Source organism: Taudactylus pleione, unplaced genomic scaffold (genome assembly GCF_031769625.1).
Source record: "Taudactylus pleione unplaced genomic scaffold, aTauple2 ptg000290l, whole genome shotgun sequence".
Classification (NCBI taxonomy): domain Eukaryota; kingdom Metazoa; phylum Chordata; class Amphibia; order Anura; family Myobatrachidae; genus Taudactylus; species Taudactylus pleione.
The window spans coordinates 1,739,636-1,883,814 of NW_028284692.1; the positions used below are offsets into that span (position 1 = coordinate 1,739,636).

The 144,179-nt window shown below is 43.3% G+C and overlaps 5 protein-coding genes and 1 non-coding gene across 11 annotated transcripts in view; 5 read left to right on the top strand and 1 right to left on the bottom strand.

Moving 5' to 3' along the window:
* Positions 1-3,417: 3,417 nt before the first annotated feature.
* On the bottom strand, positions 3,418-29,587 carry TEN1 (TEN1 subunit of CST complex). Its single transcript, XM_088482532.1, has 4 exons — positions 29,074-29,587; positions 4,889-5,006; positions 3,714-3,871; positions 3,418-3,628 (listed from the first exon to the last, which is right to left on the bottom strand). Exons 1-4 carry the CDS (start codon positions 29,234-29,236, stop codon positions 3,510-3,512), a joined length of 558 nt encoding a protein of 185 aa, XP_088338658.1. The 5' UTR covers positions 29,237-29,587; the 3' UTR covers positions 3,418-3,509.
* On the top strand, positions 29,252-57,996 carry ACOX1 (acyl-CoA oxidase 1). Of its 5 annotated transcripts, none has more exons than XM_088482530.1 (14): positions 29,252-29,337; positions 30,326-30,485; positions 45,067-45,227; positions 45,448-45,555; positions 46,077-46,196; positions 46,314-46,429; positions 48,457-48,626; positions 49,779-49,941; positions 50,064-50,254; positions 50,599-50,775; positions 51,366-51,471; positions 51,621-51,764; positions 54,087-54,293; positions 57,314-57,996. In XM_088482530.1, exons 2-14 carry the CDS (start codon positions 30,424-30,426, stop codon positions 57,362-57,364), a joined length of 1,776 nt encoding a protein of 591 aa, XP_088338656.1. In that variant the 5' UTR covers positions 29,252-29,337; positions 30,326-30,423; the 3' UTR covers positions 57,365-57,996. The 5 variants fall into 5 exon arrangements, with proteins under 5 accessions (XP_088338656.1, XP_088338655.1, XP_088338654.1 ...); XM_088482529.1 differs by lacking the exon at positions 29,252-29,337 and adding an exon at positions 29,361-29,455; XM_088482528.1 differs by lacking the exons at positions 29,252-29,337; positions 45,067-45,227 and adding exons at positions 29,476-29,743; positions 41,244-41,404.
* Positions 57,997-82,194: 24,198 nt separating this feature from the next.
* On the top strand, positions 82,195-102,551 carry MRPL38 (mitochondrial ribosomal protein L38). The gene is made up of 9 exons (XM_088482533.1): positions 82,195-82,368; positions 84,009-84,188; positions 88,209-88,337; positions 89,386-89,594; positions 89,675-89,747; positions 94,718-94,763; positions 94,848-95,006; positions 95,108-95,244; positions 101,442-102,551. The coding sequence occupies exons 1-9, from the start codon at positions 82,305-82,307 to the stop codon at positions 101,576-101,578; spliced, it is 1,134 nt and encodes a 377-aa protein (XP_088338659.1). The 5' UTR covers positions 82,195-82,304; the 3' UTR covers positions 101,579-102,551.
* Positions 98,298-98,458, top strand: LOC148511795 (U1 spliceosomal RNA). The gene has a single exon (XR_015880231.1). It is a non-coding gene; the product is annotated as a U1 spliceosomal RNA (small nuclear RNA).
* Positions 102,552-113,607: 11,056 nt separating the features above from the next.
* On the top strand, positions 113,608-133,910 carry TRIM65 (tripartite motif containing 65). The gene is made up of 6 exons (XM_088482683.1): positions 113,608-114,249; positions 125,162-125,257; positions 126,954-127,184; positions 131,214-131,385; positions 131,466-131,609; positions 132,984-133,910. Exons 1-6 carry the CDS (start codon positions 113,797-113,799, stop codon positions 133,559-133,561), a joined length of 1,674 nt encoding a protein of 557 aa, XP_088338809.1. The 5' UTR covers positions 113,608-113,796; the 3' UTR covers positions 133,562-133,910.
* Positions 133,911-140,564: 6,654 nt separating this feature from the next.
* The window catches only part of WBP2 (WW domain binding protein 2), a 42,727-nt gene continuing 39,112 nt past the window's right edge, over positions 140,565-144,179 (top strand). For both annotated transcript variants that reach the window (XM_088482684.1, XM_088482685.1), the window contains exon 1: positions 140,565-140,685. In XM_088482684.1, the coding sequence (XP_088338810.1) occupies positions 140,627-140,685 (59 nt within the window). In that variant the 5' untranslated portion in view covers positions 140,565-140,626. The remainder of the gene's footprint in view (positions 140,686-144,179) is intronic.

Consider the following 144,179-nt stretch of genomic DNA (forward strand, 5'->3'; position numbering starts at 1 on the left):
AACAGAGGCCAAAATATTAAAATCTGCTCCCATAATCAAAGAGGAGTCTATAAAGGGGCTGAGCTTGGCCAATATCAATTGAAAAAAACATTGGAATACGCATTAGGTGCATATAAATTACAGAAGGTAAACCTATCATCTGAAATAGTGACATCAGAAATAACGTATCTTCCCAAAGGGTCCACCAGAGAAGAATGTAATTGGGGTACTGATTGTTTTCTGACCAACGTAGCTACTCCACATTTTTTGGAAGAATAATTAATATAAGACAGAATGGAATATCCCATAATATTTTGCTTTAAAACTTCAGCCTCCAGTAAGTGTGTTTCCTCTAGCATTACAACATCCATCCCCAGCTTCCGTATATAGGTGGAAATCTTTTTTATTTTTATAGGGGAATTAATCCCACCTATGTTCCATGAGCATATTATCATATGAAGTAGCAATGTAGTTTTATCGCAAAGCGAGTAAAAATCGACGCATAGAGAATACCAGCACAGATAAATCCCAATATGCATGAAATCAGTTGAAAATGGACATCTTGAAAAAACATCATATCAATTAAGAAGAACGATAACAATACAGTGCACTCTAGAATCAAAAAAGAGAAACAAAAAAATAAAATAGAAACAATGAAAAAAAAAAAAAAAAAAAAAAAAAACAGAAAAAGGTGAGAAGAACCAGTTTTAGCAACTAGTAAAACTAGGGCGAGGACAAAAGTCTCCCGCAGGCCAAGACATAAACTTCCAGGCATTCATAGCAACAAATAACTGAGGTGAGTGCACAACCAGTGTAGCACCACACCCAAAGTACAACGGAGAGAGGTGCTCCAGGGAGCCGCAGCATACAATGACCATCCCATATATTTAAGCAGAGTAACAAAGCACTCAGCATGTAAAGAATATACCTATGTGGGATGAGATGGGTGAAATAATTATAACCGAACCTATGCCACCATCAAAAAGATAGCAGGAACATACTTGCAAATAATAAACAATGCAAAATAAAACAGCATGTATAATGCAACAGCATATTGATAAGATATACAATACCAGCTCCTGAAGCAGGAGAGCATTATGCTTCCAAGGAATTTGAAGTAAAAAATAGTATAAACATATATCACACTCAGTCCTGTGAGGCCACACGATAGGGAGAAGTAGGTATCAACTCAGCCTGGGCTTCTTCTCGAAGATAAGCATTTGCGTCTGTCGGTGTAGAAAAGTCCACAAAAGAGTCTGCAGTGAATATGCGCAGACGGGCAGGGAACAAATATTGCAAAGCGACAACTGTTTTGAACCAGTCCCGCACATACCACGGAGAAAGCATGTCTTGCTCTTGTCACTTCTGCGGAGTAATCCTGGAAAAGGAACAATTTGTGTCCATCCCAAGTGATGTCTAGACGCTTGCCACAGAGTTTCTCGGTGAAGAAAGTTAAGGCAGTGGTATAGTCACTCTAGGGCGTGCATCAGAGTTAGAGCGAGAGGGGCCAAGTAGGTGTGCTCTTTCCACTATCATAATTTTGCATGAGTCCCGCACTTGCAGTAATTCCGGCAAAGATATAGTAATGAATCGGATCAGTGCGTCACCTTTCACAGATTCCGGAAGACCCACAATATGTAAGTTATTTCTTCGCAAACGGTTTTCAAGGTTGTCCACCTTTTTCATAACCTGCATATGCTGCTTATAAAGCAATTCGTACTGCTGCTTTAAATTGTAGACATCATGGAAAGTATCACCCAGTCTGTTCTCAGTAACTTTCACCCTGTGCTTAAGCTGGACAATATTGGAATTTGCCTCCTGTAAAGCTTTTGCCTGAAGGAGTCAGCCTGCTCTTGCATAATGGGAGCCATAGTCTCCTTGATTGCTTTGACAATGTCCGCATAAAACACCAGAAAACCTGGTTGTATATCTTCAGGAGGGGCACCAGAGGGTGAAGAAGGGGCAGAGGAGGGCACAGGAGAGTGATAAGGCTGTGGAGAAGCAGGTGAGGGTGCGGTCGCGGGAGCTGCGGAGGTCGTGGTCGCCATCTTGGATCTGCGCTTGTCTGCCTCAGGGCGTTGGCACTGGCTTTTACCCGCCATTAGAGGGGAAAAATACCTCTCCATACGCGGATGTAATGGTGGCATCGGTCCGGCTGTGTGAGCCCGTCAAAGGGCTAAATCGTGGATGCTACTGCGGCTATGGAGGAGCTGGCTCAGCCTGCAGCCATCTCCATTCCAATATTTTTTATGTTTAAATGAGAAACAACATCATCATTAGCTTTCTTGTGTTTGCATGTTTGACAAAAAGACCATTAATATAAAACACGTGGCCCTTCCTAGTTGTATTGGGACATGTAATAAAAAGTCATACTCGCCTCCCCCCATCACCACCACATAATAAAACAAGTATGGTTATTGATTTCCTAACTACTTTTGTAGTTATTAACCTTTATTTAGAAGCTAAACACATGCGTATCTCCCAGACAAAGCAGACTGAATATGTCCTATTGGTCACAACTTACAGCATAAAAATCTTTGTTATTAGTTACGTTGACCTGTACAGACCAGGACATGTGTTGTCATTATATAAAACCACAAACCGTAATGTAATTAGAAGCCAAAAATTATTTTGTTAACATATACAGCTACATCAAAGTATTTAACCTCCTCACACTAGACATACAGTATTTTCAATTGTGAAAAAGCTACAACAAAAAATAGGCTACAAAAACTTGGTTGCCTCACTTTACAGAAAATAAGGATTCTTATAGTTCTGTTGTGAGAATAATTCAGTTTTTGTAATGAAATAATGGAAGCAATTCTGTCCCCAAAGGCCAAATAGCTGCCGAATTATGCAGCACACCTCATACAAGTATACACAGAGGCCCTGATTCAGAGCCGGTCGCTCTGACAGAGCGCTCGCCCTGAATCAGGGCCGTTTTTTTTTGTTTTTTTTTAAGAACGGCCTCCTGGCCACTCGCATAGCTGTGGATGACCACCCACAGCTATAGCGAGCGGCCATGATGATGGTCGCGATGGTCAAGACCATCGGGCTTGCGACGAGACCCTTGTGGTTGGGTCTCATGGCCGCAAGCCCCAGAGATCTTTCGGCTCAAACAGAGCCGAAAGCTCTCCCACTGACATCACTGGTGATGTCAGTGGGGCTGCCCCCAGACGGTAGGCGTTCTCATGGGAACGCCTCCATCTAGGCAGCCAACCCCCTCCCCCGGCCCGCCCACCAAAGGGGGCGTGCTGTCACTCAACATCGACAGCACGCCCCCTTTGGTACGAGACCCGGAGCGACGGATTGCCCGTCGCTATCCGGGTCTCGCGCAGGCGCACGACGGAGCCGGCTCCGTCGTGCGCATGCACTCTGGGCCACCATCGACCCAGTTGCGAGCGCTCAGCTCGCCCGGAGTCCTTTGGAAAATGTCTGACAAACTGCCTAGATTAATTGTGTATATAGGCCCCATATAGATATAAATGATGTACATATCCCATTATATGGTGGTATGTTGCTTCCCTGGGCTACTTTCTCCCTCTCTCTTGAAGGTATTTTCTTTGCTCTTCCACTGCCATTTGCAGAAGGGAGAGGTCTACACCGTCAATGCAAGTCAGCAGACGAGCACACAGCACAAGGTGCGCATCTGTAATACAAGAAGTAACAGTGAATAGTCAACCTGGCAACAGAGGGGATTCAAGTGAATTTGCATTTAAATCCAGTAATCTTACCTTCCACAGTGTCCAGCTCTCCCAGGGCTAGGTAATAAGATCCTAGCTGGGCAGAAAAGGGCTCCACAAACCTTGTGTTTATCTGGAGCTTGTGCTGCACTGCAGAGTGCTGGGCTGTTAGTGTTGCCTCTGACTGAACAGAATCATAGCAGCTAAGCCTGAGTACAGAGAGAGAGGATGAAGCCTTGAAATTAAGCTCCTTCACAAATCACCTTGAATTCAGCTGCTGAAGTTATTATTTTTTTTACATAAAAGGACCACCTACTTCCAAATCTTTCCATTCTCAACCCAGAATGCCAATCCAAATTTTCTTTCAGTCATCAGTGTGCAATAAACCAGTCTCTGTGCCAACATCTCACCTACTTGACCAGTTAATGCCGTCAACAGCATATAGAGGATTTACCTCTGGCAGCTGAAACCACGAGCTGTCTAGCACTGAATCATGCTCATTTTCCTTGGGGTGATGCTGCAGAGAGCTCTATGCCCCACACAAAGTGCTTACCATATGGGAACAGGGATTCACCCTAATATGCTCAACAAGCAGCTTCTGTTTGATTATCTGACTACCAAATAAAGGTTCAGAGGTCGTTTTAAATACTACTACTATGGTCGGTTCTGCTGAAGCCAGAAATGTGTTGAAGACTTTTTTTAATTATTTGCTTTTCACACTATTAGCAACAGCTTTTTCATTATAATGTTGGTGTAGTTGTAGTGCTTTTTATCTTGATGATCCATGCTCGTTTTCAGGAGATTATAAAGATTTCTCTATTCCTGTGTAGATTATTTGTACTTCTAAACACAGCCCAACCATCTCCATTAGAATTGAAAGAGAACATGATAATTTAGCTAAATCAAATTAACATAGTACATCCTGCACACAAAATAGAGCGCTTTAAAAAGCCAGCATACTACATGAAATGCTCTAAGAGTCAGGCAGCATACAGAGTTATTCTCACTACATCACAGCTCTCCTGACTCACTAGAGAAGGTGAATTCCAGAAACCTCCCAGCGAGAATGTAACATAAGGACATATGAATATACAGAAGCACACATTGTCTTTTTTTTTGAATTTCTCCCAATTAAAGGGAGCATAGAAAGCTCCATTATTTTAAATTTTTTTACACTTAAGGGGAGAAAAAAATCCATAGTGATGTTAGATATTAAAGTTCTTCACCTTCCAAATGTTCGCACAGTGGATCCAACCGTAATTTTATCTGTGCTGATTTGCCATAGGTAATGATACTCTGCGTGCACCGGCAGCATCTTGTCCCTGAAATCTCTACTCTTTATACCTGCAAGACAACAACACTTTTGTTTTTGACTGTTAAACATTTAAATCTGATAGTAGAGTCTTATGTCTACTAGATGGCAATATATAGAGCAGTTGTTCTCAAACTCGGTCCTCAGGACCCCACACAGGTCACATTTTCCAGGTAACCCAGCAGGTGCACAGGTGTATTCATTAATCACTGACATTTTAAAAGATCCACAGGTGTTGCTAATTATTTCACCTGTGATTTTGTGAGGAGACCTGGAAAACATGCACTGTATGGGGTCCTGAGGACCGAGTTTGAGAACCTGTGATACAGAGGAAGAGTGAATTGCACACATGTGGAAAATAAAGGTATAATAAATCCTACTATTAAACAGGAAATGTCATACTAAGTAGCAGTATACAGGGAATATTTAATCAATGAGTCCACGGGAGGGCTAGCAACTTTTGGCCTAGGGGACAAACCCAAGATGAGGTCCAACAAAACAAAATAGATCGCAACAAAACAAAATGGGCTTTGACAAAAACCATGCAGATATGTTTATTTTTCGTAATGAGGTTTTAATGTAGTTAGAAATAGCCAATAAAATATATAAAAAACAATAATATAGAGCTACTGTACAATGAAATACATCTACCAGCCCTGTCGGAGTAGTATTCAGCATCCTTGTGACACCGCACAATACAGAGAGCATTCTTACCAATGTCAAGCAAACCAGAGAGCATTCTTTCAAATGCCAAACAATACAAAGAGTATTCTTGTGAACGTCTGGTATCGATCTTATCTAATAGCTAAACATGGAGTTGGGGTATACTAATCAGAAATTCTGGTGTGGAGTATATTGTGACTTTATAGATCGATCTAATAGAAGTATGCTATAAATCACAGACAGCACAGATGTGTCACCCTATAAGAAAGCCAGCCACATTCTTCATGTGTTTATGAACGGGGGACCAGGTTTACACCATCAGCTTACTTATATCTTCTCTCCTTACCCCACGATTATACCCAGGTCAAAAATTTTAAAACTCCCCCATTTTTCCATTTTTTTTTTTTTAATCTCTTCATTTGGAGTAGTTGACATAAGATATAGTATATCAAAGAGTAAATATAAAACTTACACAGCATAATGCAATATAGTGATGCATATAAATGTTTTAAACAACACAGTCAACCGATTTTTGTATAATAATATTAACATAGCAAAAACAACTATGGAAAATCAAATAAAATGAAGCACAAAAAGAAAAGGAAACTAAAAGAGAGGGATAGTGGTAAAGACAGTGTCAATCTGTATCGGGTAAACGTCTATTAAGTGAAGAGTACCAAGGGTTGCATGAAATTTTAACACGTCATTTAGAAGGGCAGTTGTATACTCCATGGAGGCTAGGTACCAAATTTTATTAATCAGGGCATTCATTGATGGAGCTTCCAGTTCACAGCAAATTGTTTTGGCCATTTTTCCAGTTTTTATTAAGATTAATGCAGTTTAACATTTCAATGTACTTTGAAACTAAGGCATAGAACAAACAATTGGAGATAAAAAAAATAAATCATAGAAACATTTTATTTTATATAAATTTTTTTCTCAAAGTTTTTGCAGATATAACCACGGAACACACTTGTGGCATTCTTACTACAGTGGATATCAAATATTGTTCAGGAACTTCTTCCCAACACTGCTGCAGAAGTTCCACCAAACATGTTGCACTTGTCGGTTACTTTGCTTTCACCCTCAGTGCAGTTTTTTCCAAACCAGCTCAATGGGGTTTAAGTCTGGAGACTTGTGCTGGTCATTCCAGGATTTGAAGGGTGCGGTTTTGTTCTTTTCCTCAAAGTAGTTCTGACATAGCTTGGCGGTAGGTTTTGGGTCATTAACTTGCTGTTTGATGTACCCCTGACCGAATAGATGTAGGCAGAGGGGCTTGCATGGTGCTGTGGTAGCCCTTTTATTTCAGGCTGCCAGTCATTCTGTGCAATGCAAAAGAGCGCCAGACTATCATGCTTCCTCCTCCATGTTAGACAGTTTGCATCACAGGAGTTTATTTACTAAACATGCTGTCTCTTCCAAGTATATTTAAGCCCAAAATGTAAAATGCCAATGCTTTTAATAGCAAAACAGGTGTTTTGCTATTAAAAGCATTACCCTTTTAAATGTTGGGCTTAATGGGATTATCAGAGGAAAGTGTTTAAGTAAAAACATTATGTACAATATCTGTCAGACCATCCAGTGTGTATGCTGGGGTCACACAAAGCACTATAATACAACACACTATACAAAGTAACAGGACAGCAGGATAAATATACAGCCAATATGGATATTGCAGAAAAATTAAACTGTGTGACAAAATACATGATCTGTCATAGAGAGGAATGCAAAGTAATAGAGCTATGTGAGTGGCTATATGGGGATGGAACCCGCTACCAAATAAAGTATTGTCCAGCTGCGCAGGGGCCCCGGCTTACACGTGCATAAATGAGCAATCCTGTACCCTGTCTGTGATGTTGCCAGGCTACAGTATTGTGCACCACAGAAAAGAGGCTATGGGTCACACATTACAGTGTTTTAGTACTGTGCATTGCTTTGTGCTCTTACATTTTCATGGTTCCCTTAGGCCTGAGGTTGGTGCTCAGAACATCATGGAACCCACGAGCTGCACTGATATTGACAGTGAGCGATGTCCGGGCTACCTCGGCTTTTGGGATTCAGGACTTTGATGGCAGACATTGTTGGCTAGCAATTTACAAAGCAACTTCATATCTACATTCAAGAGAGATATGATTCTATAGTTAGTGCATCTGGTGAGATCACACCCTTGAAAATAATATCTGCTCTGTTGGTGTGCTTTTCAAAATTCTTCGCCAATACAGATATGAGCATTATAATAAGAAGATGTGAATTCATTATGCCCCAGGGATGATGCATTTTTGAGGGATTTGAGTAGAGTGATCCTGTATTCAGGCTCACATACGCTTTAATGAAGTCTGTAAGCGAAATGCGTCAGCCACTTGAACAATCTCCCCTCTGAGGGAAGTTTAACACCGTTCTCTTGTTACAGTTTGAGTCAGGAGTTGGCTCAACGGAACTGAATTACAGCTGTTCAGTATATAATGTGACTGCTGTAGGTAACTCCTTACATACCCTGACTGTCCCTAAACATCTGTTTGTGCTAACTACATTTAACATGCTAATTAACAACTAATAACCCAACTGTGAGACTCATTTAATATTTTGCAGCGGAGCGTTCCCAAATGGATTTACTGTGGTCTAATATACGTTGGACTGACTTATTTACTGAGGTCTGTAACATGCTTCCATAATAATCCTGTGGGAAGTGCTTCATTAGTGATTTTTGATAGTTGGATTGAGCTACAAAACACTGGAAGGGGTGCTATATGCTTTTGAATCAAACCTTTGATATTCAACCCGACGATTTATCACAGGTTTATTACAAAAGTATATAGTGCGTCTTCATTTGAAGATCTTTTTGCTGCAGATATTACTTAATGAATGTGACTAACTTATTTCCACTGCTGAACTGTATTAGCCTCCTTCAATCATATACGAACCTCATATATAAGACTATTGTTAATAATAAAGTATTGTGGTCACATTTATTTTGCACCCATTTTCCTATATTTAAGCCAATTCTTGTCAGGTGATTCTCCAGGTGCCCATTAATTGATATGCCCGGGGGAGGTTCTACCTTGAGCTGGTAGATCTCAACCCAATAAAAAAGCATAGTTTGTGTATACAATCTGTGTGATACCTCTGTGTGGAAGAGGATGCAGAGCAGCTCTGATGTTTTGTGAGTCAGTGTAGGGACTGGCCAGAAGGTGAGACTTTGCCAGATGACCAGCTTGACAAATGATTGCAATATTTTTTAACAGTTATTCACTGAATTTAAATTAAATACAATTTGGAGTGTCATTATTTTCTTTGGTTTACTTTAAGATTATATTTTTTTATATCTTTGATTATTGTGGAGATTGTCTTGTATATTCATTACTAAAAATTGAAAGCTTCAAAAGGTTCTGTGTTACTGCCTTCAAATAGCGCTTACCTTACTTAGTTCTTGTTTTGTGATTTTGGCAATTCCACTCTTTTTCTACAGCTGCAGTTGTTGGGTGCAGCTAATTTATTAAGATCTACTTTAATCAAGAGTTGGCTTTTGTGTAAGAGGCACAATAACAAAGGCTGAGACTGTTTGTATCCCCTCTCATTGAGAAGAATGTTAGTGCAGTTTCCCTGCAGTTCCTTAAAAATAAATATCACAATTTGGAATTTACCTTTAGTTATGCCTTTGATAGGTGTATAATATCCCCTGAAAGACATCTAATCACCCAAAGACTGTTTGTTGTGGAAATTTTTCTTCAATTCCAAGCCAGCCATTGCCAACTGCTAGGTTTACAAAAGTTGACACTATATGCAGTAGCAGGTGGCTACTACCAGCTGAAATTGTAAACGAAATATATCTAACCAACCCAAAAAGAAAAGAAAAAAACAGATTAAGATCAGGTAGGGAGCCAACCTCTATCTATTACAGAAGCAATTAAACTAATTTTGGAAACAATGATAATGCACGTGCGTAAAGGTGCCTATCCACTAGATGATTAAAATGAGCGACTGAACGATATAGATATCGTTCGTTCGATAATCGTTTGCAGATTGTTTAAAAAATTGGTGTTTTAGACATCTATCATCGTGCAAATATGCTGGTCAACCTGACGATAATGTTAGGTTCAGCATGTTTGCAGATGATTGATTGTGCCTACACTGAACGACTGCTCGTTCAGTGTAGGCACATCACAGACTGACAAATTACTGCACAATTACAATGTCGTAATCGTGCAGTCTTTTGCCTGTCTTCTAGTGGATAGGAGCCTTCAGTCCCATAACTCCAGACTCCAAAGAGTCATCCACAGCAGGGATCTTGTGTTGACTAGGGCTCTATCCCAACTTAAACATACATTTGGAGATATGAGATACTCATCCAGCTGGTCCAAAGTGTTGCTTATATCTCCTACCTGGCACCCAAAAGCATGTGAACGGGAGAGGAACAAACATAGAACTTGGGTAACTGTAATGGCTGAGGGGGTTCCCAATGCACTCTCTGGAAGATGGAATCTCAAATCTCAGTAGGCTGCACATTCATCACTACTGAACCTCATCTTAGTTTCAAGGGTCCTGATCTTAAGTGTCCAAGCCACAAGTTGGATGACATTATAGCTTGGCCACTACCAACAGCAGGAATCATCAAACTTTGACGACGGACTATTGGAATCCACAGTGGTGACCTGAGCAGGCATTATTGTATGTATTGCTGTGTGTATTACAGACAGGAGGAGGTCCAAAGCAGATGCATGAGATAGCTTGTATTTTTGTTTTAAGAGGCTCAATGACATGGGTGAAAATAAGATGGAAAGTGGACAGTCATGACATGTACAACTGGATATCTGGAAGGAGGATGCCGAAAAGCCACCAACAGAGATTGTAGTGAAGATGTCAGGATACAGAGCTAGAATGCCATTCAAAAAGTTATCTTCTAAGCCTATACAGATTGTACAAAATTCCGGCTCTATCTCTCTGAAATGACTTTTCGACATCAAGGGTCATAATAAAAAAGGGGGCTAAATAAATTTGTATATTATTTATTAAATGAATCATCCATCTATTATCTGTAGTCTGACAACCTGGATGGCTTAGGGCATGGATCTTCAACCTTTGGCCCTCCAGCTGCTGTGGAACTACAGATCCCAGCATGCCCTGCCACAGCTTTAGCATGCCATTATATGAAAACTGTGGCAAGGCATGCTGGGATGTGTAGTTTCACAGCAGCTGGAGGGCCAAAGGTTGAAGACCCCTGGGTTAGGGAGTGGGGAATCCATTCAGTCTTGTTGACAAGATCTTTTCCAGATAGACACATCTCTAAAATGAATGGTAGCATTTATTGATTTTCAGAGGATTCCATATAAGTATATTATGACTTTCAGCAGGTGTGAAAATTTAGGATATAAAGTTATTGTTACAGTAGATACAGTACATAGTGAATACTATATAAGGGGAAGTAGATAAATATTAAATGGGCCTCATTTCCAACCTTTAAAGCAGTATTCATCAATTGTTTTCCATTGGAGTACCCCCTGGCAGTCCATTTGCATTATTTGTACCCCAACATTTGCAAAGATAAACATTTGTAATGAAAATAATTGCTATTAGATAAACTGTTTAGGTACTGCAATATATAAAAGCAATAAATTGTCTAGAAGTTACAAAAAGAGTAAAAAAAAAAAAAAAGACATAAAAAAAATTAAAGTTGAGAATAAAATCTACAGTCCACATATGCGTTCATACTATATTATAATAATTCAAAGGTGTACAGGGTAGACTTTTTCATTATTTAACTTTATTATTTTGAATTAACTAGAAACTCATAAAACATATACCGTATATACTCGAGTATAAGTCGACCCGAATATAAGCCGAGGTACCTAATTTTACCACAAAAAACTGGGAAAACTTATTGACTCGAGTATAAGCCTAGGGTGGGAAATGCAGCAGCTACTGGTAGTAATCCCCCCTCTGGTACTGTCCCCAGTAGTAATCCCCCCCTGGTAGTGCCCCCAGTAGTAATCCCCCCCTGGTAGTGCCACCAGTAGTAATATCCCCCCCTGGTAGTGCCCCCAGTAGTAATACCCCCCCTGGTAGTGCCCCCAGTAGCAATATCCCCCCCTGGTAGTGCCCCCAGTATTAATCCCCCCCTGGTAGTGCCCCCAGTAGCAACATCCCCCCTGGTAGTGCCCCCAGTAGTAATCCCCCCCTGGTAGTGCCCCCAGTAGCAATATCCCCCCCTGGTAGTGCCCCCAGTATTAATCCCCCCCCTGGTAGTGCCCCCAGTAGCAACATCCCCCCTGGTAGTGCCCCCAGTAGTAATATCCCCCCCTGGTAGTGCCCCCAGTAGCAATATCCCCCCCTGGTAGTGCCCCCAGTATTAATCCCCCCCCTGGTAGTGCCCCCAGTAGCAACATCCCCCCTGGTAGTGCCCCCAATATTAATCCCCCCCCCTGGTAGTGCCCCCAGTAGCAATATCCCCCCCTGGTAGTGCCCCCAGTAATAACCCCCCCTGGTAGTGCCCCCAGTAGCAACATCCCCCCTGGCAGTGCCCCCAGTATTCCCCCCCTCCCTGGTAGTGCCCCCAATAGCAACATCCCCCCCCTGGTAGTTCCCCCATTATTAATCCCCCCCCTCTGGTAGTGCCCCCAGTAGCGATATCCCCCCCTGGTAGTACCCCCCGGTAGTAGCCCCCCCAGTAGAAAGAAATGTAAAAAAAACAAAAACACTTACCTGTAACCCCGCTCCTGGTCCCGACGCTGCTACAGGCTCCTCCGCCGCTTTGCATAATGGGAGAGACGTCGTCATGACGACGTCTCTCCCATTACCCACTGCGGGAGCCGGAAGATGGCTCCCGCAGTGGGAGCAGCAGTAGCCGCTGAGAGTCTGACAGACTCTCAGCGGCTGCTGATTACACCAAACACATAGCTGCCAGCTCCGGCGGCTGTGTGTTTAGCAGTAGGTAGTGCTGTCCGGTCAGCGCTACACACGCGGTGCAGACTGTGTCACAGTGACACAGTCTGCACCGCGGCCCGCATGGTACGCTACTCAGCAGCGTACCATGCGGGCGTGACTCGAGTATAAGCCGAGGGGGTGCTTTTTCAGCACAAAAAATGTGCTGAAAAACTCGGCTTATACTCGAGTATATACGGTATTCGCATGCAGTACCATAGGCAAGTAGTTCCCAAACTGGGTGAAGCAGCCCGCAGTCCACTTGCAGGGGTGCTAGGGGTTGGCGGTCCAGGACCAAATCAAATTATTTATGGTCCATGTGATTGGCTGCTACAAGTTCTGGTTTTGCCTATCATAAAATAAGGGGGCAAATATAGCAACCCTGTCCATTAACACATATCTGAAAAGAAGGATGACATATAAGCACAATTTACTTAATTTAAAAACATTTTTGCTGATACTCTAGGGCACTGTGATTCATTATAATTTGAGAACCACTGCCATGGGCTGATGTCATAACCACATGTTCTTCCACTGTGTTAGAAACTGTCTGGGTTTCACTAGATCCAGATAATATCTCTTCTGAAGGAAACGCCAATGATCACTCACTGCATTATTCTGCTTGTTATTAGGGTCCTAATGTAATGTGGGTAGAGATTTCTAGGGCACAGTTTTCTCTGTCACCTAGATGTGCTCCCCTAATCCATCCCGACAAAGTAACAGGAATTTTTTTTGCATACTCCTGAACACCGCAGTGAGTACCCCTGGAAATAATCATACCCCATTTTGAGAACCACTACTTTAAAGGGAGATTAGGAAATACTCTTCCAGTATGACTGTTAGGGCAATCTGGGATTTGTTGTAGGGTAGGAGTCTGGATGTTGTCCAGATGGCTAGAAATCCCAGATGATAAGGCGGGCAAGCAGTTAGCGTCCTTGTTCATGGATTTTAGAAACCTGGTTCTTACTGTTCTCTGCCACATGCAGTTGAAAAGGGATAAAAGGTAGAAGTCTTGATAACTGAGATCATATCTCTTCTTAGGAGTTGAATGGGTCGGATCAGCAAATAATATGAGATATGGTAAGAACTTACCCTTGTTATCTCTATTTCTACGAAGTCCATAGGGTTCCACAGGATACCTTGGGGTATAGGTGTGACGTCAGTCGCAGGGCACCAAAGAGTTAAGCTTTCAGCCTCCAAGGATGCACTAGGTCCCCCTCCTATACCCCGCCCCCGGGCCAAGGCACCTCAGTTAGTTACCAAGCCATAGGCCGGAGGAGGAGAAGGAAGAGAGAGAACAAAGATCTGGACACATACAAGAATCACATTCTCACCAGAGGGAGACGGAAAACCGGTGACCAGAGCAAAGCCCATCTGCAGCACAGGTGCGACAGGGCGGGAGTCCTGTGGAACCCTATGGACTTCGTAGAAATAGAGATAACAAGGGTAAGTTCTTACCATATCTCATATTTTCTACTTCAGGGTCCATAGGGTATCCACAGGATACCTTGGGGATGTCCCAAAGCAGTATACTTTAAGGGTGGGGACGCTCCTGTGCAGAAAGGAGAATCCGCCGCCCGAAGGAAGCATCCTGAGAGGCGAAGGTGTCAAACCTGTAATACCTCACGAAGGTATGGACAGAAGACCACGTAGCAGCCTTGCAGATCTGAACTGCCGAGGCACCACGTCGAGCTGCCCACGAAGGACCCACAGACCTAGTGGAATGAGCCTTCAGAGAAGGAGGGACCGGTAGGCCTTCATGAAGATAAGCTTCAGAAATAGCCATATGGATCCAGGCTGCCAAAGTTTGCTTTGAAGCAGGCCAACCCTTTTTACGGAAGCCAAAGAGGACAAACAAAGCGTCCGACTTCCTAAACGAAGAAGTGCGGTCAACATAAGTCCTTAAGGCCCGCACAACATCCAAAGAGGCCTCACCCACGGAAAGACCCGGTGAGTTAAAGGCCGGAACAACTATTTCCTCGTTAATATGAAACTGGGAAACAACTTTGGGAAGAAACTCGGGCCGAGTGCGGAGCACTGCCCTGTTCCCATAAAAAACCAAGAAAGGGGGTCTACAAGAAAGAGCCCCTAACTCAGAAACACGTCTGGCCGAAGCAATGGCCAGAAGGAAAACAGTCTTAGCTGTTAGCCATTTAAGATCCACTGAGCCCAGTGGTTCAAACGGCGGTCCTTGGAGAGCCCTCAGGACCACAGCCAAATCCCAAGGCGCCACAGGTGGAACAAAGGGCGGCTGAATGCGGAGAACACCCTGCATAAAGGTGCGCACATCCGGGATTGTAGCAATCCTACGGTGAAACCAGACAGATAGGGCCGAAACCTGTACCTTCAAAGAAGCAAGGCGAAGCCCATGATCTAGTCCCGCTTGCAGGAAGGCGAGAATCCGAGACAGACGAAACTCCCGCGGTGCATAACCTCTCGGTCGACACCACTGGAAGAACGTATGCCACACGCGATGGTATATCCTCGCGGAAGACGGTTTCCGAGCTCGCAACATGGTACGCACCACAGAGCTGGAAAACCCCCGGGACCTCAGCATGGCCGTCTCAACAGCCACGCCGTCAAAGACAGCCGAGTCAGGTCCGGGTGAAGGCAAGGACCCTGAGACAGAAGGTCCGGTCGTAGCGGCAACCACAGAGGAATGTCCACGGACAGACCCTGAAGGTCTGAGAACCAGTGCCGTCTGGGCCACGCGGGAGCTATCAACAGGAGCGTCCCTCCTTCCTGTTTGAATTTCCGGATTACCCGTGGAAGAAGGGAGACCGGAGGGAACAGGTATGCGAACCGGAACGTCCACCGGACGGACAGAGCATCCACCAGAGACGCCCCTTCGTCTCTTGTGCGAGACCCGTACACCGGCAACTTGTTGTTGTGCCGGGACGCCATGAGGTCGATTTCTGGAAGACCCCACCTGTCCACCAGTAGTTGAAAAACGTCCGGGTGCAGGGACCATTCCCCCGGATGAACGTCCTGGCGACTTAGAAAGTCCGCCTCCCAATTGAGCACTCCCGGGATGAAGACCGCTGATATGGCCGGAAGATTGCGCTCCATCCAAACCAGGATCCGAGAGACCTCTACGAGAGCCGCCCGACTGCGAGTTCCTCCTTGCCTGTTTATGTAGGCCACGGTGGTAGCGTTGTCCGACTGGACCTGCACCGGGCGACCCTGGAGAAACCGCTGTGCCTGCTGGAGAGCATTGAAGACCGCACGGAGTTCCAAGATATTTATTGGAAGCTCCGCTTCTGTCGGCGTCCACCTGCCCTGGAACAAGTGTGGACCCGAAACTGCTCCCCAGCCCCGAAGACTGGCGTCCGTTGTCAACAGGACCCAATTTGGAACCCAGAACGGACGTCCCTTGTTGAGGTGGGTCGTCTGTAACCACCACGTAAGGGACAGGCGAACCTCCTGGGTGAGCACAATCGTCTGGGACTTCAGAGACTGAGTCAGCCCGTTCCACTTGGACAGGATCAGGTGCTGCAGAAGTCTGGAGTGAAATTGGGCGTATTCCACCATGTCGAACACCGACACCATGGAGCCCAGTAACCTCATCGCCGAGTGTAAGGACACCCGGCGGCTGTGCAGACAACTGCGCACCCTTGACTGTAAAGCAGAGATCTTGTCCTCCGTCACGAAGATCCTTTGCTGTCCCGAGTCCAATAAGGCTCCAAGATGCAGAATCCTCCGAGACGGGATTAGAGTGGACTTCTGCCAGTTGATTAGCCAGCCGTGCCGTTGCAGCAGTGCAATGGTCAGGTCCAAGTGGCGTAACAGGAGCTCTGGAGATCCTGCCACCAATAACAGGTCGTCCAAATACGGCAACATGCGGACTCCCTGCAGCCGCAGAGAAGCCGCCATGACCGCCATCACCTTGGTGAAAACACGTGGTGCTGTTGCCAGGCCAAAAGGTAACGCCCGAAACTGGAAGTGGTCGCTGCTGATTGCGAACCTGAGGAACTGTTGATGGCGCCAAAGAATAGGGACATGCAGGTAAGCGTCCTGTATGTCCAATGACACCAAGTAGTCCCCAGGTTCCAGCGCCAGAATGATGGACCGTAGGGTCTCCATCCGAAACTTCGGGACCCGCAAAGACTTGTTGAGTGCTTTGAGGTTGAGAATCGGACGATATGACCCATTGGGTTTCTGTACCAAAAATAGATTTGAATAGAAACCCTGGCCCCTCTGGGAGAATGGAACCGCCACTATAACTCCAGCCTGGAGCATAGTGTGCAATACCTTCCGCAGCTCCGTAGCCTTGTTCCGGTCTGATGGGAGACCCGTGGTGAAGAAGCGAGCCGGGGGTCTGTGCCGGAAGGAGAGGGCGTATCCGTGAGAAACCACCTCCAGAACCCAAGTGTCTGTCGTAGTGGTCGACCAACACTGGGCGAACTGTAGCAGGCGGCCTCCCACCCTGGGATCCCCCAAAGGGAGGCCCGGACCGTCAGGCCGCAGGCTTGTCATCTGGCTTGGGGGCCGGACGTCTGGTACTCCATGCCTGCTTCCGGGGCTTGACCGATTTCCTAGGGCCAGCCTGTCGAGGAAACGACTGTGGTTTGGGCCTGCCCTGGGCCCTAGATGACCGAAAGGACGATGGTCCCGAACCAGAAGGAGCAGCGGCCGACGGGAGACAGGCAGATTTGGCTGCCGCCAGCGTGGCCACAATCTTATCCAGATCCGGACCGAAGAGAACTTCTCCGGTAAACGGCAACGCTTCCAGACCTTTCTTGGAATCTGCGTCCGCCTTCCAGGATCGCAGCCACAAGGTGCGACGAGCAGCTACCGCTGCTGAAGAAATTCTAGACACCAGAGTACTAATGTCTAGAGCCGCCTCGTTGATGTAGGTGGCCGAATCACGGAGATTGCCAATCAACTCCGCCTGATCGGCCGGACAGTCGGATTCAAAAGAAGCCTCTAATGAATCCGCCCAGCGCTCCATCGCTCTGGCAACCCAGCAAATGGCCATAGCCGGCCGTGCTGCCCCCCCTGCAAGGGAATAAGCGGACTTCAGGCAGATTTCTACCTTGCGGTCCGTAGCATCCTTAAGGGAGGACATGGATGGCATCGGCAATGTGGCACTACGGACAAGACGGGTCACGTGAGAATCCACCTGTGGAGGGGATTCCCACTTCGCAAAATAATTATCCGCGAACGGATAAGCCACCGCCAGGCGTCTCTGCGGCTGGTATCTTTTGCCAGGTTGTTTCCACGCCTCCTCTAAATGGTCCACCAACTGACCCGAAAGAGGAAAGACTGTGGCATCGCCCTTCACATCTTTGAAAAAGGCATACTTAGATTTAGCCGCTGGGGGAACTTCGTCCTCAATCACCAAGGCTGTGCGGACCGCCCGAATAAGTCCAGGAATATATACTTTGGACTTAGCATCAGCGTCCTTAGTATGGAGAGGTTCCTGATCGTAAGGATCTAGAATCTCCCCATCATCAGACGTCCCTTCGTCATCCTCATAAGGAGCGGACAGAGACGCCACCGGCCTTTTATGAGACCGCATCACAGACTCCCCTTGCAACACATCCGACAAGTGCTGTACAGAACTCGTCAGGGAGTTAACCCACGCTGGCTCCTGAGAACCCGGGAGCGGGGAAATAGGGAGACTGTGGGGTACCACCAATTGTCGTGGGAACCCCTGCATGGGTGACGACACCACAGACTGCTGGGACAAACCCATCGGAGTAAACGCGGGCTGCGGAGCTAACTGGCCCACTAAAGCTGTTAACGCCTGAGCGAAACAAGCCCAGGGCGGCTCCTGTACCGGTGCTGTAACCGTAATAGGCCGCGCCATGGACAAACACTGCCGGCAAAGGCCCTCCGCGCTACCCTCCCCCTCCGCTAATGGTACTTTGCACGTGGTACACTGTAGCCGGAGGGGAAAATCACTTTCAGACATGATGGCACCACGTATGTGACCTCTCTCACCAATTAAGTATTAAATAGGCGAGAGACCACCCTGCAGCACCGCACCGCAAGGGCTTTAGCAGAAAGAACAGGGACAGTAATAAAGCTGACAGTTTAGATGAAGAAAAGATTACAGGCAGCAGCGCTAGCACAGTCACATACAATGCAGAGAAATAACAATTCCTGCACTAACAGCGCTGATCACTCAACTACACAGACACAGGGCCTGGTAGGACACAGCGCTGCATACACAGACCTGACCACAGCGGAGGAGAGGTATGCGGGGGGACCCAGACCACGATGCTTCCGTCCAGCGCTTCCAGCAGCGTTCACCATGCGTTCTGGAGAAGATGGCCGCCGAGGAGCAGAGAGGAGGCTGGCCTGGGGGAGGAGCGCTGCCACAGGACCAGTCGGCAGCATGCAGAGAGGGCTGTGTGCAGCGGGGGAGGCGCCGGCTGTGAGACAGGGAAGGCGCGCTCCCCTGGCATGCATTTAACCCCTGGGACGCCGCAGCGCTACCGCTCTGCTGCGGTCCGCTGTCCCAGGGGGTAGTGGAAGCGCAGGTTGGTCGCCTGGCTCCACGCTGCAGCCAGTCCCCAGGGAGCCCCCTGCCTGGGGACTTAGGACCATGTGATCAGCGGGGACCCACCGCGGGACCCCGCTGCTTACCTCTGTCCCCCTTGAATCCGTCCATGGTCCGGAGCATCTGGGGTCACCGCTAGCTGTGACCCCAGACGCCCACCAGCATCCCCGGATCAGTACCGGCGTTCTGGTACCGGCGGGGTGTAGGGAAGACAGCATGGACGTCAGGACTGACTGTCCATGCTGTACATCCAGTTGTGCAGCCACAGCTGCATGAAGAATAAGCTTCAGGGGCTCTTCTAGCCCCCACTCCAACAGGTGCACCCGACTCCGGCCGGGCACCAAACTAAACTGAGGTGCCTTGGCCCGGGGGCGGGGTATAGGAGGGGGACCTAGTGCATCCTGGGAGGCTGAAAGCTTAACTCTTTGGTGCCCTGCGACTGACGTCACACCTATACCCCAAGGTATCCTGTGGATACCCTATGGACCCTGAAGTAGAAATATGAAGATTCACTCTCTTGAAAAGGGATTAGTTGCAAGTTTTGGACCGGAAAGATCCTTTCTTTCACCTTGTAGCAGTGAAATCTCACCAGGACACCACATGATCTTTTCTTTCACCTTGTAGCAGTGATCTGGATGATGTCCTCTGAGCTCTGTCTGGGTGCAGCTTTTCTTTAAAAGCCTTTGACAAAAGTAGCTTAAAGAGGCACTGTAGATAAGAGAATAGTGAGGACACATCAATGGACTTTGGGATGTGCTTTATCATGATGTTGTTTTTGGAAGGATTTTCAAGGTTTTCCACTGTTTCTTTGGCCCAGTCATTTCATAAAGTGGGTAATCTTAACCAGTCACTACTTGAAAATTGTGTGTCTTATCAACTTTAACCTCTAGATATGCATACGGCTTTTCAATTATCTGTCAGACAAGTGTCCAATCTGACTGGTTGGAATGAAAACCTGGTAAAGTATGGGGGCAAATGACAATCGAACATTTGCTCAAAAACACTGGAAAACAGACAAAAATGGTCGTTCAGATTCAAATTGGTTACATTTTTTTGATTTAACCAATCATTTTTGTCCGTTTTCCAATGTTTTGGATCATATAGTCAAATGGAATTTGCTCCCTTACACTACTAGGTTTTCTTTCCAACCAGCCACATTTGACAAATGTCTGACAGATAATTGTATAGTATATGCCCAGCATAAATCTAAAGTAGCGCTGCTAATGGATAGTCGCGGAGCAATCCAATTAGTACAGAAGTATTCACGGCCTTTGCCATGAGGCTCAAAATTGAGCTCAGGTGCATCCTGTTTCCCCTGATCATCCTTGAGATGTTCCTACAGCTTAATTGGAGTCCACCTGTGGTAAATTCAGTTGATTGGACATGATTTTGAAAGGCATACACCTGTCTATATAAGGTCCCACACTTGACAGTGCATGTCAGAGCACAAACCAAGCATGAAGTCCAAGGAATTGTCTGTAGACCTCCGAGACAGGATTGTCTCAAGCACAAATCTGGGGAAGGGTACAGAAAAATATCTGCTGCTTTGAAGGTCCCAATGAGCACAGTGGCCTCCATCATCCATAAATGGAAGAAGTTCGGAACCACCAGGACTCTTCCTAGAGTTGGCCGGCCGTCTAAACTGAGCGATCGGGGGAGAAGGGCCCTAGTCAGGGAGGTGACCAAGAACCCGATGGTGACTCTGTCAAAGCTACAGCATTCCTCTGTGGAGAGAGGAGAACCTTCCAGAAGGCCAACCATCTCTGCAGCAATCCACCAATCAGGCCTGTATGGTAGAGTGGCCAGATGGAAGCCACTCCTTAGTAAAAAGCACATGGCAGCCCGCCTGGAGTTTGCCAAAATGCACCTAAAGGACTCTCAGACCATGAGAAACAAAATTCTCTGGTGTGATGAGACAAAGATTGAACTCTTTGGCGTGAATGCCAGGCGTTACGTTTGGAGGAAACCAGGCACCGCTCATCACCAGGCCAATACCATCCCTACAGTGAAGCATGGCAGTGGCAGCATCATGCTGTGGGGATGTTTTTCAGCGGCAGGAAGTGGGAGATTAGTCAGGATAGAGGAAAAGATGAATACAGCAATTTACAGAGATATCCTGGATGAAAACCTGCTCCAGAGCGCTCTTGACCTCAGACTAGGCGACGGTTCATCTTTCAGCAGGACAATGACCCTAAGCACACAGGCAAGATATCAAAGGAGTGGCTTCAGGACAAGTCTGTGAATGTCCTTGAGTGGCCCAGCCAGAGCCCAGACTTGAATCCAATTGAACATCTCTGGAGAGATCTGAAAATGGCTGTGCACCGACGCTTACCATCCAACCTGATGGAGCTTAAGAGGTGCTGCAAAGAGGAATGGGTGAACTGCCCAAAGATAGATGTGCCAAGCTTGTGGCATCATATTCAAAAAAACTTGAGGCTGTAATTGCTGCCAAAGGTGCATCAACAAAGTATTGAGCAAAGGTTGTGAATACTTATGTACATGTGATTTCTTAGTTATTTTTTTATTAAATTTGCAAAATTCTCAAAAAAACTTTTTACACGTTGTCATTATGGGGTATTCTGTGTAGAATTTTGAGGACAAAAATGAATTTATTCCATTTTGAAATAAGGCTGTAACCGTCACAGCGAGCCGGACTCAGGCTCCTGCTTACCGGCTCCGACGGCGCTGGTCTGCAGGGGGGTAGCGGGGGGTGCGTCACCGGCATCCTCCGCTAGGCGCTGTCTCCCTCTGCTCAGTCCGATGCAGGCGGCCGCGGCTCCCTATGGGCGCCCGCACCGACCTGTGTTTAACTTAAAGAGACATACACTCGCCCTCAGTGATGTCACAGGAAGTGACTGGGGTAGCCCTGCCTATATAAGGAAGTCTGTGGGAATGCTCAAGTGCCAGAGTAGAGGCTCATTTACCATACTCCAGCATTCCTGTGTTGTTCCATTACCTGTTTCTGACCTTGGCTTAGTTTTGTGACCATGATTTCGCCTGACCCCTGGTACTGCATCTGACATCTGATTTTGACCTCGGCTATCCCCTGTGACCTGTTTACGCCTGCTCCCTGGTACCGTCTAGCCCATTTGGTTCTGATCCGGCCTGTCGGCTAAGCAATACGTCTCCTCCACTGCGTCCTGAGTTTACCAGCACCTGTATAATGGAACCTATCCTGAGGGCCGCAACCTGTGTGTCGGACGCAGCCAAGTCCATACCTTCTAGCGAGGGTCCCTGGTGAATACCGCTGGCATATTACACTCCGTGCCTCAGGCATAGGAGTAGCCAACTCCCTAAATACGGGCCACATCCATAATCCATCCGAGAGTTGTGACAGAATACTCTGGCCCAAAAAATGGATGCTACTGGTAATCAGTCATCACGAGACCTGCTCGAGAATTTACTTGCTAGAGTCAAGAAGCAAGAACAAGACCAGGCTCAGATTATGCAGTGTTATGCAGATTATGCAGTATTTGCAGACTCTGATGCAGCAAGTCGGTGTTGCTCAAGCACCTCCTGTACAACCGGGTCCATCTACTCCGGCACCAGCCGCAGGGGCTTCCGCACCAATACGGATTCCGAATCCAACAAAGTATGATGGGGATCCGTCTGGCTGTCGTGGATTCCTGAACCAGTGCTCGATCCAGTTTCCCTGCCGCTGAAAGAGAAAGGAGGTTCAAAAATAAGCTCTGTCTGTACTGTGGTGAACTGGATTATCTTCTTTTTGGCTGCCAAAAGCGTACGAGAAACGAGAACGCCTAACTGATCAAGGGGTGGTCAGATTAGGTACGTTTCAACACACCCCAAAAGACTATACTATTCCTCAGTTTACCATCGATGTAACTCTGGTACATGGGAATTCCTCCAAGATCTCTAAGGCTTTCTTAGATTCAGGTGCCGATGGTAACTTCATTTCCGCTAAGAAGGTGCAAGAACTGGGAATTCCGAGTGTACCTCTGCAAACACCCTTATGCATCATTGGAGTGGATGGGAATAAACTTCCCACAGCTACCATCCACTCTCGAAGACAGATCTCCATGCAGGTGGGTGCGCTCCATCGAGAGCAGATTGCATTCTACATATTTCCGTCAGCCGAGTATCCGGTCATTTTGGGTCTACCTTGGCTCCGCAAGCATACTCCCATTCTGCACTGGAAAAGGCCTCAAATCCTGTCGTGGGGAACTCAATGCCATGGGTTATGTTTGTCATCAGTCAAACCCCCACATCGTGTTATCCTGAATTTGGTAACTTCTTCTGGAGATCCTCTTCCCGTTCCATACAGGTCCTTCAGGGATGTATTCTGTAAGAAGGCTGCTGAAACGCTTCCTGCACACAGAGAGTGGGATTGTGCTATAGACTTGTTACCCGGGAAGCTGCCTCCTCGTGGAAGGGTCATTCTTCTTTCTCTTCCTGAGTCCCAAGCAGTATCAGAATAGGTCAAAGAAAATTTGGAACAAGGTTTTATCAGGGAGTCCAAATCACCCGCTGGAGCCGGTCTGGGGAAGGACAGGGGGATGAGACCATGCATTGACTACCGGGGCCTGAACGCCACTACCATTAAAGACCGGTATCCTCTGCCCTTGATTCTGAGCTCTTCGACCGAATCAAAGGAGCGAGGATTTTCACTAAACTAGATCTTCGTGGGGCCTACAATCTGATCAGAATCCGACTCGGGGACGAGTGGAAGACTGCCTTTAACACTCGTGATGGCCACTACGAATATTTAGTCATGCCTATTGGTTTAAGTAATGCCCCAACTGTATTTCAGAAATATATGAATCATATATTCTGGGACTTACTATACAAATGTGTAGTGGTATACTTGGATGACATCCTGATATTCTCTGAAGATGAAAAAGAGTCATCACCAACATGTATGTGAGGTACTGTTCCGACTTTGGGCCAACCAGCTTTTTTGCAAGCTCGAGAAATGCTCCTTCGAACAAAAGGAGCTAACGTTCCTAGGATGCATCATCTCAGGCTCCTGCCTTCAGATGGACCCAGAAAAGCTTACCGCAATCAACAACTGGCCCCGTCCAGTCGGATTGAAAGCAATTCAATGCTTTTTGGGTTTTTGCAATTTTTACCGCCAATTTATCAAGAACTACTCATCCATCGCAGCTCCCATCACTGCTCTTACCAAAAAGGGTCAAGACACTCGTGTGTGGCCTCCTGAGGCAGAAGACTCTTTCCTCAGGTTTAAAGCAGTGTTTCCTTTCAGCACCCATTCTTAGGCAGCCAAATTGTGAACAAGCTTTTTTCCTGGAGGTGGATGTCTCCACGATTGGTGTTGGAGCAGTACTGTCACAGAAGGATGATGCGGGCAAGTGGTATTCTTGTGGGTTCTTCTCCAGGGAGTTCTCTGCACCAGAAAGGAATTACTCTGTTGCGGACCATAAAAATTTGACGTATCTTAAAACAGCCCACTGCCTAAATTACCGTCAATCCAGGTGGTCACTGTTTTTTGATCGGTTTAATTTAGTGATTACCTACCGGCCGGGTAATAAGAACGTCAAGGCGGATGCACTATCCTGAGCATTCAACACTGCTGAGGTAGAGGAGGTGAAAGAAGACTAACCAATTCTGGACACTGCGTGTTTTGTGGCGGTTACCAACCGGGTCAAAATCCCAAGGGGAAAGACTATTATAGCTTCTGAGTTCCGGTCTAGGTTACTCCAGTGGGCGCATTCATCGCGCTTCACAGGCCATGCAGGCGTAAGGAAAACTGGAGCTAATTCTCAGGAATTATTAGTGGCTGACTGTCCAGGGGGGATGTGAAGGACTTTGTGGCAGCTTGTCACATTTGTGCTCAGCATAAAGTTCCGCCGAACGCGCCATCAGGACCCCTGCTTCCACTACCAGTGCCTCGTCCTTGGACCCACATTTCGATGGACTTTGTGACAGATTTGCCTTCTTGTCAAGGATTTACTACCATCTGGGTAGTTGTGGACAGGTTTTCCAAAGCTGCACATTTTGTTCCATTAAAAGGACTACCTTTGGCTCCCAAGTTAGCAGAGACTTTTATAAGGGAGATTTTTCGGTTGCATGGATTTCCAAAGGACATTGTGTCAGATTGTGAGGTGCAATTTACTTCCAAATTTTGGAAAGCATTATGTAAAAGTTTTGGGGTCAAACTAAGCTTTTCATCGGCCTATCATCTTCAGAGTAATGGTCAGACGGAACGAGTAAATCAAGATTTGGAAAAATTCATGCGCATGTGTCGGCTAATCAGGATGATTGAGTTTCTTTACTTCCTTGGGCTGAATTTGCTCATAACAACTTGTTTCAAGAGTCAGCGGGTCATTCTCCATTCTTCATACAGTATGGGTTACACCCTGCGTTGCCAGAATTACCAGTCTTTGGGTCGATAGATCTTCCAGTTGTCCGTGATACAGTTAAACGATTCCTCGATATCTGGAGAGACGTTAAGAAGAACATGTGCAAAGCATCTTCACAATACAAGATGGTGGCAGACAGAAGGAGGAGGAAGGTTCCTTTACTGTGTACGGGTGACAGAGTTTGGCTGTCAACCATAAATTTACGTTCGAAGGTACCTACAATGAAGTTTGCTCCCAGGTTTATTGGGCCGTTTCAGATTCTCCAAGCGATTAAATCCTATGGCTTATCGTTTAAAACTTCCTGGCATGCTTAAGGTTCCGAATGTTTTTCACGTTTCCCTTTTGAAACCACTGGTTCTGAATAGATTTTCGAAATCCTGTGATCCTCCATCAGCTATTCCAGTAGATCATCAGGAGGAGTACGAGGTGAAGCAGATTTTAGACTCCAGGATGTCCCATGGCAAAGTCCAATTCTTGGTAGACTGGAAAGGATATGGTCCGGAAGAGCGCTGTTGGATTAAGGCCTCGGATATTCATGCACCCCAACTTCTTCAGAAATTCCATCAAAAGTTCCCTGGCAAGCCATTTCTGGGGTGTTCGGTGCCCACCCCTAGAGGTGGGGGTAATGTCACAGCGCGCCGGACTCCGGCTCCTGCTTACCGAGTCCAACGGACCTAGTCTGCGGAGGGGCAGTGGGGGGTGCATCACCGGCTTCCTCCGCTAGGCTCTGTCTCCCTCTGCTCAGTCCCATGCAGGAGGCCGCGGCTCCCTACGGGCGTGCGCACCGACCTGTGTTTAACCTAAAGAGACATACACTCGCTCTCAGTGATGTCACAGGAAGTGACTGGGGCAGCCTTGCCTATATAAGGAAGTCTGTGGGAATGCTCCAGTGCCAGAGTATAGGCTCATTTACCATACTCCAGCATTCCTGTGTTGTTCCATTACCTGTTTCTGACCTTGGCTTCGTTTTGTGACCCTGATTTCGCCTGACCCCTGGTACTGCATCTGACATCTGGTTTTGATCTCAGCTATCCCCTGTGACCTGTTTACGCCTTCACACTGGTACCGTCTAGCCCGTTTGGTTCTGATCCGGCCTGTCGACTAAGCAATACGTCTCCTCCACTGCATCCTGAGTTTACCAGCACCTGTATAAGGGAACCTATTCTCAGGGCCGCGAACTGTGTGTCGGACGCAGCCATGTCCATACCTTCTTGCGAGGGTCCCTGGTGAATACCGCCAGCACATTAGACTCTGCGCCTCAGGCATAGGTCTAGCCAACTCCCTAAATACGGGCCGCATCCGTAATCCATCCGGGAGTCGTGACAGTAACATAACAAAATGTGGAAAAAGTAAAGTGTTCTGAATACTTTCCTGATGCACTGTGTGTGTGTGTATGTGTGTATATATATATATATATATATATATATATATATATATATATATATATATGTTTTTTTTTCCTAGGTTTTAGCGCGAGATAAGGGATAATTTGTATATATATTACAAATAAATAATTTGAAGATCTCAAACACTAGGTATTAATGGGATTCTATTGCAACTGATTTCAATCAGCAATAAATTACAGAATTTGGAATAAAACTGTATCAAATTTGAGGAAAAAATAAAATAGACAAAACCCATAATAAATGCTATGGTATAGCCAACCTTCAAATGTCAACAAAACTACCAGAATACAGAGCAGACACAGTGACCTGGTGGAAGCAGGATAGGGGTGACCGCCGCCGGCTGCTGTTCTCATGCACTACAGGTGGTCTGTGCTCTCACATGGATCCGGAGCACTAGCCATGTGCGGACACTGTTTACGTTCTACACAGTCCAGCTCATGATTGACCACATGACGTAGCTATTACATAATGAGGGAGGGCGCGCGGGCGGCACACGTGCAGCTGCTGCCGGAGGGGGCTCTCTTCCCTCACCTACTTTCTCCAACATGTCGATTCCAGGCTCACAACTCCTAGCCAATCAGCACCGGGTTTGCGCCTCAAAAGCAACGCTTCTTTTCTCTGCTTTCCACGAGAGCTCCCGGCAGCCGCTGATTGGTGCATTATTATTTGCATCTATAGGGGCTCAGCTTGCAATACCCTCTGGAAACGGGTTAATTTTGATTCAGAGCCCATGGCCAAATATATCTTCGCTATTACAAATTGGCGAAATGTTACAATAAAAAATCCCCAAAAACCATAAAAGGACGTGGCTTAGCCAGTTATGTTTCACACACATCTTTTATTACCCGATTCCGTCGTATTAGCATATGATCTAGTCATTATCTAGTGAAGCATTTTCCGTACATATGTTCTGGATTCAAATTGGCGAAATGTTCGCCACGGGCATACTAGTTCTTTTTAATAGTTGGACTAAAATCTTCATTAAGGTTGGGTACATGGATTTGTGGCTACTTGGTTTCTGGCTTGATTGCGCAAGCTCAGTAAGTTTTTCTGTAGTGTGGTGGTCATTCACTGTCACCTTCTAAAGCTGCATATACACACACACAACGATTTTGTTACCAACGATTTTATGAACGATTTACTGTCAGATTATCTGTCAGATTTTGAAAGTGTAATGAACGATTTTTTTGAACTACAAACTATTTTTACATATTCCCTTAATGACAGTTGTTGAGTTGACAAGTCTGACTGAACTACAAACGTGAACGCGCATGAACGATCATCGTTCATCGTTTGACTCAGAAAGTGAACGATTTTTTCAAACGATAATCGTTCGAAAAATCGTGTGTGCATGCAGCTTTAGACCTTTATATTGGGAGTAATTATCAGACCTAAAATAGTGAAAATGGAGATTGGCTGCTGGACTATAAGAATAATTAGCTAGGGCCCAGGGCAGTTGTCTGGCCAAATTATGTTGGACCATTAAATCCATTTGCAAGGTCTTCGGAAACAGTGAAGAAATGAGTAGAAAGTATGGCCAGCAGGCCTCAACATTAGAGCTCCTAAAAGTTGCCGCCTGTACACAGAATGATGGGAGCAGAAGGGGTAGTAGTGTACAATATTACTATTGCTGACAATTGGCAGCAGCATTGGAGACCCTGATATTGAAGGATGTACACACTTTGGGAACAGAGCAATGTGAAATGCACCTTCCTTCTTACATGCTGAATACCACTAAGGGATATTCCAATGGTTAGGTCTAGACTGTAGAGCGCTGATGGACCTGTGACGTCACACGCAAGTGACCCGGCCTGAAAGGGGGAGGGGCGGGGATGCTAACGGGGGACCAAAAGTGTCCGCTCGCCACGCTTCGGGCACGGTGGCTCGTTGCGCTCGCCACAGATATTTATTCCCCCTCTATGCCCTAGTGGATGGTAACGCAGGAGTGGTCCAGCCTCCTGCAGCGGTCACGTGGTGGTATAGGTCACAGATGTCCTTTAGCCACATAGGAAATAGCAGCAACCATATTCCAATCAACCTAGAACTTTACCCTTATGAACAATTTACATTTTGCAGAGGTGATGAATGAAATGTTATGATGTAAAATCCATGCTCATTATTGGTTATAAGTGTAAAGAAAATATGAACTTACATTGTGAAAGGTTGTGATGAGATAAACCTCACACAATTTCTGCTGTTTAAAGCTCAATGGAAATTTAGACACCAACATTATTCATTAACAGCATGAATCGCTGCACTGAATACTCACTCTCTAGTATTATCACCGCGCTTGCTCCGAGAGTGCTATCACTTCCAGTGCCACTACGAATCCAATGTTGTTTAATGTCTCTACATTGCAAATACGCGTAATGAAGACTTGGTGGCCGCCATTTTCCCGAAGCACAAACTTTATTTATGAATATGATGCTCATGAACACCACCGGGCTCTGGCGCAGTGACAACAAGCGGAGACGGAGTCTGCTCAGCAGCTCGTTTATAACCGTTCCGGAGGATGCTGGGAGTTGTAGTCTTTGTAGGCTGCGCCACCAATGCTTCTTGTAATCTAGTTATAGGACAGGCGTGTCATGGCCGGGGAATGCTGGAAGTTGTAGTCTGTGGAAGATACTCTAACTATACTTGTTATGGGACAGGTGCGTCATGCCCGGGGAATGCCGGGAGTTGTAGTCTGTATAGGCTGCAAGAGCCTATCCTACACTCCTGTGACAGAGGCAGAGGGCGGCACTGACACTGGCCTGTGTCACATCATGTATTGAGGGGCAAAGGCCGGTTGCTGGTAGTTGCAGCAGTGACAGCTGAACTGAGCTGAGCGATGAATCCGGATCTGAGCAGAGAGAGGGCCACCGCGTCCTTCAGCCCGGAAATCATCACCCATATATTGGATGGGGGTCCAGAGAGGACCCGCAGGAGGAGGGAAATCGGTGGGGCCACAGTCGGGGTGGTACAGCTAATGAGCAGGAGGCTAGCTAGAGTGATAAGCCTATGAAGGTGTATAAGGAGAGAGTGGGCAGCACTTACCAGGGTAGCATACATTGATCTGCAGATTGCAATAGTATATGAGAAGACTGGCTGTAATGTAAGCAACTGTGTACTGTTTCAAGGAAGAAGATACGTGATTGCGTCCTAATTAACAATTACCATACCAGAAGCATATCTTTATCTAACTACTGCAATCCCAGAGTGACTGTGGTTACACCTGTACAGTATGGGGTTCCCAGTGTATAACGCATACTCCTATACCGTACAGGTGTAATCACAGTCATTCAGATTTCCCACCTTCCATTGAAAATATAGATTATAATCTCCGTGTTCTGATGAACATGTCAGAATTACTTGTACACTGATAGATCCACGTTTAAGGAAGCGAATGTAGTTATATAACTTGAGACCGCTTCCAGACCGTACATGACCTCTTTAGACGTTATATTGTTATAACTAATTTGCTCATGTTGTTTTGTGCATAGTAATGTGGGCTCATTATTAATATCTTTTTGTCATTGCAGAAAGTCTAGTGATTAATGACCCAAGCTTCCAACATGAGGACCCCAACTTCTTGTCCCGCAGTGAGCGATACGAGGTGGCCATCAAGAAGAGTGCACAGATGGTTCAGAAGATGAGGGAACATGGAATATCAGACCCTGAAGAGATCTACTGGTTCAAGAGGTAGGAGGACTGTAAATATTTCTTGATAAAGTAACTTTTTCACTGCCTATCTCGTGTATATATTAAATGTTATATTTTGAAATGTTTATATCCCTTTTTCTAAAGGTGCATAAACACTAGACGATATACTGTTCAATCCGGCCGATATTGTCCAGATTGTATGATATATCGTTCACATCGTCTAGTGTGTACGCACTAGATAGTTAACGATGCGCGCTCCCGCGGGTCGTTAACGATCTCCCCAGTCGTCTGTACATGCAGGACAATCTGGGGATATCGTTAGCAATGCCATGCTGCCGAATGCGGCATAGCCCAGCTCCCCCCCCCCCCCCCCCCCGTCGTTTGACGCTGCAATTACCGATGCCGGGTCCCGCCACTGCCGATATCGCTGGGTACACACATCGTTTAGTATGTACCTAGCTTTAATGTAACATTGATTGTAGACTGTTCTAGACCTAGCCTGAGGCATATTGTTGACCATCCACCATTTAATTTTGTGGCCCATACTACCTCAGTTAAATATTTTGTATGTTCTCTGCTGGTAGAATGTAAGCTCTCACGAGCAGGGCCCTCTACCCTCTTGTGCTTCTTCTTACTTTAGTGTCATTTACTTCTTACTCACCACTAGGGCACCTAACACTTGGGCCCTCATTCAGAGCCGCTCGCTAGCGGCCGTACGCTCGTTCCGAGCGATGTTCGCACATCTGCGCATGCGTACGGTTTTTATTACGCATGCGCGAACCAGTTAGTGCGGCTGAAAATCGTTTGTACGCTATATAGCGAGTGCCTGCTAATATGAGTGACAGAATGAGGCGTTTGTGGGTGGAACATGGGAAGGTGTTTGAAAACAGGAAGTGGAGATCAGAACGCAGGCGTGCTTAAAGGTCAAAACGGGCGTTTTATGGGTGTGCATAATTAAAACAGCAGCGTCATCGACCACGTCAGTTGGGTGTCTTTTAGCCAGAACTGCTCGCAATATAGCGGTTGAAAAAACCAACCCCAAGAATAGCGAGCAGTTCATACGCTGTTCGATGTACTCGATTAATCTAATAAATAGCGGACATGACGTATGGTGCGAGCAGCCAGGGGGCGTTTTATCAAATAAACGAGCGTATGTTTTGCTCGCTCGTTCAGACTTAGAGGTGTGAACAGACCGCAATTTGCGAACGGATCATTTGAATAGCCACCCCTTGTTTTTGAACGAACGACCGCAAATAGCGAACGGCTCTGAATCAGGCCCTTGGTTGCTTATGCTCTGTTGCTTATCTGGGTGATATGGTTGCTAATGTAGCAATATATATTATCCATAGTCCTGTATTTGTATTGTTCTGTAAGTCGCTTGTCTACAATTTGTTTATGTACTTTGTAAGGCGCTGCTGCACACTTGTGGCACCATATAAATAAATGATGATGATAATAATAATATGCCTTAAGTACCTCTATCAGCCTCCAAACATGGCCTGTTGCAGATACTTGAGGAGAATGATCAGAATGTGGTATGTACTGATGGTGAATGGAGTTTTAAATTCTTTGTGCAAATTATTTTTAACAATTTTTAATTTTTTCACTGTACAGTTTATATAACGATAGGTATTTATGGGAATTATGGAGTTTAGCATCCTAAAATATTACAAAACATCTAATAGAATGGAGGATGATCTAAATATGTCTTCTACACATGCTAAACTCCATGATTACTATAGTTATTCTGGTTTACCTTTAGGAAATGTTATGTTAATTAGTGTATTGTTTGGAATCTATTTAGATGATCAACCTTGTCATGTCATGTCATATCTGTGTAGTTTGGAATTTGTGCGGACCAAGGCTGTACATTACTGCAAAATCTAATCTCTTAAAAAGATAAAGTCAAAGCGACTGTTTTTATGCAAAGGTCGCAGAACTTGCATTGCACTTTACTCCTTGTGAATGAATCCGTAATGAAACTTCTCCTTGTACATTGTCCTCGGTCCCGGACTCCAGATTGTAGCCACAACGGCTAATAGTCAGTGAGATAATATATTAGGGGTTAAATGTAATAGGTTGTGATTAGAGATGTTCGGGATCGGTTTTATTCGGTACTTATCGACAAATTAGCGCAAGTTCGGATTTCTTATTGGCTATCCAAAACACGTGACAGCCGGATAGCCAATATGATGCCATTTATGTGAACCGAACATATCCAAGTAAAACTGAACCGAAGATCTCTAGTTGAGATCTTCTGATGCTGTGGAAACTTTTCCAAGTCTCCCTGTATTTTTAATGTGACAGTCATTTTAAAGGTTAAACCAGCTTGGTTTAACCTTTAAAATGATTGTCCCTTTAAAAGTACGTGGAGACTTGCATAAATCCCTGCATCATCGGAAGATCACAACCTATTAAATTTAGCACTAGATCTGTATGATAATAAATTATTATTTTGAAAGAGTATTGTGCATATATGAATTGGATTGCCATTTCAAACAATATTCTAAGTACAGATAAATGTATTGGCGTGCTATGTGTTTGTAATGATTAATTAAGGAGAAATAATAACTTGTTTGTTACTGCCACAAATGAAGCATTATAGATATTTTCATCAGCTTTCTGTTTTTATTCTTTTATCAATTATATTGTTATACTGTTGTCTCATTCAAGCTTAGTTTAATAATGAGCATAAATATAATGTAAGATTAACTTGTAAATATTTGGACTTTGGTGCTAGGAGGGACCATTAATAAAACAGCACTTTGGTCCATGCAGTTATTTGCATAGTGCCAAGCATGTAATGGACAGACAGGTGGCAGTAAATTGCAGCATAAGATGCTGGAAACTAGGATACGGGTGATCAAGGGGAGGGTGTGCAGAGGTCACAGTTACTGTGTACATCACACACACAGAGGCTACGTGACAGCACAGAATGGAGGGAGGAGGAGGTGGAAGGAAGATGAACAAGAAACAGACTTTTAAACATCAGCTTTCTCTTTCAAATGGATAAGAGAAAATCGCCTTAACCAATTAATAACTAGTATTTTACATAACAGAATAAACAGCAAAGTGTTTTCTTGTTTGTTATTTCTTTTTCAAACTTCTTTTTTCACATAATTAAAATAAAAATTCCAGGAACACCTAGAGTTTCTAAGGGTTGTAAAAAAATATTATTAATTATTTCGGCTGTAGCTAAAAAATGTATCCTGCAACAATGGATTGCTCCTACCCCTCCTTCATTAACCATGTTCAAAGATAAATTATTTTATATTTTCAAAATGGATTGGGTTAACTCTTCTATCAATAAGGAAAAGAAAGCAGAACAATTCTTCTTAATTTGGGAAAGCTTTATTGAGGCTTTAAATCCTGAGATTAAAAGACAAATACAACAGTATTTCAAATCAACACAATGGTATGAAACTAGAATACTGCTACAAGACCCCCCAATAACTTACACTTAGGGAGAAAAAAAAAACCCACACACAAACAAGAGTAGAGTGGTGAGGGATTGACCCTGGGAGTGCATGGCTCACAACCCCCATCCCACTTTATTTTTTATGTTATTGTTTTATCTTTTTTTTTTTTCTCTTCTCTCTTTTTATACTTCTTCCTCCCCCTCCCCCACACACACACACACTCTACCCATATTCTTTCTTACTCCAACATTTCCTCTATTATGGTTGAAGTCACTATAATATATATTACTGCTTAATTTTCTATTGATTGGTAAAAAGAGATAATTGTGGCAAAATTATTACCTCAAAACCACAAGTGAACTGAATGCTATAAATTGTGACTATGTCATTGTTTTCATGTCATATTTGCTTGTGTACCAGAGTGTATTTGATGACTTCAATAAAAACATTTTTGAAAAAAAAATTCCAAACTATAAAGGGAGGGTGACGGGTACCTTTGGGGGACTAATAAGAGACCTATCATCATGTAGACATAAGAACAAGTTTGGGATCTGTAAGTGTAGAGCAGAAAGTTTTGGGAGGTTAAGCGGTGTGAAAAAAAGATGAGAACTAGGGAATGGGGGAAAACTAGGTGGAGGGAGAGGAATTGAAGGACAAGGTAGAAGATGTCATTAAAGATAAATCTATATTGAAACCTGGTAAGGACCCCTCAGTGTGTAAAAACTACAGACCCATTGCGCTCCTTAACACAGACGTAAACATTTTTGCTAAACTGATAGCTAACCGTCTGAATCCATTGCTCCCACAATTGATCCATCCTGACCAGGTGGGCTTTGTTCATGGGCGACAGGCTCCCGATAACACCCGTAGGGTTTTAGATTTGGTTGAATGGGTGGTGTTCAATAAATTGCAGTTTCTCCTCCTCTCTCTTGACGCTGAAAAAGCGTTTGACCGACTACATTGGGATTACATGCTCCAGGTGTTGTACAAATATGGAATCCAGGGTGACATTCTTCGGTCCATTAATGCCCTCTACTCTGGTCCTTCTGCTCGTGTTTTTAGTAACGGGTTTCTCTCTCAACCCTTCTCAATTTCTAATGGCACCAGACAGGGGTGTCCTCTCTCCCCACTGATATATGTGCTGGCCATTGAACCCCTTGCTCAAAAAGTCCGTCAATCATCCGAGTTCCCAGGGCTCTCCATCTATAATACCTCCCACAAATTATGTCTGTTTGCAGATGATGTTTTGCTGTTTGTAACCGACCCGGAGATCTCGTTGCTTCTTCTTTACAATATTTTAGATAATTATAGTGCAGCTTCCTACTCTAAATTGAATGTTACAAAAACCGAAGCTTTACCTATTAATATTCCACCTTCATCTTTAAGTTCCTTAAAGAGACGATTTCCGTTTATATGGAAGAATTCGTCCATATCTTATTTAGGAATTAATATACCATCCTCTATTAATGCCGTATTTAATGAAAATTATGTCCCTCTCCTGACCCAATTGTCTTCTTTGGCCACTGCTTGAATGAGTTACGAGATCTCCTGGTTGGGTCGCATAGCGGCGTTCAAAATGATGTTATTACCAAGATTGATGTATCTGTTTCGGGCTATTCCATATGCTATTCCCCGCAAATTATTGCAGCAGATGCGTCGTTTGATGATTTCTTATGTGTGGAGGGGTAAGCCCTCTAGAATGGCTTATAGTCGTATGGTTCGGCCTAAACCCCAGGGAGGCCTTAACCTACCTGATATGAATAGATATTATGAGGCAGCCCTTCTATCTCAAATATGTGATTGGTTTCTTCCCCCCTCAGTTAAAGTTTGGGTAGACTTAGAACATGCCCTTCTCCGGCGATTCCCTCTCCCTGATCTTCTATGGTTGCCCCGACTTCCCCTACTACCTAAAACAATTTTAGATACCTTAAAAGTTTGGGATCTTAACCTCAACCCATTTCGATCTTGCCCTTCCCGCTAGAACTGTTTCCCTTCGGGCATTGGATATAGTACTGCCTAATCTCCATATGTCCTACTGGATAAGTTTGGGTATGGAGTCTTTAGCAGACTTCTTTTCCCCGTCCCCAATTTTAACATACATAGATCTATGTGCTAAAGACTCACTAGGACCCTCGGCCTGGTTTTTCTACCAACAATTAATACATTGGTATACCAAGATGAATACAGATCCCACAGTATTCCAAATACCGCCACACCAAATCCTGAGTAAATTTTCTAAACCATCCTCTAGGGGAGCCATATCTTACTGGTACTCTTTATTATCTTCCACAGTTCTACCAACTAAATCCCCCGCTCAACTTAATTGGGAAACAGATCTCCAGCGTACCTTCACCTTTTCACAATGGGAGATTATATATCTTTCTTCTTTCTCAATATCCACATATACCAATCATATTGAAATGTATGTAAAACTTTTAAATAGATTATATTTAACCCCTTCTAGATTACATAAAATATGGCCCACTGTCTCAAAGTTCTGTTGGCGCCTCTGTAACCTTGAGGGCTCCATTTTCCATGTTTTTTGGGAATGTCCTCATATACGTCCCTTCTGGAAGGAAGTATTTAGTCTCATTAAAGAGGTACTGGGCCTCACACTGACCCTAGACCCCTCCCTCGCTCTTCTCCACTGGTACCAAACTACTGTTCCCAAGTCTGATCGATATGTTCTAGGCCATATCCTGATATCTGCTAAGGCAACTATAGCCCAGCACTGGAAGTCCTCTTCTCCTCCTCCATTTGCTAAAGTTATAACAAAAACACAATTTCATTTTGAGATGGAGACGAGAGAGGTCACTTATTCTATGGTCACTTCACCTTCCATTGCAAAATGGTACCCCTGGTATCTATATGTTACAGATGGAGGGGGTGCAACTTTGTCCTCACCTTCACCAAATCCGCATAGTCCTTCTCCCTTTGATCTCAATGAGCTTCCACAGTCGGACCATAGTACTTAATATATTATGCAATTCTAAATTTACGGTTGTTTTTGTTGAATGCCTATGAATGTACTGTCAATCCCCTCCACCTTGTACTATACTTTAACTATGTTTTCCCTTTTCTTTTTTTCTGTGCCCCCATAAATATTTTGCAAGATATTCAATAAAAATGTATTGGTGAAAAAAAAGATAAATCTATATTAATGCTTATAGTATTTTGACAGAGTCCCCAAAATTGCACATCTCATGACCATCATCTATTGTTCACTCTGGTAAAGGTGACACATTGTTATATGAAAGCCACGTGGACCATACACCATAAAAGATGTGTAGGAATTTGGTATAATTAACATTATACACTCTGTGAAATGAATGAGCAATATCCTATTTATCACTGCATGTATAGTGGTAGGTGTGGGATCCTCCCATATAGTTGCAGTCAGATAGTTAGCCGGCACAAAACTGAGGCTTGAGGAAAGATTGCTTACATTCAGGAGGGAACCAGATACCAACTAAAATAAAGCTTGTACTCTCTCTCTCCTTGTGCCGAACACAGATGGAGGGTTTTCCAGATTAATTGTGGGTGACCCATTGTTCTATAGTCGATTTATTTCTCTTGTCTCACTTCAATTTGTGGGGCTCTTTGGTCCATATTGATGGTATACTGTATCAAAAGCTTTTTCTGCATCGAGAGCTATTACTAATGCTAAAAGTTGCTTTATTTTAAAGAGGAAAAATCCCTGCACAGGCAGGCAAAAGCAAGACTATTTTGTGGGGCACTCTAAAGGTGCCCACACACATACCGACTTGCTCCCAATCAGCCAATGTACACGATTTCCGCTGAACTCTCCCTGAACTCTCCCCAGGCAGTCGTGGTCACGATTTGGAGTTAAAAATGTCCAATCTGATTTAAGATCTATCGTGCAGCCAGTGCATTGTATCCCAGATTGGCTAATCTGCCCTACAGCACGGCAGATCTGAAGATGCGATGTACGACGAGCGGGGACGCGCATCGGCATCGTGATCAAGTGTAGAAACTCACGATTTGGCCATTTTTTACATGATCTGTCGTCACGATTCGTCGAAATCGGCCAAATTGGATGAAAAGTCGGTATGTGTGTGGGCACCTTTAGAAAAATAATTTAATTGATATGAATGAAATATGGTAAATTAGTCATTTAATAAAATCAATTTTTAATAATACTCTTTAAAATAATAGTGCATGAAAAAAGGAACAAAATAATTACAAAATATAAATTCAACAAAATTTTATATATATTTGTGTAAGAATGTAATCCTGCTTGAGACGGTAAATGTCCCCTCTATGGCAGACAGGATGGGCGAGAATATTAATAGAGCAATTCTTCAATCCTTAATTATGGGAGAGGGAAAAGGTGTGTGTGTGTGTGTGTGTGTGTGTGTGTGTGTGTGTGTGTGTGTGTGTGTGTGTGTGTGTGTGTGTGTGTGTGTGTGTGTGTGTGTGTGTGTGTGTGTGTGTGTGTAAGTGTAATAAATAAATATATATATATATATATAATATATATATTCTCAGCAAACACAGATACAAATAAATCTCAACTTATCACCAATATGCTATCCTCTATAAATGCAGCAGCACGGTGGGGAAAGGGAAGAGGAAGGGGGTGAAGAAAAAGTATAACAGTGATAGCTGATGTCAGTCATTCAATGAGAAAAACAATTGAAACTCCCTCTGATGCTTTGCAGACATACTTGAATTTTGGTACAAAAACTTAAGTATCATTAATGAGAGAGGTATAGTATCCCCTGTAATGAGTTAAGTACTTTTAGGCAGTGTCACCTGAATAAAGATCAATATTATTTGCAAATTATATGCAAATTAAATGTAAATTTACTATGGTGAGAGTTTTTAGGTGTGGAGATTCTACTTAACATTTAACTAGCACCTTCTAGAAGATATTAGCTAGAATCTGATTGGTTGCTATAGGCCAACATCTCCACTTGTGAAAACTCTCACTTTAGTAAATTTACCCGTTCGTGTGGGATGTACACAATAAATGTGACTTCTACACGCCTCCACACGTTCCTCACCTGTGCCCCAGTAGCTTCTTATGCTGCGGTTTACTGCCACCTGTCTGTCTGTTACATGCTTGGCACTATGTAAATCAGCGATGGGGAACCTCAGGCCCGGGGGCCGTATAAGGCCCACGGAATCATTTGGTCTGGCCCTCGGATATGTTTTCTGCTAGACTCATCTGGCTAGCAGGGTGCTTAGAATGGCACCCTGCAGCCAGAATCTATGCAGCAGTGCCACCTGGAGTGTCCTTAGGATGCTTCAGATGGTCACACCGCTGCCCTTATAGCTCCCAGGAGCATCCTCAGGATGCTCTGGGCATTGCTGCAATCACTGGCGATTGTGGCTTGCCCCTGAGAGATGTCACACGGAGGGGGCGTGGCCTGTACCAGGTCCGTGAATAAGGTTATATATATAAAAATGGTCCTCGGCAGAAAAAAGGTTCCCCACCCCCGATGTAAATAATTGCAGGGATAAAAGTGCTTTTTTATTAATGGTCCCTCCTAGCACAAAAGTCCAAAAATTTACAGGTTACTATTACACTATATTTATGCCCATTACTAAAGTCAATTATTAAAGTATGCTGTGTACATATCTTGCATTCTATAAACCGTCTATGCTTGAGACAACTCTCTATTTAGTATCTCAATAAAATTAGTAGAGGAAAAATCACAATAGAGGAAATTACTATTCTACATAAGACCCTTGTACACTAATACTGTGTCCTCTTGGCACTGGTAATATGCTCATTGCATTATACAACAGGTAGGTGAAACAAATAGATATGCAGTGCTAAAATGGATATGCTTTTTTTTCTCCAACATGGCATGTGAGTATATCATTTGGCATATGGATATATGCCCAGGGTTATGTCACATACATGGGTGTAAAGTTTGCCAACACTGTAATTATAATTTGATCTACCGATTATGTAATAATTATTGCTTTTACATTGTATGTGCTGAAATTTATCCTATATCCTGCAAGATCTCGCTGGTTATTTTCTTTTAGAATGTAGAAAACAATGTACAGTCAATTGATCTAGTTGGAAACGCTATTGGCATCTATAACATATTTCAGCGGCTTCAAGCAGTGGGGTTCATCAGTGAATCTAGGGCCAGATTCAGACCCACTCGCTAGGCTGCGTTCGCTCGTAGCTGCCGATGGTACGCAATGTGCGCATGCGTACGCATCGCAATGCGCGAACTAGTCCAGGCGATCGGGAAGCATTCGCTCGTTGCGCATAGACAGCTCGCTAGACTGAGTGACAGGACAAGCCGTTTGTGGGTGGCAACAGGGATTGATCGATGGAAACGGGGGAGTGGTGGTGCGAACGCATGCGTGTCTGAGCTTCTCAACACCGTTTCAGAGACGTGCATAATTATCACAGAGCGTCATAGTACACGTCACTTGGTTGTATTTCACACTGAATCACTTGCAGTGTTTGCGGTAGGGTATGGTCAACCACAAGTGCTGCGATTGCATCCGATGGTACTCGATGTTACCGATGGCTGCATACACTTTCTGGAGATGACGTGCATTAGTGGGCGTCTTAAAACAGGCTGGTGGGCGTCTGTATACACACCGCGATTGCACGCCAAGACATAATGGGCGTGCTAATGCCTTGCCGTGTGATCGCCTGCCTTTGCTGGCTTTGCATTCACTGGGTGCGTGCGAACGCATCTAGCGAGCGGGTCTGAATCGAGCCCCTAGCTCTACAATATGGTACCATAACGTTCTCATTGTATGTGACACGTTTCAGCCTAGGGTGATATGTTCTACAATTAGAAGTAATATATCTACTTCAGGGACATGTCAAAGTGCTAATATATGATCTATGGGCTCGATTCTATTCAGCGAGATGTAAATAGCTCCGGGAGTTAGCTCCCGGAGCTATTCAATACACTGCGCTGACAAGTCCGACTAATGATTTCTTCTCTCATCCCTCCGGGGATGAGAGAAGAAATCCGACAAAAGTCCCGGCGCGAGGCTGTTTTCTGCCCTTAGCGCCGGGAAAACAGCCTCGCGCCGGGAAGTTAGGTTGGGGAATGCCCGTTATCGCGCCTAAACACCCTGTTTAAGGCGCGATAACGAGCCTTCACCGACCTAACAGCACGATAAATTGAATAGCTCCGGGAGCTATCTCCCGGCGCTATTTACATCGCGCTGAATTGAATCGTGCCCTATGTGATGTAAGTGAGTATCAGATAAGTTCTGTCACATTTGAATGAATTATTGAATCACCTATCTTATATGGGTGAAGATTATGTGTGAGACTGGTAATAATTTCCATTCATAATGGCTGTCTACCTAACGCTCCCCCTCCACCATTCTCCCCCTGCTTATCATCCTTGTCTCTCTCCTGTAGAACTGGCCTGGTCTCTCAGACGGATCCCCTGGGTTTACATTTTAGCATGTTCTCCAACATGCTGGTAAATCAGTGCAGCGACTCTCAGTCCCAGAAGTGGGTGCCTCTTGCCTGGAGACTGCAAGTCATTGGCACCTATGCACAGACCGAGCTGGGGCATGGTTAGTTGGGTGTGGAGGAACTGGCAGTTTGGGGGGAGGGGGACACTGGTAGTTACAGGTAGTCATTCAGCTGTAGAAGCAGAACCTATGCAGTGTAATACAGCACATAGGGAGGCTAGTAACTTTTTTTAGTTTTTTATTTCATGCAATCCAGTGACTAGAACTCTAATCTAATCTAAATTGCTATACCCTCTATCACTCCTATGCTAGGTGTGCCAAGAACATTTTCTATGACCATGGTAGATTTTCTGTCACTAAACAACCAGTTTTGTTTTTGTAAAAGACAACATGTTAGGGAGATCGGGCACATATCTGTTCTGATACAGAGAAAAACATATTGTCTTTGTCAGAACATAGTAAATTATCATTTATACCACATTAACATTAAAGTATGAGGACTGAGGATATTCCCTTGTTCCACCCCACCTCCTACTTCCTTCTCCCTGACTGTATGCTTGTGTGTCTCAATCTGGCATTAAAGTCATTTACTAACATAAAAAAGCTAAATGGTATCCAGGAAAATAAGATATGTCTAATATTTTAAATGTGTGTTGTTTCTTCTGCTGCCCGAGTTACTGTACACTATTACCTTCATCTGACCGTATTTGGCAAAGTCTCATCCAGGCCTATATGTATGACTTTGGTACTGTCACAGTCTCAAGCAAAATCTCATGTAATTGATTTAGTCGTTTCCTATATAGCAGAGGACCCTAAAACCAGTCCTCAAGGCTCTTCCACAGTTCAGGTTTTAGAAATATCCATGGTTGGCACAGGTTACTTAATTAGTGATCTTGCCTTTTGAAAAAACCTCAGTCAATGAGGAGAAACGCATCAAGGTGTTGACCCTTTATCCTGAACTGCTGCTTCATATCCAGATGGACCTTTGCCGCTGTTGGAGATTGAACACACTGGAGTGTGCATCCCGGATACAGACCATTGCGGACTTTGCGGCATCTATCCACCACCCTGCGGCTTCCCCCCGCTGATACCATCGCCTACCTTTTTCAGCTGATCCCGGGTGCCGGAGTTCACATCATCGCTCCTTGCCCCCTGTTGTCCGCAGGTGATAGGTATCACCTCTTTTACGGGATCCACCTTCCGACACTGTGACAACCAGCCCTGAGTCTGGAGACTCTCGCTACGGGTAGGCTGAATTCTTGTTGCCGACTGTTTGCCTCTGTGGAATGTTCTGTTGGCCGGGCTCCCATTAACAATTGTATATGTCCACCCGATTTGTTGGTTCATTCGGGACTTCAATTATATCAGCGGTGAGTGGCCTCTCTTGCATAAGGAGATACGGATAATTCTGCTATTGGGAAAAAGTACTTGCTATCTATATTGAATTATTACACCCAGCCATCAGCATCTAGAGGAACTTTTGTCATCCACTAAAGGAACCCATATATTTTATTAGCTCTTTTGATTTTATTTCATTCATATTATATTCAGATGCAGGAGTGGTATATTGTATCACTGCATTGTTACAAAATTTTATGTCGTGAGGAGCTGCAGTTCTAACAGGTCAATTGATATTCTAATAAAAATAATATATGTTACATTTCTGGTTTGTTTTTATGGTCAAGTGATTTCAGGCGCAGACACTAGAGTTTTTTTCATTTTGGACTTAATAAGTACCTCAGTCAATTTGATATAACCACCTGTGCTCATCCATGGATATCTCTAAAACCTGAACTGATGGGGAGACTCGAGGGCCGCGTTTGGGAACCTCTGCTATATAGCATTATATGTTGTTTGTTTTTTTTCTGTATATTTTGCCCATCCGGCTTTATTTTACACATTTCACTACCTAGACTCACATTCATTGTTTGTATTGATACTTCTGCTTAATTTTATAGACATAATTGAAGGTTCAGTTTTATTATTACATACTCCCAATCGTTTTATTGAGTGCCCCTTTTTTGCTTTTCTTGTTTCGATTCACATCGGCTTCAGGGTTGCACCAGCCAGCACCCTTTTGATACATTTATGATACAAAATTATATACTAAAGGTGGTTTAATAATATCATCTGTCCTCATTAATTAGTCTAGTGCGGTAAGCATCCCTCTTTTTTTGTTTGTGGGTACTTGTATATTAGCAGATCGCTGCCCTTGTGGCTATAGAGCTGTATGATGTAGTTACATGTACTTAATACCCCTGTTAAAAAAGTTCAGAAATGGATGAAAGCTGCAGAGGAGGAATTTCAGGCACCAGTATTTGCAATCTTATGAAGCATACACACGGTCAGATGTGTCAGAAGAACGATTTGACCAACGATTTTTGACTGCATTAAAATGACTGAAATCGTCGAAAACTGACTGCAAACGCATCAGATGTCAGATATCGTTATCTGACCATCGGGAACGCGCATTGTTCATCGTTCAAACATGTCAGATCTTCCTTCAGATATGAACGATTTTTGAAATCGTTATCGTTCAGATCTGAAGTAAAATCTGAACGTGTGTATGTACCATTATGGTATGAGCTCTCAGCCAGTCAGGTGCCAGTTGCCATTGCAGTCAGTGCATCAGGTCCCTCCTACCTTCTGAGTCTGTCCAGCAACACTAGCGGCAGTTTCTGCTACAATGGGGGACAGCAGCATCACGGAAAGGGGGAGCAGTTTTTTGTTGATGTACTTGTCTGGGGGGCGACAAGGCTGTCTGAAAGGTGGTAAACCTATTTTTTTCATTTTGTTTTTTTGTTGTAGCACATTGTTGCATTGTAACATATTGACATACCTTGCAAAGCAATGCACTTTGATAAAACAAAGCTGTGTTGTAACAAATGACATGCTTCTAATATGCATCAAAGAAGTTTTAGTCAGTTTTAGTCGCTATAATGTCGCAATAAGCCCGTGTGCTGGTGTCAGAGATTTTGCTTGACTTTAGTACCACAGCCAAGACATTCAAAATATATATATATTTTACAAATGATTCATTTAATTATACCATAAAAAAATCACCAAATTAAATATATTGCCACAATAACAGCATTATGACCTGTTTCCTGATTCATGCAGACTTCTTTTTTCCTCGGTGTACTTCAGTTGTGTCATGATGATACAGATTTTGTTAATGCAATAAGATTGCAACTCTGCTCAATAAAGAGCATGGTGCCTGGAGAAACAGCACAATATTTAATGCTCATTAAGTCTAACCTCTATTCAGTGCATGGGTGTTTTTTTTTTAATGTAATTCTTTTTTTGAATTGAGTTGGATACCGGAAAGACAATGGAGCAATGGTTTTGCTCTCTTATTGTATCTGTACAAAATGTATTGTTTGTTCAAAGACAAAGGCATTTCCTTTGAGTACTAATTTAGCTCGTATTGTATCAGTGTGTTGGTTGTATATTGTATACCTCTTCTTCCTTTACTGATGAGGGTTGAATCGCTCATGTAATCGTCAGGCTTGCATCACTTTCTGATGCACACGGGTTAAACAATTGGGGTTGGCATGTCTGTTCTGTCTATTTCCTCACAAAAATCAATTCACTCACCATTTTATTGTCTTTTTCTCCTTCCTTGTCTCTTCCTCGTATAATCATTCTTCCTATACCATAAATACGAACCCCTTTACAAATTTCTTCAAATCCCTCATTCCAAATCTTATGTCTGCAAATCATTCAACTTCTTGATTACTCCCCCCATCCTCATTCCTCCGCAGCTTTGTACACCGGGGCCGCCCTGAGCCCCTTGACCTGCATTTAGGCATGTTTTTGCCCACTCTCCTGGGCCAGGCTACTCCCGAGCAGCAGGAACGCTTCTTCATGCCTGCCTGGAATCTGGAGATCATTGGGACGTACGCTCAGACAGAAATGGGACATGGTAACCATCTCTTGCCATTATTGGCTTTTATCAGGGGTTCTACTATAATCAGATACAGGTTAATGGCAGTAGATTTGAGAATAGATATAGATATCCTTTTAGTTTTCTTTGGGAGGGATACCACTGCCAAGCTCTTTACCATTATTTGGGAGGTACTAGGGGTTGTTTGTGTAATTTTTAGTTTGACACCCTTTTTTTTCCTTTTGTCTCTTCACTACAGGAACCCACTTGCGAGGGTTGGAGACCACAGCCACCTATGACCCATCTACCCAGGAGTTCATCCTGAACAGCCCCACAGTGTCCTCCATCAAGTGGTGGCCTGGAGGGTGTAAGATACCGCAGGGGGGAGAGACTGGGATTTCACATCAAGATCCAGATGGTTGAGCTAGTTAAATAATAACCCTTAGTATGGGGCAAATATTTACATGAACATCATCACTGAACAGAGGTCATAGTAGTTTCACTGTACTCTTACACATTGCCTATTGCACGCTTCTGAGCTTTCCCATTAGCTTTGATTTACTGCTGTCAAAACAGAAGCTGATGTCCTTTTGGATTCCTGCATCTGTTCTGTCTAAGAACAATTAATACTTTTTTATTGAATGACTGGAAAATGGTAACTTCCCAATAACACTTTTTTTCCTTTAAATTATTTAACCAATTAGTGTACACCCCCCTAATACCATAAATACACTTTGCTGTATTGTATAACCTTTTACCTTGTATTATTATTATTTTCAAGAATAGCCTATGCATCTGTTAAAACCAACTCCCAGTTACCATTTTAATTGGCAAACCTCATTTCAACCTATTGTTTTGTGTTGATGGCTTTTGTCTTTTGGTTCTTAGTGGGGAAGACCTCAAATCATGCCGTAGTACTGGCACAACTCTATACCCAAGGAGAGTGCAAAGGGCTTCATGCCTTTATAGTTCCCATTCGCCAGATGGGCACTCATGAGCCACTGCCAGGTGGGTGTTAGACAACCTTTTACATTTTTCTTGGTGAACTCCTCAATGAACCCAATCAAGGAATTGCATGAAATAGGCCTGTAACCCTACTCTAAATACTTCTTACAACCACTACAGGAGTGACGGTTGGAGACATTGGGCCCAAGTTTGGTTTTGATGAAACGGACAATGGGTTCCTGAAGTTCGACAAGGTCCGGATCCCACGAGAAAATATGCTGATGAAATACGCTCAGGTAACAGGCTACTGGGCACATGTCGATGGTACTTCAGGTCTTCACCCAGAAGTTAGAAACTACTGTAGTTTGTTTGTATATACAGTCAGGTGCATAAATATTGGGACATTGACAGAATTTACATATTTTGGCCTCTATTCACCACCACAATGGCTTTGAAATGAAACAAACAAGATGTGCTTTAACTGCAGAATTTCAGATTTAATTTGAGGGTAATTACATCCAAATCAGGTGAACGGTGTAGGAATTACAACGGTTTCTATATGTGCCTCCCACTTTTTAAGGGGCCAAAAGTAATGGGACAAACTAAACAATCCTAAATCTAACTTTCACTTTGTAATACTTTGTTGCAAATCCTTTGCAGGCAATTACAGCCTGAAGTCTGGAACGTATAGACATCACCAGACGCTGGGTTTCATCCCTGGTGATGCTCTGCCAGGCCACTACTGCAAATGTCTTCAGTTCCTGCTTGTTCTTGGGGCATTTTCCCTTCAGTTTTGTCTTCATCAAGTGAAATGCATGCTCAATCGGATTCAGGTCAGGGGATTGACTTGGCCATTGCATAACATTCCACTTTTTAGCCTTAAAAAACTCTTTGGTTGCTTTTGCAGTATGCTTCGGGTCATTGTCCATCTGCACTGTGAAGCGCCGTCCAATGAGTTCTGAAGCATTTGACTGAATATGAGCATATAATATTGCCCGAAACACTGCAGAATTCATTCTGCTGCTTTTGTCAGCAGTCACATCATCAATAAATACAAGGGAACCAGTTCCATTGGCAGCCATACATGCCCACGCCATGACACTACCACCACCATGCTTCACTGATGAGGTGGTATGTTTTGGATCATGAGCAGTTCCTTTCCTTCTCCATACTCTTCTCTTACCATCACTCTGGTACAAGTTGATCTTTGTCTCATCTGTCCATAGGATGTTGTTCCAGAACTGTAATGGCTTTTTTAGATGTTGTTTTGCAAACTCTAATCTGGTCTTCTTGTTTTTGTGGCTCACCAATGGTTTACATTTTGTGGTGAACCCTCTATATTCACTCTTGTGAAATCTTCTCTTGTTTGTTGACTTTGACACGTATATACCTACCTCCTGGAGACTGTTCTTGTTGGCCAACTGTTGTGAAGGGGTTTTTCTTCACCAGGGAAATAATTCTTCTGCCATCCACCACAGTTGTTTTCCGTGGTCTTCCGGGTCTTTTGGTGTTGGTGAGCTCTACGGTGCGTTCTTTCTTTTGAAGAATGTTCTCAACAGTTGATTTGGCCACACCTAATGTTTTTGCTATCTCTCTTATGGGTTTGTTTTGATTTTTCAGCCTAAAGATGGCTAGCTTCAATGATAGTGACAGCTCTTTGGATTTCATATTGAGAGTCGACAGCAACTGATTCCAAATGCAAATGTCACACCTAGAATCAACCCCAGACCTTTTACCTGCTCATTTGATAATGAAATAACGAGGGAATAGCCCACACCTGTCCATGAAATAGCTTTTGAGTTGATAGTCCCATTACTTTTGGCCCCTTAAAAAGTGAGAGGCACATATAGAAACCGTTGTAATTCCTACACCATTCACCTGATTTGGATGTAATTACCCTCAAATTAAATCTGAAAGTCTGCAGTTAAAGCACATCTTGTTTGTTTCATTTCAAAGCCATTGTGGTGGTGAATAGAGGCCAAAATATGAAAATTCTGGCAATGTCCCAATATTTATGCACCTGACTGTATATATAAATGAGCAAAACAATTATTTACAGGTCGCCATGTAGTAAGTATATAGCTCGCAGCTGCCACTTGTAAGGAACTTATTCTAACTAATCCTGACACACACAAACATATCTAGTCCTAATAACGATATTTCCGGCTAAAGAGGATGAAGACACACACACTGTCTTGCCTTTTGTTGAATGCCAAAATCATTCTGTGTGCATTGTTATATTCTGTGATGATCCTTCTCACATCTCATGTCACTGACTTCTATAAGAAAGCAGGAGTGCTATCCATTTATATATCTTTCATAGGTGGAACCGGATGGAACATATGTTAAGCCACTCAGTGATAAACTCACATACGGCACTATGGTGTTTATCCGCTCCATGATTGTGGGAGATTCTGCTCGGAGCCTATCCCGGGCTTGTACCATTGCTATCCGCTACAGTACTGTACGACATCAATCTGAGATCAAACCTGGGTGAGTCTGCCCTACTCTGTTCCTAATAGACTTGCATTGAAACCATATTTAAGAATAACCCTAAATTCTATTACAGAATATACCAAATCCAAACAATTTTCATATTAAAATTAAGGAAGTAGTTTAAACGATTATATGGTTTATTTTATTTTAGCTTCCGGAAGCAATTGCTTTGTGTCCATTTATTTCGTACTAAGGGACTGATTCAGAATTGTGCAATATTCCCACTGCAAAAAAAACCGCTATTGGAATGTGTTATAAAAAGCATCTTTGCTGTCCACTTAACAAAGCACATACAAGAAAATAGAAGATGGTATGATTGCCCTGTGTGAAACTCTTTCAGCAGTCAACTCTTTTGAAAGATACATACGCATTGATATTGGGAATAAATGTTTTGTGGTTTATTATCTAAAAGCCACTTCAAAAGAAGAATAGACACTTGAGAAATGCAGTTTACATGTGAATACTGGCACTGCTACACTCATTGGGTCGTGAAAGCATGACACAGACTTGTGCTGGCATAGGATATCAACCTACAGGCAGCCTGTTGTGGCCTTCTCAGTGGAAGATAGGTTGTTCTGATCAGTATGTGAAGCACTGTACAAACAGCCTCACTAACATACATAATGAGTGGTTAGGGAGATTTTATGAGGCCACAGTATAGACTGCAGGGTATTACCATTTATGTGGGGTTGAACAAAGACTTAAACGGCTGTCCTGTAAACCGATTATTTGTATATTGTAACTTGAAAATTTCTCTAACACATCAACTCTTGGGGGTTATATTTACTAAAGTGAGAGTTTTTAGAAGTGGAGATATTGCCCATAGCAACCAATCAGATTCTACGTAACATGTAACTAGCATCTTCTAGAAGATAATAGCTAGAATCTGATTGGTTGCTATGGGCAACATCTCCACTTGTAAAAACACTCTTTAATAAATGTACCCCTTGGTATTTTGAAAAGATTTCTGCATGAAGCTTAGCATATGAAAATTATATACAGTATAATTACCCTACAACAGTTCTATTCACCAAACCAGTTTCTTTAAGATTCCATGAATACAAAAATGCCTTCTAATGTTTTGTGGTGTACTGCTAAAGTGTTTGCACAGAGGCATATGAGCTTCAATCCTTGTCTCTTTTCCTGCAGGGAGCCTGAACCACAAATCCTTGACTTCCAGACCCAGCAGTACAAGCTGTTCCCACTACTAGCCACAGCTTATGCATTCCAGTTTGTGGGTTCCTATATGAACCAGACATATCACAGGATAACTGGAGACATTCATCAGGGGAACTTGAATGAACTTCCAGAGGTGAAGAATGGAACTTTTTTTTGCCTTGGGAATGAATGGTCCTATGGGAAATGTTGTACTATACTTGTAGCATATGCTAATTGGACTAACCAATTTATATTATTATAACCACCTATTTGCAGCTGCATGCCCTTTCTGCTGGACTAAAAGCCTTTACTACATGGGTGGCCAGCACGGGCATTGAGGAATGCAGGATGGCATGTGGAGGGCATGGGTACTCTCGCTGCAGTGGCATCCCCGATATCTATGTGACCTTCACTCCGGCATGTACCTATGAGGGGGAGAACACAGTGATGATGCTGCAGACAGCCAGGTAAGGGATGGGTAGAGCAAGTTGTTTTAGAAGACCTGTCACCTATTCAAACATTCCTCTAAGATTTTTCAGGAATAAAAAATTGTTTTGAACCTTGTAAATTAAAAAAAAAATACCTGTTTCCATATAACAAATTTCTAGGCATATATTGTTTTTTACTTCTGCATTTAGGACATTTCAAATGTATTGCTAATGATGCATATAGTGATATTATAAGAATTATCCATCTCCTTTATTGTTTTACATTTCTATCTCTCTAAATATTTCTCCAATTATTACATTGTTTCTCACCTTTTTTTATTCCCTGTTTGAGTACTCTGATGTCTGTCTATGTCCCTGTGTAGGTTCCTATTTAAAAGTTACACAGCAGCCCTATCTGGAGAGCAACTTGGCGGGATGGTGTCCTACCTTAATGATGTGTCCTTACAGCGTGTGCAGGCTCAACCCTTGGCCAATCGTTCTGCCACAAATATCAATGATCTGAGCAGTCTGGTGGAGGCGTATAAACAGCGGGCAGCTTGGTAAGTAATAGAGTGCAAGCAGAGAATGCATTGCTTACTTTTAAATTATTCTTATGGGAGAAAAAAACTTGGAACCCAAGTTGCAAATGAATGAACATGTAAAAAATATCGCTGTGCTCCGCATTTTTGTTGGCCTCTCCAACCATTGACACAAATTGTGTGGACTCTAAATAGCTGATTAAAATCTGATGTGTTATGCTGGAACAACTTCTCAGAGGATGACACCTACCACTCCCCCTCCCCCCTTAATGCAGAGTCATTTAGCTTTGAAGTGAATAAGCTCATGTATGTATTGAGTTTTGATTGTTTGGCCAAGCTCTGGAGCAACTGGAATAGTCTGATAAGCCCAGCCACACATGCCAATTTTTTAAGGGGTTAACCAATATTCTACGTGTTTATGTAACAGTCATATTAATTTTTTTCATTATATGGGAACGTTTACATATGTTTCAACATGCAGTTGAATGCTACAAGGTATATGAGACATTGCCATGTACTCATAGATGAACGAATAAGGTCAGAGTTGAAGTAGTTTTTATCAGTTGTGTTCATATATTCTGTTTTCTGCATTTTCACTGTTTCCTATCTAGGCTCGTTGTGGCTGCATCTAAGAATGTCCAGTCTGATTTGAAACGTGGAAAGCGCAAGGAAGACGCTTGGAACAAGAATACTGTAGATTGGGTCCGGGCAACTGAGGTATTACCACGAGAAAATACTTTGTACCAGCAGACTCTCTTTCTGTACACTACATTGTGTGTACTAGTATTTAGTAGTCACTAGATAAAACATGATTTATACCCAGCAGTGGGATGTCCTCATGTTTCATCCATTCTTTCAATTTCCAGGCGCACTGTCATTATGTGGTAGTGAAACTTTTTGTGGACAAACTATCTGAGATCCTGGACTTGGCTGCTCACCGCATATTGAGCTCGCTCTGTCTCCTTTATGCTCTGCATGGTATCAGCAGAAATACTGGAGATTTCCTTCAGGTATGTGTGCAAGATAGTAATTCACCTGAGGATACTAATGATGGAATTTCCTTTTTCTTTAAGGCTATCCCCCTTTTGTACAAGCATGCATATGAAAAATACTTACTAATATTGGCCTAAACAGTGATTTGTTACCATTTCCTTACTTGTCTGCAAACATTTACTCAGAGTTGTATATTAATTGCTCATTGGATGCAGATTTGTTCCTGGGTAATTACCTTAAATTGGCCATATTGTATATTACAGCATAGTTCACATTCTTACTATTTTTGAATGCTCTTGCTGCTGTTCAGTATTCAGAGTCATAGCAGTTACTACACAGCAAAGGGCCGTGTTCAATTAGCGGCAAAAACGTCCGTTTTTTTTCACCATCGGCGAAAACTGACGTTTTTTGCAAAAAAAAAACCTGCAGACAGGCGAAAGTGGAGAAAAAAAAAATGGAGTAAAATTTTCTCCATCCCAGACTAAGAGAAAAAAAAATGCAAAATCCCTAGTTTTAAAATGTGGGGATTTCTTACAGAACTCTTTGCCCCCCCCCACCCTAATGATAAATTACCCCTAAAATGTATCAAGATGCGCACTATGCCGAAAAAAAGACCGTGCAAATTTTGGCTGAAAAAAAAAAAAACGTTGAAAATGATAGCTATTTTTTTCCAGGAAATTACTGTTTCACGTAAATTGGGGGTACATTAAAATGGGTGCAAGTATATTTTCGTGACGTAATGCAATTTTAAAAACCGTAAAAATAGCACCCCTGCTGCAACTACGTGCGACGTTTAAAGCACTTGACGCTTCTATACCGCCCCCCAACAAATCAGACCCAGTAAAAACCATATTCAATGATTTATTTATTTTTTCACCCAAAATTTGCGCAGTCGTTTTTCGCCAAAGGGTTCTGAAAGAAATCCCCACATTTTTAGCTAAAAATAGGGATTTTGCATTTTTATTTCTTCTGGTTGGGATGGAAAAAACTGTTCTCCCAGTTTTTTTTTTTTTCGCCTGTTTGCCGTTTTTTTTTTTGACGAAAAATGGCAGTTTTCGATGGTGGCGAAAAAAACGTCTGTTGTCGCCGCTAATTGAATACGGCCTAAAGACTGAAACTGTTGAACTAAGAGTCAGTTTACTGTATATAGGGCCATGTGTAAAAAATGTTTGGGAGAGAGTCCTTATTTGGATAACTTTGATGGCAAAGTATCTCTTCTGGTTAAGAGCCCCTTATTTGTGGTGTTAACACACATTTTGAAGATGTGGCCCTAACAGGTTAAATGAATATCTGTTGTATGTAACGGGGAGAGAGATACAATTGTAAAAAAAAAAAAAAAATTACCAACCAATGAGCTCCTAACTATCATTTTATAACACAGCCTGCAAAATGTAAATTGGAAGCTGGTTGGTTAGTACTTTATCTCTCACAATTTTATCGCTCTCCCAGCTTTGATAAATACCCCCAAAAGTGCCTTAATTACTAAGATATAGGTTACTATGGAGGGTAAATATATTGCAAAACTGCATTCACATAAAGAATACATTGTACAGACACCAATAATACATTTACAGCAAAGGAAATCCAGACCTAATTATAGGAATGTAATACTGTTGGATCAAGTGATAGGATAGCCATGTGTGTCTGTTTTGCTTTTTTTAAAGGAAACTATATTTAAAAATAGATTTGGATAATATTAAACAAAAACAGAATTGTGTATCTCTTTTGTTGCTATATATAGTAGATATAACTTTTGATTTGGATTGCTGTCTGACAAGACTTCCCTTTCCTCAACATGGCTCTCTTGATAGTAGAGCAAGGAATGTAATGGTGGGTACACACCTGACCTTTATATCTGCAGATTGAGTGATCTGCAGGTGATGGTCATTCATACACACTGAACGGCCATCATCTGCTTGTGCCCCCGGGTCCCTGTGGCTGGTGGGCGGATTGGGGGCGTGTCCCCCCCCCTTCCCCGCAGCTGCCGCTGTGTGTGCACAGGCGGTCTGCAGACCACCCGTACACACTTGCTGGTGGACAGATGTGTCTGCAGACATATCTTTCCATTGGCTGCGCAGCACAGCCAATGTGATATGTCGGTGAACATATCATTTGTACACACTGGTTGACGGGCAGCAGATATATTGGGCGATCAGTTGAACAGCCAATATATACAGGAATAAAGTGGGCACGCGCCCGATACTTTAGCCCCGGAAAACCAGCAATGTGGATTGAAAAGTCCAGCACAGACTTTTCGCTCCCTAATTGAATACGGCCCTAAGAGTACAAACACACAACGCTGCTAGATTAATCTAACACTCTTTTTTCCCACGATACAGGCTGGTATTTTGACCACTTCCCAGGTGGAGCAGATCTCGCAGCGAGTTAAGGATTTACTGTCCGTAGTGCGACCTAATGCAGTGGCTCTGGTTGATGCATTTGATTACACAGACACTCAGCTGGGCTCTGTTCTGGGAAGATATGATGGAAATGTATATGAAAATATGTTTGAGTGGGCCAAAAAATCACCCCTTAACAAGACACAGGTGAGGAAATATGTACAGCCTCTTAATATCACTGAATAGTTTACAATGATGTGCCTGTATCTTAAGGTGGCCATACATCAGACCCCGGATTTTACGATCCGGCAATGCGATGGGAAGTGCCGGCGTTTCCGGGTGCAAACGCCGACCTCCCAGCATCGATGTTCTGCGATCCGTCGCCGGATCGCAGACATTTTCCATTTTAAATGTTGGCGATTTGAGGATCGCGATCATTTTTTGATCGCGATCGTCAAATCGCGAAAATCCAACATGTTGGATTTCTGCGATGCCGGGTTTCCGCATCGCTGGATCGCGGCAATCCATCGCTGATGGATGGGCCCCATTAGTATTTGAATAAATGTCCACTATATTCTGAATGAAGAAAATATTATTTTTCGTTCCTAAGCGTTTATACTAAGTGTTTTACCTAGCACCTGTTCTCAACTGTATACTGAATTCATCTAGCTCCCACTGGTCTTGGGGAGGGGGGGGGTCACAAGTCTTCCATGATCCATCCTGAACAGACCTGGATGCTAAGCTGCGCTCTGTCGCAGCCAAAAGGGGCCGGATATGCAAATGCCACGATCGCACTGTCTGGTGTAAGGACACCCTCTATGTCTTAGAGCGACGGCAGAGCAAACATGCGCTGGTACAAAGACGCCTACTTTTCTCTCTTAACACACGTCATCTCCAGGAAGTGTATGAATAATCGGAACCGTCGAGAGCCATCGGAGCTGCTTGAGGTAGGCCCTACGCCACAGCAAGCACTGCTGTCTAAAATACAACCTAATGACGTGTACAGTGACGCTTCTTTGCTAATTATGCATACCCCTAAAACACCGTTTTGACGCCCAGACACGTCTGCGTTCACACATCCACTACCTCATACACAAGCACCTTCCCGTTACCACCCACAAAAGGCGCTGTCACTCAAAGTAGCTTCCAGTCTGCGTACTACGAGCACACAATTCCCTAGCGCAGTGAGTGACTCGCGCATGCACATATTGACACATGCGCAAACGTACGATTGTCGGCCATTGCGTTCGTTCGCAGCTTAGTGTTCCGGTCTGAATCAGGCCCACAGTCCCTAAAGAGGGCTGTATTCAATTAGCCGTGAAAAGTGCCGTTTGGAGAAAAGTTTTCGTCGATTCGCCTGTTTTCAACTTGCCTCCGTATTCAATTGCAGGAGTTTTCGCCTAAGCGGAATTAAAACAGGAGTTCCTCTATGTATAGGCAGGCGAATGGGAAGTGCAAAATCTCTATTTTGGGGTGCAAATGTGGGGATTTGGTCCAGAGCCCTAATGACTAATCAGTCCAAAAAAACTTTAAAATTTTGAGAGCCGAAAATGAAAAAAGTTTTGGAAAATGTGTAAAAAGTGGGGCGCCTGGTACTTGGGGGGCTATATGGCTGGGACAGGTGTTTTTGGGATTGCACAAGGTTGCAGCAGGTGTATTTTTCAGATTTTTTAAATCTTCACTTTAGAGACCTCAAAATATGCCATTTTCATGTACCCCAAATTTGACCTTGGTACTTAATTTTTCCAAAAAGGAATTGCTATATAACACTTTTCAGCATATAACAGCCAATTGTGACACTTTAGGAACACAAAACCTGTTTTATTAGGACATGTCAATATTGATTTCTAATGTTAGTGTAGCTTATTCTGGTGTACAGACTGATTTCCCCAAAATCTTAGGGACTTTTCACCAGTTCCGCTTTTCGACGATTTCGCCTGTTTGCCTTTTTTCGTCTTTTGGAATTGAATATGGAGATAAGCGCATGGAAAAAGTATTGCCTAAAAACAGACTAAGGTGGCGAAAGCATCGCGGCTCGGCTTTTCACAGCTAATTGAGTTCGGCCCACAGGTTGGGAAATATTCAGTTCTAGCTAACATTGTGATTAGCTCACTGATCCCTTACTGCAAGGCTGATTTGGTGATTCATGTGGGCAAAAGATGGGTGTCTTTTGCTTTTTTTAATATATTTAAAAAAAAAAAAAATATCCTTCTGGCTCTGGTCTGCAGACACATAGGGGCTTTGCCGAAAAGGTACTTGTATGTAGCTTTCCATGTTCCATTTCTAATGAAATTGGCAATTTGGCAAATTTATTCAAAACTGTGCTTGAGCTAAATGCTCAGAGAACTTCCCTTGTACCATAAATTGTCACAATTATGCATAGTTTAACCACTTATCTGGCTGTTGTGTGTTTTTTTTTTTTTCATTTTGTAAAAAAACATAAAGATAAAAATAATACATATTGCGATGATATGTGCTTATACTTCCCCATTGTAAACTTACCTTTCACACCCTCCCAATTGCATTACCCCACACTCCCTAGTGGTAATAGATCCCCATTGTGGCTCTGCCCAACTCCCACAAGTGCCCTGTGTAACAGTATAAGAAAGTTACCCCCCGCCCCCCACCTCCATCACCAGCCAAAAAGACTTAATGGGGCATTATCCCCGCCACCAGTGTCCATAGAGTCTCCCAGGGATGTTGCCCACCCCCTCACGTGGCAGTAACTCTCTCCCTATTGCAGGATGCACTTTTGTTATAGCCTCTAGTGCCCCAGAGTGTCGCTGGCACGGCATTCTGGGCGTGCAAATTCGACAGTGATGTTAGCGGTTGCAGACCACTAAATCACTGCCTGGTGGCCGAAGCAGCAGGAAGAATTCTGTTCTGCATTTGTGCAGAACTGATTTCCTCATTAGCAGCCTGGGGAACGATGGTAAGAACCCAGCTGCCTGCAGTGGCGTCCCATGCTACCGTGCCAGGGAAGTAGTTAAAGGGAAATAAAAAGTCTGAAACTTACATAATTAACATGGGCAATATGAGCAGTGTTGGGTAAGTCGCAAGGCGTCCAAAATGTTTACATCACATTTACTCTTTTCATACACCGGCTTTTCTAAATTTTGTCTTATTTGTGTGATGCTTCACCAATTCTGAAAACTTTCTCAATATTCACCACGTGCACATTACCATATATAACAACAGTTTATATGGCTCTGCTTTTACTTTTAAAGGTTCATGAATCCTTCTACAAGTATCTGAAACCTCTTCAGTCCAAGCTGTGAATTATCATGCACCTGCAGAGAAAGAAACTGGGCCGGAACATTTCTAGTTTTCTTGGCATCATTGATCTTCCATAAATTCTATTAATTAGCAGCTTGGAGGGGCTAGTTTATGCGATATGTAATGAGTGTCCTGCAATACTAATATAATACTAGTACAAGACTCATCTGCAATTCAACAGTTTTACCGTCCTGCCTACTATACTGTGATGTTCTCTCCATCCTCTCTCTCTTATATACAGGCCAAAGGGTTTCCCAAAACATAGGCGAATGATGTAACTAACTTGGTATATCACTGAACCATGATTTCTACAAGTTGTCTATATATGTTTGTTCTTCATCCTGCATTCCAAGGTGGCAGCACCCAGCCTTTGGATATTAGAGAATAAAACCTCAAAGAACTTTGAATAAGTAGGGAAAACTAATGTTAAGAGCTTTAATTTTATTTTAAATTAACTGTAAAATAGATTAGAGATCTCTAAAGTGTTCTACACTAAATTAGTAGTATTTTCTGTACTGGCCGCTGATAGGGTGCAGTGCTAATACATGCAGAATTCATATAAAAGTCACCCTTTAATAATTAATTTATACAACAATTACAAATTAATTTAACAATAAACATTTTTCATCTCTTATCTGGCCTTCTGTGTATTAGTAATTTGGGGGCATGAGTGAGATCTTTCTGGCAATGTGTGAAAATGCTGCTAGGAATCATTGTGGTTGTGGTGGTGAGGGCTTATCCTAAGCAGCAGCACGACCTGGAATATGTAAGTAAATAAAACCTAATCCTTCAGAGGAATAAATACTATATAAAAACGAGTATCATTATCGTATAGAATGATCATCTTGTTACTTTGCTTCAGGTGAGAGTTTGATGGATGGAGTTTCCAATAAAAAAGTGAATTTCCAGAAATAAAGTTGGGACAACATTAAGTAAATATCTTGATAGAATGTTTTCAAAACTTGGACAACTTCTATTGTTAGAAAGTCATGAATTCACTTTATTGACTGCATACAAGTGTATAGGGGCTGTGCAGGAAGAACTAATTACCTAGGCTTGGGCTTGTCTAAGAGGAAGTATTAGTGCATAATAGTTTTTGTATTATTTGTTAGGATGGGCGTGACCACACCCCCAGTATTTGACTATGCCTCTCCATCCGGGCTTGCAGTTGGTTCCCTTTCCCCTCTGCATAGCTGCCTTTTGCCATATCGTACACACATGGCATTACCGTGCCAATAGCTTATGCTGACATTTAGGTCAGTAGATGTATTTTAAGACCACTTAAAAGTAAACAACAAATGTCCAAGGGGTATATTTGTTTTTTCATGCATCATACACCTGGCAGGTAATACATTAGTAAGTTGCTTCCTTTTTTTTTTTCTTTATTTTATGGTTGTATAAGCCATCCTTACATCATGTGCCTATCTAGACCTGTCACCCACAACATACAGCAATACCACTATGCTACTTTATTTTCATTGGCATATGGTTGTATAAACCATCCTTACTTCCTGTGCCTGTTTATCTAGACCTGTCACCCACAAGAGACAGCAATACCACTATGCATTGATTAGACAAGCCTGCCAATATTTCTAACTGAACACACAAACAGGGGCAGGTTAACTGATTAAATCTGATCGGTTTTCAGATAAAAGGGTGCTTTTCACAAAGATGCATACATGCCAATACAACCAATATTGTATGTATGTGAGGAAATCAGCTGCAGTATGGCAAAGATATCAGGGAAATGTAATAGCCTGGGACTTGCAGCCATCAGCGAGATTCTGGCGAGTCAGCCTGATGTTATAAAGAGGCAATCATTTGAAAGGCTAAACCGCCACTTTAAAACATCGGGCAGGGTTGGCGGAATCTTGCCGATGCCTGCAAGTCGCAGGCAATTACATTTTCCTTATAGCAGTGGTTCTCAAACCCGGTCCTCAGGACCCCACACAGTTCACTTTTTCCAGGTCACCCAGAAGGTGCACAGGTGTATTAATTACTCACTGACATGTTTTAAAAGATCAACAGGTGCAGCTAATTATTTCACTAGTAATTATGTGAGGAGACCTGCAAAACATGCACTGTTTGGGGTCCTGAGGACGAGTTAAAGCTGCAGCCAGGGCCGGCACAATGCAGCCTGTGGGGTAAGCATTGCAGGGGGTGTTGGGCTAGAGAGGTGCCTACCCGCTGCTTGCTTTCCGAGCGCCTTTACAGCTGCACTTGCTGTATTGTTGCGCCTGTGACGGGCAGGCTGAGGTAGCCAGTACACCAGTGTCATGGGCGGGCCTGGTAGGGCAAAACTAAGGGGTGGTCCGGGAGGCTGCGTACATAAATTACATTTGAATTCAGGCTGATACCTGATCTGGCTAAGTGGGGGTCTGGACATTCAGGTGGATCAGCGATTTGGCTAATGGGTGGTCCACCTGAATTTAAATGTAATTTACGTCCGTGACCACCCATTCAGGAACTGATTTCATTTCCCGGCATTGCCCGCCCCATAGCAGGAGGAGCTAGTTAATTTCCCTGCCTTGTTAAGTTGTTATAAGCAGCGCCACAGCCAGCAATAGCATGTAGACTGGCAGTTTACACGTGTAACATACACAATGACGTCACGCTGCTTGAGCACATCCGCTCTGTGTGTGGTGCTTAGTAAGAGGAGCTGCCTTAACTGTGCACTGCAACACCAGGAGGAGGACCCGCCGAACAGTGAGAGAGACCGCTGGCAGCTGCCTGTCCCTGACGCACCGGCCCTAGCTGAAGCTCGTTCCACACCTTGTGCTCTTTTACAGTTCTCGCCAGTTATTGCAATTTGTGTTTTGACTCTTTTTATACATTTATTCATTAAATAAAAGATCCTGATACAATAGTTTAGAATTTTTTTTTTTTTATAAAAGTCATTATTTTCTATTTTCTCTGGCAGGGGCAGGGCCGGCAACTGAAATATTGGGGCCAGGTACACTTATACGTATGGGGCCCCCCCGACCAAGCAACTTTTTCTCTGTCAAATACAATTATCCACAAAACAAAATTAAGATATATACAGTACATATATAATCTATCAGCCACCTGGGGGGGGAGAGAGAGAGATATCAGTTTATACATTATAATTACACCCCCGCAGACCCATTTAACCCTCCGAACTTCAGGGCCCAGGTCAGGTTTACCCTTAGTCCCCCCCTGTCGTCGGGCCTGGCCAGGGGTAGTTTAGTTTTTCATAAAAAAAAATTTCAATTTGTAGCCCCTTTAAATAGTGGTAGGTAAAAAAGATACAACATTGCAGTTATTTTCTGTCAGATGCAGAGAGAAGACGACTGTTTTGGGGAACTATGTAAAAATGTATTATTATTTTTTTTAAGTTATGGCAATTCTTAAATATTTGACCATTGTTTGTATTGACATCACTCATTCATTCAATGAATACAATTCTGAAAAAATAACGGTTTGTTCAAATTGTATTTTTTATTCATTTTTTTAAAAATAGATGGCAGCAGGAGAAAAGAAAAAACCTCACACCAATTATTTATTTTTTATCATATTGTTCTTTATATCCTGCAACATGAATCTAATGCGGAAAAATGTATTTGTCAATTTCTGTTCTAAAACAGGTCCCTAAACAAATGGTTAGTGGTATTTACCAATATACCAGAGCACATCCCACAGATGCTCTATCAAATTGAGATCTGGGGAATTCGGAACCAACACCTTGAACTCTATCATGTTCATCAAATCATTCCTGAACAATGGCAAGGCGCATTAGCCTGGTGAAAGGGCACTGCCATCAGGGAATATCATTGCCATGAAGTGGTGTACTTAGTCTGCACTAATGTTTAAGTAACATGAATGGCAGAAGCCAAGGTTTCCCAGCAGAACATTGCCCAGAGCATCACACTGTATCTGCCGGCTTTCTCTCCTCCCATAGTGCATCCTGATGCCATGTCTCCCCCAGGTAAATGACGCACACACAAGCGGCCATCTACATGATGTAAAACAAAACATGATTCATCAGATCAGGTCACCTTCTTCCATTGCTCCATGGTCCAGTTCTGGTGCTTAGCTGCCATTTGTAGGAGCTTTTGGCGGTGTCTGTGGCTATGCAGCTAGCTTGCACTGTGCATTCTGACACCTTTCAATCATAGCCAGCATTAACTTTTTCAGCAGTTTGTGCCACAGTAACTCATCTGTGGGATCGGACAAGACGGGCTAGCTCCCCACGCGCATCAAATGAGCCTTCGGTGCCCGTAATGGGTTTTCTGTGCTTGTCACGCTGCCTAAGCGCATGGCATGTGGAGGGGGTGGGGCCAGCAGCTCAGGGAATGACAGCACTGCTCAGAGCATCCTGACTGGCTCTAAGAGCTGCAGTGGGCATGTCTGGAACGTCCCAAGGCTGCTCCGGGCGGCACTGCAGCAGCGATCCTGGCTGCAGAGTGTCAATCCAGGCACCCTACTAGTCAGGTGCAGGGGCCATGGGTGTCTGTCGGCACCGCTCGCACATCCATGTGCCCATGTCCCTGTCTCCTGTTGTCCTTCCTTGGACCACTTTTGGTAGCTACTAAACACTGCATGCTGGGACACCCCACAAGACCTGCTGTTTTGGAGATGCTCTGACCCAGTCATCTAGCATGACAATTTGGATCTTGATCAGATCCTTACACTTGCCGTCTTTTACTGCTTCCAACACAACTGACTTCAAGAACTGACTGTTCACTTGCTGCCTGATATATCCCTCTCCTTGACAGGTGCTGTTGTAACAAGCTGATCAATGTTATTCACTTCACTTGTCAGTGATTTTATTTTTATGGCCCACGTGGTCAAGATTGTGGCCACGGCCCTGATGGGGTTATTCCCTGGTGCTGCAGCTCCATTTTCAAATGAACTATCTGAGCTAGGTGCCATGTACTGTAAATGCATAATTAATAATGTATTTAACATGCTATTTTTAATGCTCTGTGTACAGTTATAGAACTGTGGAAACGCATGTTTAACAGTATGGACTGTGCACTTAATTTTTCAATGTTTTATATTATAAGCAATTGCCATTTTCTGTGACATAGGAGAAGTGACGTGGTAATTATTTTGGCCCTAGCAAAAGGTAGTGTGAACTGACCGAACATTGAAATGCACTCAGTATTCTTGAATTGTGGAATTTTCTATGAATGTTTTAAGCAAAGAAACAGTTTTGTGTCTCTCAGGCCTGATTCAGAGGTGGATGCAGTTGCATTTGCAACTACGATTTTGAATGCAGCGGACTTGCAAAAAGTGTGCTATCAACTGATGTCTTGTGCACAGAGACGCCATCTCTGGCGTCTCACATCCGCCACCCTCGGACAAAATACTAAATATTGATCGAACATCTGAGCAACCCTATGCTGTCTCACTGAAGACGCGGGGCCTCTCCAGCTGTGTACAAATTTGCAGAGGCTCTCTAGAACCGTCCCAACATGCCTGCGTTTTTGTTGCAGACCCCAGTATCTCCCCCAAATGCTGATTACCTGTCACTCACTTTGCGAATAAATCTTCACTGCGTCCGCTGTATTCTCTATCAGAGAAGATTGTACTTCTGAAGAATATCTGTATTCAGTGATTGTCTCGAGCACCTTCAGCAAGGGACTTGTCTTTCTAAAGACATTGGGGCTGATTCAGAGTTGTATGCTATGCCAATGTTTTCACAGATGAGTGATTATTGACCGTCTGCGCATACATCAAGGTGCATTACCGTAGTTGCTTGCAGCAAGCATTTATACGCAGTGTGAGTGACAATCAGGGAGAGCTTGGGGGTGGTAACGGAGAGTGTCAGCTAAAAATGCAGGCATGTGGCGACGGTTTCTGATGCGTCACATCACGCGTCTGTGATCCTTTACACAAGATATTTGGCTCTAGCGTCTCAGCTCATTCAGACCCGGACGCTAAGCTGCGCTCTCTCGCAGCCGTCAGGGGGTGGATATGCAAATGACGTGATCGCACAGCATGGCTTAAGGACGTCCTCTATGTCTTAGAGAGCGACGGCTGAGCAATCGCACGCGGGTGTAATGACGCCCACTTTTCTTACTTAGCACAATTCATCTCCAGGAAGTGTATGATTAATCAGTAACATCGAGAGCCATCGGAGCAGCTCGCAGCCCTTGAGTTAGACCCTACTCCGCCGTGAGCACTGCAATCACTGCAGGCTGAAATACACCCAGGTGACATGTACAATGATGCTTCCATGCTAATTATGCACGCCCAAAGAATGGCGTTTTGACGCTCAGACATGCCTGCATTCGCTCATCCACTCCCTCGTTAACAAGTACCTTCACGTTACCACCCACAAACGGCACTACCTGTCACTCAAAGTAGCGTCCAGTCTGTGTACTACGAGCATACGATTCCCGATTGCAGTGAGTGGCTCGCGCATGCCCAGACAGGCGACAATCGCCCGTATCGTGGCTTAGCGAGCGGGTCTGAATCAAGCCCTCAGTTCCCGCTCCCATTCTGCACAACCATAGAGTTACTCAGGGCTGCCAACATCTAATAATCTGTGACCGATGCTGCGTCTTTGTACCCAGATGCTTGTATTTGCAAAAATGCCCTTTGGGCGTCTCAATACATATCCTTGTGACTGTGACATTTACATATTTTCACATAGCAGCTGTGTACGGGATCATAGCTGCGGTGTCAATAGCGTTCAACTCTGAATTAGGCCCATTGAGCAATCATCTTGCCTTAAGACGCCTGCATCTGCTTGTATCTTGGGGTCACCAGAATAGCGCAAAATACTATTCCATTCTCCGGCTGCTATGGATTAAGCCCAGAGTGGGACTGCAGGCAGGGCCGGTGCTAGGGTGTTCAGCGCCCCCCTGAAAACTATAATTTTGTGCCATTTCTCTCAGCTTTTATAAAGAAACAGCGCGCACCACATAAAAGGCGCATGGCCTCACATGGAAGGGGTATGGCTACACAAATGTACCCCAATTCAATTTACTCCACACAGTAGCACAATCTTATTCACAATACACTTCACAGAGTGCCCCTGAAAGTAGTGTCCCTTATGTTATGACACACAGTACAGCCCCTTATACACATAATGCCCACAGTATTAGTGCCCCTTATACACATTGTCCATAGTAGTAGTGCCCCTTACACAATGCCCACAGCAATAGTGCCTCTTTTTTTTTTTTTTTTTTTTTTTTTTTTAAAGATCTGTTTATTTTGGATTTTCAAAAATGAAGTGACAGAAAAAATAGAAGATGTTACAGGCAGATATCAATAACAGTAAATAACAATGTGCAATAGTTATACAAAGGTAACATGGGAAAAGCAAACTGGTGTGTAGATTCAGACGCTAAACATACATTAGGGAAGTATAAATATAGTCCCAGTTTGATTAATACTTGTATAACACTACAAAAATAGCCCATGAACAATATTATAATATCCAAAAAAAAAGTAAAACAATACATATGGATATCTGGATCAAAACACAAAAATAACAGCAAAAAATATAAATATTAGAAAAAAGGAGGGGGGTGGAGGAATAAAGAAAGAAAGGCTGCGTTGCAGAAGAATCAATGTAGAGAATACGTGGTCCATATCAGGGTGATGTACAGAGCATGTCCCCTGAGCAGACATACTATATATAGGAACATCCAGGTTTACAATTGATCAAAAGAAAATCAATGGAGAGAATATGTGGTCAGTATATGGGTGATGTACAGAGTATGTTCCCTGAGCATACATACTATATATAGGAACATCCAGGTTTACAATTGATCAAAAGGAAATACAATACATAAGAATTTCCGTTTCATTCAAGATAACTGTCTTAGTAAATACCATGAGGTAGTCTCAAACACCTTCAAAATCTGAGCTTGTGTAGGGGAGTCGAGTGATTCAATATATGCGCCCCATTTTTTATAAAAGGATGTAACCCCTCCTTACAGCGCAGGGAAAACTGCTTGTCTATCATAATACAGGGTCTGGAGCATAATAGACTTAACATTCCCAATAAGGGAGGGGAAGGGGAGGTCCAAGCACATAAAATTACTTTTTTAGCTATGGTGACAATGACAGTCAGTAATGGGACTATGCGAGATTTATCAGGGCCCAAATCCCAGTTTGTGAAATTAGCACATAATAAGGCCAGCGAATCACTATAAAGTTTTAGGTGAAAAATAGAGTTAATAAAGATCATTACCTTACCCCAGAACTTTGCAATCTTAGGGCATGTCCAGAAATTATGAAAAAAACTTAGCATTTGGGCGCCTTCATTTTAAGCAATCACCCGTCTCCCCTTGCACCATAAAGCTCCTGCGAGCCTGCGAAATATATGCTCTATTAATAGTTTTGATGTGAACCTCTTGTAGCCAGGAACAGCGCAAAAAATTAAGAGTAGCATAATAAGTATGCAACAAGCAGTCCATGGAAGTGACAGTAGCCAGGTCTCTGCTCCATGATAGAAATATACCTTGTCATGCGAACTCCCCACCAGATCTGCAGTAAGATACTTAGGCCCTCATTCAGACCCACTCGCAAGCGGGCGCACGTACGTTAGGCGTACGTACAAAAATATTTAAATTCAAGGGCTCGCTCGTATTTTCGTTCGCATCTAAAATTCCTCCCTAAACTCTGACGACCCCTCCTCTAACTAACGAGCGTACGAAATAGCGAGCGTACATCCCCGAAATGGCTTGAAAGGAACGCACGCACAAGTATAAACAGGAAGTGGCCTTGTCAGATGTCGATTACCTGCTCCTTTATTCTGCCTACCTCCCTCAATCGTATCATGCCAATCAATGTATCAATTAGCTTAATTGTTTGTTTTTTTTCAACACAATGCAAGAAACTTTACTCTTGTCCGTGTTTGTGTTTACCCGCAGAATACGTACGGATGAAACATTCGCTTTTATTGTTCAAAAAACATGTGAACCACAATTAAACAATTGTTCTATTGCTGTGGATCCCCGCATATTTCCCTGGGTTCATTTCTTTATTTAAATTTGCTTACGCATGTCACTGCATCAAGCCTATCATAACTCTCCAGAGATTTCTGGCCCTGTCGAACACATGACTCATACACTAACCAATAAAATTGCTCCTGTTAATTTCCAAAATACATTAGCCAATCAGAAAATTTTTACACACTTTATCAAAAATGATTTTTAAGAAAAACATCATTGCCATCATGAGAGCCTCCGCATTCACCAGGCGTGAGCTGCTGGTGCTTACGGAGGTCATGGATCGCCGGATCACAAGCCAACCTCAACCCATGACCAACCGCCAGAAGCGCTCCGCGTATGCGGAGGCACGGTCCCGCCTGCGGTCCTTCGGCTCACGCCGCAACATCGGGCAGCTGGAGCGCAGGTGGTCCGACCTGCAACGGCGAACGCCCCGCTTGCTGGCATGCTTTCGCATGCAGATCCTGGCAAGTAAGTGTTATGTATTGTGGTTGTAATGTTTGTGTTTGTGGGGCAAACTGCGTGTGCATGTTTTCCTGTCTGTCCTATTTATTATTTGTACTCATATCTGCGTGTGCATGTTTTCCTGTCTGTCCTATTTATTATTTGTACTCATATCTGCGTGTGCATGTTTTCCTGTCTGTCCTATTTATTATTTGTACTCATATCTGCGTGTGCATGTTTTCCTGTCTGTCCTATTTATTATTTGTACTCATATCTGCGTGTGCATGTTTTCCTGTCTGTCCTATTTATTATTTGTACTCATATCTGCGTGTGCATGTTTTCCTGTCTGTCCTATTTATTATTTGTACTCATATCTGCGTGTGCATGTTTTCCTGCCTGTCCTATTTATTATTTGTACTCATATCTGCGTGTGCATGTTTTCCTGTCTGTCCTATTTATTATTTGTACTCATATCTGCGTGTGCATGTTTTCCCTCTATTTCTGATTTATTCATTCTTCTCCTATTTGGCTTTTTTTGGGGTTTTTTTTTTTTTTTTAGTTTTGGTCCCCGGATTTGTCCATAAACTAACCGCAATTTTAGGGGGACAGCCAAGACTCCGCCGTCACCGTCCGTCCAGACGGCGTTCCCGGCCACTATCCCCAACCCCCAGCCAACACTCCACCCCAAATCTTTCCCCTATTCCCCACTCCTCCCCATCCTTCCCAGACCCTCTCCCGGAAATGTCGGGCCTCCTTCCCCTCCGTCCCACTTCCCCCTCTCCTCCACCCACCCCTCTTCCAATTACCCCCTCCCCGGAGTCCATAACTCCTCCCCATTCTTTGGGGAATGACGGATCCTCCGAGGAGGATCATGGAGGCATTTCCGGAGCTCCCGTTTTGGCTCCCGGTATGTTTTTATTTTGTTTTTTTTTAAAGCACAAACTGTTTGTATGTAATCATGTGTCGTGCCTTTCTTCGTGTTTTTGTGGCTTGACTTTTGGTGATTTTGCAGTTTGCCTTTACCTCTTCCTGGTGATTTCAACATACACATATCACACCTGTGGGAATTTGTACCTAGGCCTTGTATTTTTGCCAGCACCCCCTTTTTTTTTTTTTTTTAGGTTTAGGAGTGATTTGGTTGTGTTTTTGTTTTTTTAATGTGGATTCCCTATTGTTGTATTAACCCACACACTTTTCTCACCCACAGAGGAACAGAGGCGTCGGCAAGAGGTGGCGGATTGTGTGGGCCAGATGCGGCAACATGTAATCGGCATTCTGGTGGCCCTCGACCGGCTGTCTGGCCTCCTTCGCCAGTAGTTTTTTTTTTTTTGTTAACGTTTCTAAATAAATTTATTCAGACAAATATACGTTCTGGCTCATTTTTTTAATCCAAAAGCAAGATAGTTTAGCATGACATAAGTAGACTGTTCCTGCAAGGATTTCCCTTTTTTAAAAGTTAGATTGTGTTTTGTCTTTGTATGTCAAACAGACACAAGAAACACATAACAGTAACAATGTCATTTCCCTTTTTGGGTGTAGTGTCAATTACATATTTCTACATTTTACAGGTTCCTAGTTGGTGCGCAAGCTGCTTAGGCCAATCTTACAAATCCCAAGGTTGGGCCAGGCTTCCTTTTGGTGTGGGTTGGGAAGCTGAAAACATATTTCAGTTTAGCTCAACTGGCGTCAGTACTGGATTACCCCTTAGTCAAATGTAACTTGTGTTAACCTGGTTACACTTGCTGTTAACGTCCCAAAAAAGGAAGACCATTTCACTCTCCAAACATTTATTCACAACATAACAGAGAAAACAAAGTGGTCACTCCCAAAAAAAGAACACAGTGATAAATTCAAATACAACACATACCAAGAAATAATTAAATAAAAACAAAAAATCAAGAACTGGTTGACGAAGGACCATGCCAACATGATTCCACAAACATGGCGTTGCAATATGGGTTCCAGAATATATGCCCAAAAGGACCAGATCCAGGTTTGGTAAGGGTAGCAGGAAGTAGTGAGCGTTGGAGTGCCAAAGATTATGTGAACAAACAGAAGATGGTGAGAAAAAAAACACAAAATTAGATGTTCGCAAACAAACACAAACACATTAGGTATAAACACTGTAGTTTTGTTACAACTTACCTAAAAAATCTGGCCACCACATCATCGCGTATGGCCCCCCCACATACTGACCTACGACCAACCTCGGGGGGGCCATCCTCAGGTAAGGCATCCTCTGGCTGCATTGGGACACCACTCCTTATGGCAATGTTGTGAAATATCCCACACAGGACCACAATTTTAGACACCATATCCGGCACATACATGAGCTCGCCACCAGAGCGGTGGAGGCATCTGAATCGGCCTTTTAAAAGGCCGATACAGCGCTCCACCACTTGCCTGGTGGCTGTAAGTGCGGAATTATACGCACTTTGTGGCCCTGGTGTGGGAGCCAAATAAGGAGTGAGCAGCCAGGACATGCAAGGGTATCCACTGTCTCCTGTGAAAAAAAATAGACAACATCAGGAACACTGTGTATCAAGCTGAACATTGTTATGTACTAAAGGTCTCCACTTACCCAGAAGCCACGCATCACCAGCTTGTAGGTTGGTTAATTTCTGCCATATCCCTGATTGCCGAATGACGAAGGAGTCATGAGCACTTCCTGGTAATTTAGCATTCAGGGACAGGATCTGGAGGGAGGCATCACATACCACCATTACATTCAGGGAGTGATAGTGTTTACGGTTTCTAAATATTGCCTCCAGCCGTGCTGGAGGCTGAAGTGGTATGTGAGTACCATCCACAACCCCTATGATGTGTGGGAAGCCAGCTATTTGGTAAAAATTGGCCTTGGCCACACTAAGGGCACCCATATCCAAAGGCATTTTAATAAAATGATGGAGGTGCTTGAAAAGTGCCTCCATCACTGCCCTCAGGATCCGGGAAAAGGAGGATTGGGAGATGCCCGCCACTATTCCCACCGTTGTTTGAAACGATCCTGAGGCACAGAAATGTAACACCGCCATAAATTGCGTCAGTGGTGGTATTGCTGTTGGACTGTCAATTTGCCGCTCAAGATCACTTTCTATTAATGAGAGAGTGTCTATGATGATTTTGGGAGGTAGACGGTAGCGTCTTAAAACCTCATCATCGGGCATTCCAAAAAGGGTGACACGTGTTCGAAATATCTGGGGCCTTGCATGCCTACGATGCCTACGCCTGGGACGAGTTTGAGGTTGGTCGTCTTCCGGGAGCAGGGCCAGAACAATTCGCCCCAGATCTACCTGAAATTCAAAGTTTACAATGTAAGGCTTTTGAGCCACCCCAAAAGTAACATAAAACAACTTAGCTTTATGATACCATCCATAGCTGCTTACATGCCGGGGTATTGTCATGATACGTATAAACTGTAAAAAAGCCAAAAATGAGACATCAAAAATTTAGAGGGTGATTTTTTGTTTGTCAAATTGGTGCAAGCCAACACATAAAATAGGCGAAACACACATTTGGCCATCGATGAAAACGACATTGCACACCGTACGTCAAATAGGGGTCAAATGGACCCCAAAAAGGGAAAAGCAAAACTGGTTTACATGATGAATAAGCCTCGAAAAATACGTTAATTAGTTTGCAAATGCAAGTCACTACACCAACAGTCAAAAATGCGTTAATTAGTTCGCAAATGCAAGTCACTACACCAACAGTCAAAAATGCGTTAATTAGTTCGCAAATGCAAGTCACTACACCAACAGTCAAAAATGCGTTAATTAGTTCGCAAATGCAAGTCACTACACCAACAGTCAAAAATGCGTTAATTAGTTCGCAAATGCAAGTCACTACACCAACAGTCAAAAATGCGTTAATTAGTTCGCAAATGCAAGTCACTACACCAACAGTCAAAAATGCGTTAATTAGTTCGCAAATGCAAGAAAAAAAATGGACTTACCCAACTCGAATATATAAGATTTCCAACAAAAAGGTCTTTGGGTCCGAAAGCCAAAACAAACTAAAATAGATGAAATTAGTGTAAAAAAAAATATATAAAACCAAAAACCAGAAGTAGACACCAATTGGCCACAAATTAGACTGCACAAAACTTACCAAATCAGGAAACGATGGAAAAAAAAAAACAAAAAAAATGCGAACGGAAAACCAAAACAACTGGAGCAAAACAAAAAAAAAACAAACTCCGCCAAATCCTCCAACCGCAAACAACCAAATCCAACCAACTTAACCGCCAACAATCCAACAACGCAACCTCGACTCCATACACACCAAGCCATAAATAGTGTTTATTTTCCCGCACAAATTAAGGATGAATCATAGGGACGCACAATCAATGATGCGGCCGCAAACTAAGGACGCATGTATAAATACGTCACGAAATCACATTTAATTTCTGGTTGATTTCATTCTGGAAGCAGAGACATGGCTTCAGACCAGGGAAACAATGGCCAAAAATCCGGCGGTAAGGCCTTCATGCATTTTGTCTCAATGATTCTTTTAAAACATAATATTGTGCAAGTTGTGAAGTGGCTAAATCTGCATATTTACCCAAATAGGTGAGGAGGATGACATGGAAGAGACTGCTGGCCCCAGTCAACCCGCCAAAGCTGCCAAAAAAAAAAGGCAGCCACATTTCACAAGCAAGGAGATGGAGGTTTTGATCCAGAAGTGCGTTGACATCCTGCCCCAGGCAGCCAGGAATATGAGCCAAAGCCAGAAGTGGAGAATGTGGGAGGAGGTCGCCGTTGCTGTCAATAGGGTGGGTGATTATGTCCGTCTAGCCCGGGATGTCAAACGGCGGTAAGTAAACACTTTCCCATCCTATAAACAAACCCCATTGTAAAACAAAGGATAATGGTTCTAATTTCATTCCACAGATGGGCAGACTTCAAATATCGTCTCAAGCAAAAACTTGCCGACAGGGCTAGGCATGCAAGGGGGACAGGTGGGGGTCCCACCCCTGTGTCATTGGAGTTGACAGACTTAGAAGAGCTGGCACAGGGGTGTGTGCAGGCTGTGGAGGTGTTTGGCGTGTCCAACATGGATACGGACATGCCAGACTTTGCGGCTCCTCATGTTGGCCAAGGTAAGTCTTGTGATGTCACCAACTCTGAAATGCTATTGTGCCAATATGTAGAATCTAATGTGAGTCTTTTCGCATTTTTCCTAACAGAGACAGAGGCGGATGAGTCTGCTCCAGAGGGGAGCCTTGGCCGCAGAATTTCTGCTGGCTCTGCAGGGGAGGAACCAGTACATCCGGCTGAGGACCCTGCAGAAGCCAGTCCAGGGCGTGCCCCCTCGCAGGCAGTGGGCCTCCTCACAGAACTCAATTTTAAATCGGATTTCCATACGGAGATTCTGCAGAGGATGGACGCCAGTCTGATACGGGTGGCTGAGGCCCTGGAGCAAAATGCTGCGGCCAACGTGACCATTGCTCAGGCCCTGGCGGAAAATACCAGGGCCAACATCCGCATCGCCGATGCCCTGGAGCAGCTCGTTCGCCAGCACATGGTGGAGCCGACCTCCCTTCCTGCCGGAACATCCGGATCCTCCACCTCTGGCACAACATCAGCCAATCCTCCAAATGTGCCTAGCCCTGTGCCTAGTCCAGAGGCCACAACATCTGCCTCTGGACAGGCCAGCCCGATGGCATCCCGGACCCGGTCTGGCGCCCACCCTCACCCAGCCAAACGGGCGAGAAAACGGTGACAGCAATGGCGACTTTGCCCACACTCCTTCTGTGCTTGGCTCATATTCCTTTCTGGTCAAAACTTCCCTCTCCTTTCTTGTGAATTTTTTTAAAATTTGTTATTTACGTTTATGTTACCAGTTATGGCTTTTATTTTTATTTTAACAAATATCTTTGCCACAAAAAAAAGGCCAAAAAATATTAGGCCAATTTGTTTGTGTTTAAACAATAAATTTAAAACAAAAAACTGACATTGTATTGTGACATTATTGTACAAATGGGTTACATTTAATCCTGGCCCTAAAGGCAAAAACTGACCCTCTTAAAAAAAAAAAAGGCCTCTTTAAGGAACGTTTAAAAAATCACATAGCGATGCAAATTCCACAGTAAACCAAAAAAAAGGGGAGCTAATTAAAACATGATGACATTATTGTTACAATAGGCCATAACCAACAAATTGTGGCCAAAATAAAACACCCAAAATGTACGCTAATTGATTGTGTAATCATGACATTAGCAGCTCTGATTTCCACCTGCGTACGCTTTTGTGCTATCCCAATAAACTGCTTTCCAAACACATACCAAGCCGGTTTTCAATCCAACACTAATTACTTTACTGACCAGCCGCGATTAATCGCAGCACCATCGTTGAGGCCCGGGACGGAGGAGAAGGCCATCGCCAATGTGGTCGAGTAATCCTGACCCTAAGCTGTGCGAGCATTTTGAAGGTAAAGCGGATGTTCCAGTGACGTATGAGACGGTCCGAACACATTTGACGTTCGCATCTGCTAATGTATGTACGCCCCAAAAACGCCTCGCCACGCCTGCGTTTTTTCATCTCCACCCCCGTCAACACCCAAAAACGCCCTGTTCTGTCAATCACATTTGACATGTCACTTCCTGTACGCTATTTTAGGAACGAGAGAAAAAAAAACCGCAATCTGCCGTACGCACATGCGCAGTGTAACACCGACGCATGCGCGGTTAGTCAACATCGGAACGCAACGAGCGTACTGTTGTTAACGTGCGGCTCTGAATGAGGGCCTTAGTCTTATAGGGGTGTACCACGAGAAAGGATAGGAGACTGTGCAGAAGATCAGGCGAATTAGAGGAATGAACCGGGAATTGAAGAGAACGAGCATAATGAGTGGCTTGAAGGTACATATAGAATTGTCTGTGTGGAATATGGGCATCGGTATGGAGGGTAGAGAAAGGGAGAATAACTCCACCTGGGTCGAAAATGTCTTTAATTAAGGCAATACCCTTCTGTTTCCACTGGCAAAAGCCAGAGTTATCTAGTCCTGGTGGGAACATAGGGTTACCAGTAAAAGGGATATACTTCAAGGTGGTATAGGGTCTAGATAGTTTGATGCAAATAGCTCTCCATCATGAAATAGGTATCATGAAATAAGACATTATGAAATATGTGAGTTGGGATAGATTTTCTAGGTGTATGCAACAAAGCAGCAGCTGAGTAAGGTGAAAACATAGCTACCTCAGTAGGCGCATGGGTATATGTTTCCCTGTTCAGCGACCAATCACCAATATACCTAAAATGCACTTGTAAATGTGAGAATAATGGAGCATACACACGGTCAGATTTGTCAGATGAACGATTTGAACGATTTTACCAAAGTATTGAACGATTTTTGACTGCATTAAAATGAATGGAATCGTCCGAGTCTGACTGCAAACACATCAGATGTCAGATATCGTTATCTGACAAACGGGAACGCGCATCGTTGATCATCCATCGTTCAGGCATGTCAGATATGTCAGATTTTCCTTCAGATATGAACGACTGAACAATTTTTACATCGTTATCGTTCATATCTGAAGGAAAAATCTGACCATGTGTATGCACCATAACGGGGATCCCCAGCCCTCCATGAGACCTAGGAAGTAGTAACTTGTTCACTGCCAACCAGGGTCTGGCATCTCTCCACAGAAATTTGGTAAATAGCTTGGTGCAGGTTTTTATGTCTGCTAGTGACATGCTAATCGGGAGCATTTGTATGGAATAAGATAATTTAGGAAAAGCTACACTTTTAAGTAATGAGATTATACCAAGTAGGGACAGGGGTAGCATCTTCCAGGCATACAGCAATTTAGTCAGTTGGGCAATAATAGGAGTATAATTAAGACGATATAGGGAGGAGGTAACCACAGGAATATTAATACCTAAGTATTTGAAATGGGAGGCTGTAACATGAAAATGTTGATAGGCAGGATCCCTCAAATCTGCTGCTGTGATATTCGCAAGAGGCAGCAATTCTGATTTGTGTAAATTGATTTTATACCCTGCCAATGATCCAAACTGGGCTAACAGAGAAATAATACTTGGTATAGACGAAACGGGGTTGGAAACAAACAGGAGCATGTCGTCTGCAAATAGTGACAATTTAAGCTCAGCCGAACCAATACGTATACCTGTAAAGCTATGTGACTGACACAGTGCTACAGCCAGGGGTTCCAGGGCTATCGCAAATAAAAGGGGAGACATAGGACAACCCTGACGAGTGCCTCTTTGTACATAGAAGGGAGCAGATAGGAAGCCATTGCTGGATACCTGGATGGAAGGCGCAATGTTTAAAGCTTTCAATAAGGAAATAAATTTAGGAGGAAAACCAAATTTCATCAAAGTATAGTACAGGTGATCCCGTGTGACAAAGTCAAATGCTTTCTCCGCCTCCATGGAAATGATGAGACGAGACCACAGTCGACTGCAGCACAGAAACCACTTTGCGAATATTTACAGTGGAGTGGCGACCCCAGATAAATCCAGTCTGATCTGAACCAATAACATCAGGTAATAAAAGTTTTATCCTATTAGAGATAATTTTCATGAATAGTTTATAGTCCACATCTAGCAAGGATACAGGCCTATAGGAAGCAGGCAGTGTGACATCTCTACCGGGCTTGGGCAGAACCCTAAGTATAGCAGAGTTAAAATGTAAAGGTATAGAGGCTTCAGAAAGAATAGCATTATAAAATGATACCAAGGGAGAGCATACATGGGAGGAGAGGATTTTAAAGAATTCCCCTGAGTATCCGTCTGGGCCGGGAGCTTTAAGTGCCTTTAACCCTTAATACCATTGGAAACCTCATCCTGGCTGATGAGAACAGTAAGGGATTCTGCTTGCTCAGGAGAGAGGGCCGGAAAGACCAGTTTATCCCAGAAGTTCTGCTTCTGAGCATGATCTATGACAGGATCAGAATATAAATCAGTATAAAATGCCCCAAAGGAATTAAGAATGTCCTTCCCCTTTCTGGTCACAGTGCCAGAGGGTGTCATGAGTGAGGTAATAGAAGAGGGGGTGGAATGGGTACGCAGCAGATTAGACAGCAGCCTCCCTGACTTATTGCCATTTTTATAAAAGTGGCAGCGATTCTGAAAGGTCTGGCGAGCAGCAGCCTGTTCCAGAACCCCACTGAAGTGCGCCCTAACCTGTGTGCAAGCCTCACGAGTGGTGGGGTTAGAATCAAGTTTGAATGCTCTGAATGATTCGGTCAGTTCTGCCTGGGCCTTTAAGTACAATTTGGAATAATCTTTCCAATATTTAGACATGTAGGTGATTATTTCTCCCCTAAGAACAGATTTGGCGGTTTGCCAGTATAAAGCCGGGTTATCTATATGTTCGGCATTACTAATTGCATATTCACACCATTTTGATTCCAGCATATTATGAAATGTAACTGAGTTGGCTAGGTAAGACGGAAATCTCCAAGGCTTATAGGATCCCGTATCTACCAAAGGAGTCAGCGTGAACCAAATCAGTGCATTATCGGATAATCCGATAGGTTCTATACCTGCATCATCCACTCTGGAAAGCAAAGAGTCTGAAAGTTATGTGTAGTCTATACGGGACAGTGTGGCGTGGGCAGCGGACAAACAAGTGAATTCTCTATCGGTAGGGTGGAGTACTCGCCACACGTCTATCAGGCGTAATTCCGATGCCAGGGAAGGGAGGCCTAGGGACTGGGCAGCACGGTGTCTGGAAGGAGGCTGCTGTCTATCCATGTAAGGGGAGAAAGCCATGTTAAAGTCTCCACTAAAAATAAGTGAGGAGTCCATATAAGGGCATAATTTACCCAATACAACCTGAAAAAACCATCTGGAGTTCTGATTGGGAGCGTACAAATTACATATTGCAAACCTCTCACCTGCTATACTAACGTCAGTGATTGTATATCCCCGATGGGTGTGAGTAGGAGAAGTGAATTTGTGGGGCCAATTGTTTCCTAATCAGGGTAACCACACCACGTTTCTTAGAGTTATAAGAGGCCGAGGCTAATACAGAAAATCCCATGGTGTTAAGTTTTCAAATTTCAGGAGGCAGTAAATGAGTTTCTTGTAACATAACCACATCAATATGCAATTTACGAATATATGCCAAGAGACTTTTACGTTTTATGGGGGAGTTAATGCCCCCCACATTCCAGGAACAAAATTTGAGATTAGTCATAATGCAATTTTAAGCATAGAAAAAGACCAGGGACAATGCAAATAATACATGAAAATATATAAATATGTACCCAAGGTTCATACAGCTACAGGTTATGAAACATGACATTGCTGATAAGATAACCACTTGGAAATAGTAAAAGCTCTAGAAACTCTGCAACACTGCTGGGATGGGAAAAGTGAGTACAAAGTAATAATGAAATAAAACATACATGGAGAAAAAAATAAATAAAATAAAACAAACCAGGGCAAGGAACATGAGTCCTTGCAAGCCGTCAGGCCAGAAATCAGGACTTCCCAGTGTATATATGGTATATATCAGTAAACACAAATAGGAGAGCAGTGGATAAGGCTCCAGGAAGCTGCAGCTATATCTGAGCAGACCATCCATTTGCATAAACATAGACCAGCCATCAACATAAACAATGTGGGTGGAACAATGTGCAAACATATTGTCAGGACAGTCGCCTCCGCCAGCGACAATAATATAACAAAACAAATTATAAGGCATAAATAATTCAAGTAACTGAAACAATTACATCAATAAACAGCAAAAAATAATCACATACATAGATCAAAAAATCGGGAACAACCTATATAGAGAGATCTAAACCTCCGCGATAATAGGCAATATAAAAAGGTAGAGGATAATGAAACTTATAGAGTCAGCCCTATATGTCAGCCCTGAGAGTCCATATGGGAGCAAGAATCGTCAGCAGCTGTTTCAGTCTCCTCACGAAGAAATGCAGCAGCGTCCTCTGCAGAAGAAAAGTCCACGGAGGAGTCCCCAGTAAATATACGTAGACGAGCCGGGAACAGCAGGGCAATGCGGCGATTATCCTTAACCAGGTTAGCACACACCTGATTAAAAGCTTTGCGGGCTCTCGTGACCTCTGCCGAATAGTCCTAGAATATGAAGCTCTTGCGACCATCTCATGTAAGCGCGCGATGCTTTCTGGAATCTTGCCATATTGCCTCACGGTGGAGAAAATTCAGACAGCGAAAGATGGTCACTCGAGGGCGAATCTCCGGGTTGTCTTGCAGTAGGCCGATACGGTGAGCACGTTCTATCACAATGTCGCCACAGGAGTCCCGTATATCAAGCATATCCAGCAGAGAGGTGGTGAGAAAACGAATAAGTGCGTCACCTTTAAGTGACTCCGGGAGGCCGACTATGCGCAAATTGTTTCTCCTTGAGCGGTTTTCTAAATCATCGAGCTTGTTAAGAATTTGATAATGTTCTTTCTGTAAGGCATCATGTTGTTGCTTCAGTAGAAAAACATCATGGAAAACCTCCCCCACCTTAGTTTCATTAGATTGCACCCTCTGTGTAAGCTCCAGTATATTGTGATTAGCTTCCTGGAGTGCTTGCTTAAAAGACTAAAGCCTGATTCAGAGCCACTCGCAAGCGGCTGTCCGCTCGCAAGTGGGTCGATGTTGTGCACTGCGCATGCGCACGACGGCGGGAGCTCCGTCGTGCGCATGCGCCAGACGCGACGAGCGAAGGACTTTCCTTCGCTCGTTGTGTCTGATCAAAGGGGGCGTACTGTCGATGTTGATTGACAGCGCGCCCCCTTTGATGGGCATGCCTACCGTCAGAAGCCGGCCCACTGACATCACTAGTGATGTCAGTGGGAGTGATTTTGGCTCTGATAGAGCCAAAATCACTCCGGGCCTTGCGGTTGAAAAACTCAACCGCAGGCTCCGGCTCGCAGTGGCGATGGTCGCGATGGTCTCGACCATCGCGGCCATCAAACTGCACGCTCGTATAGCCTGTGGGTGGTGACCCACAGCTATACGAGCGTCCAGAAGGACGCTCCATTTTCATGGAGGCCGGCCCTCATTCAGAGCGTGCGCTCTGCTCAGAGCGTACGGCTCTGAATGAGGGCCTAAGCTTGCTCCTGCATCAGAGGAGCCATGGTTGTTTTAATAGCTTGAACTATGTCAGCATAAGTGGCTAAAGCATGAGGAGGGGTTTCCAGGGCCTTAGAAGCAGTCTGTGAGGAAGAGGGAGAGGCAGAGGTGGCTGGGTGTGGTGACTGTGTGTGAGCTGTGGCCATCTTGGATTCACCCCTCACTTTTTCTTGCTTCTGGCGCTGCTGTTTAGGGGGCATGAGAGGTGTAAAATACTTCTCCATGCACAGCCAAAATGTTTATTAAAATAGCGGTGGCAAAGTCCTTACTTTTTAGACCCTCAGGAGGTCTGGGAGCAGTGTAAAAGCTGCAGCTGTAAGGGAGCTGTTTCAGACTGCAGCCATCTCTCACGGGGGCGGAGCCGCAAGTCAGCAGTAGTGCCTCTTATACAATGCCCACAGTACTAGTGACCCTTACACATAATGACACACAGTAATAATGCCACTTACACATAATGACACACAGATACACTATACTTGCCTGAAACCCTGCTCCTGTCTGACCTCTCCTCGCGCTCGGCACTATGGGAGTGACGTCATGACATCTCTCCCTACACACACTGCGGGAGCTGGAAGGTGAAGCTCAGGAGTGAGCTCCAGCATCAGGCTGCTGAGAGGGAGCCGCCGGGTGTCCGCTAGTAACAAAATCTCAGCTAGCGCCTGGCAAATGGAGAAGGCACCAGTGGCAGACTGGATCATGAAGGGCCCACAGGGGAATGCAATAATAGAGGCCCACAAAGGGGTGTGGCCAGTCACTGGAGGGGGTGTCTATCTATATCTATATATATATCCGTCCTTGATCTGGAACTCCCAATAACAATGTTTACCTGCTGCCGGTTCCCTCACAAAAAGAATGTACAGCACTCATGGCATCTTAGAATGAAAACTCAGAGATAGGCTAGTGCAGAGAGGTAGTGGTGAGTATGGATGGGTCAGGGAGATAGTGCAGATAGGTAGTGGTGAGTATGGATGGGTCAGGGAGTAGTGCAGATAGGTAGCAGTGAGTACTGCAGGGTCAAGGGTAGTGCAGATAGGTAGCAGTGAGTACTGCAGGATCAGGGGTAGTGCAAATAGATAGTGCTGAGTATGGAGGGGGCAGGGAGTAGTTCAGGTAGGTAGTGGTGAGAATGGAAGAATCAGGGAGGTAGTGCAGATAGGTAGTGGTGAGTATGGAGGGGTCAGGGAGGTAGTGTAGATAGGTAATGGTGAGAATGGAGGGATCAGGGAGGTAGTGTAGATAGGTAGTACCCCCCCCCCACAGTTCCTCCCCTAGCCTGGACCTCCATCCAGTCTGCCCGCTGCCCCCACCATCAATGCTACTGCCGCTGCAGACAAGGTGACCCAGAGCATGCGCAGATCCATGGAAGAGGACAAAAACCCAAAGACACAAAGAAAAAGAAAAGAGAAAACCGACCGCCGAATGTGGATATGCTGCTCCGCTTTGAAAGCCAGGTATACATGAATTTGCTACTTATCAAAACTATAGATCACATCGAAGTGATGCGATCTATAATGATAAGTAACACTTCTATTGCGCATATCTTAATAAATAGACCCCTGTTGTCTCTTTCAAAACCCTTATTTGCACCCTCCTCACTCTCTGTCCTTGACTTTGCCATACACTTTACATCTAAAATTGACTCCATGGGGGTAATTCATTTGGTCACAAGGTTTAAAGAGGTGAAAAACCTCATTTAACTTGCGCCCAATTTTGGATTACCGCAGGTATGCCATCTGCCCACTGGAAACATAGAAAACAGGTATACATATATGGCTTAAAACGTGATAATCACACGTAAATATAAAAGATATAAGCATCTTCCCACTGGAAACATATAGAAAGCAGTTTCCTGTATAAATATATGCGCTTAAAATGTGATCATCCAACTTCCCACTAGAAACATATAAAAAGCAGTCCCAGGTATACATATCTGCGCTTAAAACACGATCTCCCACATAAATAAAAAAAGATACAGCCATCTTCCCACTGGATACACATAGAACACAGGGCCTGATTCAGAGCCGGACGCTATTTGCGGACGGTCGTTCTAAAAAAGGGGCCGGCTATTTAAATTGAGCGCTCGCTCTTTGCGGTTTGTTGACGCCTCTATGTCTGAGTGAGCGAACGAAAAAAATGCGCTTGCTATTTTGTAAAAACGCCCCTTTGCCGTTCATCTCCGCTATTTATTAGGTTAATTGGGTACATTGAAAGGCATCTGAACTGCTCGCAGTGCTTGTGGTAGGTTTTTCTTACAGCTATCACTGCGAGCAGTTCCGGCTAAAAGACAACCAAGTGACGTGGTCGATGACGCTCCTTTACTAATTATGCACTCCCATTAAACGCCCTATTGACCGTTTGGCACGCCTGCGTTCGGATCTCCACTCCCCCGTTTTCAAGCACCTTCCCCTGTTACCACCCACAAACGGTACATTCTGTCAATCAAATTAGCATCCCCTCGCTGTTTTGCGAGCGCACGATTTCCGACTGCAATGACTGGTTTGCGCATGCGCATTACGACCCATACGCATGCGCAGTTGTGCGAACATCGCTCAGAGCGAACGAGCGGCCGCTTACGAGCGGCTCTGAATCAGGTGCTTAAAATTTGATCATCCCACGTAAATAGAAAAAAAAGAAATGGCCATCTTCCTACAGGAAACACATAGAAAACATTCCCAGGTATACATATATTCGCTTAAAATTCGATTATTCCACGTAAATTAAAAAGATACATCCATCTTCCCACTGGAAACATATAGAAAGCAGTCCCAGGTATAAATATCTCCAACATAAATAAAATAGATATAGCTATCTTTCTACTGTAAACACATAGAAAACAATACCTGGTTTCAATATTGATATTAAGATACTGGTTTTTCTTATTTAATTATAGAACCTTGTTGATATTATAAACCAGTGCAGATATGATATATAAATGTTATAACTTTTTTTTGCTTATAAATATATTATTTAAAAGCCTGATGTGTTTGCTGTTTGTTAACTCTCAGATGACGTTAAAATAGTGACATCTAGAGCTGTGAATGGGAACTGCAGGCAATCATCCTGATTTTATGCCTAACTGATGTCTTACATGAAGACGTTTAAAATAAATCTCAATTGGATGATTGTCAGCTGCCTTAACTGACCACTGCGCTGACTGTGTGCTGTAGTGCAGAATAATGAATGAATAAAAGAACTAAATAATACTAATGCTCTGCAAGACAGCAGACATAAGTCCGATAGTGGATAGATCCCCTTCAGTAGATGTATATCTATTTAGTAACGCGAGTCTACGTGACCACTCCCATGTTGTCCAACGTCATACGTTACGCAGGCGCAGCGTCCGCCCTGAGGGCAAACCCGACCCTCGTGCCTGACGTCACCACCATTTCGCAGAGGAAGAGGATCAGCTCCTGCACGCGTGAGCCCTAGCTCCGCCCATCTGCTCTGACGGCAGATAAGCGGCTGCGGTGGTGACAGGGCTAGGCAAGATGGCAGCGCCCTTGGTGAGGGCTGTGATGAGGCCGGTGACTGGAAGGTCGCTGAGCACTGCTGGTAATAATATGGGACATTAGTTAATGATAGTATGGTGTTGTACAGTGATGTTACTTTGCAGGATTTATAACCATGAAGCGCATAGTGCAGTGAAAGGTATCCAGGACACCAGTGTTCGTGTTTATGCAGACCATTCATTACATTCCCCTATAGGAAGACATCACACACTGATCTCCTGTATATGGGGCAGATCTAGTTAAGGAAGAGGTGGCGTCTGCACATCTGTTACACCTGCCTGATTTATACATTATTGTGTTCAAGAAGAGAGATTGAGAAGGATAATATGTGACATGGAAAGTGGGGGCGGGAAAGTTGTCCTAGTAACTTAAATAATCCATTCTACAAAAAATATATATATATATATAACAATAAGTAGTCAGCTTGTGAGTAAACTTCAAATACACATTACATACACTTTAACTTTAGTCTGTCTACCTCTAATTTATAAACTTCTGCTCAAGTTGCTTAGAATTTTCCTTTTTAAATGTAGTTTTTTAATGTTAACAGCCTGTGACGTAAACTTTGACAACTTCTATTTTTTTTTCTCATTTTAAATGATTGATACAATATTGTCCAGGGTTAAGGATGGGATAACGATAAGATGACAACTGAGCAGATTGGGCTTCTTGTACTAATGTACTTGAATATATTTTCATGTATGTACAAAAAGTGTCTCTTTTTACAAATGCTGCGGTGCAGCAGGGCCACCATACTGCACTGTAGCTTTCTGCAGCTGTGCTCCTATGTTCTCTTGATATGAGGCACTGGAGTAGTTAAGTGGCAGCCATAAAATAATTGGCAACAATCTAGAATAAATGCAGTGACCATGTCTGGTCCAATAGCCATACTTGCTTACTCTCCTGGCATGTCAGGGAGACTCCCGAGTTTCGGACAGTACTCTCAGGAGAACAGAAAACCATCCTGGATTCCGCCCACTTTCCTAGCAAAGTGTATAGGGAATTTGCTGCAATTCACAACCACAGCTCCTGCGCTTACTTTTTGGACTTCCTTTCTGGGATCTCCTGGAATGGAGGTCACAGAAATAGGCGAATATGCATGCAACACACGCATTTTTCCTTGTTCCAACTATTATTCTGCCCAAACCCTTCCATTTAGGTCCAGCAAACATGCACTTTCTAAGTATTATTAAGAGGAACTGTGGGCACGGAGCAGTGTGAAGTGTTTTCTGTGCTAGATGTTTTCTCTCCTTGTACAGAAAATATGTAATTCTTGTAGCCAGTGGAAATGGGGAAAACTATAAAGGCAGGATGAGAATAATTAGAAGTTTAAAAGAATCTATATTTAGAGTAATCTGTGCATGAGTAGATATAGGTGTCTATTTATCAAGCAGTGGACCAGTGGAGAAGTTGCCCATAGCAACCAATCAGCTTTGAAGTAGCATTTATCAAGTACAGTCTATAAAATAATAGGTAGGAGCTGATTGGTTGCTATGGAAACTTCTCCGGTGGTCCACTTTCACTACTTGATAAATAGACTCAATAGATTGTAAGTTCCACTGGGGTAGGGACTGATGTGAATGTTTTTAAAGGTGGACTGTATGCAAGGTTTCTTTGGAATAATCTGGAAATGAGTGTGACAAGTGAAAATCTGGAATTTAATAACTACTCTTATACCTATAGCTGCTTTATGCCGACGAGCTGCTCCTCTAGGCCCTTTTCCCAATGACCGGTTTGAGGGTAAGGACTTGGACGCCTTGAATAAATATCGCAGCTTCATCAAATATTACAAACGAGCTGATGCAGAGAGCACGAAGAAGTTCTGGTGGAGAACATACAGACAGTTTCTGCAGGTTGAGAAAGGTAATATATAATGGTTAAGCCAAATGTACATTTCCTGTGGGACTATGCATTGATAGTGATAAAAGGACTTATTTGTATGGTATCTGGTCAGAATGCCAACAGTCAGATTGTCGAGTTGGGTCGACATTCACAAATGACTACATGTTCTTGATGTCAACACCAGAATGTCAATAGCATATTTTAGGATTAGGCTAAAGTATGCAAAAAATGGTATGTCTACACGCTGGTGTCGACATTATAAATGTCATATCGAACCAACGTCCATGTCGTTTGGTTGATATGGGCTATTTTTCTACTTGTCCCTTTTAGAAGTTTTGATACACCTCTCCCAGAAGTAACTGGTGTAAAGTGTACAATTCTAACCCCTAGGTGAGGAGAACAAAAAAGCAATTAACTACAAAATAAACTATAGACAGTGCTATATCCATGAAGAAAAAAAAAAAAAAAAGTAAACATTTTTAATTTTTGATAGAATTTAGATAAAATGTTTGATTAATCAAGCAGAATCTTATTAACTCGCACAATCTATAAAACATATACCTTTCCAACAAATGAACCCTTTATATAAATGTACCCACAGGATATAGTTCCTTGCTTACAATATAGGGGCAAGATAAAAACCATGTGATTTAAAAGCCATACCCCGATTCTGCCATACCTAGGAATTAAAAATTCCACAATTCAACTTGCAATGCAAAATAGTTGTATATTTTCCCTGGAACCTGAATGTTAGTCCAGAGCAATAATATTGCATTTCTCTGTGGCACATCCTCTATGTCCAAATCAAAAGTAATAGAACGTGTATTTTTAAAAGCTTAGAATGATAGCTTTTTTTATTGTGTCAATCGTACTAGTTGAGGTAGATTCTTGATAGAAATCTGTCTAGTTTCTGTATACTTACCTTTTCACTGAAAAGGAACAAATAAAACTAACTGAAACTAATGCTGGGTACACACCAAACAGATATATCTTCAGATCGAGTGATCTGCAGATGATGGTTGTTCATACAAACTGAGCAACCATCATCTATCATCTTGCCGCGGGTCCCACTGGCCTCCCCGTGGCCCCTGCTGACCGCCCATATACACGACACCTCAATATATCTGCAGTTATATTGAGCATCGGCTGTGCAGCAAAGCCGACGTGATATGTCTGAACGACGGCGTTCGCAGACATATCGCTGGCACACACTGGCCAACAGGCATCCGATATATTGGCCGATCAGTTGATCGGCCAATATATCTGCCAGTGTGTACCCAGCATAAGTACATTCTGATACAATCCATTTCAAATAGGAGATGCTGTCAAAAATATCCAGACTAAGGGTATATTTACTAAAGGTCAATTTTAATCAATTTAAAATTGATCAGAATCCATGTTGTGTTTCTGGGGCTATATCTCACATAGTAACAGACAACTGTTGATTTGTTTATTGTTTTTTTTGAAGTATTCTTAAATGTGTGATTATGGGGTCTATTTACTAAATATACTAATGTAAATTCAGGCGCACAGATATTAATACGTAATTTTTCCAAATCTCAATGATCACTTGACAAAAAAAAGCAGCTCCCAATTAAAGCACTTGTTTGCTTAAACATGCACTAAAAGATATATAAAATATATATCTCAAAGAGAGCGCTTAATTATAATATTTATTTAAAGATTTAAAAATAACACAGAATAAAAATACCATCATTAGAAAACATTCATGTTAAAACAATTTTCAATACATAAATAAGACAAACTCCCTTAGTGTTATTAGGAGTACAGAGAAACAATGTATCAATTCATCACATCACTCGCAATGATGGTGTTTTTATTGTTGTTTTTAAATCTTTACATAAATATTATAATTAAGCACTCTCTTTGAGAAATATGTCTATTTACTAAGCCTTCTTCAATGGAGATAAAGTACCATAGTGTTCACTCTAGCTCCGGCGGCAGGCAGGGCGCCAGAGCTAGAGAGGGCAACTTTGTGCGCGCGTACGAAAAGGGGGCGTGGACATAAAAAGGGGCGTGTCTATAAGATGCATCCCCTTTTTCGTTATACTTGGGGGCGTGCCCGGCACTTACGGACACGCCGGGCAGCCCCCAAGCGCTGCAGACAGGGAGAATAGATGCCGGGCGCATGCGCCCGGCGTCTATTCTCCGGCGGTGACCGGGTCACCACACATTTCTCCACCCGCGGGACGCACCTGCAGTGAAGACTGCACCCGCAGGCTGTGAGGGCAGGGCGCTTTTTGCCCTCCTCCTGGAGGGCAGGGTGCTTTTTGCCCTCCAGAAGGAGGGCAGGGCGCCGCGCCCCACTAAAACAGCCTAGCGGGAACGCTATACCAACCAATCAGCTCCTAATTGTCATTTTTCAAACACATCCTGTAACATGACATTTTGGAGGTGTTTGGCTAGTACTTTATCTCCGATCACTTTATCTTCATCCAAATTACACCTTCTTACTTTGCATTATTACATACATTCCTACAACTAATAAAAAAAAATGTTGCAGTTATGAAAATCTTAAACAATGATTAAAGAATTTGAAAAATAAAAATAAAAAATGTAAGATTAAAATTATAGAAAATCACTGGTTACTTTTTCTGCCTGGTTCATGGTACACAAAATTTATATTATGTTTAGATCTGTTCTAAGTTATAGAAAAAAAAAAAAGGCAAAGGGGAAAATGTAATAGCCTGCGTCTTGCAGAGATCGGATTCCGATTCAGGCGAGTGCCCGATGTTTTGAAAGTGGCAATCATTTAAAATGCAAAACCAAACTGTTTTTTGCCTCTTAATTGTCACTTTGGAACAATAGGTAGCAAGTCTTCCTAGTGTTTTAAAGTGGCAATTAATTAAGAGCCTGCTGATGCCTGCAAGACGCAGGCTATTACATTTCCCCCAAAGAGGTGCTTGTGTCTCGTAAAAGTGGGATGTTACATCCAAATTTTTTATTATTTTTTTTTATATAAGGTAATCTTCTAAATCAATCATCTATAATCTAAAAACGGAATATATTGTGTTCCATTCATTATAAGCTGCCTGGTGCGGCAGCAACAAGACTTAAAAAATTTTAACTTTCACATTATAGTTGCAACAAAACATTTCTTAAGTCTTTCCAGATCATATTCTTCTAACATGCACAAAGTTCATCTAATTATCTCTAAAGCACATTAACCTCTAATGGCAGATAACCCCATGGTCATCCCTAAAGCGAGGATCGGAGAGCACAATGGTGTAAGAAATGTACTTTTAAACCATTCTAAAGATAAAAATTCAAACTTACGTCTCAATTTATTTCTCACTGAAAATAGGTATTACACTTAAATACATATGCAAAAAATTACACATCAATACATATAAGAAAATGTTTTATTAATTTGTACCCTGACTTCAGAAAACAAGCATATTATGTTCTCTTTATTATTTATTTATGTTTTACTTATTATTTAACATAGATAGACAAAATGAAAAATATTTGGATAAATAAAGAACACATTATATTAACTCTCCAAAACAAGAGCAAAATATATTGTATTTATTTTATTAATTATGTCACCCTATCTGGCAGCGATCAGGTTATTCTCAGACTATTGCTTTTGCTAAAGATTTTAGGGCTTAAACCATGTTAGTAGAATAGATAAGCATATTAGCAACCAGAAACCAATAATGTGGCACTACAAATAAATTACAATAATAACCCAATAAACGCAGACTTTCATTATTGGTGCCTGGGATAAATTAATGAAGTTCTTAACTCAACAATTTAAAAATATAAAAGTCAATCTACATAAAACTATATTACCTGTGTTTTGAAATAATTTGTGTATAGCAAGAGGTAGTTTTGATTTCCGCTACATCAGTAGTTCTAAAAGAAATATATGGTTTAAGGAGTCATGTTTTTATTATTGTATTGAAATTGAGGCATTTCTTGTTGTCACAGTTTACTTTGGTATATACAAATTTCCTTAGTCTGTTCTCCTTTAGCGTATAATAAAGGAAGGGAAAGAAAAGTAACATTTTATTTCAGATGAGAAGGTTGACATTGGAATTCCCTATCTATCACCTTCTGCAAGTGAAATGATGAAGGCTCGGAAGCAGATCTTGAAGGCCAACCACAGCAATCCAGAGCTAGAAAGAGCATCACGCAACCGCACATGTACGTTATCTGACTTTGCTTTTTTATTTTTCACACATGTACAGATGTCTTTATACACAAAGCCTCAATACGCCATACGGTGCGAGATGCCTGGAGCGAGTTACCCCCATACAACACTGCTTGCGCAAAGAGTCTTTTTTTTTTTTGATGCAATTGCATTTTAGCAACTAAAGACTTACCAGGAGTCTGTAAATGGAGCACCGTAGCATTGTATTGCATTGTAGCAAGTGTCGAATATCAAATAAATCAGTGCAGTCTCCTGAAGCTGTTTGTTGCATTTGTTTTCGACTAAGACGTATTTTTGGTCAGGACCTGGCTCACTGAGAAGGGCTGTTTTGTGTGACTACAGCAATAGTGTATGAGGACACATCTGTATATTGCACATGGATGGGAGCTCTTATGCGGAAATACTTTATCCACAAAGTTTGATGCTGTGGTTATTTATTTTCAAACACTCGGACATATTCTCTAAATATTCTGCTAAATAATGTAATGAGAAGGGGAATATCAAGGAAAGTAAATAGAAACCAAGGTAGTGTTCCCGCTAGTTTTTTTTTTTTTCTAGCGGGGCATCGCATCTTCTGTTTTAAAGGGGCAAAATGCACCCTGCCCTTTTAGTAGTGCCCTCTACAACAGCCCACACCCACAGGCTGCAGTGTCCCATGGTGGGAAAATTTCGGTGACCGTTCTCCGCCAGTGAATAGATGCTCCATACGTGCTGGGCATACCCCCATGTGTGACCAATTGAGGGCATTTCATAAGGACACGCTCCTCCATGGTCAGGCATGACCCCCTATTCGGTACGTGCAGAGACTCCAGGCCCGCAGTCCAGCAGGAACATTACAAAGGGATATTTTTAAATGTTTACTAGCATGGTGCTCCAAATTACAGTTATACTGTTATCTGGAACACCACAATTCCACGCATTCCAGAAAAATAGATCCCATACCTGTGTACTTAAAAGTGATAGCCACGTAATAGTTTTAAGTAGTTCTATGTTACATATGTGGATATTTTGCTCTATTATAAAAGACTATATATAATGCAGTGCAGGTTCCCTTGGATGAAGTGCGGGCAGAGTGGGAACGGACATGTGGTCCTATACACATAGAAAAAGTGGCAGAGCATTATGGAGTGTATAAGGATCTTTTTGGAGAGGCCACATTTGTTCCTAGAGTCGCACTGAGTATTCAGTACAATACAGGAGAAGATATGGTGATGCCCATCTACTATGGGAATGTGGTGACTCCATCAGAGGTTAGTGTCCAGCTGTATTGATTTTACACCAGAGCCTAACAAAAGGCAAGTATTCTAACCGGTTTGTTGCATTGTTGTAGACTACACTGGCCCCGGAGGTGATGTTTGAGGCAGAGGAAGGCTCCCTGTGGACTCTACTACTTACTAATCCAGGTCAGTTGGAGGGCGTTCTTTTTCAGAGCACACTCAAAGATTATCGAGGATAATTAATATGATTGCATCATCCTTTAATATAAATACCCTAGTTTCTCTAATGTTTCGATTTATTGTGTGGATATTAAAAAAAATAATCAAACCTTATCATGGCCACATCCATTTTGTTGGATGGACCAGTATGCAGCCTATACTTTGCTAGGTGCTGGTGATTTCATTGAGGAAATGTCTGACAGATATTCAAAATCCCTGACTTACTTTTTTGAGGTACTTTAATTCAACCCACAAAATGGATGCCGCAGTGTGTCTCTGACATGGCCACCTTAATCTGTGTTCTTAAAATGAATGTACAACCAGCTCACAAATGACAATGGCATATCATTTTTTTTTATTTTGTTATTTTCATTTTAAATCTCATAAATTCACAAATTAGCAAACATCTTAGGAATACTTACTAAAGTGAGAGTTTGTAAAAGTGAAATTGTTGCCCATAGCAACCAATCAGATTCTGATTATCCTTTATCTAGCACCTTCTAGAAGATAATATCTAGAATCTTATTGGTTGCTATGTGCAGCAACTCCACTTCTAAAAACTACCTCTTAACGTTTTTCTTCCATTCCTTTTTTCTTCTCATCTCTCAGCCGAGTAAGGCACGTTGATGTGAATATAGTGTTGTGTATTGCTGCGCTTTCCTTTTGTGTTTTAGGTGAAGGGACTCCTGATTGTGTATGTATCTGTGCAGCATGTAATAAACTTAAGTGGGGCCTTTATATGAGGATTGTTTTCCAAGGCTCAAAGACACCCCCGGTTCATTCTCCAGAACAAATTGCACAAATTTCCCACACAGTGATGTCAGTGGAGGACAAGTTTGCATCTAATGAGGACTGAATTAATATGCTGTGGCAGAAGTGACCCAAATCAATAAGTGCCCTTGAGGTACCAGCAAGTCCCTAAGTTCTCTTAATTGGTCATTAAGTAATGAGTCTGTAGAAAATTGGGGATGGGACAAGGTATTTTAATCCTGAAGATATAAATATTTTACGCTAAACATCACATGGGGGATAGATGATGCCCTAGCATCAACTTCTTGGGAATCATCAGAGAAACGGCAGAAACTGTTGGATCTTAAGATGTAACAATATGTATCCCCTTCATCATAAAGATGCTTCTAAACAGTGATCAGTGCTTAAAACTGATGTAGCCACAGCCAGTTTGTCTAACTAGGCAACTATTCCATTACAGGATTAAGGATTGTATGGATAGAAAAGTTGAATTTTCTTTATGAAACTTCTAAAGGGGCAATTATTATTAAATCCCATGTGGCTATGACTATATAAGGGTACAAAAGCGAAAAGTATGACTATCAGTAGTCGCCAGGGTTGCAGCCATTGGTGGTGGACCCACAATCCAAAAATAATTTTTTTCACCACACTTCATTTGATGGAGATTTTTTTTCCTTTCTTGTCAATATCAAATGCAACAAAGAAATCCTAGCGATGGAGGCGAGATCCAAAACTAAGATATCAGGGAGCGCTTCACTTAAGACCAGACTAGTATGTGCCCCCACACACAGACCCCACTTCCAAAAATAGGGCTTTTACAGAACAAAAACTATCTGCATACAGACATCCTGGAAATGAGGGCAATACGGAATGCAAATCAGCATTTACAAGTTCTCAAGACCTATTCATCTCAGGCTATGTTATTTTCTGACAACTGGGCAGTAGTTGCTTTGATAAATGTGGCAGAAGAAGCAGGACCGTGGTGACGAAAGATTTAACAATTATGTCTTAAGCATAAAGTAATTTGGTATATAGCTCTGCATTTCCTGTAGCGGGCAAAGACAAAAAGATAGAGCTCAGTCAACATCAAGTCCATAGAGGAGAATGGGCTTTACACATGACAGTATTTCAACTCCTAGGACAAAATTCAACTTGAATGATGACCTCCTCAAACACCAAGGTAAGGGAATACCATTCCATGGAATTCTATTCCCGGTACATTTCCTCCTTTTCCACTTAGTGGCCGCACTGTGTGTCAACTGAAGGGGCATATCCAATTAGATGCGAAAACGTTAAGTTTTCACACCCTTTGTCCCGAATGTGCCAGTTTTCATACAGTCCCCTTGCAAAACACGCGAACCAGAAACTTCTCAATGTGTTATATATGAAAATGGAAAAATCTGCCTGTACCCCCAACAAAGTCAAACTAAGAGTAAAAGTGTATTCGTGACAATAATCCAAGGAATTGGGGATCTTCATTTGGGTCAAATTGCTGTTATATGCTTTTTTTTTCTCTAACGGGAAAAACGATAGCAATAATTTTTAGGAAAAATAAATGCAGTAGTTAAATTGGAGATATATTAAAATGGCTGCAAGTATATTTTTGTGTCATAAAAGTGCATAAAAAATGTTAAATACACCTGGTGCAGCCACCTGCAATGTTTAAAATGCATGTCCCATCCATACAGCCCCCCAAAAAACAAACCCACTACTTTAAACCCATTTTCCATCACTTTGTTTTTTTTTTTTTCTCCACAAAATTCACGGAATTATTGTCCAAATTAAGCTAATTGAAAAACAATATTTTTGGCTAATTTGTCATTAGGGGAGGTGTCCAAAGGGTTTTCACCTGCTCTGAGATGGTGAAAACAGTTTGCTGGTTTTTGTCTATGGAGATTTTGCACGTGTGGCAATTGGATAGCGATGTACACATTTTGCGTGAAAAGTTCCCATATGTGAAAACCTATTGCGAAATTGCAGCTTTTTTTTTTTTTTTGCATATAATTGGATATGGCCCAAAGAGAAGCGGCAGAAGCTGTACTTTTTTTCTGGCAACACTGTCTGTGGCTTTCAATATCTTTAGGAATGTTGCTGGAGCAGCCTTTCCCTCTGTCAGTACTGCATCAGGTACCATTTCTGCATCCCAATCCAAATACTCTGTGTTTGCAGATGTGCAGATTAAGCGATCATTGCTCAAAAGCAAAGAAGTCTCTGCCAAAGTAATTAAAGCACTTCCTGAATTTTGAAGATATTGTTTTCCTCTTCTACTATTTCACATACTCTGGATTTGTTTCCCAGGAAGGATTAGACAAGGATCTTGCTTTCACTAGCCTGAAAGTTCAAGTGTCCACCGGGAATTTATAACCCGATTCTAGCAGACTGTAAAGAGAATCAAGCCTCTTTTATCACGCCTTTATTAGCATATCTATCTATATGTATTCGTGAGAGATATAAGGATGATGTAGTGTTGTAAACTATCCTACTTTTCTTCCAATGGTAGTTTCTACTTTTCATATCATATCATCAGGAACTCAAATGTCCTTTCCCATGTCCGCAACCAACCAGTAATAAAGCCATACAATCGCATACTCTGTATCTGGTCAAGGCAGCCTCTGTATAGCTTTCCAGAAATAATAAATGGGGGGAAAACAGTTGATTTGTAGGTTCTTGTTAAGGTCATTCTCCATCTAATCAGATTCTTGCAAGATGGGTCAAAACAATTTAATTTGAAGGCTTGGAAGATGAACAGACCTAAGGGGCCTGATTCTGAGGTTGGAGTAAAGCAAAAAAAAGCAAGTAACTTTGCACCTTGGTAAAGTGATGCTGCACTGCAGGTAGGACAGATATATAGAATGTGCAGAGATTTAGTTGTTAGAGGGGAGTGTCCAAACTCCATACTAAATTGTAGTGTCAAAATAAAGCTGTCCGGCATTTGTTGGCTACATGCAAAAGCAGCCAGTATTCACCCTGCATGCAAAAACAATAAGTGTATTTGCACCCCTGGTATTTTGCATTGCAACCTGGTTTGTCCAGGTACACAGTTACTTGCTCTTTATTGCTTTGCTCCCAGCTCAGAATCAGGCCAAATGTGCCATAAGTTATAAAGGCACATGCTCCAAGATCATTGGCAACCTCCAATAAGGTGATCAACTCATCCCTTTACCAGACATTATCTTCTGAATTCATCGTCTCATTTTGGAAGGAATAGTCTAGTTATTCAATAAAAAGTGTCTGTTGCAATTATGTGCATTTGTACTGTTGGTTATAAAGAGAATAATGTATCATATTGCTTGGGTATGACTTATGGAGTTGGAAACTAAACAGTCAAATTATTACTATTTTATTTTCCTCAAAATTATTCTTTTGCAGCAGTATATTCCCACCCGTGTTATCTGTTTGTTTTGTAGCACAGCTTAGGGAATTTGCTGAAGGGGTAAGGAGAAGTTACACTAAATAACTTTCGGAGGGTGTTTCTTTTTCCTCTCTGCTCCGCTTTACTAAGAAGTTCACCTCTGTTATGGCTGCCGTGGGAACAATTTGACTGTCATATAAAAATAATTGAAGTATCTCACGGTGCATACTACAGTATTAAAAAAAAAAAAAAAAAAAAAACAATAATAATTTCAATAAAGTTAATTGTGAGGGAAAAAAGTAAATTGCTTGGAGACTGGCTTATCAGCATCTATGGAAATCTAGTTTTCATTGTGTGAATCTACTATTCTATTTTTAAATCATTTAAAAATGGTGTTTTGATAATCTGGATTTATATTCCAATCTGGTAAGGCTTTTTATGTTTAATACTGTAGTCTGCACTGCTAGTAAGATCTTACTTCATGCAGTAGTAAGATATAAATATTCATGATTATTGGAGATATAAATATTCATGATTATTCAATGTAGACCTCCAATGTTTATTGTTTGTATGTTCTCGCCGAGAATCTGTCAGTAACTTCATCAGACTACGGGAAGTCAGACAGCTTCCACCACATTAGCTTTGAATGGTCACAGGAGCTTCAGAAAATTCCATGTCTAAGATATTATAGTAGAAATACTAGATTAGTGAGAGACACCGCTTTCTATTGACCTTTGGAAGACTGTAATTTCAATAGTCTTTTAATCAGGTGGTATTTTTGATGCTAGATGTTTCACAAATGTAAACTTTAATTCTGTGCTGTGTATATATACAGATGGCCACCTGAGGGAGACTGACTCTGAATATATGCACTGGCTGGTGTGAGTACCTATCAGTTCTTTATAATTCTCAGTGGTAATGAGGCAAAGGTCCTCCCGTTTTATATCTGCACTTCTTTTATGTAGAGGAAACATTCCTGGAAATCGGTTACTTTCTGGAGATGAGGTCTGTCACTACTTTCCTGCATTTCCTGCCAAAGGCACTGGATACCATAGACACATATTTATCCTGTTCAAGCAAGAAGAGCACATTGATTTCAAGGAGGAGTTACGATCAACCCCATGGTAAAATCTACCCCTCCCCCAATATAATTTCTTGTTAATTTTGGTATATGTGGTCTGTCTTGTCCTTTTTTTATTTAAATCTTAATTTTATTCATGCCCAGTCACAGTCTTAAAATGAGAACCTTTAGGACGTTGGATTTCTACAGAAAGTACGAAGATAAGATGACTCCAGCAGGGCTGGCCTTCTTCCAGTGCAAATGGGATGATAGCGTGACCAATGTTTTCCACCATTTACTAAGTGAGTACATCACAACCTACTACTGTGGTTGGTGTCCTTTTTCACCTATCCAACTTCTCTACTACCATTTTTTTATTTTATTTAAGTGTGTGTGTGTGTATATATGTGTGTGTGTATATATATATATATATATATATATATATATATATATATATATATATATATATATATATATATATATATATAATTTTTTTATTATATTTTTTTATTATATTTTTTTCCAAAATGCGTTGGGGGTGACCATATCTTGCGTCTTGAACTGATGATAAATCTACCTCTGTTCATTCCACTTAGATAAGCTGTCCTTTATTTATATATTTTTTTTTTTAGAAAGGAATGTTTCTCTTTTTAAACTATATGGAATATTGACAGCAGCAGATACCTCATTTTGATTTTGTCTATTTGTTTTAATCCTTTGACAAAGGGTTATATTTTATTAATTGTATTTATATATTTTATTTCCACTTTATTATTTTTTACCTCTCATTTATGTGTTTCCAAATAAATTGTTTAGAATTTATATATATTTATATGCACCAGCACTTTATTTCTTTGAAGTACACCGTGGGTCCATATGTTTGACCATAGTATTTGATCTGTTACACCCACACTTAGTGCACCTTAGCATACTTGTCGCTCTGCTGTCACCATATTTTCCATATTATTTCCTGATAGAGGCCCACTAATACCGGCTCCTCTCTTGCTGCTGGAGGTGGTGACACAATTGCACACAGCAAGAGGCTTCTGTTGCACCAAGTCAAACACAGGATCCTGATATTATTTTTTCAGATTGTCTTCTGACAGCTTTAAGTGAAGCAAGCGAGTAGTGGGAAGACATTCCTATAAGAAATTATTTGCAGGAACAAAGTCCTTTTTAAGAACTGCAGATGTTCAGGGAGGGAGGGCTCTTAATACCGGTTATTACTGGTTGCAGTCAGTAGTTGGAACAAGACACCGAATTGGAATGATTTTAAGGCAGTAATGAGCACATTATTGTTGGATTTTATTTTTTATTAATAAAATAAGTTTCTCCTTCATCCACCAGGGGACACTGGAGGTCAAGACACTGGGGTATAGACGGGTGGATAAGTGGAGCTGGCACTTTAAATTTATAAGTGTGAGTGACTCCTCCCCCTCTGTCACCCAGAAGCCTCAGTTTTAGAATTGGGGTGTCCGGGTCCCTGGCACCCTGACAGTAGCTCAGGGAGGTATAGAAACATAGATGGAAAAGACTAGTTCCCCTTCAGATATTGTACCTGGAAGTGATGTGAACTGAGGGCGGAAGTGCAGTTCCTGCCCACACAGTCCAGCAAAAAAATAAAGTTGTCCCCTCGCGGTCACACTTCGCTTGCCACGCTTCGGGCTCGGTGGCTCGCTATGCTCTCCACATGATTATGTTCCCCCTCTATGCCCACTTCGATGGTAGGGAATGGCATTGGACACGCTGATGATGTCAGGGTCAATATACAGAAGGGAATGTAGCTGCTTCCCAGGGACAATGTGCAGCAGGGACCTGCCTTAGCTGCTCGCGGCTGGGTGGGGTCTCCGCAGACCACTTCTCTTCGGCGGCAAGGTGGGAGGTCTGTGTACTGCCTTCCCCCGACTAACTGGAAGGAAAGGGGCGGAGCTACGCTTGAGTCCTTCAGCCCAGTGCAGTGTGGTTAGCTAGGTCGGCATGCTTCAGTGTCTCCCAATCAGAGGATATTGTACGGTAGCGCCGTGTCATTAGTGTGCAGGGTGTTCCCTGCACCCTCTGTGCTTAATCTGCCGGTCAGTAGTTACTTTACACTGCATGTTCTTTGCAATATGCAGAGATGCATACTGTGCTCTGATTTTCACAACATTCTGGACTAGGAATGGCCATCTCTTTGGCAGGTGCGCACCTACATGTGGGACGCCCGCCATTTTGGCTGCAACGCTGAACACTACCTTAGCCCTCGGCATCGTGACAGTATCAGTATAGCGCATCGCTGGCCTAATTTAAAGCATGCAATTTAGCGGCTTGTTGAGTGGGGGGGGGGGCTCAGTCAGCCTCCCCACCCCCAGTGCAAGCAGTTGTAGCATTCTGCCTGCTTAATTGTTAGGCAGTTGCAGAGTCTTTTTAGAACTAATGGCTCTGGCAGCCAGTGCATTAGTACAATGAGATCAGGCACAATGGATGAGCTGTTATATTGGCTGTGTAAAAGATTGTCAGCCCCTGTGGGGTTATATGATGACAAAATCTGACACTGCCTATCCCAGGATTGCTGCAGGTTTTTGGCCTACGGCCACACCACAGGAGCGTCCAATCTAGTCTGATCTTGGAGATGATCCGGGTCCGGCCTGGTTAGTATTTGGATGGGAGTCCAACTAGGAATTCCAGGTACTGTAGGTTTATCACAATACCCTGTACTTGTCTTCAGGAGATTGTGGGTTCAATACTCACTAATGTCAGATGTTGTTGACAGGAAGCATCAGCAGCAGCTCTACTTTAATATGATATGCAGACTGTTGAGTAACCTATCACTGTTTCCTTGAATGTCTGTGTCAAAATATACCTATATAAGCTACAGAATTGTAAGCAACATTGAGTTAGGGCTAATGCAGCATGTTTAATTGCATATTGGGGGGGTGAATAATAGTACTACCTCTATATACACAATTGCTTTTTTGCCTTTGGATAGGACAAGTGTAATATGGTCCTTATCAGTTTCATATCTGATATGCCTCCTTTTTCTGGGACACAGGCACTGTCCTCTTTCTGTACACACAGCCAGTACTCCTTACAAGGTTATATGTGTACCCCTGTGTTTTGTAGTAAGGGTTACACTATGTATTGGAGTGTGCAGGCTTCGCCTAGGGGCTTATGCAGGTTTCTAGTATATTCAGATCTTCCTTATGAGACTGAAGAATTTTTATATAATTATTCAGCTCTGTTTCTAGAGCGGATGCTGCACAGTATTATGTTGCACTGTACTGCTCGGCCTCTCTATCTCTCCTAGAAAAGATGAGGGTGTAGACTACCCTGTGCATCAGTTTCTGGCTCAGGTTCTCTATTCCTTTTTATTATCAGTTTAAGATCCTGGCAGGGGAGATACCAGGATCACGAGGTGGGTCTACCAGGGTGAGGATCATCCATGGCACTCTGGATGTGCTGATCTTGCGATTTCCCCAGATGTGGGAAACTTTACTGGATAATTGTTATAGTGGGGGACTGTGCTTGTGCTTTCCCTTGAATCTGATATGGCCCTATCTGGGGGCCATATATTAAATGGATTTTTAGAACTGGGAGATGGAAGAAGAGTTTGCTCTGTCCACTCCACGCATTAATTAGAGTATATCTTCATCTCTGTTCCTCCTTCTGAGAGGTCTCCATTATCCAGTGTATAGTATATGTTTTCATATATCCCTATACTAGACTGTATGGTCTGGTCTCTCCCCTGAACCATTTCCTTTAATCTAAGTTTCTTTTCTCCTCCCATGTGAGTGCATAAGGAATTCTAATTTTGCGGGTATCCTGGGGTGACCACAAATGTTCCCACTAACAAAGCCACAAGTTTCTTTACACAGGGCAAGACTTTTACTGACACAACTCCAGTCAAAATACCTACTTATAAAGCATTCAATCTCAGACACCCTACAGAAACTATTGGTGGTCTATCTGCATGAGATTATTGGCAACGTCGAACACGTGTCAGTAAAGGTCTACAAAGAGACCAGGTGGTTGCTCGCAAGTAAGGGGTTTAGTTTTCTAAGCGGCCGCTCTAGTCTCAGATCCATTTAGAAAGGTGTCAAGCTCACTGTGCAATGGCACGCTCCTGACAGAACACTTTAACAGCTGTACTGACAGACATCTGTCCCTGTAGGGTACCTCCTTTCATATTATTGGCTCTACAGTCTACACCATGGTGCCTTCCTGTTCAATACTTCCTTGTACATCGCTGTTTCGCACGGACCTAGTGGACATAAACTACTACATTGTTATTACATGTTAGTTTGTTTATATCTCCTGCTGGTTCTCTATCCTTCTATGTTGGATAAACCCAGTCTGCCAATACTTTGTTACGCAAATATCTCTTTTTGAATGTTCTCTCCTTGCTAGACCGATTCACCTTGGATGACATACTCTAGGTGTTTAACGGTTGTTCTGGACAACAACTTCCAGGGTCGATGGGCCAACATGAGTTGACCAATCAGTGCGCTGGAACTCAGTGTAATCTTCAATGCTCTTCTGGGAGCTACCTCCCTTCTCGAGGATTGGCCAGTTCAAGTTCAGTTGGACCACGCCACTGCCGTCTCGTACATCCTCCTCTTTTGGAGGGACATGCAGCCACATGGCAATGCGTGAGCAAGTCTCATTCTACGGTGGGCAGAGCTCAGGAGAATGGACCCTTCACCCGGCAATTTTTCCATCAGCTAGTCAAAGGGTGGGGCAGGCCAGACAGTTCTCATGGCCTCCAGGCACACTCCTTGGGTTCCTCTGTACTGCTCCAGGACTCGGGACCCGCATGCAGCGGCAGTAGACAGTCTGACAGTGCTTGGAGGTACAATCTCGTGTACCTTTTTCCTCTCCTTCAGATCTCCAACTGCTCGTCAAGGATCCCTGTCTACTACCTCTTCGCCCGGACCTTCTGCTTCTACGTCCGTTCATTTGCACTGATTTACAGCGGTTGCATTTAATGGCGTGACTGAGGCCGCTATCTTAGATGTAGCGAGGTTCCAGACTCTGTGGTTTCCACTGTGTTCGGGGATCAAAAGCCAGTTAGATCAGCATATTATCTTCGCAATCAGTGTTCTTATGTCATCTGGTGTGCAGAGCGGGGTTTTTTCCACCACTGGTTTCAGTTTGTCCCTCGTCGTCGTCGTCGGACAGGTCTCAGTTTTCCCTCACCTTGTCTTGGTGCGGGCTCTTCGGGGCTTATGTGGCTGTACTACAGCATTGCGGAAGTCCAGATTTCTTGTTTTTCCGTTTTATGATGCTGCTGAACGTGGTTGTCCTCCTTAGCAGACATTACCCAGATGGATCCATTTGGTCATCCGACAGGCGTAAGTTGCTAGTACCCGGCCTACGCTGGTTTTCTATTCTGTGCTTCCACTCCGCGGTGGGTTCTTTTTGGGCTGCACGTAGTGGCGCCTCAGCCTTTTAGTTCTGCCATGCAGGCTCAGGGTCTCGGTCTGCAATTTTCGTTAGTGTCTATTTTCATTTTTTTACCTTTTGCGGCCATTGGAATCTCGTTGGTTGCAGGGTTTGACGGGTTATTCAGGGCTCTGCCACCCGGTATGGGAATCTTTGGAATGTCTCCAGTGTCTTGATCTCCAGTGTCCCCTGGTGGATGAAGGAGAAAATAGGGATTTTACTGGTAAGTACCAAAATCCTTTCTCTGATTCCACTGGGGACACTGGATGCCATACCAGCACTGCTTTTATCTGCCATTGTTTGTGTTTACTTTTGTATGCAATATTTTGTTCTGTGTGTTTTTCTATTCAGCTTTGGCCGGTCTTGTTGTTTTGATTCCTTCTCCTCCATTATATCTTCTAATTCTGTTTCCTTCTCCTTTGGCTCCAATTCTCTATCTGGGGGATAGAGGGGGAGGAGTCACTCACACTTCTAAATTTAAAGTGCCAGCTCCACTCATCTATACCCCAGTGTCTTGATCTCCAGTGTCCCCTGTGGAATCTGAGAAAGTGATTTCACTGGTAAGTAACAAAATCCAATTTTTTTTAAATGGTCGATATTTTCAAACTTGCGCCTATGGATATTCAGTGATTTTGTCAATTATTGTTGCCTAAAACAGTCACAACATTAATCATTTCTAAGTGTTAGAGAACCTCTACGTCCTGTCCAATCACAGAGTTAATGCACCTAGCATCTTGATTGAACTTTCTCCTCTGCTACTCTCCACACAGTCTGCTCTATGTACATTGACACATCTGGGAATCTATGAATCTACACTGGTACTGATAACAGAGCTTATGAAATGAGCTCTACTAAACATGATGTAAAAAAGCACTGCATCCAAAAGAGACGTTTGATGAGACCATGGGCAGTCCTCTGTTAACTTGTCAAGTTGCCACAGCTATGTCGACTTCCTACATCATGTTCTTGCTTACTTTCCTTTATGATGCCCTCCCTTCCTTCATTATCACTACAGACACCTTTTTTCCTATTTAGTCACTTGTATAGTGAATTTGTAATCCTTTTTCCTTTCTCCTACCAGACATGAAGGAACCTATTTTTGAACACCAATTCCCACCAGTCTACCACCCAAAGCAAGTGAAATTTCCATATGCCAAGCCCATAAGATATTTGGACCGATACCGGGACTCTGATGAGCTGACATATGGGATTTACTGATAAAGGTTTTTTTTTTGTTGGTTTTTTTGCTCCAATAGTTGAACTTTTTCCTTCTGTGCCACTGTAAATCTGGAGTTTCCCACTGCATCTTCTATTAATCTATTCATGTACAATATGAGCATTTAGCAGTCATAACATGGAACTCAATAAAAGACAAAATCACCAGAAATTCTTTTACATTAAAATCATAGGTATTAACTGTTGTGATTATTCATAAATTCATACAGCTGAAAGCCACCCAGAGACAACCGTTATGTTTTTGTACATTTTATATAGATCTATTTAAAAAAAAAAAAATAACAGAATAATAAGCAATTTATATATGCACCTTTTAATGTGTGTATGGTCAATTGAGTAATCCCTTCTTTGGTCCGTCCTGAAGATTCCATGGTCCGTTAACACAATTCATTAGCTGTCCTCAATTGTGTGATGATTGCTTCTTACCTGTTTGACTAGTCAGCAATAGGTTAACCTATTGTCACTCTAGACTACTATATAGCCAGCCTTTTGGCTCTCTAGCCCTTGTGAAACTACACATCCCAACATGCCCTGGCAGTGTTTTCGCATCCTCTAATAGCAAAACTCTGGCAAGGCATGCTTTCACAACAGCTGGAGAGCCACAGGTTAGCCAGGGCTGATTTAAACACTTAATGCCAATGCTTTGATTTCATAAAGAGAACTGATGCTTCTTTGCCAACTTGGCCCAAGTGAGAAACTGTATAGGGATTTAGGCCTATGCAGTTTATCATAGACTAAGAAGGAAAAAAATGCTGTTTTATTAGTACATTCCAATGATAATAAAAACTTAAAAAATTGAAATGACAAAATATATTTATAAAATGAAACACATTCCAACTTGATAACTGTTTTGAAACTGTTGTCCAGATAATAAAACCATTTAACTAGCAAAGGCCTGATTCAGTTACACCACAAGCTGCTTTATTCTCTGATTGCAAAAACATATAACTTCACCTGCACTGAAACTACACTGCATTATACTGTACTTGTTGGTCCTTTCAAGGATTAAAGATTATCAACCTTCTTGAGATCGGCTGAGGTGGGTGATCCCTCAGAAGAAGTGAGATCGAACCTGGGACTGTAACTGCAGTGTTGCCAGATGCAAAATACCTTTTATTGCTTTGCACTAGTCCTAAAAGGGTGAACATAGGACCTGGAGCAACTCTGCAGCAACGCTGTTATGAGTCAGAGCCAGCATACAATCAAGTGACCCTGTTATACCAAATCTGTCAAACTGCCTGGAAGGCATAGCTGGGCCAGCCTAGGTCCATACATATCTAATACTTTATGGTACAGATCAGAAATTCTTTCCTCTTCATCCAATCACTTCAGAGGCCATTACCAGGACACATCACCCTGCTAACGATCAGAGCTGGTCTGGATGGGGAGTGTCATACTCTACCTCTATGACTATAAAACAGCAGGTATTCCCCTGTATATTACTTTTATTTGTCTGCAGTAGCAGCTAGTCAGGTTTTGTGGTTGTACCCCTTTAAACTCTTTACAAATTTTCCCTCGTAACTAATTCTTGAACAGCTACACCACCTCATGGCATTAATATTGAACTGCCCCTTGTCAAAGGATGAAAATAGAAAATGTTTTACCTTGAAACTACTTTACAACGCCAAGAGGGAATATAATGCATGGAGACTCCCATGCCAATATAAAGCCCTCATTCTTAAAATAACATTTCATTAAAAGACTTCCATACTAATGCCACATTATCTTTCTCACTATTAACCAATATGCAAAGAGAAGAATGCATCACAAAGAAAGAGCCAATTTTACCAGGGAGAACAAAAGAGATATTTCCATAGTGGGACATGAGACCAGTTTTATTTTTTTAAATATTGACCCAATGATCAGCTTCATTAATCTCCGATCTGAGGAATTGGAACCACAAATGTGCAGCAACACTCGGGCAATCTGATTGACTTAAGAGCCATTGAGCATCACTGTGCACATATCAGCCTGTTGTGGTACATTGTACGTCAGTTTTCCTGTGTACCTCTATTGGATAATCTTGATAACTGGTGCTGGTGACATAACCTGAGAATTTGGGGCTTACCAGAAAATGTTGAAAAAAACATTTTTGTTTAGATGTTTTCATACTAGGATTCTTGAATTTGCATGTGATGTCATCTGAATCCAACTTGGTAAACTTTAAATACATACCATAAAGGGATAAGAAAAGGGACATATATAGGGGTATTCAATTTGGAGCGAAAATTTTCGCCGATTTCAATTATCCCCGTATTCATTTTCAAAGCCTTCTCGCAGGTTCGAAAAGTCTTTGAAAAAAAAATGAGGATAACTTTTCACCACTGCATAGGTGGCGAAAAAATGTGCAGAATTGGGATTTAGGGGTGCAGGCTTAAAAAAAAAAAATAACCTGCACCCCTGGGAATGACTTTTAAAAAATAACTCTGTCAAAAAAAGTTTTAAAAAAATATAGGGACACCCCAAAAAATTATTTAAAAATTTGGGGTGAAAGAAAAAAAATGTTTAAAAATAGGGAAATAGGTTCAGGGCTATTCTGCAAGTATGCGGCAGGTGTTTTCTAGAATAGATTATTAGCGGCAGGTGCATTTTTGCAGAATTTAAAAAAAAAAAAAACACTTTAGGGACTTAAAAATATGCTAGTACCCATTTTCATGTACCCCAAATTTGATGGGACCACTTAAAAAAAATGAAAAAAAATAACCTAAGTGCTCTTCTGCATCACTTCTTCAATTTCGGAAAAAAAAACACCTGCTGCGGCTAATTAAAACCCTGACTTTCATTTGCAGGCTAAAACGGGGGTACCCATAGTGATCCCCCATGTTTTGTCAGCTTTAGGGGGGTCCTACAATTTATTCCAGGTAAATCCCGTTTTCTTTCGCCGATCCTATTTCGCCGGCTCCCGTTTTCGTAGCTCTTTAATTGAATACGGGGATAAAGTGGGTGCGCGCCCGATACTTTTATCCCAGGAAAAGCTCCGATGTGGAGCGAAAACTCCAGCACAGACTTTTCGCTCCAAATTGAATACCCCTGATAGTGTAGTATTTCTAAAACTGCTGGTGGTTTATTCTTGATTAAATATAAGTAAAAACAGAATCTAAACAATCGGGGCTGCCATCAAAAACTGGGGGGCCCGGATTGACAAAATAGGCAGGGCCCCTCTAGCCCAAAACTCTGTGCCGTGGCAGGGGTGCCTCAGGTTGGTGGCCCAGCACCAAATCAAATAATTTATGGTCAATTTAATGTAAATATGTAAACAAATAAGTGCAAACCAATCCACCATCACATAACTGAACCTAAGGATGACAGATAAGCACAATTTACTTCACTTTACTATTTTACAAAAAAAAATCAGAATTTCTCAATAACAAACTTAAACTTAGGGGTGCTGTGATTCCAAAAAGTTTGGGAACCACTGGTCTAGGGTTCTGCTCAACTGTTAGTTTTTCTAACAGAGCTGCCCTGGGAAAGGTAGTCTACACTACTAATAGCAATAGAGAGGGTTCAAACTCTGCTATTCTGGCCTTAACTGTAATCGGACCAGGCCGATACCTTCAAAAGTGTAATCTAGAAATTTGTTCATAATCCGCCTCCACTAGGGAGGGGAGTTCGAACAATGAATGTAGCCAGTGGTTCTGTAATGTATATGAGCCCTAAAGGGGCACTGAACCCGGGCTGAGTATGCGTGGTTCAGCATCTGCAGCAGCGGGATGGACATCAGAACTAGGCCTAGAACAGACTGGTAAAATCCTTGCAACCCCAGGGGGTTGCAACTTACAGTGACTTACAAAAGTATTCACCCCCCCTTGGCTTTTTACCTTTTTTTGTTACATTACAAACTGTATTTTTTATTTTTTTTAATCTGAATTTTATGTGCTGGATCTGCACAAAATAGTCTAATTTGGTGAAGTGAAATGAGAAAAATATATATAAAAAGAATCTTTATAAATAAAATTATGAAAATTGCCATGTGTATATGTAATCACCCCCTTTGCTATGAAGCCCCTCAAAAGTTCTGGTGCAACCAATTACCTTCAGAAGTCACATAATTAGTGAAATGAAGTCCACCTGTGTGAAATCTAAGTGTCACATGATCTGTCAGTATAAACACACCTTTTCTGAAAGGCCCCAGAGGCTGCAACACCACTAAGCAAGAGGCATCACCCCATGAAGACCAACGAGCTCTCCAAACAAGTCGGGGACAAAGTTGTTGAGAAGTACAATTCTGGGTTGGGTTATAAAAAAATATCCAAATCTTTGATGATCCCCCGAAACACCATCAAATCCATCATCATCAAATGGAAAGAACATGGTACCACAACAAACCTGCCAAGAGAGGGCTGCCCACCAAAACTCACAGACCGGGCAAGGAGGGCATTAATCAGAGAGGCAGCACAGAGACCTAAGGTAACCCTGAAGGAGCTGCAGAGTTCCACAGCAGAGACTGGTGTATCTGTGCATGTGACCACAATAAGCCATACACTCCATAGAGCTGGGCTTTATGGAAGAGTGTCCAGAAAAAAGCCATTACTTAGTGATAAAAATAAGATTTGAGATTGCCAAAAGCCATGTGGGCTACTCCCCAAATGTATGGAGGAAGGTGCTCTGGTCAGATGAGACTAAAATGTAACTTTTCGGCCACCAAGGAAAACGCTATGTCTGGCGCAAACACAACACATCCCATCACCGCAAGCACACCATCCCCACAGTGAAACATGGTGATGGTAGCATCATGCTGTGGGGATGGGGGGGTAGAGACTTGCTAGACAAAGGCATTGTTATTGGAGTGAACAGAAGCTACTGTAAATCCTGTCAGGTATGGGACATGAACAAAAATAACTAAATCCTGTGAGGTATGGGACTTGAACAGAAACTACTGTAAGTCCTTCAGACACAGAGTCAAGACTATTTAAATTAAAAACGCCCTCAGGTTTAGTTAAAAGGGCTGCCTATGGGGAGAGTGTTGGGACCTTATGTGAGCATCCTTGTGGAAGGTATGGGGGAGGAGAGAAACAGGAGATGGCTCCCCCCTCATTGCCGTTCCCCGGGGACTTGATGCTGTTTTTAATGCTGTCCCCTTCAAGTATGTCCCTGGGATGAGTGGGAAGAACTGGGTCCCCACTGTGCCATCCCCTGCGGTGACCTCCACCGGAGGGGTAACGCAGCTGTGTTTCAGCTCCCTTCAGTCCTGGGAGCCTCTCACCTGTTGCTCTGAACGTTTCTGTGTCCCCTCTTTGTACTACATGGACCAGCTGGTGGTGTCGCTGACCCAGTCGTCAGTGTGCTGGCCACCAGAGCAGAGAGACTTATGGAGTGATCAGCGTGAACATTGCCCTTGCAACAGCCCCACCACCCACCTAATTAAAAATTTAAGTAAATTAAAAACTTAAACCGTTGCAGAGGCAGCTGCAAAAAAAAACGTCCCTCGCTCTTTTGGGCACCAAAAAGAACTGGCTGCAGGGGGTTTACCCCATGATTCCAGTGTCCCCATGGAAGAAAGAGAAAAGATAATGACAATGAAATCTTATTTGACAGAACACAGAGCATTAATAGGAACTTTTTTGAAGGCTTCATTACTATACATTAAAAGAAGCGATAATGTTCAAAGGGTAAGATCTACAGAGTATTGACTATAATGGCTACAAAATAGAAAAGTATCAGTATTTATTTTCTTGTCCACACTTCAACAGTGCAATTTTTTAAGGCCCCTCAACTTAGAAAATACAATATCCACTATGGCCATTTTACTTGGTACAACTACTTGTTAATGTAAATATCTAATCATCCAATTATGTAGCAGGTTCTGATTTTACAGAACAGGTGGGGTTGCATCGAGATTGCTGCTAAATTTCAATCCCTGATCCAGCCTTATAACTGATTGTCACTTTAAATGTAGCGGCAATCTCACTGAAACCCTGACAATTCCTTGAAAACTGAACCAGTTACGTTAATAAAAGCATGCTCAAGAGGTTCAGCTGTTGTTCAGATCAAACACCAGAAAAGGTTTGTGCCAGACACAGTGGCTTGAGCATCTCAGAAACTGCTGATGTCCTGGGATTTTCACATTTAACAGTCTCTAGAGCAGCTGTTTTCAACCGCTATGCCGTGGGCAGTTGTGAAGTGTGCCGCGGCGGTCAGAAATGCTGGTCCCACATTCTAGTACTGCAGAGTGCGGGCTGCCGCTGAGCTCCCCTGGGAGTGTCAGGCGCACCCTGCCTAGACGTGGCGCGTCACATCGCGTGTTTTATTTCTCTGGGACCAATGTATGTGCGTTTTATTCCTGTGGGCACCAATGCAGTGTGTTTTATTCCTGTGGAGGCCAATGTAGTGTGTTTTATTCCTGTGGAGGCCAATGTGTATATTTTTTTTTATGTGGGAGCCAATATGTATGTTTTTTTAATAGGTCGCGCATGCCGTATCGCCAGATAGTGTGCCTTGGTAATTTTAAAATCTTGCGTAGTGTGCCTCAAATTGAAAAAGGTTAAAAATCACTGCTCTAGAGTTTACAAAGAAAGCTGCACAAAATAAACTACATCCTTGATGCTATGGACAAAAGTACTCAACACATGGATAATATGTGTCAGAGAGAACACAAACATTTAACAGTTGAGAAAACCTCAAAGGAATCATTACCATAGCCACGGTGCTTATGACAATATAATAAAACCTATGCTTCTATCACTTTTCTAATTTTTCCTAACCAAAAAGGAGTGTGACTGTCTCTGGAGTGAAGGCCAGAGAGAGTCAGGTGTAATTTGAACAAAAACTATGAAAATAAATAATAAAAAAAAAGAAGGTAATCGCATGTAGGAGGGAGAATACAAATTTTCGGAGGTGATGGTCATGGGTTCTCTGTTTAGAAATGGAGACACCCAGGGCCGGATTAAGGCCTGTGGGGGCCCCCACCAATCCTCACGGAGCCTACCCCCCTTCTTTGCCACACGGAGCCTACACCTTGCCCCTGGTGACTTACACACATACACCTCTCTCCATTCCATCTGTGCTCCAGTCTGGGTTATTCACTGAGACTTCCAACCATCGGTCCCAGACGATGCTTCCATCATCGATTCCAAACCAATCCAGTACTGCAAATCATCATCATCGGTCACAAACCGATTCAGTACTGCAAATCATCAATATCGGCCCCAAACTGTTCCAGTACTGCAATTCATTAACATAAGTTCCATCCTGACTGTCTCCAAACATCAGTTCCAATCCGATTGTCACTAAACATTGCTGCACACAGAGAATGAATGAATTGCAGCTGTGAGCTGCACACACACAGACAGCATCCCAGCTGCCTAGCAACAGGCGGGACTGGAATCAATGGCATAAAGCAGCATCCCAGATGCCTAATACAGCCAAGACCTGCAGCAGAGATGATCCGCTACCGTGGATCATAACAGAGATACATACTGTAAGACATTGCCTCCTAAGTACTGGCTTGGAAGCCACCACAAACATTGATATTGTCTATGTGGTCATATCATCGACATAACTGGAATAGTGCTTATATAAATACTCCTTAAAGTCCTCCAAAGAAGCTAGGAAGGCAGGAAATCACCAGTTATATGATGTAACATGGGAGTAGGAAAAGATAAGTTAAACCAGGTGGAGACATGGTCAGAGATAGCAATGGTACCGATACTGGAGTCTACAATTCTATGAAGTAGGGCAGAGGCGATTAATCAGAAATTAATTCTAGTGGATGCGTGATGTGGGTGCAAGTAATTTGCAAAATCTCAGGAAGTGGAATGTTGGTACCTCTAGGGATCTAGCAATAAAGAAGCATTATTACAGCAGATGGTGCACTGCCGCCTACCTCGTGGTCCTGATTTGTCCAGAGCCATCGACAAGGTGGTGTTGAAATCTCCACCAATAATCAATTCTCCTTCCACCCAGTCTTATAGATGAACATAAACATCTTAAAAAAATACATGGTTATAAAGTAGCCAATGTGAAATGGTCACCCCCCAGCTTCAACTTATTAAACAGGAATCTACCGTCAACACACCCCCACTTTTATTATTCCTGAAACACGCAAATGCACCTTGTTGGAAGAGGATGACATGCAGGTACTCAATCCTGGTTTTACAAACTGATGATGACAGCTGCATCTGATTTGCTGACCACAACTAAGACATACCCAATATGTAAATGTATTAAAAGTGCTGTGAGTTGGGTACGAGAGGTTGACAGTAGCAATGTCACCAATCACTATGCTGACCTCAGTATGCCGACGCCGGGATCCCGACACAACTGAAATGCTACTTAAAGCACTTCATTGTGCGGTTGCTATAACTTTTAAACATGGCGGTAAGCTTCTAACTGCTACTTAGAGCATTTAAAAATGTTATGTCGATTGTCGACATGCACAGTGTTGACATTATGAACATGTCACATGTTGACGTAGCGTCCATGTCGACATTCTGAATGTTACATACCTCACCCGTTCTTTGTACTGTGAGCCTGATTCTGTAAGTATCGTATTTGCAAAGCTGCATTAAGGCAGCTTTGCATTTGCGATGCTTTGCAGATATGGTAATGCACAGTAGGAATCACGCAGCATCGGTTAACCTGCGTACCACCGGCCGGCTGCGGTAACCCATAGGGTCCCGCAGCCGGCCACCGCAGTTTAGAGAAAGAGGCCAGGAAATCTCCGTCACCCGACAGAGATCCTGGCCTCTTCCCTACCCCATAACGGGTGCAACACGCCTCTGTTTCGGGTAATGGAGGCTGTTGTTGCCCCTTCCCCTCCCCTAAACGGCAGCAAACTGTCAATCTGCTGCCAGTTTGCAAGCGGACTCGCAGACCCGTTCTGCACTTGCGCAGAACGGGTCTGGTGCCTGCGCAGATTTTCACACATCGGAAATCCACGTTCGGCAGTGCACGCTGAATCAGGCCCTGTGTTTTAATCATCTTTATGTGCTCACAGTGAAGTCACACTTCGTGTTGCAATCATGTTGCTTGCATTGGTAGGGAGGCACATTTGGTACCTTTGCTGTGTGGTTGCATCTCGCATTTGCGATTAGCTCCCCTCACAGCCCAAGCTCACACCGCACATTTTTGCTCGCAGCCCTATGGGGGCGGTACCGTAATTGTAGTATTGATTACATTACCGTATAGTAAGAAACAATTTATTTTATTTTCTCTTGAAATCTGATTTAATTTTTTCCCCTTACGGCCTGTATTCATTTAGCGGCGAAAAGCCGAGATCGTCGAAAAGCGCAATATTTTTGCCTTATTCGCCTGTTTTGAGGCAAAGTTTTCGCCTACTTATACAATGCGCGCTCCCGCTTTTCACACTATTCAGTTGTAAAACAGGTGAAACACGGACGTGCGATTGGCGAAACTATGGAAATGTACTTATTTTATTTGGGTTATCAGTCTGTACCCCCCAAAAAGCATAAGTGACCCTGGTAATCAATATAGAAGTGTATTAATAGCTGTAATAAAAGTATTTTGGGTTCCTAAATTGAGTCAAATGGCTGTTTATTTATATGCACTTTTGCATTAATGTGAAAAAATGAAAGCAATTTCTTTGGTGAAAAAGAATTGCTGTAGTTAATTTGGGGGTACATTTAAATGGGTGCTAGTATATTTTGGTGTTAATAAAGTGCATTTTGAAAAACTTTATAAAAAAACAGCTGCCCAAAATACCCCACCCAATACTTAAAACCCATTTTCAAATTATTTTTAAATTTTCACCCCAAAAAATGACATGCCTTTTTTTAGGGGGTATTAACATAATTTTTACATTTTTTTGCCTAACTAGTCATTAGGGGGGGTGCCCAAAGGGTTCTGAACCAAGGCCCTCATTCAGAGCCGTACGCTCTGAGCAGAGCGCACGCTCTGAATGAGGGCCGGCCTCCATGAAAATGGAGCGTCCTTCTGGACGCTCGTATAGCTGTGGGTCACCACCCACAGGCTATACGAGCGTGCAGTTTGATGGCCGCGATGGTCGAGACCATCGCGACCATCGAAATTGCGAGCCGGAGCCTGCGGTTGAGGTTTTCAACCGCAAGCTCCGGAGTGATTTTGGCTCTATCAGAGCCAAAATCACTCCCACTGACATCACTAGTGATGTCAGTGGGCCGGCTTTTGACGGGAGGCGTTCCCGTGGGAACGCCCCCGTCAGGGAGGCACGCCCCCGGCACGCCTACCAAAGGGGGCGTGCTGTCAATCAACATTGACAGCACGCCCCCTTTGATCGGACACAACGAGCGAAGGACTTTCCTTCGCTCATCGCGTCTGGCGCATGCGCACGACGGAGCTCCCTCCGTCGTGCGCATGCTCAGTCCAGAACATCGACCCACTTGCGAGCGGACAGCCGCTCGCGAGTGGGTCTGAATCAGGCCCCAAGTCCCCACATTTTTACTCAAAAATAGGGATTTTGCTAATTTTTTCTCCTACGTTTGGGTGGAGACATATTTTGCCTGTGGAGTTTTCGCCCAGGCGAAAACGTCCTGGAAATGAATAGGGCGATATTTTGTAAACTGTCAAAAAAACGCACATCGGCAAAAACTTTCTGCCGATCGCGGCTTTTCGCCACTAATTGAATACGGACCTAAGTGTCCTCCCCATGCTGTCAGCAGACACTCCCTCTCCTCCTCCCCCTTCTGTCAGCTGTTTAGTGTCCTCCCCAGGGGCAGAACTATGGGAGACAATGGAGGTGCCTGCCGCCAGGCGCCAAAACTGAAGGGGCACCTTCACCATTGCCCACAATATGTTCACCCCACTTAGGGCTGTAACTATGTACCCGGAGTGTACCGTCATGGCTGCCCAATACATGACAACTATTCCTGGCACCTCAGAAGCCACCATACACTAGTGGAGAGCTTTGTGTCAGACTATCAGCTGCCGCCTCCATCTATCTAGAGATTGTCCCTACTCATTGGTGTCGCTACTCAGCTTCTTATGTCAGTGTGACATGTCCAGCCCCCCCCCCCCCCCCTCACCCACAACTCTCCATCTCACTCCTCCTTGGCTGCAGCTCTAGCCTCAGACCCGTGTAGCAGTCTCAGCGCACGCCTCACCAAAAACTCCCATCCCACTCCTCCCTGGCGGCAGCCCTAGCCGCCGACCCAAGAAGCAGTCCCGGTGCCCCCCTCACCCACAACTACCTGTCCCCCCCCCCTTCCTGGGGGCAGCTCTAACCGCGGAGCCAGTCCTGAGTGGCTGGCCCGAGCATAAGTGTGGCTGCAGATCTTCTTCCTGGAGCTGGATGTCAACAAGTATGCACCAAACGGAGCTATGGGTAAGAGGGCATGGGAGGCGGTGCCTGGGGCACCAGCGACTGTCTGGGGGCAGATGTCAGCAGGCACCCCCTTTCTCCTCCCCCCCTTCTATCAGTCGTTTAGTATCGTCCCCATGCTGTCAGCAGGCACCCCCTTTCTCCTCCCCCCCTTCTATCAGTTTAGTATCCTCCCCATGCTGTCAGCAGGCACCCCCTTTCTCCTCCCCCCCTTCTATCAATCGCTTAGTGTCCTCCCATGCTGTCAGCAGGCACCCCCTTTCTCCTCCCCCCCTTCTGTCAATCGCTTAGTGTCCTCCCCATGCTGTCAGCAGACACTCCCTCTCTCCTCCCCCCTTCTATCAGTCGTTTAGTATCCTCCCCATGCTGTCAGCACACCCCCTTTCTCCTCCCCCCCTTCTATCAGTCGTTTAGTATCGTCCCCATGCTGTCAGCAGGCACCCCCTTTCTCCTCCCCCTATCCTATCAGTTTAGTATCCTCCCCATGCTGTCAGCAGGCACCCCCTTTCTCCTCCCCCCCTTCTATCAATCGCTTAGTGTCCTCCCCATGCTGTCAGCAGACACTCCCTCTCTCCTCCCCCTTCTATCAGTCGTTTAGTGTCCTCCCCATGCTGTCAGCAGACACTCCCTCTCTCCCCCCTTCTATCAGTCGTTTAGTGTCCTCCCCATGATGTCAGCAGACACTCCCTCTCTCCTCCCCCCTTCTCAGTCGTTTAGTGTCCTCCCCATGCTGTCAGCAGGCACTCCCTCTCTCCTCCTCCATCTCTTCTGTCAGCTGCTTTCCAGGAACACAAGTATCAGTTTCCTTGTCAGGCGTTTTGTTTTGTACTTCCCTAGTTTGTCCCATTCCTGGCTAATAGGAACACCCTGCTCTTGTCTTTAGCCTCTCGCCTATTATTACACCGTTTCCAATTTTCAGCCCGAGATCTATCCTGCCTGGCACACAATGGCCGAAGCCGGTATCGATATGGACTCTATCATGAAAAATTTAAGTTGCAGTATTTGCCTGGAACTGTTCACGAACCCTTTATCCCTTACATGCGGCCACACTTATTGTCAGAAGTGTATTCATAAGCATTTCGACAATGAAGAGTTCCAGCAGACAGCCTGCTACTACACCTGTCCTGATTGTAGGATTTCCTTTACAGAGCGTCCAGAGCCACTTAAAAATGTCAGTATGTCCATGGTGCTGGATGAGCTAAGGGAGAAGAAACAGATACGTTTTTCAACTCCAGAAGAAAATAGCCAGAATGTTGCGAAGGCTCTGTGCCAGCGGCATGCGGAGGAGCTGATCTATTACTGCCGCACAGAGAAGCGCTGCACCTGCCGCACATGTATGCTGAGGAGCTGCCGCAATCACGACGTGGAGAGTACGGCGGTACAAAGTCGGCACGAGAAGGTGAGAGACAATATAGTATATTTAGTATATAGTATACAGTATATGACTGTCCAGGTATTCTCTTGGAAACACTACTCCAGTATTTCAGCATGTAATTAAACTGTCCTAAAACTCTAGTTACTGTATCCTGTGTTTTTAGACCCTCCCTCTACATGACCTAACATAATAACATAGACTGTATATTGTGTCAAGCATGTACTGTACGCATTTTATTATGACTCATACATATGCCCCATTATTTAGGCAGCATAGTTTTAGTATTAGATTTACTGGAAGTGAGGGCCTGATTCAGAGCCGCTCGTAAGCAGCCGCTCGTTCGCTCTGAGCGATGTTCGCACAACTGCGCATGCATATGGGTCGTAATGCGCATGCGCAAACCAGTCATTGCGGTCGGAAATCGTGCGCTCGCAAAACAGCGAGGGGCTGCTAATTTGATTGACAGAATGTACCGTTTGTGGGTGGTAACGGGAAGGTGCTTGAAAACGGGGGAGTGGAGATCCGAACGCAGGCGTGCCAAACGGTCAAAAGGGCGTTTAATGGGAGTGCATAATTAGTAAAGGAGCGTCATCGACCACGTCACTTGGTTGTCTTTTAGCCTGAACTGCTCGCAGTGATAGCGGTAAGAAAAACCTACCACAAGCACTGCGAGCAGTTCAGATGCCTTTCGATGTACCCGATTAATCTAATAAATACCGGAGATGACGTGTGATGCGAACGGCAAAGGGGCGTCTTTACAAAATAGCGAGCGCATTTTTCGTTCGCTCGCTCAGACATAGAGGCGTCAAACCGCAAAGAGCGAGCGCTCAATTTAAATAGCCGGCCCCTTTTTTGGAACGACCGTCCGCAAATAGCGTCCGGCTCTGAATCAGGTCCTGAGTGTACATCATGATGGAGATAAATCTTCATAAAAACTTTGTGTTGTCTTACAGCTTTGTTTACTCATTCACAAGGTGCGCATTGCCCGCTACCATATTTGTATATTTGCCATATAACTGATTTGAACCAATAAAAATTAAACATTTTAAAAACACAGCCCCTGGGTACTCTTTAACTCCACATTTATTGTAAGCGTTTTTGGTATACAGCTTCATCAACGGAGAAAAAAACAGACAATTATTTAAAAAAATTAGTGCAGGACCCATACATCAGGGCTTCTATTTGCCCGGCTTCTACCTTTTCAATTACATGTACATCATTTAGCGCTATAGATTACTAGGCACATGTTCTTTATGTCTCTATTTAAATGATTCTGACCTTTGATCTTTGCCTCAGCAACATGTTATGTACCTTAGTTGTCTATTTCCTTTACTGCGTAACAACCTGACTTCTTTATCTACATTATCATACAGTATGTTTGCTTGTGACACTCTGCCTTGTTACTGTGTTTGTACCCATGCAGCCTGCCCTTTACCTTGGCTGCATTCAGATTTTGCACCTGAGCTTCCAGCCCTGAATTCTGCCGCTGTCCACCATTCTGTTCTCTGGGCCTGATTCAGACCCGGTCGCGAGCGCTGAGCGCTCGCAACCAGGTCGATGGTGGCCCAGAGTGCATGCGCACGACGGAGCCGCTCCGTCGAGCACATGCGCGAGACCCGGATAGCGACGGGCAATCTGTCGCTCCGGGTCTCGCACCAAAGGGGGCATGCTGACTGACAGCACGCCCCCTTCGGTGGGCGGGCCGGGGGGGTGGCTGCCCAGACGGAGGTGTTCCCATGAGAACGCCTACCGTTTGGGGGCGGCCCCCACTGACATCACAAGTGATGTCAGTGGGAGAGCTTTCGGCTCTTTTAGAGCCGAAAGCACTCCAGGGCTTGCGGCCACGAGACCCTACCACAAGGGTCTCATCGCAAGCCCGATGGTCGCGATGGTCTTGACCATCGCGACCATCATCCTGGCCGCTCGCATTAGCTGTGGGTGGCAACCCACAGCAATGCGAGCGGCCAGGAGGCCGCTCCATAAAAAAAAAAGACGCCCTGATTCAGAGCGAGCACTCTCTCAGAGTGTCCGGCTCTAAAATAGGGCCTCTGGGCCTAATTCAGACCCGCTCGCAAGCGGGTCGATGTTAGCCCAGTGCGCATGCGCACGATGGAGGCGGCTCCGTCGTGCGCATGCGCGAGACCCGGATAGTGATGGGCAAGCCGTCGCTATGGGTCTCGCTACAAAGGGGGCGTGCTGTCGATGGTGAGTGACAGCACGACCCCTTTGGTGGGCATGCCGGGGGCGTGGCTGGCCAGACGGAGGCGTTCCCATGGGAACGCCTACCGTCTGGGGCCGGCCCCCATGAGACCCTACCCTTCTCTTTGCTTGTCACTTGTACTCCTCTTCTGGGGCATCTCTTGTCACTGTCCAACAGTAGTGATTCACCTACCCTGATATCTTTGTTCCATTGCTGAAATGTCTTGGTGGAATCGCTCACTAGGCTTGTCACTCAGTGCACCACAGTTATCTTGTGTGGGTAATCCCGTGTATCACATATATTTGAATAGGGGAGGGGACAAATAACTGATTCATTTAATTGGGTCATTAGGCCCCGCCCCCTCTGTGCGGAACGCAGATTGCTGGTAAGATTCTCTCCATTCTGCCCACTTCACTAGGAATACCCCTACATCGTCATAAATGGGCTATATCTCGGAACTCAGAGCTAACTGAGAGTTTTAAATGTCATATTCATTCTTTGCATGCTGAAATCAATTAGAAGTAGCTATTTTCACATCGGAAACATTTTCATTGTTGTGCAGTGTTATCAGCCTCCAATGTACATGAGTTTTTCAGACAGGTAGAAAATCAGGATCATGAACATAACTATATTATATATTTTCTGCAAGTCCTTTCTAGCCACACGAATGCACTGTAGGCCCCTATGCTTGTTGTTTTATCTTCTGCACATGATTCCTATTCTGGTATAGCCTATGCCTAACATTGGTTTCTACCTCAATTTGTGTTAATATAATTAAACAAGAAAATGTCTCTGAATGGGCTAAAGTAGGCTTTAGAATTTAAGTATCATACAGTCAGGCCATAGTCTGGGCTTCTTCTTTGTAGGAAAAGAATGAGCAAAGGGCCTGATTCAGCAAGGATCGCATGGCTGCTTTCGCACACAGCCGGTCGATGTTTGCAATCTGCGCATGTGTATGCATCGCAGTGTGGGTGCGCAACCCGGCTGCTGTGATCAGGAAGCGACCGCAGTGAGCACGTAGAGTCTCCACAGAGTGATTGACAAGAAGTGTCCATTTGGGGGTGGAGAGGGGGGGTGGTCGGAGGAACGCAGGCATGCTTGTGCATTTGAACGCCGTTACAGGGGTGTGCATAATTAAGCCCCTGCGATTGTATATGCTGGCAGAGGTCTAGATGGCGACAGGAAGTTTAGCAGTTTGTGCGGTAGGGTCAGGTCAACCACAACTGTGCGAATGGTTCCGATGTTACCGATGTTTTCGCTGATGCATGTCATGGGAAGTGGGCGGCTTTATACAGTGATGGGCGTCTTGGTATAGTGCTGCGGTTGCCATGCAATTGCATTCGTTAGCATATTTTCGCAGTTGGCGGATACGTGCGAACGCAGCCGTGCGATCCATGCTGAATCAGGCCCAAAGTCCAGTAGTACCCTTTATATTCCAGCACAGTGCCGTAATAAGGCTCAACTGCGCCATGTGCCGTAATAAGACTCAACTGCACCATTCCAGCACAGTGCCGTAATAAGGCTCAACTGCCCTGCCTCCTGTGAACTTGACTTGATTAAATCACGTTCATAATTTGGTTACGTCATGCATAGGGGGCAGGGCCGCCAGTCCCGGTAAGTGCAGCACTGACCTGAGGACCCTCCGATCAGCTGTTCATACTACAGGGTGCCTGTCTGGAGTGTCCAAATTACGCCCCAGGTGGCACTGCAGTAGCAATCCTGGCTGCAGGGTGCCATTCCAGGCACTCTGCTAGCCAGAAGAAAGGGCTTTGGGGCAGCCAGGGCCGGCTCTAGGGGTGTTCGACCAGTGCGGTTGCACAGGGGCGCCACCCATAGAGGACGCACCCCTCCCCAACATCCCGATTTTACAGTACTGTCCCGCTGTTCCACACGTGGCCCGCGGGTGGTCAAATCGGGAGGTTCGGGACCCCCACTGCCGCAGCTGTGCCCGGAGTGTGAATGGATGCAGCGCGCGCATGCACACAACATCCATTCACTGACGGGAGAGGGCTGGGGGAAGCCCAGCCAGTGACGGAGGGCTGGGCTGTACCCCCAGCCTGACGTTATTTGGAGGCATGCCATGCGGTCACGCCTACTAATAACGTCACTTAGGGGGCATGGCCTATGGTAATGAGGCCATGCCCCCATTTCGGTCACGCGCGATGACAGGGCGCATCCTAACGGGCCGGCACCGGGTGCACAGACCCCTGGAGCTGGCCCTGGGGGCAGCGATGGTGCTGCCCACAGAGCCCTGAGCGTGCACCGCTCTCACACCCCTAGTTACGGATGTTTTCTCCCTGCCAATCTTCTATGTTTGAGGCAGGTCACATGATGTAAGTTTGCCTTAAATTTTATAACTGTAGTCTCTCTCTTGGCTGTTTATGAATTATCTGTACTTGGTCCCTATAATTATATTTTCTTTTTGTGACAATAAAAAATTAAGTATCATGGGAATGTATAAATTTTTGCATCCAGGGACTTTGATAGGAAAATGTTGTGACATGTAATCTATAGGCTACAATGGCTCACGCCATCTGAAGAGCTGCAGTAGCAGTTAATCGCTCAGCTGCGCAAATATCAACACCGTTCACCTGTAAATCAACTCTCACCTGCTTTCTGTTCCCCTGTCTCATCTGCTTTCTGATAGGGCGTTCCATAAGTGGGAACAGAGGTGCTATCAGACATTTTCTCCTCCTCCTTTTAATCAAGTAGTTTCCAGAACAACTTATAAATAAAACAGCAGAAAAGAAAAAAACAGAAGCATCAACAGAGGAGAACATGATAAATAAAAGCTGTCACAGTGGGATGATGTAAGTAAAACATTTGCCAATATTACAGTTCAATAAAATACCAGACACATGGGCCCAACTAAAATAGGAACACAAATACATTCTATTCCAACTGTAGTATTTTATTAATGAATATTCCATGAGATACAGTCAGGTCCATAAATATTGGGACATTGACAGAATTTTCAGATTTTGGCCTCTATTCACCACCACAATGGTTTTGAAATTAAACAAACAAGATGTGCTTTAACTGCAGACTTTCAGATTTAATTTGAGGGTAATTACATCCAAATCGGGTGAACGATGTAGGAATTACAACGGTTTCTATATGTGCCTCCCACTTTTTAAGGGGCCAAAAGTAATGGGACTATCAACTCAAAAGCTATTTCATGGACAGGTGTGGGCTATTCCCTCGTTATTTCATTATCAATTAAGCAGGTAAAAGGTCTGGAGTTGATTCTAGGTGTGACATTTGCATTTGGAATCAGTTGCTGTCAACTCTCAATATGAGATCCAAAGAGCTGTCAATATCAGTGAAGCAAGCCATCATTAGGCTGAAAAATCAAAACAAACCCATCAGAGAGATAGCAAAAACATTAGGTGTGGCCAAATCAACTGTTTGGAACATTCTTAAAAAGAAATAAAGCATCGGAGAGCTCAGCAACACCAAAAGACCCGGAAGACCACGGAAAACAACTGTGGTGGATGACAAAATAATTATTTCCCTGGTGAAGAAAAACCCCTTCGCAACAGTTGGCCAAATCAAGAACACTCTCCAGGAGGTAGATGTATATGTGTCAAAGTCAACAATCAAGAGAAGACTTCACAAGAGTGAATATAGAGGGTTCACCACAAGATGTAAACCATTGGTGAGCCACAAAAACAGGAAGACCAGATTAGAGTTTGCCAAACAACATCTAAAAAAGCCATTACAGTTCTGGAACAACATCCTATTGACAGATGAGACAAAGATCAACTTGTACCAGAGTGATGGGAAGAGAAGAGTATGGAGAAGGAAAGGAACTGCTCATGATCCAAAACATACCACCTCATCAGTGAAGCATGGTGGTGGTAGTGTCATGGCGTGGGCATGTATGGCTGCCAATGGAACTGGTTCCCTTGTATTTATTGATGATGTGACTGCTGACAAAAGCAGCAGAATGAATTCTGAAGTGTTTCGGGCAATATTATATGCTCATATTCAGTCAAATGCTTCAGAACTCATTGGACAGCGCTTCACAGTGCAGATGGACAATGACCCGAAGCATACTGCAAAAGCAACCAAAGAGTTTTTTAAGGCTAAAAAGTGGAATGTTATGCAATGGCCAAGTCAATCCCCTGACCTGAATGATTGAGCATGCATTTCACTTGATGAAGACAAAACTGAAGGGAAAATGCCCCAAGAACAAGCAGGAACTGAAGACATTTGCAGTAGAGGCCTGGCAGAGCATCACCAGGGATGAAACCCAGCGTCTGGTGATGTCTATGTGTTCCAGACTTCAGGCTGTAATTGCCTGCAAAGGATTTGCAACAAAGTATTAAAAAGTGAAAGTTAGATTTAGGATTGTTTCGTTTGTCCCATTACTTTTGGCCCCTTAAAAAGTGGGAGGCACATATAGAAACCGTTGTAATTCCTACACCGTTCACCTGATTTGGATGTAATTACCCTCAAATTAAATGTGAAAGTCTGCAGTTAAATCACATCTTGTTTGTTTCATTTCAAAGCCATTGTGGTGGTAAATAGAGTCCAAAATATAAAATTCTGTCAATGTCCCAATATTTATGCACCTGACTGTATGTTATTCCACCTCTAATCTTGCATTAAGTATAACTGGAAGTCAGACCATATTCTGTACCTTGGTATCAACATTCCCAATTGTATAGCTAATTTTGCTGAGATTCATTTGAATCCTAGTCTTAAGCATATAGCAGAATTGCTGAAAAGGTTGGGCTATGAGGTCTCTTGGTTGGGCCGCTTAGTGACTTTTAAAATAATGATTTTGCCTCAAGCAATGGATATGTTTTGAATCGTGCCGGCGTTAGGTGTCTTTGCGCCCAGCGCCATTCCGTGTTTCCTTTCTGCCTGCTCCTTCCATGTGTCCTCCCCCTCACCTTATAATAATACCTACGATAGATGGGTGGAGGGAGGGGATTATCTCCGGCCGGACCTGGTGCCCCTGTGTGGCCTCACTGACAGACCGTGTCAGGAGCCAGCCTTGTGTTCCATTTCTGAACCTGAGACATTACTTAGATCAGACTCATAAACTAGTCCTGCATTATATCTAGACCAGAGGTTCTCAAACTCGGTCCTCAGGACCCCACACAATTCACGTTTTCCAGATCACCAGGCAGGTGCACAGGTGTATTCATTACTGGCTGACACATTTTAAAAGAACTAATTATTTCACTTGTGATTCTGGGCTCTATTAACATTATTTTTACTAAAATAAAGGGAAAAATTGTGTTTTCACACCCTTTTCACATTATTTTAGTTTCACCTAAAGTTACTAAATGGCAATTGGAGTAGAATTCGTAAGGGAGGGTGGGGGGTCCGCGATCGCGGGGGGTGAGGCTTTGCGAAAATACTGTGATAAGTGTGCTGAGGGGATTCGCAGGGACAGAGGTTTATCACAAGCTCTGTCCCTGCAAGGGATTTTTAGTAAATCCCTGTGATATTGCCTGAATTTGCAATGCGAATTCTGTCGGTAATATCACACTACAATCTGCATTCAAAATGCAGATTGTAGTAAATAGAGCCCTCTGTGAGGAGACCTGGAAAACATGCAGTGTTTGGGTTCCTGAGGTCCGAGTTTGGGAACCTGTGATCTAGACGGACAAATACCTGTGATTGAAATATCAACATTTAACCAGGTCCAAATGTCAGGAGACCTGGCGGTTCCTAACCTGTCTGCATATAAATCTGCCTGATTACCACCAACCTCAAAACCATGGGTTGATCTGAAAAGGTCTCTGGTCACTGAATGTCCCATCTGATCTTATATGGACCCTTCAACATATGCCCCTTAACAGCTGAGTCCCACAAAGCTATCTTAGATTCCCTTATAGCATGGATTTACATGCTGTCTACATATCATAGTTCTGATGGTCTCTGTCTGGCATAGTAGAGGAATCAATCAAATTTGCAGACATATCTATATTAATATAATATGAACATTGTGTCTGTTTGTTCCAAGTTGGTGCAAAAGCTACTGAACCGATTGAACACTGCATAATTTTATAGTTTAAACTCTTATAAATAACCTGCATTTTGTTACATCTCGATCCGTCACGTTAAAGCTGAGCAAAAACAAAATTTATTGGCATCATCAATGCAAGAGATAGGTGTGGCATTACGTGTGAGCGGTAAGGAGTGGGGGGAGAGGTGCTTTGGGTCAGCGTTCACTTGAATAGGATAGTCTACATAGCAATCTTTGTACAGTAACATGGTAAATTGACCCTGAATGGTTTTCATATTTTAGAGGGCTATGGAGTTGAATAATCCGTAAAACAGCATCAGTCTTTAAAATGAAGAATCTGAACTATAAAAGTCCAAGATGAGGCCCCTGGTGGAGATGACTGGGAGGGACGATAGCAGGCCAGAACTAGGGGTGTAGGGCCCAGGTGTGGCACCATCACTGCCCCACGGCACCTGCATCTGGCTGGCAGGGTGCCTGGAACGACATCCTGCAGCCAGTGTTGCTTGGGGCAGTGCCATATTTTTAAGTGCTGGTGACCCCGTCACATTGGCGCGATGTCATTTTCTCAGGGGGGAGGCCAGCACAGAAAGCATCCTTGCCATATTCCCACATCAACTAGTCTTCAAGGAACTTCTCAGAAGCAGACTCCAGGGAAACCCACAAACTGCAAATTGTTCTTTCGCAGTTTGCCCCTCCAATGTCGGATAACTTGGTTTGATATGAAGCCATCTGCAAGATGAGGTCTGCAATTTGGTCTTTTATGGGAGCAGTGAGATCCTCAAGAGTTGATATACTTCAGCCTCTTCAAATCTCTCCCTCATTTTCAGAAGATCATGACGCTTAATAGAGAGGTCCGTTTGCACCTCCCTTATCTTGTCAGTGACCCTTTTCTCTGTCTCAGTAGTGGCCTGGAGACTGGTCCCCCTCGGAACCGGTCCCAGTGACTGGAGGAGGTGAAGCTTTGCTGCTGACAGGGCGCCAGACTGTGTGGGTGCAATAGAACAAGCAAACTTCTCCAACTATGAAACAGTTCTTGCTGCATGACTAGATTTGCCTGTAATGAAGTAATATAAAGTTCCAACATGGTGATTGCAAAGTATCTTGCCTAAACATGCAGGAGGACAGATATACAGACGATGAGCAGGTAAGTTATCAGAAAGTACATATAAGGCCAAGTGAAAGAAGTTCCAAACAGGAGCAACACAGACCAGGAGCAATATCAACCAGCAAAGGGATCCAAAATTCAAGATGGTAGCTGTGTACGCTTCTCAAGCCAGAGATAGAAGATTGGTCAGAGGGTTCCAAGAGGAAGGAACGACCAGACAGAGCACAGCACAACCCTGTAACAGGGACCCACACCAGCCAGAGATTATACAGGGGCCGCACAGGAGGTCTGAGGAGGAACACAGCAGCCCATGTCCAGAGCATTGACATTTTAACTGTTAAACTCACATACTCAACCCATTGTACCCAATTACCTCCTTTCTACACAGTCCAAACATAACTTTACATTGCTGTATGACTGGGTCATAGAGACCACCAAGAAGCTTTGCAATCTAGCTGGACCAATTTGCAATATGTAGCACTTATCCACATATATATTTCCCTATAGATTGTAAGCTTGTGAGCAGGGCCCTCTTACCTCTTTACTTGTTATTACCAGTCTCATTTCATTACTGTTTTGTTCCCAATTTTAATTGTGGAATATGCTGTCACTATATAAATAAATATTCATCAACTCCTCATTGGCTTACAGTTACTCTGCTTCTAAACTTCAGCAACTTTCACATCATCTGCAACTTGCAAGCATGTATTTATTGTGTAGGTTTGGTCAGACACATAAGACCTCATTCAGAGTCGGTCGAAGCGGCTGCACGGTCGTACGCCACCGATGTTCGCTATACTGCGCATGCGTAAAGTTCGTAATGCGCGTGCGCAAACTAGCCGCTACGATCAGAAATTTCTCTCTCCTTGAACACAGCCAGGTCGGTAGTTTGAGTGACAGATTGAGGCATTTATGGGTGGTAACAGGGGAAGGTGCTTGAAAACGGGGGAGTGGAGATCCGAACGCAGGCGTGCCTAATTATGCGAACGGCGTTTTATGGGAGTGCATAATTAACAAAGTAGCGTCATGGCACATGTGACACGGGAGGTTTTTACACTAACATGATCGTAGAGCTTAAGAGAGGGTATGGTCAACCTTATGCTCTACGACCAGTTCCAATGGTTCCCGATGGTCTCGATTAATCCTTATATGCCCGGAGATGACGTGTAATGCGTACGAGAAGGGGGCGTATTTTTTTGTATTCCGGCCGCTTCCTCCCCTTGGTCGGCCAGCTACCGATCCGAACTTAGGGACGCAACTTGCGAGGGAATCATTTGCATATCCGGCCCCTTTTCCCGTACGACCGTGCGGCCGCTTCGACCGACTCTGAATGAGGTCCATAGTCTCTACATTTATATGTAGACATGATTTGTTATTTTGTTTATTAATTTAGATTCTCATTTTTGTGCTTAAATCAGTCCAAGTTTTGGTTATGTGCGCAAATCTTTCTGCACATGATCCACAGCATCCCCACATGAAGGCAATGCTTATTTCTCAATTAGAGTAGGAAACTCCCTCATGTGCTCTATAATATTTTGCTTCTTGAAACCATTTCAAATATGTGGAGCCTGCAATGAAAATCTTGTAAATGACTGTCTTATGCATACATTGATTTTTATTTCCCTATACCCTCTTCATACTACAGGAGAAACTCTCGGAAAATCTGAATGCCAGTGACTGCCAGCAGAAGTTAATAGAAGAACAGATTGAGGAATGGAAGCTCAAAACACAGACCATTAAGGTATGAGGTGTATGTTTGGTGCAGTGTTGACTGCGCAATATAATATAAGCTTACTCAGATGGGCTATGACTGTGGCCATCAGGAACGGATGGTCGCAATGGTGATCCAATGTTGTGTCTTCGGATGCAGCACGTATATCTGCAATGCTGGCTGGAGGCGTCTTTTGTCACCTCCTGCTGCATTAGCATATGTTAGCATCGCTGCTGCTTCCAATGACGAAACAGCTATGCCAACAGCGTCCATCTCTGAATCAGGCCCAATAATAACAACATCACCAACACTTGTAGAATGATTATAAAGTGTTTTTCTACCAAGAGACTAAATGAACATTACATGGCATTTAATACATTCATGAATGCTGTATTAGAGAGCACAGGCCTTAGAGATGTGCCACGTTTAATCAGAGCCCCAGAGGGACATTTATACTGCAGTTTTTAAGGATTTTTTTGGGGGGTGCCGAGGTGGGGGGGGGAAAGCTTGTTAGGAATGAGTGTGGGAACTATGTTTCCTAACCTCTAGGAAAGTAAATTACTGGTAGGAAAGCTATATTTAGTTAAGTATTAATAGGCCTGCCACAGTGTGCAGGCAGGAGTTGGAATGATTATTTCACTGTACTGTTTCCATCTCCCCAAATGTATATACTGTGCATGTTTGTCATCATTTTAAATCCTACTCCTAGGGGTATATTTACTAAATTGAGAGTTTTTAGAAGTGGAGATGTTGCCCATAGCAACCAATCAGATTCTACTTAATATTTACCTACAGTAGCACTTTCTACAAGATAACAGCTAGAATCTGATTGGTTGCTATGGGCAACATCTCCACTTCTAAAAACCCGCACTTTAGTAAATATACCCCCTAGTCAATATTACTGTCGGTCATAATACTGTGTAGATACTATAAAACACTGTACTTGCATGTATTACAGTATGTGAATTGAAATAAATGTGTTTCTTTAATCAATAAAAAGTTTTTTAACTTATTTTAAAAAAAAAAGTATGATGTTTAGGAGGCTGGAGCTGGAGTCCATCACATTGGGCAAATAGAAGTGTCTGCTGGAAGTGGAGCTTGTAATCAGTCATGGGCTGATGCAGAGTTGCAGGCATGTCCGTTTAGCAGATGGATCTTCCAGTATTTATTACTGCACATGCTCCAGGGACAAGTGTATACACTTACGGGTGATTCAGGGTTGTACACTGTCAGTCACATCTCCACTTGTAGCTGGGAGTAACTGGCTGGTAATAGGGCATTCACACTTAGGCTAAATTTAGTGAGGGCATGGAGACACAATTGCAGGCTATGGGCCTGACACAGAAATGCAAACCCGCAAATACCTCTCTGATGGTTGCAGATCTGTGCATGCACAGGTGTCTTTTATGTCCCTAAGCAGCAGCATGATTGACATGTTGCGGTCGTTTAGGGCAGAGAACGGGCATCTTTTGTCCTCAGACGTCGCCTGCGGCATTAGCAGATTTTTGCATTGCGAAAGTGTCCAGAGACGCAGCAGCGATGCAAATAGCATCCATTTCTGAATCCTGCCCCATGGTCAGACCAATCTCTTGCACCAAGTATAGGACTGGTGCAGATACAAGCTGATAATGATGAAGGATATTTGACATCAAGAAAAAAAGTCAGTAGTCCAACCAAATAATGCACAATCATTTTTCTGTTACTCTCCAATCACACTCTTTTATAGGACTGTCATGATAAGCTGCTTTCTGGAATTTGTGCAAAATTTTCCCAAGTGCAAAAAGCACTGGAAGCATGTCAAACACTTGTCATAGAGTCTATGAAGCGTGAAGAGCATGCTGCAATGGAACAGGCATCGGATCATCTGCTTCTTCTACAGGAACATCTGGAGGCACTAAAGAAGCATCATATGGAGGCAGAACAGCTACTTCAGGACAGTGATATAGCATTTCTAGAGGTAAACACAGTGTTTGCAATTCATCTGTAAGGCACCTGCCAGATAGGATGATTGGCGATGATGAGAGAATGGATAAGAGTCCTGGTTATATTAGGGGTAAGAAAAGGGCATATTTTAGCAGGTGGAGGCTTCAGGATTGTTACTGGGACTGAGTGCCTGATTTAGTATTTCAAGGATTCTACTCAAATGTACACGTATATGACAACTCTCCTCTCTTGATATCAGTGTATTAATACAATGCTGCACCACATATGCAAAAGAAGAGGATATTTAACATGCAGTCCCAAAATCCTGCATGCTAGGGAGGCATACCCCACTCAAAAAGGAGATAAGATATGTGTTCTTCACAAGGTTTCTTTAAAAAGTAATTCTTCATCCAAATGTGTTCACACAGATTAGACCAAGGTGCTGCGTACTATCACTCACATTAGTGGCAAGTAGGGAAATATTCGTAAAGGTATCTTTATGTAATAAGCGTACCCAGAACTCACAATCTGATCGAGATGATCTTGCATATCACGGTTTCTTTTAATTGGTTACTCCAAAAACGCAAAGGTGTAATATGCGTTCCCAGACCCAAGATATATCTCAATATTCATTAATCACGTTTTTGACAAGAACAAAATTAATTTGGGATCACAAATTCAATAAAAATAGTATATACAAAAAAATACACCATCCAGAGTTAAACGACTGCAGTGATAAAAATGTATAAAAGATCGATATGTCCCATGAGGTAGAAAAATTTTATACACATAAAATTGATCCAAAAAATATTTAATTCACCATACCTCACGGAGTGAAAATGAAGAGTCACACTTCCTTTTCAGCTCTGAAAACCCAGCACCGCGTAAAAAAAACATAACAAAAAAATCATACTTACCTGCCCCAGGGTCTCCGCGGCTCCCGGTGGCCTCCCCTCCATGTTCTCACTGGGGAGGGGGCTGCTGGAAGTTCCGGGGGCAGCAGGGAGGCACAAATGCGGCTGGGAGATGTATTTCTCCCAGCGTCCACTACGGGGGCAAACATAAAATTGGGGGGGAAAACCCGTGTTAAACCCTATTTACCTGGGTTGGATTGCCGGGTCAAACAAACCCGGCGATCCAACCCTCACCCCTTTTACACCAAGGAGCTGCCCGGGTTAACCCTGCAATAATCCGGCTTTTAGCTCCGATGTAAAAGGGGTATTACAAACACTAACAAACACTGACATACTCACCGCTGCTGCAGACCCGACGCTGGATACAGAATACAGCACTGCAGAAGGTAAGTTAAATGGAAAAAAAACCTCCCAGGGCTCAAAAATCAAAAACCCTGCACCTAATTGAATAGCAAAAATCCCACATCTGCAGGCAAACCCCTCTTGTGCGGGATTTTTGCTATTCTCGCCCCCAATTGAATATACCCCTTAGGGGTATATTTACTAAAATGCAGGCTTACAAAAGTGGATATGGCAACCAATCAGATTCTACTTATCATTCATCTAGTACCTTCTAGAAAATGATAGCTAGAATCTGATTGGTTGCTATGGGCAACAACTCCATTTTTGTAAACCTGCATCTTAGTAAATATACCCCTTAGAATCAGGTCATAAGTCCACTACAATAGAGATCAACATTGATCATTTATAGTTAACAATCATTGATGGCGGAGATCTGATGTTTCTTCATCATTGATGGCAGAGGTCTGATGGTGATGCAGTAATGTTTTTTTTCCCATCACAGTTCTTACCCCTGCCCTTCTTTGATTAGCCCGCCGCATTCACATGTTCCCAGCTAGTGATGCCCATAGATAGTTCAAACCATCAAAGGCTTTCTGTCATCAATGGGCCTGATTCAGATATATACTGTAAGTAAACCTGATTGTTGTTGGTCTGCGCATGTAGATCCCCCTTAGCCACAGTATGATTGACATGCTGCAGCATTTGTAGGGTGGAGCGGGGGCGGCAACCAGGACTGTTGTACAAAATGGGGGCTTGTCACTCCTGTCTTGTAGGTGTGCCAAGCTCAGGGTCTGCGTCGTCGGATGCATATTTCCTGGACCTAGCAGAGGGGTTCTGACGGCCAGAGTTAGAAAGCTTTGGCTTTAAGACTAGCTAACAGTCGCAATGGTGAACCCAAGATGGTATTTGCCAGCACTTATTCAATCCCCTCAGGGAAATCAAGCAGGCTATATTTAAGCACTGGCATATATTGCAAACTGATCCGGTGTTAAAGGATGTGTGCAGATCCAAGCCTCTTTTCTGCTATAAGAGAAGTAAAAATCTAAAAGAAAATATATTGTGTGCTGACATTGGTCCTCGACCTAGTGTGGCCTCGAATTGGCTGACACCTCAGAAAGGGGCTTTCAAATGCACCGGTTGTGTGAACTGCAGATTTATGAGGACGGGCAATACCTTTATCCATCCGACCCAAGGAACGACATATAATCTTATATAGAATGTGTTGTGAAACAAAATTTGTGACATGCATTATTATATGTCCGTGCAACAAAATATATGTCGGAAAGACAATCAGAATGTTAAAAGAGCGCATTTCCATGCACAAGTCCTCCATGTCGTGACGTCTCATGCCCATGAAGACATTGAGGAGCGAGACTCTAGTGCGTGCTACCAGACTGTTAGGAGTCTGGGAGGATTGAGATGAATGCAGCCCACCCTAGTCAGCAAACATAAGTGAGAAATACAGGAAGGATATGGTAGGGGTCAGGTTGTGCAAAACGGAGTTTTTACAGCTGGTATCCTACAAGGAGTGTGCCTTATCCTCTCATTTTACTGCAGAAAGTCCTCTGAGGATCTGGGCTTTATTTACAATCACCCATATAACTGTTTTCAGCTGGTTCTTATTTGAGAGTCCATATTTTTATTTTTGACTTTTTTTGTTTTATAATTATTACCATTCATCCTACTGTGCCAGATATTTTTTAAATTGCATGTATGTTATGATCTCTTCTTTAATCAGTCTATACGTTATTATTGTGATTACTAATTAAATATCAACTTTTTATCAATCTATCTGTGGACTATACTGTATGTGGGCAGCGCTCCTATTTTTACATTTTCTTGTCTTTTGACTTTAGTGAGATATAGCACCTCACTTGGGTAGCCGCAGTCCCTATTTTTAGTTCCACGTTTAGTATTATCTATATGATTACTATTATAATAATATTCTTATATGTTATCTGAGGGACATTGGTCACACTAAGCGCTAGAGTGTGTCTGTGTGTTCTGACTTAATTAAACCTCAGTCAATTTGATTTAACCACCTGTGCTCAACCATGGATGACTCTAAAACCTAAATTGTTGGGGAGCCTTGAGGACCGTTGATACTGTAGATTTAGATTTGAGAGGTTGTAAAAATTGCAGTGTAAAATAAAGCTGTCCAGCATTTGTGGGCTACATGCAAAAGAAGACAGAATTTTACCCTACATGCATAAAATAAATGTATTTGCACCCCTTGCATTGCCTCCTCACCACTGTATACACTTACCCCATCCCAGCGCAGGGCCTGAGGTCCTCCCTGTAAGATCTGTCCCATTGCGCTGAAGTGGGAGCAATGGAGGCCGCTTCCATTGCACATGCATGTAGGAGACAGGCCAGACCTTACCAGATTATTATATAGATAGATACTGTCTTGGTGGTCTCTGAAGCACTACAATTGCCATCGTGTGACCTTGACTGGACTTGATTATGAAATACTTGGTAACTTTATCTAGCAAATATTAAAAATTGAGCAACTGCCAATTTCCTTAAAAGCGAACAGCTCAGACTTGGAAATTAGAAAAAGTTGGTAATTCTGGGTTAATATATATATATTAAAAAAACATTATGGATTCCATGTTGTGGTTTATTAATATTACTAGCAATATAAGTTTGATGCTCACCAGCAAAAAGTACATAAATAAACAGCAATGTATTGTCTTGTATTAGAATATGTTAGACTCAGAGTGAAATTAATGACCACTTTCCCAATAAGTTTATATATAATTTCTGTCTTATGGAACTTCTAACTCACCATGTTCTTCTACCAGGGTCTTCCTCTCCTTGTTCCTGTTACGTGTGCTCCAGTGTCACCAAATATCCAGCAATGTGGAACCATGCAAATGGATGCAGTAAACAGGGTCTTGCCTGAAATCACAAGGCTACTTCAGGAGGAATTGCCAAATGTTTTGCACCCTGAGATACCACAAGATGAAAATAAAGGTTAGTGCGAGTTGCTGCTGGATAGACAAACTGTGCACTGTTTGCGCTGGATGTCACATGACTGTCACTCTATGCTTTAGATACCTCAAGAACTTCTAGTGGTTCTGTCATAAATACCGCCTGTGCTGCAGCAGAATCCTTATGGACATCTCCTAGAAAACTGAAAACAGAGCCATGTAGAGCTCCTGCAAACATGAGTTCATGCAGAACACAACTTTATAAAGGTAATCTATAGATTGATCTGCCTATCAAACTGTGGTATAAATAATGTTCATCATATTCAGAACTCAGGCGCATCATTGGTACTTGATACATTTTGTCTGGCATGAAAATCTCTAAAAATACTTTGTGGCATTTCTATATATATTATTGCACTGTCTAATACCTAAACAGGACATCCAATCCCACCTAACCTTTAGTAAGACTCTGAACCCACCTGACTTGCTAACAGTGTCAACTTTAATGTCATTACAGCCTGTTGAGAGACACCTAATATTTAACTGGCTGCTGGAATGTAGCCAAAAATCACCATTTTGTTTCATCATATCTATATTCATATTACCAAAGGCTCAGTGTGGCAGTCACTAACCAACCACTTAGCAAAGTTCACTGTCCTTTGCCAAAATAGGAGGAAACCTAGTTCTTCAATGGATCCCCACCCATTCATCTCGCAATATCCATCAAATTCACATCTGCCAGCTTGTCGTCAAGACAAATATGAATCTCATTGTATGACTTCTAAACTGGTACTGCAGACACGATTAATCTGGCAAATAGTACAGCCATGTGAATATGATGGGTAAATTGCATATTAACCTACACACACAGTGCCCCTCAACCCCAATAATTTACAGTGCCCATTAGATTTAGTCAATATGGAAGACATTTTTCTAATTGGTTGGCCCCCTCCCTCCCAAGTAACCATTATATTACTCTGCTCTTAACACACGTAATATATCCAGAGACCAATGAATTCACATTGACCAACCATATTTTCTCACTCTGCCCACCACTCAATAAATCCATAAAAGCACCACTATTCAGTGACAGTAGCTGCAGCCAACGCACAAACTCATTTACTACAGGTTGAGTCTCCCATATCCAAAATGCTTGGGACCAGGGGTATTTTGGATATCGGAATATTCCGTATTTTGGTATATATGCATACCATAATGAAATGTCTTGGGAATGGGACCCAAATCTAAACACAGAATGCATTTATGTTCTATATACACTGTATACAGACAGCCTGCAGGTCATTTTATACAATATTTTGAATAATTTTGTGCATCAAAAAAAGTTTGTGTACATACATGAAATTGATTTATGTTTCATATATACCCTATACACACAGCCTGAAGGTTATATTATACTGTATTTTAATAATTTTGTGCTTTAAGCAAAGTTTGTCTACATTGAGCCATCAGAAAGCAAAGGTTTCACTTTCTCAGTCATGCTAAAAATATTCCATATTTTGGAATATTTGGATATGAGAGACTCAACCTGTCCTAACATGTTCATATTATATGATAAAGTACACATTGGGGATTGTGAATATTATATGGACACATAGTTCTGACAGCTGTTTACAATTGCAGATTATCGTAACCTCACATTTGCCCCTGAGACTGCCAACAAATACATTCGGTTATCACACCAGGACTGCAAGGCCTCTCACAAAAGGCGTCTTGGGAAGAATACTATTCCAGAGTCCCCAAAGCAATTTCAGAGCTGGCAGGTGATGTGCACTGAAGGATTCTCCGAGGGAAGTCACTACTGGGAGGTACAGCTATCAACTTCGTTTGTGGAATTAGGAGTAGCTTATGGCTCCTTGAAACGTACCCAGGAAATGGAGAATAAAATTGGACGGAACAGCTGTTCATGGGGCCTACAAGTACGGAGCATGCACCACTCCGTTTGGCATAATAACAAAGAAATTCAGCTGCAGGCACAACAGTACAAAAGTATTGGAGTTCATCTAGACTGCACAGCTGGCACTCTTACCTTTTACGGCATTGAAGATGAAAGTCTGGAGCGCTTACATATTTTCAACTGCCTTTTCTCTGAGAAGGTGTACCCAGTATTTTGGATTGGAGAAGACACAAGTGTCACACTCCACCACAACCAAAATAGTCCAATAGATGAAGTAGCATTAGTAACCGATAAGGTTCTGTAAACTAATACTATGAAGAACACTTAAACCATCCATTTAGAATGATGTGGTGTTCTTCCATGCTGGACTACAATTTCCAGAACTTGTAATGAAGAAAAGTTATTCCTATAGAATACACAAACAATCCATTTACAGTAACCTCCAGAATAGTGGGGGATAAGCACCTTCCTCTTTATTGCTCTGATGAAGTGCAATTGATGAGCAAGAGTAAAATAATAAAATTCAGTCCTATTTTCATCTAGATCCATTGCCTTACACATCTTATATGAATGATATAAAAGAATGGCTGTTTGAAGTCTAAAAGACAGAATAAGCTTGATGCGCAATCAATTAAATAAAATGCTTAACATTACTTTGTCAATCATAGTAATTTGTAAAATCACTGACAAACAAGGCTTTGGGGATATCACTGTTACATGAAGACCCGCCCCACCCTCTTTGTGTCTAGATTAAACATCTCAGTCATTGTTACTTTGTTCCTAAGATAAATTGCAACAATGTGAATATTGTTACAGTACTAATAAAATGCAACAAAGCTGTTATAGACTTTCAACTGAATATATTACCGTTTAATAATCTGTCAGGAATACTAGCGCCTGAGCTGGCTGTTTTTGTAATTGATATCTCTCTTTTATGGGGCAATAAAGTAATGTGTTTAACTCAGGCATTACTAATATATATATATATATATATATATAATCTCTAGCATTGCTTTAAAAATGCTTATTAATAAATAAAAGGCTACTGTAAAACTGCAGTCATATTTATGAACACTTATTTACGGTATGCGTTCGGCATCCCTGCGGTCTGGATGCCGACACTTACCTTACCGGCGCCAGAATCCCGACACCGGCATCCCGACTGCCGGGATGTTGAAGGTAAGTAGAGGAGTAGGGGGGAGGGTTAGATTTAGGGGTTAGGTACTAGCGAGAGGGTAAGGGTTAGGCACTAAGGGGGGAGGGTTAGGTTTAGGGTGCGGGGAGGGGGAGGTTAGGTTGAGACACTAAGGAGGGAGGATAGGTTCAGGCACCAGGGAGGTTGGGTTAGGGTAGGGAGAGGGGGACGGTTAGCATATCAACCACCAAGTGATGGTATGTTAACCCTGTCGGGATTCAGGCGTCGGGATTCTGGCCGCCTGTATCCCGTCTGTCTGTATTACATACCGATTCCCTTATTTAAATAGTGCACTCATTTTACTAACAGAGAATATTTACTCATTCACATCAATCCCTGCACCAGGGGAACTTAAAATTTATGGGCCTGATTCAGATATGTACGGTATTGCACATTCGCAGGGAAGCAGCTGTGCAATACCGTACAGCTTATATGCTTATTCCTGCAGGAGGGATCTGAGAAAAATACTCCTTTCAGCCGGCATTGCAAATCTGAGTGCTGTGAACAACTATCGGTTGCAATGTTTCTAGCATTGGCCATCTGAGTAAACCAAAGCTTACTCAGACTGGCTGCCTCCTGCCGCTTGCGTGGCCCAGAAATATGCGTCCTCTGACGCAGACCCTAGCCTCTGCACTGCCGGAAAATGGGGGTGACATATTTTGGGGAATGCAAACCAGCAATACCCCCACCCCGCCCCCAAGCGGAGCTACATGCTACAGTTTGGGGACACTGCGTGCTAACACGCAGGGCTCACTGTTTTCACTTTCGGGAGGGGGGGGGTTAATATTGTGTGTGAGTGTTAAGGGTGTATTCTAATTATCTGTTATATGTTGGTCACTGATGGTCTCTGCATTATATGATGGGCTCTGCGATACTCTATTATTTGGCGGGCACTACAAAACTCTATTTTATATGGTAGCAACTGCGACACTCTGCATTATATGGCGGGCACTGAGTCACTCCCTGCATTATATGGCGAGCACTGCGACAATCTGTTTTACATGGCAGTCACTCTAAAACTCTTTGCATTATAAGGCGGGTACTGCGACACACTCTGCATTATATGGTGGGCATTGCAACTCTCTCTGTTATATGATGGGCACTGGAACACTGTATTGTATGGCCGTCACTCTGACACACTCTGCATTATATGGGGGACACTGCAACCCTCTTCGCATTATATGGCGTTCACTGCAATGTTCTCTATATTATATGGTGGTTACTGCAATGCTCTTTGCATTATATGGCGTTCACTGCAATGTTCTCTATATTATATGGTGGTTACTGCAATGCTCCTTGCATTATATGGCGGTCACTGCAATGTTCTCTGTATTATATGGGGGTCACTGCAATGCTCTCTACATTATATGGTGATAGTTGTGATGTTCTTTTTGTTATATGGTGGTCACTGCAAAGTTTTCTGCATTATATGGCAGCCACTACAATATTCTCTGTATTATATGGGTGTCACTGCAATGTTCTCTATATAATATGGGGGTCACTGCATTTCTCTCTACATTATATGGTGATCGTTGTGATGTTCTCTGCATTATATAGTGACCACTGCAATGTTCTTTGTATTATATGGGGCTCGTAGGCAGGGCCGGATTTGCCGCTATGTAACATAGGCGGCCACCTAGGGCCCAGCAGGTCCCATGGATGGGCCCCCTCGAAGACTGTCCCTGGGGAGAGCCCTTTGCGCTGTTATTACCTGCTGCTACTAGCACCAGCTGGGGAGAAATGACACACATACTGGCAGTGTAGTAGCAGCAGCAGCACGTCGAAGGCCCTGCTACTAAGCTCAGCTGGGGAGGAGGAGGCGGAGTTGAATGCTGGGGCGGGCTGGCGCTATCAATAAGCAGGAAGGTGTCGGGGATGCTGATGAATGGAGCACAACTGTGAAGAGGGTGCCGCTGCACCTGCAGTCAGTGACCGTGATTGACTGTCACTCACTTGGTCCCCCGCTGTGAAGGAGGCTGGAGCTACTCGAAGAGGCAAGCCATGCATGTCCGCCGGCGCTGTGGAAAGGCAACAAAGTCCCAGGCAGGTAAATTTGCTGGTGGGGAGGGGAGAAAGGCTCTGAACTGTGAGGGGTGTGGGGGAGGGGTCTGTGGCTGCTGAGAGGAGTCGGTGAGGGTAGGGTCTGTGCTGTGAGGGGAGAAGGGTCTATGCTGAGGGGAGTATGTGTTGTGAGGGGAGAGGGGTCTATGCTGAGAAGAGTCTGTGCTGTGAGGGGATAGGGGTCTATATTGAGAGGGGTCTGTGTGAGGGGAGAGTTAGGTCTAAAATGAAGTGGGCTGCAGGACCACTGATATCACCTGTGATGGGGAGGAGCAAGGTTCAGAACATGGGGCCCAGAGTGTACCCTTGCAGGCTCACTTCACTCACCAAAGGTTGCTATTCCCACTCTACAGTATGTCCACAAGGATAGTACAGTGGCAAGCTCACCTGTTTTACCTCTCCCCCTGCTGTCACGGGTCACATGGTTGTGATGTCAGAGGTCCTTCTGCAAACTGGGATCTAGCATGAACTGTGAGGGTGAGGGGTAGGGATGATGGGTGCTAAATCTTGGGAGACAGGCAGTGAAGAGGACAGTATGTGGTGCTTTGAATGGGCCAGGCCTCCTTCAAGTTCTAAACAGAGGTTAGGATAACTCAAAAGGGAGCCTGGGCTCTGACAATACTGTCCCTATGACTAACAACCTGAACCTGTGTGCATGCACACATATATTTATGAGAGGAATATATATATAAATATGGGAGGTTGCTAGCGGCATTACCTGTGACACCCTAATGCAGCACTAACTCCCCTGTGCCTGCTGGTGCTGCCATATCAAAAGTGCTGCTGAACTTTACCTGGCAGTGGCTGAGGAGACAGGACGGGTGAAGCCTGTGTGAGTTACCGCAAGCGCTGGTTAGTGTGTTTGGTGGAGCGGGGGCAGCAGCGGCTGGACTCCTTGAAGCTGTACATACATAGCTGACTTTCAAGACCACAACGGACATTTTCTTCAGGGTGCTGTACCGTGGCATGAATCAAGAAAGAAAATATAGTGCTATGGATTGTTTTGAAGGAGGGGGCCCCAAACCGGTATCTTGCCTAGGGCCCTCTGATGTCTAAATCCGGCTCTGCTCGTAGAAATGTTTTCTGCATTATATCGGGATCACTGCGATGCTATCTGCATTATATGGTTGTTGTTATGTTCTTTGCATTATAAGGGGTCAATCCTATTAGGTGTGAATTGTGAGGTGCGAGTTGCTATTTTCTCTTTGAATTCGCACAGCGAATTCATTTTGCAATCCAATTTGCAACTTGCACTGAACCAGTGAAACTTTTTTAAGGTTAAAATGTCGCTACCCTGTGCTGAACCCCTTGGACCCCCCCCTTCCTAATGACTAATTAGGCAATTGGAAGTTTCCAATTAGATTAATTAGTCCAATAATTACATGTCATTTTTGGGGGTACAAAAAAAATAAATTCCTCAAATTTGACCCAAATTAACTTTTTTTCATTAGTTTAGGCACTCTAAATTTAATTACATTATTTTTTTAATTGAAAAAAATATTTTTAAAATTTTTCAAGGTGCCCTCAAAGTACACCAAGATCACAAATCAGCCATTTGAAACCATTTAAAACCTACAGTACCTTCCTAATGCAAACAGCCTTCTATATGGTCCTGCTAAAGAAATTATCCATTTTGGGGGGGGTCCATGATGGCCTCCCCACTTTTTTATGCACTTATCTCACATCTCATTTGGCAGTCAATTTGCACCCCTATGCTGCGAGTACCAAAAATAGGCATTTTCAATTGGATTGGAGAGTTCTCGAGAGCCCGCATTAGTGCGAAGTCTGCAAGTTTCAAGTAACAAACTCGCTACTCACACCTAGTAGGATTGAACCCTATGTGTTCTCTGCATTGTATAGGCATCACTGTGATTTTTCTCTGTATTATATGGTGGGCTCCTTAATGTAACGGCACTACTGAAAATGTTTGTTTATTATTTTTCCTCACCGTACATACATTTCAGACTTTACAATGTTGACCTCTGTAACCAAGCTAGACCAGCGTGACTATAACTATAGATTCTAATCCCTATGACTTCTGGAGCCTGGTCGTTACAATTATTACTTACCTGGTTTTAAGCTATAACCAGAATACCAGTTTTGGCACTAAGGGAGAGGGTTAGTTTTAGGCACGAAGGGGGGAAACTTAGGTTTATGCACTAACAGGGAGGATTAGGGTGCGGGGTGGGGTGGGTTAGGCTACAAGAAGGGAAGCTTAAGGAGGAAGGGTAAGTATATGTACCTGACCCCTGTCGGGGTGCCGCTGTCGGTATTGTGACAGGAGGCATCCCATACCCATTCCCCAGCCTCTTATGATTTATGTTAGAAAGCAGTAGCGCCATAGGCCCCGCCCCCTGTGGTAGAGGGCGGGGCTCTGAGTCAGTGGGGCCCACTGGGGAATACCCCAGCAGCCCAGTCCGAACCTGCACCCAAAGCCTGTAATCAATACGTTTGTTGCAATCCATTAAACCTTTATTTTGAATTCAATTAATTCAGTCCAAATCCTGAAATATGAAGTGACTTTCTTTGAGGTTTTGTATTTCCTTTGACAGGTGTATTTTGTGTATTTCGTTTCTTGAAAAAAAAACAGTTATCACATGTGATTAGGCCCACTCCTTCTTGATCCCAAATACCTCTAATCCTACAGGTCTATTCCTACCCTAGAACAAGCTAACTTGTTTTTTCACTACTGGCTCTATCTTCCATCACCGAGGGCACCGGCCTCTAGTCGAATCATTTTCCTCGATTTCACTTGTTCCAATCATGTTTTAAAAATGCATTATTTACTGTGTGGTACAATTTTCAATATATAATATACTACAGCTACAAGAAAAGTGTAGCTGGAAAGTAAGCAAACCTAAGGCAACACAACTGTACATTCGAAGATAAAGACCCGTATTCAATTAGAGGTGAAAAGTCAGAAAGTTTTTCGCCTGTCCGACTTTCCGCCTCATTCACCTGTTTCAGAGGCGAATTCATTCCGTGCACGTCCCCGCTTTTCGCCTAATTCAATTGCAAAACAGGCGAAAACGGAAATAGGCGAATGCGGAACAGGCGAAAAGTTACTGAAAGAATCGGGGAAATCAGTCTGTACCCCAGAAAAAGATACATTAACATAGGAAATCAATATAGATGTGCACTAATAGCCATAATAAAGCTATTTTGGGTACTTAAGTTGTGTAAATTGCTTGCTATTAGCGTCTTTGTAAAAGTGGTGAAGAATGGCATAAAGCTGTATTTTTTGGTGAAAATAAGTTGTCCTGTCAAATTTGGGGTACCTGAAAATGGGTGCTAGCATGTTTTTATGTCTCTAAAGTTAACTTTTTAAAAATTTGAAAAAGCCACCTACTGCATGCACCTGCAATCCCAAAAACACCTGACCCTTCCTTGCAGCCCCCAAAGAAGCCTATTTCACTAGTTTTTATGCTTGTCCCACCACTTTTTACATTTTGACCCCAAAAATGACATCTTTTTTGAGGGATATTCTTTGGTTTTGTTGTTGTTGTTGCAGATTTGTCCTTTGGGGGGCTGTCCCAAGGGTTCTGAGTCTTTTCCCCATGTTTGCACCCCAGAATAAAGATTTTGCACTTCTTTTCACCTGCTATTCATTGATATTTTTTGCCGAATTCAATGCATTGAGTTTCCGCTTAGGTGAAATCGTCATGGAATTGAATTAGGCGAAAAGTTTTTAGGCAATATTTTCACCAAAAAAACCAGGCGAAAACTGAATATGGCCCAAAGTGATCAGCTTACAGTTACAAATATAATAATTAGATATCCTTTACTTAATGGCACTTTTCCATAGCAGTACTACTGTGTGTAATGTATGAATACAGTGTACATGTACAGCACCCATCCTAAATTTGCACCCCCCCAGGCAAATATTGGGTTGCGGATAAATCCCCTCCCCATTAGTAGATGTACTTCGTCCACTTCCGGGTGTTGGGTCTCTGCAGGCCAATCAGATCGTCGCAGCAGTAGCGCTGTACCGTTCCAAAAGCTACATAATGGGAAAAAGGGCGTGGCTAGGGCGGTTGCTAGGTGACAGTATCGCTGTGTGCACTGATTGGCTACAGGCGAGGTGCGGGAGGTGTGTCTCTGCGTGTCTGCAACATGGCGCTGAACAGAAACCATCTGGATGGCGGAGGCGTCGTAGTTAACAACAGCGAGAGGTGAGTGAGCACACGAAGCACGGACACAGAGGTGGCCGCTGTCGCCCTGTCACTGCAGCCGCCTGACACCCTCCGGGGTCCCCATAGCATCACGCAGTGTCAGTTAGGGCGGGTCTGTGTGTGATGGGCAAGGCTGCTGACCAGTCAGGGATCGCGGAGACTGTAATGTGCACCTGTACTGTCAGAGCAGTAGACCTACCAGCAGTTATTAATGCATTGCTAATGCTTACGCACAGGCACTGCAGTGCATGCTATATGCAAAATGTACTATGCGGTCTTCATAGTATTTGGCACAAAAAAAGTAAAGTGTTCTACAAAAGTAAAACTAATTATATATATATATATATATATATATATATATATATATATATATATATATAATATTCACAAGAAGGTCCACTTATTCAGCTTGTGGTGAGCTTACTGGAAGTGGTATTGCATTGGAATCACTTCAATGTTACTACAGCTTATTCTAATAAATGTATGATGTTCTGTGGGAAGGAATTATGGTGCCAATATCCCATGCTACAGAAGGTGCATTTATGATACTTTTGTAATTTCTTGTACTTATCAATTTTCATAGCTTGGTTTCTCCTCTAAAATTCAAGGAAAAGGTTCCTACACACTAGGCGATTTTTTTTACACGATCTGACGCATCGGAACGACAGATCGTATAAAATATGTCCTAATCGTGAGTGTCCACTCGTGATCAAGATGTCGATGGTCGTAGATCGCATCATCAGATCTTGCCTGCTGCAGGCAAGATATGAAAATCTCAGTCACGATGCGCTGGAATAGTTAGGATGCGCGATAGATCGTGGGCCAATTTGAATAACTTTTAACACCAAATTGTGCCCACAATTGCCGGGGAGCTGCCGGGGGAGAAATCGGACACGATATCGGATCGTGACCAGATCGCCTAGTGTGTAGGCACCTTAACAGTAAGGATTGCATTTGTTTTCGGACGTCTCAGTGTTTTGCACTTATAATAACCACAGTATTACTCTGAATGGGAAATTAATTCTATATGCAAGTAACCATCACTCTGTTTCTATAGCTCATTTTCTGTGTGTGTGATGGGATCTGAATAAGGCATGGCAGCAGCTCTTGGAGGTTTGTGATTTTGCAAATGTAGATTTTATAGAAAGGACATTGAACTTTGCTTTGTTGCCACATGTTGCACATTGATTGACTTGGTTTCTCTACCTGGGACAGGTGCCAATATAAACTTTGTTCCCTAAATTGAAGCAATTTGGAACCTCAGGCTGGATAGCTTGTGGACCAATCATACCATTGTGGATTTTTTGTTTGCTGAGCCATAGGTTGGCTACATTATACGTGCACTATGGGCCTGATTCACAGTGGTTCTCTAAGCAGTAGCAGCTGCGACTGTTGTTGCAGCCGGTGCTGCAAAATTATGCTAATGTAGCAAGAGGCATCTTTTGTAAAGAGACTCATTCTGCTGGCTTCTGTGATCCGCTGCTGTGTCCTTGGACACAGCCATCGGATCACTTGCGTGAACATCGCCCATCTGAGTAACCCTCAGGTTACTAGGGGTGGCCGGGAAAATCACGCAACCGGGGCCAGTAAAGAAAAAAAATGGGGGCAACACACCCCTATTTTCTGGGACCCTGGTGATTACCACCCCACCCCTAAATGTCAATCTGGCTGCGGCTTCTCTGACACTGTGACCGGAGCCGCAGCTGTATCACACCACATGCGCACGGTGGCTCTCGCACATGCCCAAAAATATCAGAGTTGTACACAAATCATTGGGTTTTCTGTACAACTCTGAATCGGGCCCTGTGAGCAGTATCCTGTCTAATACAAATTCTACAACAGTAAATGCTGTGGACTTCATTTAACAAGTTATAAACACAGTGCATGTGCATTTGACATTATCCCATCGCCAGCAGCATTAAGCTGCCGGCAACACAGGAGAGGACCCTGCAGATATGGGAGACACTGCTGGACCTTGCCTTACTTTGCCTAACCTCATCGGACAGGTAAGTGATGGTGAATACCTGCTGGGTAATAATCTGCAAAATTATGCTAATGTAGCAAGAGGCATCTTTTGTAAAGAGACTCATTCTGCTGGCTTCTGTGATCCGCTGGGTAATAATCTCACTGTGAGATGCTGTAATACTTAAATAATTATACCAGTGGTAACTAGTTTCGTTATTTATTGGAGCCCTAACAGTTCCCATTTTCTAGTGCACATGTGTATTCATTACTAACTCACACTTTAAAAGGTGAGGTGCATTTGTTCTTGACTGACCGAGGGGCCTATTCATCATACCTAAAATATCGAGGGAGGTAGTTAGGTTTAGAACTTGCATGGAGTTCTACCTAATTACCGGAGGAATTCATCATTCCTTCTCCCTATAACTATCTATTCCGAAAAGCTGTAACTTTTGCGATGACAGCTTTTCGGGAAATAGATAGTTTTCCCTGCCTGCTCTAACTTACCGCAGCTGCAATCCGTGCTGCGCATGCGCTGTTACAATCGTAAACCCAGCGCATGCGCAGCACTACTTACAGCTGCGGTAAGTTTGTGTGAACCCCCCCAACCCCTCTCCGCTCGCCTCCCCCAGTCCTGCACTTACCTGCCCGCTGCAGCGCCTCCGGCTCCGTCCTGCTGGTCTGTCATGTGGTCTCCCAGTAGCCCACAGTGCAGTTTAGGGGAAAAAATTTTTTTCTAAACTTTATTGTGTTCTGCTGGTAGAACACAAAGGCCCTCATTCAGAGCCGCTCGCTATTTGCGGTCGTTCGTTCTAAAACAAGGGGTGGCTATTCAAATGAACCGTTCGCTCATTGCGGTCTGTTCACGCCTCTAAGTCTGAACGAGCGAGCAAAACTTGCGGTTGTAATTTTGAAAAATACGCCCCCTTGCCGCTCGCACCATAGGTCATGTCCGCTATTTATTAGATTAATCGAGTACATCGAACAGCGTATGAACTGCTCGCTATTCTTGTGGCTGGTTTTTTCAACCGCTATTTTGCGAGCAGTTCTGAGTAAAAAAAAAACAAGTGACGTGGTCAATGACGCTGCTATATTAATTATGCACTCCCTTAAAACGCCCGTTTTGACCTTTAAGCACGCCTGCGTTCTAATTCCACTCCCCCGTTTTCAAACACCTTCCCCTGTTACCACCCACATACGTCTCCTTCTGTCACTCAAAATAGCAGGCATTCGCTATATAGCGAACAAACGATTTTCGTCCGCACTGACTGGTTCACGCATGCGTAATAAAATCCGTACGCATGCGCAGATGTGCGAACATCGGTCAGAACGAACGAGCGGCAGCTTATGAGCGGCTCTGAATCAGGGCCAATGTCAGCATAGCAGACGGAGCCAGAGGATGCATCAGAGCGCCGGAGGGAGACGACGGGGGACCTGCACAGCTGGAAGCAGGTAAGTCTGTCCTGCTATTCGCCACCTCACAGTGGCGAATAGTAACTCCATCAAATTCCGAAAATACATAATTTTTGGAA

Excerpts from the sequence above, each read along its gene's own strand:
- TRIM65 (XM_088482683.1), top strand. The coding sequence starts at position 113,797 with ATGGCCGAAGCCGGTATCGATATGGACTCTATCATGAAAAATTTAAGT. Across the intron at positions 114,250-125,161 it reads TACAAAGTCGGCACGAGAAG|GAGAAACTCTCGGAAAATCT; the intron begins GTGAGAGACAAT and ends TTCATACTACAG. Across the intron at positions 131,610-132,983 it reads CAGAACACAACTTTATAAAG|ATTATCGTAACCTCACATTT; the intron begins GTAATCTATAGA and ends TTACAATTGCAG.
- TEN1 (XM_088482532.1), bottom strand. The coding sequence starts at position 29,236 with ATGAGCATCATATTCATAAATAAAGTTTGTGCTTCGGGAAAATGGCGG. Across the intron at positions 3,872-4,888 it reads ACTGTGCGAACATTTGGAAG|GCTTAGCTGCTATGATTCTG; the intron begins GTGAAGAACTTT and ends CTCTGTACTCAG. Across the intron at positions 3,629-3,713 it reads AGAGCTGGACACTGTGGAAG|ATGCGCACCTTGTGCTGTGT; the intron begins GTAAGATTACTG and ends CTTGTATTACAG.
- ACOX1 (XM_088482528.1), top strand. The coding sequence starts at position 29,635 with ATGAATCCGGATCTGAGCAGAGAGAGGGCCACCGCGTCCTTCAGCCCG. Across the intron at positions 29,744-30,325 it reads CCGCAGGAGGAGGGAAATCG|AAAGTCTAGTGATTAATGAC; the intron begins GTGGGGCCACAG and ends TTGTCATTGCAG. Across the intron at positions 46,430-48,456 it reads TGCTGATGAAATACGCTCAG|GTGGAACCGGATGGAACATA; the intron begins GTAACAGGCTAC and ends TATCTTTCATAG.
- MRPL38 (XM_088482533.1), top strand. The coding sequence starts at position 82,305 with ATGGCAGCGCCCTTGGTGAGGGCTGTGATGAGGCCGGTGACTGGAAGG. Across the intron at positions 94,764-94,847 it reads GAATATATGCACTGGCTGGT|AGGAAACATTCCTGGAAATC; the intron begins GTGAGTACCTAT and ends TCTTTTATGTAG. Across the intron at positions 95,007-95,107 it reads GAGTTACGATCAACCCCATG|TCACAGTCTTAAAATGAGAA; the intron begins GTAAAATCTACC and ends ATTCATGCCCAG.